The 128325-nt window shown below is 42.9% G+C and overlaps 2 protein-coding genes across 2 annotated transcripts; both read left to right on the top strand.

The window, feature by feature from the left end:
- Positions 1 to 7055: 7055 nt before the first annotated feature.
- FGL1 (fibrinogen like 1) lies at positions 7056 to 78838 on the top strand. The gene is made up of 8 exons (XM_075610089.1): positions 7056 to 7181; positions 15554 to 15629; positions 59110 to 59290; positions 69304 to 69463; positions 71100 to 71197; positions 73199 to 73287; positions 75448 to 75635; positions 78479 to 78838. The coding sequence occupies exons 2-8, from the start codon at positions 15564 to 15566 to the stop codon at positions 78636 to 78638; spliced, it is 942 nt and encodes a 313-aa protein (XP_075466204.1). The 5' UTR covers positions 7056 to 7181; positions 15554 to 15563; the 3' UTR covers positions 78639 to 78838.
- LOC142471077 (uncharacterized) lies at positions 17791 to 21113 on the top strand. Its single transcript, XM_075577877.1, has 3 exons — positions 17791 to 18221; positions 19613 to 19690; positions 20054 to 21113. The coding sequence occupies exons 1-3, from the start codon at positions 17945 to 17947 to the stop codon at positions 21103 to 21105; spliced, it is 1407 nt and encodes a 468-aa protein (XP_075433992.1). The 5' UTR covers positions 17791 to 17944; the 3' UTR covers positions 21106 to 21113.
- Positions 78839 to 128325: the final 49487 nt, after the last annotated feature.

Genomic DNA, 128325 nt, shown 5'->3' with positions numbered 1-128325 from the left:
GAAAACTTCCTTGGCGACGACACCCCACAGGATAGCTGGGAACGGTCCGTGCAAACACCAGTTGCTTCTGGTGATGCCAGAGGCAGGAGAGCAGACAATCGAGGGGTCTACAACCCGCCAGCTCGGGAGATCCAGTCAACCCGATCGGAAGACCCTTTCCCATCTCGGAGGGTTCCTGGTACAAACTCCCGCAGAGACACCTGTCCCGGGTCTGAGGCCATTGGATCACTCAAGGGAGGCCGCCACCCACAGTATTCCCCGAGAACCTGGACTCCTGTCACCCATCCGGTGGAGAGGATACCACCACCAACCGGAAGGGAGGATCCCATCCAACAGCGGAGAGGTCCCAACACCGAACCCCGTCGAGAGCTTCCACTGACGACCGAGTTTGCGGACTCTGGAGATGATGAGATGGACTGTTCATATGGCAGAACCACTGCCACAGCTTCTCTCCGAGGGGACCACAATCCGTGGTTAGTCCCAGCATCTCTGGAGGGGAAAATAGTAAAAGCCATGCTGGACTCGGGATCTGGAAAAACCCTGATCCTAGAGGGCCTAATTCCAAGCCACAGACTATCCTATGACTCTCCGTGGAATATCGAGTGTATCCATGGGGATACAAAGAGATACCCGACGGCGAACATTCTACTGCGTATCAAGGATCAAGAGGCTAGCCTGCTAGTGGGAGCTGCTCCCTGGCTACCTGCTCCTGTTCTACTTGGCCGAGACTGGCCCTACTTCGAAACATTGTTGGCCCCTACTCCTACGGAGCCTACTTCTCTGGTACCGGAGAAGCCCGGAGACTTGTTTCCTTTTTCCCCAGAGATTTTCCCCCATAGACACCACGTCCCGAAGACACGTAAACAGAGACGTGCGGAAAAAGAGGACTGGTTAAGAAAGGCTGGGACTCTTGGTAACATTAGTCAGCCCAGAGGACTGCAGGTCATGGCCGGAGATGACCAGGGTGGGGAACAGATAGATACGAGAATTTTGCCAGACCTGGATCTTCCTGACCCAGAAGACTCAGCTCTAGCTAGACAATATGAGAAGGTGGTACAGGTCAACAACAAGATAATGGATGAACAAGGTGTGAGTGTTTCCACGTTTTGAACTGTTGAATGACATCCTATATCGTGTGAATAAGGTTACACAAACAGGGGAGGTCATTCGACAGATGTTAGTCCCTAAAGGGTTGATTAAAACAGTGTTCACTCTAGCCCATACTCTCCCATGGGGTGGTCATTTGGGCAGAGATAAGACCACGGACCGCATCTCGTCCCGGTTTTACTGGCCAGGCATACATGGTGACATCATGAAACTATGTGAGACATGTCCTGAATGCCAGTTAACTAGCCAAAAAGGTCAGAAGCCGGCTCCCTTGGTCCCTTGCCCTTGGTAGCCGTCCCATTCGAGAGAATTGGGGTAGATCTGGTGGGACTTTTAGAACCCTCTGCGAAGGGACATAAATTTATACTCGTTGTTGTAGATTATGCCACCAGATATCCTGAGGCCTTCCCTCTGAGATCAGCCACTGCTAAACAGGTTGCTCACAGGCTGTTAGAACTGTTCTCTAGGGTAGGACTTCCCCAAGTAATGTTAACTGACCAGGGAACAAATTTCATGGCAAAGTTAATGCAGGATGTCCGGAAGTTATTGGAGGTAAAATCCGTCCGGACCTCAGTCTACCATCCTCAGACTGATGGATTGGTAGAGAGGTTTAACCGTACTTTAAAAACCATGTTTAGGAAGTTTGTGGACACTGAAAAGCGAGCTTGGGATGAACTTCTCCCTTTCCTGTTGTTCGCGGTACGAGAAGTTCCCCAATCATCCACAGGCTTCTCCCCGTTTCAGCTCCTATATGGATGCCAACCTCGGGGTATTCTTGACCTACTGAAGGAATCCTGGGAGGAGGAGCCCTCCCCCTCCAAGAATACCCTTCAGTATGTCATAGACCTTAGAAACCGCCTAGACATGATAGGTCGGTTTGCTAAGGAAAACCTCAAATCTGCTCAAGAACGTCGAGAGGCAGTACAACCAAAATGCCCACTTGAGGGTCTTCCAACCTGGTGACCAAGTGATGCTACTACTACCGACATCAGAGAGTAAACTCCTTGCGAAGTGGCAGGGTCCTTTCCAAGTTCTCCGCCGCACCGGGGAGGTGAACTATGAGATCTCTCAACCAGGGTCCAGGAAGGGTAAACAAATCTACCACGTGAACCTCCTGAAACCCTGGAAAACGATGAGATCGCTGTTCATCCACCCTCGGGAAGGAGAGATGGATTTGGGTCCGCAGCTTCCAAAGGGTAGTATGTACAATGACCATCAGGTTCCCATGGGAGGGCAGTTAACAACGGAACAAAGGTCAGACCTACTAGAATTATGTGACCAGTTCCCAGATGTTTTTTCTGAGCTGCCAGGGCAGACTGATTTAGTGTCCCATAGGATTGAGACAGAACCTGGCGTAAAAGTACGGTCCCATCCCTATAGATTGCCAGAGGGCCGAAAAGACCTGGTAGAGAGGGAGATAATAGACATGTTGGAATTGGGCGTGATCGAGGAGTCCCACAGCGAATGGTGTAGTCCTATAGTGTTGGTACCTAAACCAGATGGGAAGGTGAGGTTTTGCGTGGATCTGCGAAAGGTAAATGCTGTATCCAGATTTGATGCAGACCCAATGCCTAGGGTGGATGAAATGCTTGACTCTCTTGGTAAAGCAGAGTATATCTCCACCCTAGATCTCACGAAAGGATATTGGCAGATACCTCTAGTGGAAGAATCCAAATGCAAAACTGCCTTCGCCACCCCTCTTGGTTTATACCAATTCGTTACTATGCCATTTGGGTTACATGGGGCTCCAGCCACGTTCCAAAGGTTAATGGACAAGGTACTACGACCCCATAGGAAATATGCCGCGGCCTACTTGGATGAAATTGTCATCTATAGCAGACACTGGCAGTCTCATATAAAAAGGTTAAGGGCAGTCCTAACGTCCTTAGGAGAAGCAGGGCTCACTGCAAATCCGAAAAAATGTGCCCTGGGTAAATCCACTACAAAATACTTGGGCTATGCCGTTGAGGGGAGGGATAGTAAGGCCACTAGCTAGCAAGGTGGCCGCCATAAAGGAAGTCCCCACCCCACAGACAAAGACACAGGTCCACTCCCTTTTGGGGTTAGCAGGGTATTACAGGCGGTTTATCCCCAATTTTTCAGAAATATCTGCACCCCTAACAGATCTGACAAAAAAGAGTGCCCCGACCCAAGTTAAATGGTCTTGGGAGTGCCAAGACGCCTTTGACATGCTAAAAAAGTGCCTGTCAGAGGGCCCCGCTCTTCGGAGCCCTGATTTTAAAGAGCCCTTCATCATCCAGACGGATGCCTCAGAGGTAGGACTGGGAGCAGTGCTGTCCCAGCAATTTGATGGTGTTCAACACCCCATACTGTTCATCAGCCAGAAGCTGTTCCCAAGGGAAGTGAGGTATTCCATCATTGAGAAGGAGTGCCTCGCTGTAAAATGGGCAATTGCGGCCATGAGACATTATGTCGCCGGTGTATACTTCACCCTGGTCACTGACCATGCGCCCTTGAAATGGTTAAACACCATGAAGGACACAAACTCAAGGTTGACCAAGTGGTATATGGCCCTCCAACCCTTCTCTTTTGATATACAGCATAGACCTGGAAAGGACCATGGAAATGCTGATTTTTTGTCAAGAGAAGGAGTGGAGGGTCGGGCTTCAGCCGTGTGGGACCCTCGCCACACACAAACAGGGGAGGTATGTGACAGGGTGAAGTCAACCCCTATCAGTTATGCCTGGGAAACATATGTCTGAGTGCTGCATCCAGCACTCAGAAGGTTAACTCAGGAGGAAGCTAGGTAATCAGGAGGTAAGCTGACACCTGAGAGCCAGCAAGGTAGAAAAGGATCTTGTTACTGGCAGTAGCTGCCTGCCTTGGACCAGAGCACACTGCTATGTGAGCTGTTAGCCAGAGGGATTCACCAAAGTCACTACTTCAACCAAAGTAAGGATTGTTCATTTGTTTTCCTGACTGCTTAAAGTACACTTATGGTTTGGTTATGGTCTAGCCAGCCAGCCTGCTAGATAGGCCTGGTGTGTTAGTCAGATCTCCCAATGTGGAGCAGGTTTTGTTTTGGTTTGAAGGGACAGTATACCCACATGTTATGTTATGTTGTGGAGAAATAAAGCCACTGAACGTTTTCATTATCCTGCAACTACACGTGTGGACTGTTCCCTGACCTCGGCTACAGGCCGTCCTGCCACAGGGCTACTACAATTTTGCGAGTTTGAGAAACTGGCGATAAGTGGCTTATCAAAAAAACCCGCAGTTTTTTGCTCATATTGCCGGCTTCTCAGGGTTTACTGAATCGCTCTAGGCTTTTTTGTCGATAAGCATAGAATGAGAATTAAAGAATGAGAAAAAGCGTCACCTATATACATTATATCCAACCATGTCCATTCCCCAAATCTGCAGTTGACATAATATGTGTAGCCAGGTCTCCCCAGCGCTACCGCACCCCCCTCACCTGACTGCCGATCGCGGGGGCCGCCGCGTCCAATGGCGGCTCCGTTCGGCAGTGGCAGGGGAGAGGGCGGTCAGGTCCTGGCTCGGGGGTTGCCGGGGACGCGTGCGGCCGGTTGCCAAGGCCGCACGCGCATCTCAGGGCCCCCGGCGCTCCCGGAGCTGGGCGGATAGGGCGCCGCCATTGCGCTTCAACTCGCGCATGCGCAGTGAGTCCCCGGCGGCCCAGTTAGCTCGCGCATGCGCAGGGAGGCTGCGAGAGACAGGGCAGAGTCGCGCATGCGCAGGGAGAACCCTAGAGCCAGGGAACAGTTGCGTGAGGGCAGGGAAGGCGCAGGAGAGTCGCGCGAGAGTAGGGGAAGTTAGTGAGAGGTTGCGGCGGCCATTACAGGTTTGTGTAGGCAGAGGGAAGGCACGCACGCGGCCTCAATGTTATTGTAGGGGCCTCGGGACTACAATTCCCATGAGGCATAGCGAGGCAGGCACCAGGTGCTTGATAGGAGCCAATAGGGCTGCAGGACTGCCCTGGAGGAAAGAGATACATTTTCCCGGGCTTTGCATGAGTCACGTCAGTTGGAGCAGCGGAGCTGAAGGGGAAGGAAGGATGCAGGGAGTGAGTGCAGCTCCTGCATCCTGATAGGTACCCTCACCCTCCAGGTAGGCCCCAACTCCCCACCAGGTTAGTGGGTAACTGATAAGGGACGGCCCTAGATAGGGAGGTCGCCCTTAGTGTGTGTAAGGTGCAGGTTTGGCAGTGCCACAGCGGAGAGGGCTGTGGGCACTGGCAAATAGGCACAGTGTGTGCAGTGTGTTTGCTGCGGGTTCCAGGTTGCTGTGTTGAGTGTTGTATGTGACGCTGCGTGTACTGAGTGCAGTGTGTGTGCAGCGTGCGTTACTGTCTGCAGGCTGACTGTGAGAACTGTGTCGGCTGCAGGCGGGTTAGTGTTAGGATTAGTGAGTTAGGAGCTAGTGTTAGGGAGGATTAGGGACTTGGGTAGATAAGGGAGTGGGGCAGGTTATTAACCCCGCAGGCCCTAGAAGTTTCCCCAAGTCACCTCAGGTTGCGGTACATCAGGGACAGGCCCTAGGTTAGGGACTCTGTCATGTAGTGCCAAGGTTAGATAGGGATCAGCGGATGCTGCAGTTCCCATAAGGCGACGTGGGCTCAAGTCGGTGTTCAAAGATAAAGACTATCTCCTGGGTGGGATCACCCCTGGCGGACCCCAAGCAAAGATTCACAGCACCGGATCAGACGGGATCCAGGTCGACAGATCCTTTGAGAAGTAGTTGCAGGCCCGAGTGCAGGAGCACTCGGCAGGTACTCTACAAGTGCACCAACAGATCATAACATTCTATTAACACATAGTGGCAGCGCTGACCACGGGACAAGGGTTGGGCTGTGGGCACCGTGTGGGGATGTTATACTGTTGTGATGGTACTAGAGATGATGTAATAGTTGTCCTTATTCGTGTTTGTTCATTCAGTAAACCTGTTATCCCTAATACTGGTGTATCTGGTTTCTGAGTGGGTTCCTATGTTAGGGTCATTCTACATTTCCCTAGAATCCTACATAGGTGGAGGCGCTGAAAGAAGATTCGTTCCAGAGGATTCACCCCAGGCTCTCATTAGCGGAGGCTCAGACCTCCTGTGAGCCTGACAGGTATATGCACCACACCGGTAACAACATATGTTCTACTCACCCACACTACATATGAGATTGGGTGGGGTGGAATACCCGTTACATATGGATTGTACTATGTTTCAGACACTAGGAGAGGTTTAAGGAACAACTGTAAAACATGGCTTGACCATTATGTGACTTTATGGTTTGGGAAGAATAATGTGTGTTTTGGACCATACTCCCTAAGAATTGTTGCATCTTTTGCACTCATAAAACGTACATGGTTTGGCTCATCAAAGCATGATAACAAAATGTTTTTACTTGCCAAATATATTTGTTTTTGATCAACTCTTAAAAAGTAGCCAGGTCTGTATATATCCATACTGACCAAATCTCCCTATGTATGAGACTCACTCCTACTTCACAAAAAAAGATGTAATTTTTTCTTTCTGAAAAAAATTCTCTCAACATATCAAAAGAGCTAGAGATCTCCCACACCTCACTAAAAAGATTATTGATGTTTTTGGCCAGCATATACATAACTAGCAGCACCACCAACATTTATTATATGTTTTTTTTTAGTTATTTAAAAAAATCTTTTAATTAGTTTTTGAATAATATGAAACAATATAAATACAATCATTAAACATACATAGTAGAATGATGTATATGTATATATATTATTTAAAACACTGCTATCAAATCATCCATATAATATAAAACTATCATTAAAAAAAACTAAAGTTATTATATTTGTAAAAGGTATTTTTTATTTCATTTATTTTTGTTGTTTTGTCCAATTGTACCCACTTTTCAAATGATTTCACATCTTTCCTACTCATGTTACCATTTAGCTGTGTTCCCTGTAAATTAAAATCATCCAAACATTCTTGACCCCTGACTCATAACAGATCTAAGTTTCAATGCTGCACAAGAAAACAGCACAGACAACATCGCTCGGGGAAAGGCAGTACAATACAACGCAAAAAAGTTATAAACAACAGTGAATTCTGTCCAAAGGGTAAGGCAATTACTGTTTTGTTTTTTACTTATTCAATTACTGAACTACTTCTAAAGCAGATGGTAAAGAAAGACTGCTAGTGAGATATACTTTTGAAATGATATACCAATACAATTAATACACATAGACAAAGAAAAGATTACATGTTAAGACCTGCTTTACTGTTAATGTTGCTTTGTGGTTTGTGTACCTTTCATAGATCAAATATCACATTGTAAAGGTATTTCTTTAAGCCTACACTTGCATATAAATTTGAATAACTATGGGGAACACAGCTAAGATTGCAATGTTCAGACATGATGATAAATTAAAGAGAATATATGGGGGTCATTTAACACATTTTTCCCAGTGCACAAAACCAGGGCAATAATGGTGCAAAAACACTGCAGCAGATTTTGCAAACAGGAAAATCCCACTGGTTTCAATTGGAATGTTCTTCTGTGATAATAACTTTGCAGCTAGAGACTTTGATAGAGAAACACCTAAATGTCTGACTGTAACAGTGTATTACTGTACTTTGCATTAATGCATGCTGCTCTAAGAATGATTCATGGCTAAATGGTTGTTAGTTGTACATGCACAAGATTGTGGTTTCAATGCTTGCCTGGGTATACTGGAAGACAAGATAGGTGTGTGTATGTCACCAAAATATGACATGTGTTTATATTGTAAGATACACTGCAGTCACTTATGTGTAGCACCTTTTACCCCACCCTAAGTGAGATCATGTAGCTACTGGTGTATTCTGGTGCGGGTGCATACCTGTTAGGTAGAACAGAAGGCCTGAGATCTCTGCGGTGGTATAGGAAGACATCAGGACAGGCTATCGGGGATGGTTCGTCGGTCAGCGCAGCGCCTCCAGCCCAGGAGGATCCTGGTGCAGCCAGGATGAACCTCAGGGGCAACTCTTCTTGGTTATTCACACTCAAAACATCACACCAGAGAGGGTATAACTGGAGTTTATTAGGTTCAGCACATCAGTACAGGTTCCATTCCCTGAAGGCAGAACCATGGGTTTGAGGCCCTGAGCACCCCTCCTCCGCATACCTTACCCCCTAACAGGGCAAGGCCTCAGTAGTAGCACAGAACTAACTCTCAGAACCCTTACTCTAACCTCTAGAGCAGCGGTTCGCAAACTGGGGGGGCGCAGCATTTACAGAGGCCCCCGCACGCTTCCCGAAGGCACTTAAATTAAGTGCCGGGAAAGCGGTGAAGGCCACTGTAAACCTTCCTTACCGTGGCCTCCTATCAGTCATAGGCCCCCCTTGTAATGCCAGGCTACTCCTGAACTTTATTAGGTAACATACGTATAAAAATACAACCAGGCCCTGCAGGATTTGTTCCCAACACTGCCCACTCGTTACTGGGACTTACAGTGCTAGAGGGGCCAGAGAATTAGTAGCCCAAGGGGACTTGGCTACATATGTATCGAGTCATACATATCTTGCTCTCATTTGGTCACCTTCATGGTGACTCATGCTTCATGCTCACCTTCATGCTTCTTATTTGGTCTCATTCATGTCATTTAAACTGCCAAACATGACCTGCCCATAGCTTTTGTCCTTAAGGTGAGTTCCCCATACTCCAGAATTTTTTTTAATTACATGAATAGGAAGCAGGTGTCCCAGGAGCAGTAATGCGCTTGCAATTAGTTTTCAACTCGGGGGACTGCTAGGTCCTAAGATACTTATTGTTGAAGGTAGTGCTGTTACTTACCCTCCAGGGGAAAGAAAATGGAGGTCTAAATCTCCCGTGCCACACGGGCCAATAGGAAGCTACAAAGTATCTTATTAACCCATGTGACTCATAGGATTTACATACGAGGAAGTACCAGTAGCCCCTTTACTGGTATGTATCTCAGTAACCCAGGGGTTCCCATGGCTAAGATTAATGGGGTTCAGCTACGTTGACCCCCTGCTTCACATCTATTTAACAAAAGAAAAACGGGGGGGGGGGGGGGGCACAGAGGGAACTTTTACTTTAAGTTAAGTGTATAAAAAACATGACTACATATGATGACTACATCATACATTAAAATGTATGATAATCAGATTGCTGCACTGAAAGCAAAGTGCATGATACATACCCCTAATATTTTAGTATACATTTTTTTTTAATCTTTTTATTAATTTCTGAACAACATGAAACAATATAAATACAATAATTAAACATATAAAGCAGAATGAATACATATAAAATATTTAAAACACTGAATAACATACTGTCAAATCAGCTACAGTATATAATATGAATCTAGTGTAGCCCCCTTTCCCTCGTGTCTAGGGTTACTACATGTGATGTGTTACCTGATAGGCTTACAGGAGGCCTGATCCTCCGCTGCAGGGAGCCTGGGGTGTACCTGATTCATTCTGGTGACAGTGCCTCCACCTGTGAGGGATCCTAGTAGCGCTGGATAACCCCTTCACAGGACCCAATACAATGAATACACACACAGGTATATAATAACAGGTTTACTGAACATAGATATGCCAATAACACACTAACACATATCATACAGGCCTCGCACGGCCTTACCCCCACACAATGCCCCACTCTCCAACCACTTTGTTCACACCCTGGTGAGGTTCCCCCAAAGTACTGAGGTGCCCTGGGCATCTAACCACCCAGTGTCCACAAGAGCCACAACCCACCCCAAAGTGTGCGGTAGCCCTACCCACAGAATGTGTGTGAATCATTGGTGCACTTGTTGAGCATGATACCTGCCGGGTGCTCCAGCACCCGGTACAGCCAACTGTTGATAGGTTCTGTCTGGTCCCACGTAGTCATCGTCTGCGACGGCGTCCGCCTCTGCGTGGGGTGGACTCCCACTGGAGTGTCCCATCGTGAAGAGAGTCTATGTCTTGTGCTGGTGGTCTGGTCCCAGACCCACAGGCCGCAAGTACTGCGCGGCGTCTTGGCTGTGTCCCTGACACTCCAAAATAAAAGGGCAATATCCATACACTGGCGACACAGTTTATTACACTGCGGCCAGATCCGCAAGCCGGGAGATTTCCCGGCTTGCTAGTGGCCGCCCCTCGGCGTGCCGCGCGTCATAGACGCGCGGTCACGCGTCTTCGGGAGCGTGCGCCCCCTGCACGCGCGTCCAGGGGCTCCCCGAGGGAGCCCTGGTGTCCCGCGATCGCGGGACAGCGGCAGGGGGTTCCGGGGGACCCGGCGGACCCGGCAGCGGTAGGGAGAGCGCCCCGATCGGAGGGCGCTCTTCCGCTGCTTCGGCGCGCGCCCGTCACTCTCGGGCGCGCGCCAGGCTACTGCTGCGGCACAGAACGGGCAAATGCTCGAATAAACTGTGCCGCAGCAGTATCTAAGGGCTTGTCCCTGAACCACCCACAAGCTGATTGTCCCAAAGTACATTGGCTGCTAGTCACCAATACCCTGATGTCCCTTTCCCAATGTACAGCCCACCCAAAAGTGTAGGGAGTAGCGCAATCTCGTGAACTGTTGGTGCACTTTGTTGAAGTACCTGCCAAGTACTCTAGTACTCGGTGCGGCCGACTTAGCAACGAGGATCCGTGTGATCCAGCGATGTGGGCCTCCGCGATGGCGTCCGCCTCTACATTGGGTGGACTCCGGTAGGGGGGTCTCACCTTTAAGAGTCTTTGCTAACACTGCGGTGGTCTGGTCCCAGACCACAGGCCGCTATCACCGCGCGGTGTCTTCACTGTGTCCCTGACACTACAGTAAAATGGGGAAGTGTCCATATCCAAGGGCCTTCCCTGAAACAGCCACAAGCTACACGTGATTGGGGCCTATCTGGGACCTAAGGGGATTCTCTGGCCTAGTCACTCTACCATCCCCCATGTTTGTCCTGGCTCCAACGGACTAGGGCCTTGACATGGTACAAAATACAGCGCTGAGCAGCGCTAACGCTCATGCTCTCCTGCTCAAGCAGGAGCTTTTTTGTGTCCTGGCATGAGCGTCAGCGAGCGCGCTGTGAGGCTGGTGGGAGGCGTGTGGGAGGTTGGGCGGGAGGCTGGGCTAGCGTGCTACGTCATGGAGTGCCATTGGCTTTTGACGGTCACGTGACCGGCCCTCAGCTTCTCTCAGCGCGAAAAATTAAATAAACTGTTGGCTGCAATTCCACATGCCTCCACCCACCTGCAGAAGCGTGCGGAAGCGTCATCTAAAGCCGCCCTCAGTAGGGATGATAGGGGTAAGTGTTCCACCTCAGTGCGGCTCAACGCTGTCTTTTTGACCATGGACCCGGCCTTACATGGCTCCAAGTGCGTGAAAATGTATCTAACAGCCCATTGGCTGAGCTGCGCCCTTTACCCTATGCCCCAAAGCACTATGGGTCTTGTATTTCCCATGCGAAGTTGTTTTTAATGGCCGCCGCAACTGTGTAGCCTCTGCGCATGCGCGAGCTCCTGATCGCCGCCGGGTCCCTTCTGCGCATACGTGCCCTATCTGTCATGGCGGCCCTCGCTAGCCGGGTGCGCCGCAGAGCCTCCGGAGCGATGGAGCTTCCTCTCCTTGCACACGCCGCCCTGCAGTGCCCCTGACAGCCATCCCAGCCTCCCCCTTCCCCGCATCGGATGTAAGGGGGGCAAGGGGGACATGGCTACATCAGCATGAAAAAAAAAAACTTATTAACAACTACTAAACTTCTACCCTCCCACAACCCCCACCCCCACCCCATAGCCCACACACCATCCAAGAATTCCACAAGAACACCAGACACTGCCACAAAACTAAAAAATATTTTTTACAATTTTAGGCATGTCCATGTAGTGTGGACATCATATAAGCAAACACAAAGAAGTCTTTCATCTTCATTCAGCATCAACATTCCTACTGTTGCCTGGATATAACATTTGTTATTTTTTTTTATAACCGGGTGGCTGCTGTTACGACTTTGGCATCTTTACCTTGGTTGATTTTTGGCATTCCAGTGAAAACTGGTAATTTGAAAACAGTTGTTTTTAATATCTCCCAATTCCTGATTAATATATTACATTGGTTAGTAAATGCTTTCCATATGTGCATATTCAGAATGCTTCAGCTCACAATCTTCAGGAGCCTGTAACAAAAGTACAACTGAATGAAAGCAAACTTGAGTTCCTTCTTTGGCTCTTGTACAGTCCTATGCATTGTTATGATCCAGATGCAGTGACAATCCTGTACAGCAGCCAGAATATTCAGAGCTATGTATTCTATCCTTATTCCTCAGCCCCAACTTAGGCAAATATAAAGTACTGTATATTAGATCGCTAGAATTAAATAAAAGATAAATAAACTATAGTGTGGTATGAAGTTAAGGTCTGGAAAATCCAAATCCAAAAATTCCAACATGAAATCAAATGAGAAACATATGTGCTTTGAGAGAATTTCCACTCCCGTGATTAGTTCCAGGTGACATTAACATGAAGTCTTGCCTTTTCCTTTTCAGAGATGCCAGCATGGCACTGCAAATTACCAGAGCGGTAAAACGCAAAACTTAAGTGCGACTTTACAAACGTACTTCCTTATGTCAAAAAGAAACTCTGCATTTATGTTCTCACCACATATTTAGTTTATCAATGGATATATTTAGCATTTTACATTGCTATTCTAATGTAAGTAAGTTGTAGATGTTAATAGACGAGAGCCAAGAGAATTCCATTGTTTCTTGGAAGGGAAGCAGGATTTTTACAACGTTAGTAACTTCACTGCTGAGGCCAGCAATACAATGCTCTGCAATGCTATAGTCAATGCAAGTCAATAGCAGGTAACAGAGATTGAGTTCCAATATCCATTATCTGAGTGTTGTGAATCCTTCCCCCAAAATATCTACTGGCTAGTGGAGTTATTCCAGGTTGCAAGGTTGGAATGCATAGACTATACTGAAAACAAAATGGAACAAAGAGCTTCATACACTGACGCATAGAGGCGCAGGACAAGAAGGACTTATTCGCGTCAATATTGGTCTCTAATTAACTTTATACATAGTTCACTTTGTGTTATAGCTGTAACGGTTTTACGGGCCCCCACCCAATCTCACATTGGCCCCTGTGGTCTACTGTCTGTATGTCGTGTGGTGCACCTGCTGGCTTACAGGACTCCTGAGTCTCCCTCTTGGTTGGTATGGGGATATCAGTATGACAGGCATCTGAGGTAGTGTGTTCTGAGTCTTACTCACATACGATGCAGCGCCTCCACCCCATCAGGATCTCTGCGGCTGCAGGGAGAATTGTCTGATGGGGACCTCCTTCTGGGTGCCTCCTTCTGTGTAATAACTTCACTCTCACACAGCAAGGATCTTGTGAAACTGGGCATCTTTATTGCACATTTAGGCAGACTGCCCCTTGTAGCGGTCAGTCTAGCCGCTCATTTTGGTGAAATGCATCCCTCTCAGAAGTTCCTTCTTTTCATAATGGAGTTGGATCACCTCTCCCCTAAGGGAGATCACCACCTGTGTCAGATCCCTGAACCCAGTGTAGGCCAACTATTAATTGTTTCGGACAGCCTTAACTGCTGCAGACCTCCAGAACGTAATCATAACTGAACCCCTGATTAACACACTAACTTTAGGCAGTGCTGTGTCTTATATAGACTCAGAAAACAGCCACACCTCTGATGTCACTAACAGTGGACACAGAGCATGTTACCACTCCCCTTGTGTACATATGACACCTCACCAGGTTGTGAGGGCAAACCTCCATGATTGTTGCTGGCAATCCTGCATACTTAGCACTCTTTATTGCCAGCATGAGAAAGAGCTGTATACCATTTTTATACATGGCTACATAGCTCTTCATATAATAACGTCTATTTCAAAAGCGCTCAAGATAAAGTGGTTGCTATAGGAATAAAATTGTACATACATTTCTAAAAAAAAATCTTATTCAATTATTTAAGCAGGCTTGGGGATTTACACAGAAACTAGTGACAATTTTTCATCACAATAAACAGCGTTATTAGTATCTATGCTGTCTAGAAGTTCTTAGGATAAGATGGGCTACCAGTATTGCACACACAATTACTCAGATATCCCCAGTGTGTACTTTTTAAATATGGCATCTTGGGCAGTGCCATTCAAGTCCGCCCAGACCAGGGTCCAATGCTGTAAAAGTGTATATAATTTGATGCATACCCTTTAAGGGAGTTATATTGAAGCAACTAAACTTTGTATACATTCTAAGAACGCCAGCAAACACCACCATAGAGTTAAGGGATATTACTATGCCAAGTGTCTATATATATCTACAAAGTACACACTAGGGATATATTTTGCTACAAGATACACACTGATAAGTATATATTTATATCTGAGTAATTGTGTATGCAATACTGGTAGCCCATCCAATCCTAAGTACTTTATTTCTAGACAGCATAGATACTAATAGCGCTGTTTATTGTGATGAACAACACTATACTATAAAAAGTATATGACATATATGAGAACTAGGCTACATATAGAGCCACTGAACATATATATTCCATATAGAAGGATTTATTCCTCGGTTCTTGATATTTCAAAGTAGACATAGTTGCATTATACCGGAAGACACACATAATAATGTGATAACAAGTCTCTAAATAACATACGGTAAATTAAGTCTACTAAACTCCAATAGGGATTTTAAAAATACACATTGTAAATAATAGCACAGAGTCACAAATGAATTGATGTAATAAAGTTTTATTGTTTTTATTTTTAATCTGGGTAGCTGATTCAGAATCAATAGATAGCCATTTGTAGAGCAAGAGATTCTGCTGGGACAAACTGTCCAAATAAATACGATATATGGAAACATAGAGTGCAATTTAGTGGAGGATTCTTTGTTGGATCTTCTTCGATCATACCCTGTATTGTAAATGTATGCAGCAATATGCATGCTCTAAAATATAATAGAGATTACGACTTTGTTGTATGGAACAATACACACATATGAACAAATGAACAGATTTGTTTACATTGAACTTGGGCCATTCTTGTACGCTTTAGTTCACGGTCACTGGCCCGCCCTTATTCTGTAATGTGATAGAACATGGAAAGCTCCACTTAAATCATTGAGGCTTTCCCTGTGATAGCGTCAGATTGGCTTTATATCACACTTTATAGAATAATGTCCTGATGTGATTTGCGCACCTGTTTCTCCTTCGTTTGCTGTTTGAATTTGGTTTGAATTCTATGTCAGGAGCTGCACTCATTAAGGATAGTATATCATCTGTGTTACCTTTGATTTGTTGTGATATTATTTGCGCTTGGTTTTTTCTTTTCACATTTATAGAATAAGGGCCTGAGACTGAAATAAGTTTTTCTGTGACGGTTAAATTAAAACTGCACATAAGGGAACCAGGGATTATGCTGTATTTCTATTCTACACTAGTATGTGTCAGCAATAATAATTTATCATATTTTCTTCCTTTAGATCACTCAAAATGAAGAATCCATATTTGCCTCTGTACCTTTCTATTGTCATTACTGTTTTTGGCCCATCTATTTCAGTAAGTTATTTATACAATTATATATACTTTTTTTGTAATCCACCAGCGTGACGTTATATATTTGTGGATACTTCAAAAGTGAAAGCTATGGTTAAGCAAGCTTTGGGGGTGTAGAAGTGTATGGATATATTAATACTCATTATACAATGTAACAGCTATTCAGCATGTTCTGTGAATTAAGGCATTTTTTTGTGATTTGTGATTTTCTCGGGGGTGGGGATGATGACTTTATTTATGTCTCAGAATGAAACACCATTTAAATGTACCACCCTTATCCTGGAAGATTTTGGGGCCTATGTACTAAGATTTTATTTGAATCATTTTTGTATGTCAACATGTCAGTGCTACAAAGTAATACAAACCTTAAAAAAATGTGTGTTGTGTGTATGAAGACTACATTCATACCCTGTATGATGCATCATTTATTGTTTGAAATAATTTTTTATGCATCCCTCATGTTGAATACCTGATTGATGCAATTTAAATTAAAATAGATGTAACCCTGCCAAACCCACCCCCCCACCCCCGCCCAATCTCACATAGGGTCTATCTAGGGGAAACTTGCTCTGGTTACTTCTCTGGGTGTGTTGCAAACCTGCTGGTAACAGGGGGCCCTGAGTCTCCCGCATGGTGTTATAGGGGTATGACAGGACAGGCTTCTGGGGTCTTGACTGAATCGTACTCACAGGTGCAGCGCCTCCATCTCTTGCAGCCCCCAGATGTATGGGGAGAAGTTTCTGAAGGAGAATCTCTCTCCCTTCTTCCCAATAGACTTCACTCTCAGGACAGAAGTATGGTAAAACACAGTGGGCCTCATGCAGTAAGCGACGATTATGTGAAATCGGCAAGCTTATCGATTAGTCATGTTATTGGCGTTTTTCCCTCTCCGTATGCAGTAAGTGCCGAATACATTCAAAATCAACCAGAAAACAAATCCGCCCACTCTCACGATGATGAGCCGATCACACACAGGTGTATCGGCGTGCGTGGCGGGGTGCTGTTAGGTTGCACAATCACAAATCTTGCTGAATCAGGCGAAACAAGCATGTTTTTGATTGCGCGCCATATTTAAAGGCAACGTGTACTGCTAATCATTCTCTGTGTTGTTGGGAGTGAGAGAGAGAGAGAGACGCACAGAGCTGGACGATTGAAGATTTGCATATTGACTGAGAGACTTGTTGTGTATTGGGTGAGCTTTGTCCTTTGTTGTTTTGTTTACATCTTTGTCTTGTTTTATATGTGGAAGTGGGTCGTGTGATTGCCTGTACATTTCTTGTCTGTTTTTTGTGAGTGCTGGAAGTATGCCCGCAAAGCGTGGGAAGAGTGATGCTGGTGGGAGTGGGAGTGCTACTCGTGGGAGTACGCGTCGGAGTGAACGTTCTGTTCAGGGGAGTGATGTTGCTGGTGCACCGAGTGGTGTTGCTGGGAGTGGGAGTGCTGTTGTTGGGAGTGGGAGTGCTGGTGCTGCGAGTGGTGTTGCTGGGAGTGGGAGTGCTGTTGTTGGGAGTGGGAGTGCTGTTGTTGGGAGTGGCAGTGCTGTTGCTGTGAGTGGGAGTGCTGGTGCTGGGAGTGGGAGTGCTGTTGCTGTGAGTGGGAGTGCTGGTGCTGGGAGTGCTGGTGCTAGGAGTGTGAGTGCTGGTGCTAGGAGTGTGAGTGCTGGTGCTAGGAGTGGGAGTGCTGGTGCTGGGAGTGCTGCTGGTGGCGCAGTTGCTGATGGGGTGTCTGGTGGTGGCGTGCTTGCTGGTGGCCAGCTTTTGGAGGCTCTTCCATTGGAAGAAGGAGAGTCCAGTCAGCACCAGCCAAGCTCTGACCCTAAACCTGCTCGGAAAAAACGTGTGGAGAAGCCACGTAATCCTCGCTTCAATGACCAGGAAAATAGGGCTCTTGTCACTGGCATTCTGGAGCACTATGACAGTCTCTATGGACATTTAGTAGGTAAGTGTAACTTTACATTTATTATTCAAATACATGTGATCCTAGGTCATCTGAGTTTTGTTCATATGCAAATATGGGTACACAATATCTTTCTATGTTCATTAGTGTGGAAACACAGCTTTTTATCATGCCTTACAAGGACAAATAAACACAGGCGGTCAATTTGCCAGAACTGCATACAATATGAATGCAACCTTGCTTACATGTATAGGTTTAGTAGTGAATGCTCATGTGCTGCACATATTACACATAAAACAGCATGTTTGCTATCTCTTGGAACAGCTAGCAGTGTAGGAAACTGGTGCTTATATTATTATTAATTTACCTCATATCTTTTATATGTTTTTCAAGGGCGGACAAGTGCAGCAAGCAAAAAAGAAATGTGGGACACAATAGTCATTGGTGTCAATGCCTGTGGGAATAGTGTCAGGGACAAGTATCATTGTCGGAAAAGATTTGATGATATTAGGTCCAAATTGAAAAAGAAAATACAAGACCAACGCGTGCATGCTACTGGCACTGGAGGTGGGCCCACACCACAACGTCTCATATTGACTCCATTGGAGGAGCTGCTTCGGCCAAAATTACTTACCGTCGTCGTGGAAGGCTTGGCTGGTGACCGTGACATTGGAATTTATCCGTCACAATTTCCAGCAGGTGATAAATATTACTGTACTAGGCGTGTCGTTGCTTACAGTTATTTTGCATATTTACACTGCTTTTTATACTGTCTTCACAATATAAGCATACCTGCATCTATATATGTATATGTCTGATTCTGTATATATATATCTCAAAATAGACATATATGTAGTAGTCCTACTAAAAGCAGTAACTAATATAGCACGTGCCATTGCGTGCTCATTTACATGTGAATTCCCAAAATGCATAGCTGCAGTGGAAGCAATTGATGGTGGGCGAAGATGGGGAACAACAGGGTAGTACACATGTGTAACACATGTTCATGAGAAATTATTAGTAGCTACAGGTACAGAACAGAAATATGTATCATATTATTGTGTATTTTATTGATTTTACTCCGACAAACATGACATTACTGCCTATTTTAAGCATGCATCAAAGAAATTGCATGTAACGGCCTACAAACATCACTGGCACTAACACATCTATAGTTGCTTATGAAAAGGTCCATTTTTGCTTTATGTCATATACAGACAGCATAATGAGGCACACGTATCATATGTTATGTCATTGTTTTCATAACTTAAACACTGCAGATGACTACTTAGCTCATCTACCATTGTGTTAAAGCAGCTGCAATTAATATCTCATCACAGCATACACTTCAACAGAGGGGGTGGGGTTCAGCACACACACTAATTACAGCCTCATTTCACGGTCAACTTAGTTCACACCATTTGCACCTGTTTCAAGTCATTGAAAGGTGTGGCTGATTAGGCTTTTTGGGGAAGGGAATACCTTTCTTACAACCTGAATAGCACAACTGAAGTTAATCACACTCATTTGAAAGCTTAACTCTAGCTACTAAATGCCCCAACAACTCATTACTTATCAAAGCGTACGTCACACATTAGTTCACTCATATCTATAGTTGAACTACTATGAAAGACACATTATCACACACTGCATGTGTTGTCTTGTTGAGTCACAGCCACATTCAGGTGTGCCACATCTTCGATTAATGTACCACACATATCCTCTACCAAAAACAACACTTTTTGCAATATGACCACCTTCATGATAACCATTGTGAATGGTCATCTCATGATAGTTATGTACATTATGATACTGATATCACTACACAACATATGATTTTTATGTACTCATTTAATCTATTTATCCTCACGCATTACTGCAGAAACATAGTATGTTGTATGTTAGGGAACTCAAAAATTCTAAGTACACAGGCATGTACAGTGTTATTACAACTATTTATGTTCACTTTCACACACATTTTCGGTTAAGGAACTGATGTTGTTAGTTAATCATAAATACAGAACATACAATAAGTGTTTGTTCAATATTTACACATGTAAATGTAAAACTTATGTTATTGTTATATATAGTTGCCCCTGGAGGACATGTGTCACCTGAGATGGAACAAGTGTCTTCACCTGGGTCAGCCAGCTCAACACTACTAGAAGGTGAGTGTATCATTTGCTGGCCATATAATATGTGCTCTTCTATATGTTATGTTGTCATGTGCATTATTTGTTTTGCACATCTTCTTTAAATAGGATTACTTAGTGTCAGTGAAAATTAAGTGTAAGGCAACATGTATTGTGATAGTGATGTTAATTATCATGTAGGACTTCTGAGTTTAGAGCAACTTTTCATTCATTCATATTTCATACTGAGTCCAAACATTATTCGTAAGTCAAGGTAGTTTTTAATGAGGTTATAAAACGTATGCTAACATGTTAGGTGTTACTTAGGACACAGTACAATTACATAGTAACACAGCATACATTAACATGCCATTTAATAATGTGTACATTTCTTTTTAGAACATCATGGTGATGAGGATGATGAGTATGATGAGGATGACGCCACAGAAGAGACTGAAATACAATCATGTGACCATGAAGAGGTGCCAATAGAAACTGTTGTACCGCCAAATCGTCCATCAACTTCCACATACGATGCAATTGTAGCTTCAGAGGGAAAAATAGTGGACGCAGAAAATCGTCGCCATTCAGACATGATGACAGTGCTGGAAAGGATGATTGGACTGCAGGAAGAAACAGTATCACAATTGGCACATCTCCACAGAGTCTTCATTGAAGTGCCTAAACAGTTGCAAAAAATCAACACCTCATTCGAAGCATTAGTTGTTCAGCAAACACAAGCTAATTACTGGAGAATGACTAATGTACCACAATTCAACACCTCCCAGCCAGGATCTGTTCATGCAGGTCAGTTTTCACCACATTCATCTGATATTCATTCACCAGGCCCAAATGTTACCGGTCAAGTAGCAGACATTGCTGTGCAGGTTCCTGATGACATCCTACCGCTGCCATCTGTACAAATTCAGCAGCAGACACCTACAAAGGAGGCGACAAAAACAAAACAAGACACACATGAAACAGACCAACCATCACTTGTGCAGTGTCTACCAACTTGCTCACATGTGTCACTGGGCACAAGCCCTGTCCGTGAACAGTCACTACCCAAAAGCCCTGTAGGTGAGTCGCTGCCCAAAAGCCCTGTAGGTGAATCGCTGCCCAAAAGCCCTGTAGGTGAGTCGCTGCCCAAAAGCCCTGTAGGTGAATCGCTGCCCAAAAGCCCTGTAGGTGAATCGCTGCCCAAAAGCCCTGTAGGTGAATCACTGCCCAAAAGCCCTGTAGGTGAGTCACTGGCCACAAGCCCTGTAGGTGAGTCACTGGCCACAAGCCCCGTAGGTGAACAGTCACTGGCCACAAGCCCTGCCCGTGAAGTGCCAGAGGCCACTCAAAGTGGCTCTGTTGTGCCTAAAGTTGGTGGCAAAAGAAAAAGGAAAATTCAAGAGACAACAAGCAGGCCTGTTACTCGCTCGCAAAAGGAACAAAAAAAATAAATGTTATAATTCAGAAAATATGTCTTTGGCCTTGTTTTGTTGACTTCAGATTATCTAATTACTATTGTATGTATGCTGAAGACTGTGTTGTTTCCTAACTTTCAACTATGTTCTTGTACACGTGAAGTTTTGGAAATGTTAACACTCATAATTAATTGTGTTATAAATATTTATGTTGTAATCGTCTGTTCAGTAATGGTCCACCAGGAGCCAGTTGCTAAGTTTAGAGAAGCTGCCATTGACTTTGCAGCAAAACATTGCATTTGGGTGTGTTAATTGATGTAAGAATTGCATATGCATATTAGTCACATGCAATTATTAAAACACCTAAGTAAGTGCAAACATCTTTCTTGTACGTGTACAGCAGGATTATGTGTAAATTATTACTTACCTTTGCCTTGCTTGGCCATTGTAATTTTGTCCTTTAATCAGTTGTGTGTTCGTTTCTATAACATCTCAGAATGTATAATAATATATATACACACACACACACACACACTGAGTGAGTGTGAGTGTGAGTGTGTGTGTGAGTATATATATATGTATATGTGTATGTATATATGTATATATGTATATATATATATATATATATATATATATATATATATATATATATATATAGTACTATATAAACTGGTATACACAAACTAATACACTTCATGCTTCCTTGTGAAAACACTATTTTAATAATACAGGCCTAATGTTTGAGAAATATCCTAAGTATGAGACTCTAACAGTATTGTGCTTAAACAAATGTTTATTACTTAATTCAATCATGTTTCTCACCATTTAAATAGGTTTCATACAAGGTATACTTAATGCCATCAATGTTGTGTGTACTCCTGCAATATAAAAAAAAATAAAATATAATATATAAATATATATATATTTTTATAAGAGATATATTTATATATATATATATATATATATACACACGTATTTAAACTCATGCAGACAGGGAGTTAACCAGACTTTCACATACACACAGAAATGTAAGCGGGGAAAAAACATTTCTTTTTGCAGGTGTGTTTTTACTGATATGCCTGGCTAAGAAATATTTTCACACACTGGTCTTTGTTAGTTTTCAAAAAAACACTATGTGAACGCATTCAAAGTCTAGGGATGTTTTTCACAAACGAGATAAAAGAAGGAGAAATGTTTCTCCCACAGTCCCATATCACGAACCACAACTGTTAACCCAATTAGACAAACAAATCCAATTGGCGTTTGAAATAAGGAGTCAAAGTAGTTAGTTTTGTTGACCTTGACAAGGAAAAACAGGAGTTTGTTAGCCATTCAGCACATTCATTTTGATGAGCAAATAACACAGACCTGCACACAGCTTTTGTGCTACTCAGACATGGCTGATGAATTTGTTAACAATATTAATCCCCTTTTAGGGTATAAGTACATGATCTGTGAAGCCATCTTGAACAGTCGCGGACAGAAAGCAAGCACACGCCAAATCGATGATTTCATTCGAGCAAAATATCCTTATTACCAAGACCGTAAGCATGCACGGAATTTTAATTCCTCAATAAGATTCACTTTATCAAGTAATGACTTTTTTGAACGTGACCAGGATAAGCTACAACACACCTATGGTTTCTGGAAGATTGCCCCGGAAAAACAATTTCTCCTGAAAGACGGCACTTATATTGTCGTGAAAGGCATATTTATTCCTAATGGCAATAGCAATGTATCCGCTACTACTGATCCGTTTGAATCGATACGTGCTGCAATATCTGCAGCCTCCATTCCTGAAACCCACATTGTACAAGAACAAAAGTACTATGATTATGTACCAAGCCTTTCAGCTGAAAATGCATTGGAATGGGAACCCGAAGAAATGAACCTACCTCCCGACCAATTATTTGAAGAAAGCAGTGGCGATTCCTATGAGCGCATCCTGGAGGAGATATGTGCCATACTGGATTCAGCGGTTGGGTTAAGCGTGGATGAAAATGCCTTGCATTTCTGGAGCGACCAGTTGCAGCCAGGCGAAGAGTTAATTCTAGAAGAATGGTAAATATAACAATCGTTATGCGTTGACTCTGCGTTTAAATTTTTTTTTTTTTTGTAACCACCATTTTCACTTTCAATGCGTGGATACAGCGTAACATTGCAGACTGCATAACATGTAGCGATCACAAACAAATTGTTTCCTAATACAATATAGTAGGACCTGAAAGAGTAGTACACATTGCTGACGGAATAAATATACGTACTTTCCTATCCCTTTAAACATATTAGCAACATTTTACCATTACTCTAACACATACCTGTTTTGTTATCATGCAACATCTACAACATTGAAAACCGGGTCCACCACGTATGACGTGGGACCCTTGTCATGGGCCAAGGCGTCCTTAAAAAGGATTAGTGATGTAAGTCCCGCCCCCAAGCGACGTGCGCGCCTCAAAGCCTATTGGCTGTCATGTTTTGTTATAGTAACGGTAACTGCAGTGTGTGATGCGTGCGGCTCAGTGTTTGTAGGCGTACCCTGGGCGTTAGCCGAATGTTAATTGAGTGGGAGGAGTGTTAGCGTGCGTTTCACGCTGGCTTAACATGACGTCACACGTATTGCATTTGCGCATTGTGTTATCGGCCGTGCTTTCTGTTCAAACACGTCTGTTTAAAAAGAATACAGATGTACTCGTTTAGAACGAATGTAGTTTCGTCTTCATTGTATTTGAAATAAAGATGTTATGTTTACTGGTATTTTCAACATGTATTGAACGCACAACGTACGCTTTGTTTTGCGCATGCGCTAACAGTTAGTGGAGCCAAGCGTGAAGTGCGTGCGCACACAAAGATGTGCGCGCACATCTTTCAGTATACAGGCAACGTTCACTTCTTATACATAGTTATGCCTGCTACAAATTTAAAGAAACATTACATACTGATGAACAGTTTTACTTCTAACATATAAGTGACTGACGTGTGTATCTACACAATCATATAGAGCTGCGTAACGCGTTGTCACGGATGCAAATCTAGTAAGGTGCCATCTTTGACCATCATGTGTTTGCTGTATTTCAGAGATGTCGGGGAAGATACAATCGGATCAATGTATGATTTCAGAAGAGTCTACCTTTATATGAGATGATTGTGAGGAGGAGCCACCGACTATTATACTACATATGGAACTAATTTTATATTGCTTGCAGCGCTTATTAACAAACAATTAAAAATGTGATACCCTTATGCCTATATTGCATAAGCACTTAATTAACATAATGATGTTGCAAAAGAGTGCCTCATGAATTTTTATTGAGTGTTCTTTAATGACTACTAACATTTTATGACATGGTGTGTTTTATATATAACAACCATTCCCACTCTGCTAACACATTTGTGTATTCTAATATGTAATGGAACGTATGACTGTCGAAACTATGTAACAATAATAATAATAATATGAGCATGTTCATGTATAGGGCTGCTAGTTGTACGCAGCGATTTACAGACACATGTTTCAGCCTGAGGTCCCTGGCCCGTGGAACGTACAAATGTTTTTTTGCCGCATGAGGCACAGGGAGATAAAGTGACTTGGCCAAGGTCACAAGGAGCCCACACCGGGAATTGAACCAGACTCCCCTGCTTCAAACTATCAGTGCCAGTGTGTGTCTTTACTCAGTGAGCCACTCCTTCTCCCAATGTAAAGGACACTTACAACCAAGTAGCCATTTATTTTTAAAATCTCTTGTTACATGGGTATGTAGATAAAATGGTTTGGGACTGTAGCAAATAATGTTACTGGCCAGATGTTATGGTCCCCTCCAATGCATGATGTTCTGAATATGACATCACCATCATGTTATGAAGTACGTTTCTGTGTATATTTCATTAACCTAACTAACTATAGTTTACTGTGTTTATTAATCGTTTAGAAATACATAGTATAGTCAATATGATGATATAAGCTACCATAATAAAGCTGGTGTTATCATTTGTCGGTGTTATACATGGATCCTACACCAATTGATAGAGACACAAACAGTTGTCTTAAAAAGTGTGTCTATGCTAGTGATGAATGTGCTCCCGTAAGTAAACAAATAAGTACAGTTATCCCCTTTTCTCCAACCACCTCTATATTACATTAATGGAAATTATAAGGAAACATACATAAAATGTGATGAAATGTGAGTAATCATTTTGTAATACAATGCACATGAAAGCTCAAGAGTAGCTAAATGCATATACATGATACAGAAAGTACATATATGTAACATTTGTGTTTAAACCAATATGTTGGGTTTTTAGTTCCAATAATTATAGGAAGATTGAGGTAGCCACATCTTATGAGAGATGTCAGCAAATATACATACCATGATCAGTCATACTGGAGATATACCTATAATGCAAAGGAACAATATATAAATTGCAAACATTGACATGCCATCTTCAGTACCGTAAACAACACAGCAAAGTGTGTATTTGGTGTTAAATGTACAACACCATGTATATTTCATGACATTCAAAATGTAAATCAGCCTGGTGTACACATCATATGGATGTACATGTTACACTGCACCAATAACATTGTATGTAAGCATACTAGAAGCATGAATGATTATGGGCATAATATGTGTTTTGTCTTAGCATAAGGAATAACACAATGCTAAAATATTATTGCTTTGTTACCCAAGTTGTATTCACATACACACAACTAAAGTACAATTGAAGAGGGATTATATAACCTGTGCAACAATAACATACCGGTGCCACATCCCTTTGTGCACACAGCAGAGAAAAGAAAGGTGTGCAACCCATATTCATCTGTGTCCTAACAGAAGGTTATATAAAGAAACATTATTGTTAATATAACATAATTAAACTATAAAAGTAGTACTAGGAACATATGAGTTTGTACTTACAAGAAAAAAATGAATTGATGAGATTCTGTCGTGTCTGGCCACCACTGGCTGTTTGTTCATTTTCAGCAGCTACATGGGTGGGATGCTCGTCTACCAAAGCCTCAGCTAGGTCTGACTGTACATTGTGCCTGAGTGCAACATTGTGCAAAATGCAACAGGCAAGGATAATATCAGACACTTTTTGAGGCTTGTATAGAAGAGCCCCACCAGTTCTGTCCAGACACCTAAACCTGGTCTTGAGTAGGCCAAATGTCCTCTCTATAACAGATCTTGTAGATATATGGGCTGCATTGTACCTGTCCTCTGCTTCAGTTTGAGGGTTTAGCACCGGAGTCAAGAGCCACGGCCTAATTCCGTATCCTGAGTCACCTATAATGAATGGAGCACACATAAGCTGACATTAGTGATCAAATTGTACAATGCCAACATTCCTAAATCAACATGTGTTTTGTGTTAGAACATGTAAATATGTACTCACCCAGCAGCCAACCAGGTTCAAAATGTCCCTCTTCGAACGCATGGAAGACTGAAGAGTTCCTCAGGATAGAGGAATCGTGACTGGAACCAGGGAACTTGGGTACCACATGCATTATCCTCATCGTGGCATCACATACCACCTGTACATTGAGTGAATGGTAGTGCTTCCGATTGCGGTACACATGCTCACTCTGACTAGGTGCAATCAAAGCAACATGTGTGCAATCGATTGCACCCAGCACAGATGGTATCCCTGCTATATTATAAAAGCCAGTCCTGACTTCCAGCCACTCTGTTGCCTCTGTAGGAAAATGAATATAATTCCTAGCGCGTCTATTGAGTGCATAGAGAAACTGGGTCAAGGCCCGCGAGAATGTAGATTGCGAGACCCCGCCCACTATGCCCACAGTTGTCTGGTATGACGCGGAAGCAAGATAATGTAATGAGCACAGCATTTTAACAAGCCCAGGGACTGCACGACCTCTGGCTGTGAAAAAATCTAAATCCCCCCTTATCTCCTCATAAAGAGCTAAGATTGCTGCTGAACTCAAACGATAGCGACTTACAATCTCCTCCTCACTCATCCCATCTAACAGGGTTCTCTCCCTGTACAGACGCGGACGAGGCACAAGTTGTCTCCTCTGTCTTCTCCTCTGATCTCCTGTCCCTCTACCTGTCCCTCGGCCTGTCCCTCTCCCTGTCCCTGTCGTATCCGCGTCACTGTCACTGTCCCTCGGTGTGTCCCTACCTTGCCCTATATCATTCTCTTGATCAGCAAGCATGTCATAGAAAAGAATGTTCCTGCGTCTCCTAAACATTCGCAACATTTTGAAATGAGTAGCTGTGAATGAGCAGGTAATGTGCGTCCTTTAAATAGGTATGTGATGATGTCAGGTGACATAGTAAAATGCAAGGTGTTACATTAACATAATAAAGTACTTCTGTGGCAAGCTGTGTGCACTTGTTGTTCTAAGTATTTGTTGTGTGTATTCTGCAGGGAATGATGATATTTGGCAATGATGTGACGTGAAGCTTTGTACAAAGATTGCTTGCAAATAAATAGTTGCATGTGCAATGCATGTAACACTTGTGAACGCAAGAGTCAGTCATGTAATGAGACAAAAAGGCTGAGATTGACGTGGGAAAAGTTTTGTGTAACATGTGTAATTATCCATGTTATTGTGACATGTTGGCAACAATGAATAGTCGTGTGCATATGCATGCATTTGTGTAAGGAGGATAGTTGGTATAGAATGAGTTTACAAGGTGTCCCAATGATGAATTACTGTACATGTGTGTATAAGTTAGGTTGAAGTGCTTGTAATGCAACGGTTACAATGTAAACATGCAATGTGATTGAGCGTCCAATAAGTGACGTCATGAAAATAGGGAGGACCCAAAAGTATATGTAAACATGAGAAGACAGATGTACATGAACGTTTAAAGATGCGTGTCACATTACAAGCATTGTGTAATGTAAAGGAAGATGAATATACTGTGTATGTGTGACATGTGTGACATGTGTAACATCATGTAAATAATTGTCGCTGAGTTGAGTAAAATGTGTGATATGATGTGAGGTTCTCCTTTAAGAGTGTAGTATAGTATTTTCCCTTGCCACATCATCACATGATGAGTAATGTGACCCGCAAATGCTGAAAACATGTAAAAGTCGAATGTTATGCAAATAAGACACATCAGCTGTGACACAATGCAGGGAATGCCCCCACACTGTAATGCAAATCCCCCTTGTATTGTGAGCAATGAAACGTAAACAGTACTATACTGTTATACGTCCCCGCTCCATTGACTTCCATTGATGTACAGAAGATTTTTTTTTTCTAAGTGCCGTTCCGGCAGCCTTAGCGATCGTTCTCCCGTCCAAAATGCCAACTTTAGTTGGCGGGAGAAATCGGCCATAACATCTCAATTTCGTAGTGCCGATCAGCCCCGATAAGCTGTTTTTTTTTGTTGAATCCAGCCGATTTAAAAAAGTGGCGATCAGTGTCGAAAACAGGCTTATCGGCAGGCGACTGGCCATAACCAAATTATCGGCTCCGAAACCTGGCGATATGAAGCACTTATCGGCGCTTACTGAATCTCAAACCCAATTTTGGCTATAACATGGCCATATTTCCCTTATCAACGCTTACTGCATGAGGCCCAGTGTTCTTTATTTGGTCTCTCTGTATTCAGCAGCAAGGTATCGGCTTGTAGGGTGTCCACCCTCAGGATGTCCCTGGACTTCACTCCCAGCCAAAGGGCACCAGGAGCAGTCCCAGCTCTTCCCTTACTCCCTAAGAGAGTAAGAGGAACAGTCTCCCACCGCTCCCCTAGGGGAGGGCACACAGTGTACAGAGCCCTGCACACTGTACTCGTGTAGACCAGCCTCTATCACTATAAAGGTACACAGTGTACATACAGGAAGTGCAGTGCCTTCAATACAGATCAAGTAGTCACCACCCCTGTGCCTCTAATTGGACACAAAGTCTAAGGACACTACCTTCTCTGACTCAAAGAAACTGCAATGAGTGGGGAAAACCCATAATTACTCCTGGCAACCTACCATTACTAGGCATTACTGCCAGGAGGAGAGCAGACCTATAGCCCAAAACCAATCAGGGCTACATAGAATTCTGTGTATTTTGTATTTATAACAAGTATTATATATCAATTATTAGTCTAATATTATTTACAATACGCATACTCGGAAAAGTATTACATTTTGTTAACCTATATAATGAAACATCCCTGCTGTCTCAAATACATTTTTGGGTTGATACATTGCAACTGCTGTCTGCACTAACACTATTAAAAGTATTTTGGGGGTTTACGTACAAAGGCCCCTATATCTTTTATTTGTGTAAGGAATCGGGGACCACATCCCTTGCGGCGTGACCCCTCCTTACCCACTACCAGTACTGCAGCGGCTGCTGCCCCTGCCCCCGTCGCTACCCATGCTGCCGCCCAGTGCATACCTTGAACCCTGCCGTCGCCATCTTGGATTCTGGCACTGGTGTTACAGACTCTCAGCTGTGCTCCACTACTTCCTGGTCTCTCAGCCACTCACGAGCAGCTCCTCGATACGCCTCCGCCATGCCCCTCGTCCGGATTGGTCACTGTCGCTTTAAATATCCTGCTTTGCCTTCACTTCCTTGCCGAGCATAGATCCTTATGGGATGTTACCTGCGTTTCTGCCATGAGCCCTGGCTTGTTCTCTCTGTTTTTGCTCCAGTTCGTTGTACTCATCCAGTTTCCTCCAGGCCTGCTGCTGCTACGCTGAGTTCCTGAGTTCCTGGTTCTTAGAGACCTGCTTACCTTTGCGCTGTACACAGGGTTACTAGTGCTGCCTGGCGGTGTGCCCATTGCGGTCAATCTTCCCTCTCCTAGACCGGCGCCATGGGTCGTGGATGCCACTCGCACAAACCTCGTTCCCGACCTGCAGCGATTGCGCTGAAGCAAAATGACCAGCTTGATTTCCTGTTGCCGACTCCCTGCTTGGACTACGACTACCCGGATATCTCCTACCCCGCCTTTGGCTCGTCCAACGACTATGCTGTTATCTTCAGTCCTGAACCCGGCCTGTTTGACTATGAACTGCGCACTCCGGACCAGTCTGTGCGGTCTAAGGTTTGTGATTTCATAACCCAGCCTCAGCCCCGCGGTCCGGTCCCGGTTTGTGGTGAGCACTATCGTGACAATTTTTATTCTATATGTAGCCAGGTCCCCTCTGGCTCCCCGGTCCTCCTGCGTCACCCCCTTACCTAAGTTGCTGTGGGGGATGTTGCGGGTGGCGGTGGACTCGCCGGCGGCACCCTCTGCAGGGCACTGCCATGTCGGTTGTGCGCACGCACGTGCAGTAAGTGTCAGGAGTTGTGGCGGCCATGGCAGAGCTCGCGCATGCGCAGGACAGTCAGGCGCGCAAGGTAGAGGTAGAGCTTCTGGCTCTGTAAAAGGTCCTTATTTCTCTTTCTTTGATTTACCCAGCACCACAGTACTCAGTATTCTGGTCTCATCACATAAAAAGAAACGTTTATTTTGAAGAGGAATTCTCACATACAAAAACAGTACAAAATGGTGGTGACGTTCCAAATAAGTCATAATATAATATAAATATGGTTGCAAAGTTTTTTGTTTTTGAGTGGGATCCTCGTATTTGACCTTAGTATCATGATTCTAAGCTTCTCTCCTTCATCTCGATGTTAACCCTCTCACATCTTTCTAGTGTAATTCCTCTGTCCTCCTCCTGATGTAATCCTTTTGTTCTCTCTCTGTTCTCCCTCTGTTAGATATTTATCCATATAATATCCCTTAGTCAGCTCTTGCTATCTAATGCTATTACCATATAAGGTCCTTCAACTTCAAACTGATGTCGTATGTTAAGGAACTGCCCACACCTCCATACAGAGATTAACCCAATATGGAATGTCTTCTGGAAAGATCCAACCTAATGCCATAGCCTCTTCCGGTTGCGTGATCTCTAACCACAGTTGTCTATAGTCACTCAAATGTCAATCACAGGGGCTACTCTACAGAGAACTCAGCAGAGCTGCACTCCCAGTATAACTAAATATATAATCCCAATGTAACTGAATCTATCAGAAAATACCAATTTCAATATTAGATTATCAGATGCAATATAATATTTATGTAAATAAATATTTTGTAATATGAACCGTGCTAAACTAGACTAGTCGTTGGAATAATGTGTGTTTATATACCAGCGTGCTCGGTCTGTATTAACTAGGGTATCGTAGTCCAATATCCAGTAACCCCCAGCCAGGGGGAACCTTATAAAAATGAAAATAAAAAGAACAGACAAGCGCAGCCTGTATAAATAAGTGTATTGAACACCAAAATAAAACAATCACTGCTGACTTACATTTGAGTAAAACTCAACGAGGTGCAGTGGAGCACAGGCACAGGAACCTCTGCGGTAAGCTGTTTCTCCGTGGTGTTAAATGACCTTGCTTCTCTGTCTCTTCATGGCTGGCATCCTGCACTGGATTCCGGAAGTCCAGACTTCTCTTGAAACTTCCCCTCCGTCACTTCCGTGTGTTGCATGTGGGGTGTTTCACCGCTGTCCTTGTCTCCTCTTCTCCTTCACATCCGGTGTCTGCCATTGGACTGGGTGGCCAGGTTTCCTCCAAATGTTTAGCTTTGTGCTCCGGGCTCTGCTAGCAACCATTAACCCTACACGTTTTGCTCTTTAGGGGCTTCGAAGCCCACTTCAGCACACAGCAGAAAGGGAGAGGAGGAGCTCCATGAGACATGAAGCGCCACCTAATGGCCAGAGGAGACTTTAAGCTGCAACTGTTCTTCCCTCTGCTCAAAACTGGGACATTACACAAATTGTCGGGACACCAAGACAGTAACTAAAAACCAGGACTGTCTGGGCTAAATTGGGATGTCTGGTCACCCTATGTAATTGGGAGTCCCATGACTATGAAGAAACGGACTGTGTATTTCTTTGTTCATTTCTATATGCCGTTTCAAGACAACGAAAGGCTCCTCTTTGTGTTACATAGTTACATAGTAGATGAGGTTGAAAAAAGACATACGTCCATGAAGTTCAACCTATGCTAAATTTAGACAACAGATACTTTATCCTATATCTATACTTACTTATTGATTCAGAGGAAGGCAAACAAAAAACCCCAGACTTATATCATCCAATGATATCTCATAAGGGGAAAAATAAATTAGTTCCTGACTCCAAGAATTGGCAATCGAATTAATCCCTGGATCAACATCCTTCCCATGTATACTTATTTGGTATATCCTTGTATACCTTTCCTTTATAAAAAGATATACAACCTTTTTTTGAAAAAATCTATTGTATCTGCCATCACAGTCTCCATGGGCAATGAATTACACATTTTAACTGCCATTACTGTAAAGAACCCTTTCCTTTGTTGCTGGAGAAATCTCCTTTCCTCCAAACTTAAGGGATGGCCCCGAGTCCTTTGTACTGCCCGTGGGATGAATAGTTCTTTTGAAAGCTCCTTGTATTGTCCCTGAATATATTTGTATATAGTTATCATATCCTCTCTTAGACGCCTCTTTTCTAATGTAAATAAGTCTAATTTAGCTAGCCTCTCCTCATAAGTTAGATTGTCCATTCCCTTTATTAATTTGGTGGCTCTTCTCTGCACTCTCTCTAGTTCCATAATGTCTTTTCTTAGGATTGGTGCCCAAAATGGTACTCCATATTCAAGGCGTGGTCTCACTAATGCCTTGTAAAGGGGCATAATTATGTTTACTTCCCTTCCATCCATTGCCCGTTTGATGCAAGATAAGATCTTGTTTGCCTTTGCAGCTACTGCATGACTTTGGGCACTATTGCTAAGCCTGCTGTCTACAAGCACTCATAAATCCTTCTCCATCAAGGATTCCCCCAATTTAATTTGTAATTCGCATTTTTATTCTTGCATCCCAAATGCATAACCTTACATTTATCTGTATTAAACCTTATCTGCCATTTAACTGCCCATGTTCCAGTCCCTCCAAGTCCTTCTGAAGAGAAATTACATCCTGCTCTGATTCTGTTACCTTACACAATTTAGTATCATCAGCAAAGATGGAGACTTTGCACTCGATGCCAACCTCAAGGTCATTAATAAATAAGTTAAAAAGCAGGGATCCCAGTACCGATACCTGAGGTACTCCACTTACGACTTTAGCCCAACCTGAAAAAGTTCCATTTATGACAACCCTCTGTTGTCTGTTCTTTAACCAGTTTTCAATCCAGGTGCATACATTATTACTGAGTCCAATTTGCTTTATTTTGTACACCAACCTCTTGTGTGAAACCGTATCAAAAGCCTTTGCAAAATCTAAGTAGACCACATCAACTGCATTACCCTGGTCTAAATTCCTACTTACATCCTGAAAGAAACAAATTAGGTTAGTTTGGCATGATCTATGCTTCATAAATCCATGCTGACTATTACTAATAATTTTGTTTTCCATTAGGTATTCCTGAATATTATACCGTATTAAACCTTCAAGTAGTTTCCCTACTATTGAAGTCAGGCTTACAGGTCTGTAATTCCCCTATTGTGACCTTGCTCCCTTTTTAAATATAGGCACCACAGCTGCTTTACGCCAATCTTGTGGTACCGAGCCTGTGGAATGTAGTCCTTGAATATTAAATATAATGGTTTGGCTATTACTGAGCTTAACTCCTTGAGAACTCTTGGATGTATGCCATCGGGGCCAGTTGCCTTATTTACTTAATTTTTTTCAAGTCGCTTATAAACTTCTTCCTCAGTTAACCAATTGATCATTAATATGGAGGTTGTGGCTTCCTCCTGCAGCCCTACTATTTAAATTGATTTTTCCCTGGTAAACACAGAGGCAAAGAATTTGTTTAATACCTCAGCTTTTTCCTTATCTCCAATAATCTGCCTACCCATCTCACACTGAAAGGGTCCTATATTTTCTTTTCTAATTTTTTTGTTATTAAGGTACTTAAAGAACTTTTTAGGGTTAACCTTACTTTCTATTGCAATCCTTTTTTCATTATCCATTTTTGCTAATTTGATTGCCCTTTTGCAATTTTTGTTACATGCCTTGTAATTCTGATACGATGTCTCCGTCCATTCTGACTTAAAGAATCTAAACGCCTTCCTCTTCTTGTCCATTTCCTCCCCTACCTGTTTAATTAGCCACATTGGTTTTGACTTATTTCATTTATACTTATTATAGTAGTATGGGGAAAGGGAGGAGGATGGGGAAGTGGACTCTCGCTACAGCTTGATTAACGATACAAATGTATAGTGGCAGAGGTGCATAGGGGGAATAAAGGGACAATGGATAATGAGGGAAAGGAAAACCCCTTTAACTTGCACTCAGTGTCTCACTTGATATGATTATTAGCGTTAATACTTAATATTTTATTATGTAAATTAAAAAAGGGAGGGATATCATGAACAACTAGTCTTGATCATGTACATACATTGGAGCAACAAACACAAACATATATACAAACATAAACTGGAAGGGGACCTAATGGGCAGCCTACAGGTAGGTATTCAATCGATGTAATCAAGGCTCACATAGGTATAATACATGGAACCCCCATTCCAGCACTAATTAAAAATCCTGTAATCAATCAGACAGGTATCCAAGGCTGACAGTCTTAGTATCATAGCGCTACGTGAAACATGCAAGTGTTATCAATTGGGAAATACACCTGCTTCTCACCACAGAAAAGTAGACTTGTTTGAATATATAACAGGCCTAATAGTAATACATTTTAACCACAATGCTTAATAGCTTAAATCTAATCTACAGTGCAGCAGTTGAGAACGGCCCACAAAATGTGATTCAGTTGGCCCTGAGGCACGGGTCAGAGCTCGTATCAATTTATAGCCTCTTACACTAAACTAAATGAACTGCACAAAGTGAGCAATGATAGTATAGTACACGAGCACAGAATAATAATAATAAAGCACGGGGTGGGATGAGAGTCACTGGGAGTATGAACGCTGCAGTCAGCTACTCATATTACTTACAGCTGAGAGACCATAATTTGTTAAAGCAATCTTGTTGGTTAACTTAATAGCAAGTCATGAAGTAGTAGCACAATCCCAATTGCTACAAATGTTGTGCCATCGTCATGGCTCAAGTATACCTCAATAGTGTCAAAAGTCAAGCAGCATATTGGGTTTAACTACAGACTAGCAGATAATGTGATTCAAATGATCACACTGTGTAGCATGTTGCTACCTTGTCTGCTTAGCCCAGCGTTCAGAGACGCTCACCACTCACCACCCGGTCGGAGCTGCGTCGTGACGTCATGACGTTTAGCCTCGTTAGTCCCGCTTCCCACCTGACGCACGTTTCGCGGAGGCTTTTTCAAAGGTGACTCTCATCCCACCCCGTGCTTTATTATTATTATTATTATTCTGTGCTCGTGTACTATACTATCATTGCTCACTTTGTGCAGTTCATTTAGTTTAGTGTAAGAGGCTATAAATTGATACGAGCTCTGACTGAATCACATTTTGTGGGCTGTTCTCAACTGCTGCACTGTAGATTAGATTTAAGCTATTAAGCATTGTGGTTAAAATGTATTACTATTAGGCCTGTTATATATTCAAACAAGTCTACTTTTCTGTGGTGAGAAGCAGGTGTATTTCCCAATTGATAACACTTGCATGTTACACGTAGCGCTATGATACTATGACTGTCAGCCTTGGATACCTGACTGATTGATTACAGGATTTTTAATTAGTGCTGGAATGGGGGTTCCATGTATTATACCTATGTGAGCCTTGATTACATCGATTGAATACCTACCTGTAGGCTGCCCATTAGGTCCCCTTCCAGTTTATGTTTGTATATATGTTTGTGTTTGTTGCTCCAATGTATGTACATGATCAAGACTAGTTGTTCATGATATCCCTCCCTTTTTTAATTTACATAATAAAATATTAAGTATTAACGCTAATAATCATATCAAGTGAGACACTGAGTGCAAGTTAAAGGGTGTTTCCTTTCCCTCATTATCTTTTATACTTATTACCCAAGGGTAATAAGTGTGCTTTTCTAACAATGTTTTAAAGACTGCCCATTTATCTTCTACATTTGTCCCTGCAAAAGCATCATCCCAGTGTATTACTTGTAGATTAGACCTCAGTTTATTAAAAACTGCCTTTCTAAAGTTTAAGGTCTTTGTTGAACCCAAATAATCTGTTTTTTGATAATTTATTTCAAATGAGACCATGTTACCAAAATGTTCTAGGACTTGAATATTTGTTATGAAATCTACATTGTTTGATATGACCAAATCCAGTACCAAATCCAGTACTGCCCCTCTCCTGGTTGGTTCCTCAATAATTTGGGTCATATAATTGTCTTTAAGCACTCCCAAAAACCTGTTTCCTTTTGTTGTAATGCTAATCTCATTGCCCCAATCTATGTCTGGATAATTAAAATCCCCCATTATGCAAACATGACCCAGTTTTGATGCCTTCTCCATTTGCAAAAGTATTTTGGCTTCCTCAATCTCACAGATATTTGATGGTTTATAGCATATTCCCACAAACATTTTCTTTATACTTTTACCTCCACTGCTAATTTCTATCCACAAAGTCTCTACCTTTTCATCATTGCCTTCATAAACATCTTCCCCTATAATAGGTTTTAGATCCGGTTTAACATATAAACAAACTCCACCTCCCCTTCTATTTGTTCGATCCTTCAGAAAAAGGGACTAACCCTCTAAATTAACTGTCAAGTCATGAGTCTCATCCCACCATGTTTCAGTAATGCCTATGATATCATACTGCTCCCTTGCAGCTATTAATTCAAGCTCCCCCATTTTATCTGCCAGGCTTCTTGTATTAGCATGCAGTCATTTAAGTTTTTTCAGCCTGTACTATTATCTTATCTGCTCATTTCTTTCTGCGCCCACTTAGTTTAGTCTTTAGAAGTTTCCTAGTATTATCTGTATTTACTATGGGTGTCTCACTGCTTGTCAAACTCGCACTTGCCCCCATTCTACCTCCATACCACCTTGTATCCTCTTTTATTCCATTTAGTTCATTATCTGTTTCATTCCCCTCCCCCCTCCATCCTAGTTTAAACTCTCCTCCAACCTTTTTAGCATTCTCCCCCCTAGCACAGAAGATCCTTCTTCATTGAGGTGCAATCCATCCCTAGAATATAGATGGCACCTCTCAGAAAAGGAGTCCCAGTGCTCTAAAAACCCAAACCCCACCTTCCTGCCCCACTTTCTTAGCCATGCATTAACCTCCCTTATCTCTGACTGTCTCTCTGCGGTAAAAATAAATGAACACACTCCCCAAAAACAGCCACCCCTGCTAGTATACACAGCACTTCCCTTTTCTTCTGTTTCTAACTGCACACGCTTTAAACAACCAGCAGTTCAAATCAACCACACAGATCAGTCAGTATACGCAAGCTTAGGATTCGTTAGAAGCCTCTGTTTAAATAGGGACACCCACCAGGTGTGTTAGTTATCAATTAACTAACCACACCCACTGCAGGTGTGTTAGGCCAGCCAATTAACTAACCACACCCATTCTGCCTCAGGCAGGAGAAAGGGGGGGGGGGAGGGAAAGCTACAGGCTTCAATTACAACAAACTTTAAAAATAAATTAACCCACTGCACACTCCCCCAAAACAGCCACCCCTGCTAGTATACACAGCACTTCCCTTTCATTCTGTTTCTAACTGCACACACTTTAAACAACCAGCACTTCAAATCAACCACACAGATCAGTCGGGTGTCCATTCTCTCACTAGCTCACTACAAGTACTCTAATTGAGATGACGTGCAGTGCTGTGTGTTCTATGTAAACAAATAATGGATACGGAGTCGAAGGATTTCACAAACAAGTTAATGGCAATTGCTCAAACCTGAACTACAGTATGCCAAGTCTCCAAACTCTAAACACAGCTGTTATGCATTTATCTTCAAGTTCTTGGTATTATATAGCTTATTTAAAAAATGTAAGCACTCCTTGTCCAAGCTGTTTTCAATCAGAACCAGCACACAACAAAAAAGAGACTTAGCTATAAAACATTTTGTTTCTGGAACCATACAAAATGTATTGTTTGTATTAGAGTAGACCCTCTGCAATCTGAAGTATCAAAACATAAGCAATTTTGGCATATCTATCTTTAATTAAATCTCAGTCACCTGACTGTTAGAGTTTAGAAGAGTTTTCCGTGAGATTGTAAGAGTTTTCTCTGACTGAAGATCTTATGCTCTCATTTCTGGAGAGTGGGGAATTGCCGGTTAAAGTAAATTACTTTAAGCCATATACTACTTGGGCAGGTTTCCTATTTGAAAGGCAACCTCAGAAGTAAAAGATTAGGGAAATCATGATTTTTAACAGTAAAAAAACATTTTTTTTAAGTGCGACATGCTTGGGAATACGATACTAACTAACATTATATGAGTTAAAGTCATATAGGGCCTCATGCAGTAAGCGACGATTATGTGAAATCGGCAAGCTTACCGATTAGTCATGTTCTTGGCGATTTTTCCTCTCCGTATGCAGTAAGTGCCGAATACATTCAAAATCAAGCCGAAAACAAATCCGCCCACTCTCACGATGATTAGCCGATCACACACAGGTGTATCGGCGTGCGTGGCGGGGTGCTGTTAGGTTGCCCAATCACAAATCTTGCTGAATCAGGCGAAACAAGCATGTATTGGATAGCGCGCCATATTTAAAGGCAACGTGTACTGCTAATCATTCTCTGTGTTGTTGGGAGTGAGAGAGAGAGAGACGCTCAGAGCTTGGTGATTGAAGATTTGCATATTGACTGAGAGACTTGTTGTGTATTGGGAAAGCTTTGTCCTTTGTTGTTTTGTTTACATCTTTGTCTTGTTTTATATGTGGAAGTGTTTCGTGTGATTGCCTGTACATTTGTTGTCTGTTTTTTGTGAGTGCTGTAAGTATGCCAGCAAAGCGTGAGAAGAGTGATGCTGGTGGGAGTGCTACTCGTGCGAGTACGCGTCGGAGTGAACGTACTGTTCAGGGGAGTGATGTTGCTGGTGCTGCGAGTGGTGTTGCTGGGAGTGGGAGTGCTGGTGCTGGGAGTGGGAATGCTGGTGCTGGGAGTGGGAGTGCTGTTGCTGGGAGTGGGAGTGCTGTTGCTGGGAGTGGGAGTGCTGTTGCTGGGAGTGCTGGTGCTGGGAGTGGGAGTGCTGGTGCTAGGAGTGTGAGTGCTGGTGCTAGGAGTGGGAGTGCTGGTGCTAGGAGTGGGAGTGCTGGTGCTGTGAGTGCTGCTGGTGGCACAGTTGCTGATGGGGTGTCTGGTGGTGGCGTGCTTGCTGCTGGGCAGCTTCTGGAGGCTCTTCCATTGGAAGAAGGAGAGTCCAGTCAGCACCAGCCAAGCTCTGACCCTAAACCTGCTCGGAAGAAACGTGTGGAGAAGCCACGTAATCCTCGCTTCAATGACCAGGAAAATAGAGCTCTTGTCACTGGGATTCTGGAGCACTATGACAGTATATATGGACATTTACTAGGTAAGTGTACCTTTACATTTATTATTCAAATACATGTGATCCTAGGTCATCTGAGTTTTGTTCATATGCAAATATGGGTTCACAATATCTTTCTATGTTAATTAGTGTGGAAACACAGCTTTTTATCATGCGTTACAAGGACAACTAAACACAGGCGGTCAATTTGCCATAACTGCATACAATATGAATGCAAGCTTGCTTACATGTATAGGTTTAGTAGTGAATGCTCATGTGCTTCACATATTACACCTAAAACAGCATGTTTGCTATCTCTTGGAACAGCTAGCAGTGTAGGATCTGGTGCTTGTATTATGATTAATTAACCTCATATATTTGATATGTTTTTCAAGGGCGGACAAGGTCATCAAGCAGAAAAGAAATGTGGGACACAATAGTCATTGGTGTCAATGCGTGTGGGAATACTGTCAGGGACAAGTATCATTGTCGGAAAAGATTTGATGATATTAGGTCAAACTTGAAAAAGAAAATACAAGACCAACGCGTGCATGCTACTGGCACTGGAGGTGGGCCCACACCACAACGTCTGATATTAACTCCATTGGAGGAGCTGCTTCGGGCAAAATTACTTCCCGTCGTCGTGGAGGGATTGCCTGGTGACCGTGATATTGGAATTTATCCCTCACAATTTCCACCAGGTGAGAAATATTACTGTACTAGGTGTGTCGTTGTTTACAGTTATTTTGCATATTTACGCAGCTTTTTATAGTGTCTTCCCAATATAAACATACCTACATCTATATATGTATATGTCTGTTTCTCTCTGTCTCTCATATATATATATATATATATATATATATATATATATATATATATATATATATATATATATATATGTGTGTGTGTGTGTGTGTCTAATTAGACATATCTGTTGTAGTCCTACTAAAAGCAGTAACTAATATACCACGTTGCATTGCGTGCTCATTTGCATGTGAATTCCCACAATGCTTTGCTGCATTGGAAGCAATTTATGGTGGGCGAAGATGGGGAACAACAGGGTAGCACACATGTGTAACACATGATAATGAGAAATTATTACTACCTACACTGGCGACACACTTTATTCGAGCTCGGCTAGTCCCACGAATTCGGGTATACCCGGGTGTATTGAGGTTTGTGACTGTTTTCTGCCCGAGTGCATTGAGTTATTTTCCAGGCAGGGATTGAAGCATTTTATTCCCGCTGGCTGCAATACTGCACAGTACAAATATATATACTGCATTACAATTCATGAATTTATGCCATCTGGTAGACACACGAAGCATTGCAGCCTATTAAATCCTAATCATTATCATTTAACAGATCAGCCGCCCATCAGCCAGGCATGAACCCAGGCTGGGAAGGCAAACGCAACGGGGCTTGTCAGAGGTGAGGATCGGCGCATTCCAGGTATCTGCCAGGTACATACTGGGTATTTGCTCGAATAAAGTGTGTCGGTGCAGTACAGGTACAGAACATAAATATGTATAATATTATTGTGTATTTTATTTATTTTACTCCTACAAACACGACATTACTGCCTATTTTAAACATGCATCAAATATATTGCATGCAACGGCCTACAAAAATCACTTGCACTAACACATCTATAGTTGTTTATGAAAAGGTCCATTTTTGCTTTATGTCATATACAGACAGCATAATGAGGCACACGTAGAATATGGTATGTCATTCTGTTCATAACTTAAACACTGCAGACGACTATTTAGCTCCTCTACCATTGTGTTAAAGCAGCTGCAATTAATATCTCATCACAGCATACACTTCAACAGAGGGGGTGGGGTTCAGCACACACACAAATTACAGGCTCATTTGAGGGTCAACTTAGTTCACACCATTTTCACCTGTTTGAAGTAATTGAAAGGTGTGGCTCATTAGTCTTTTTGGGGAAGGGAATACCGTTCTTACAACCTGACTAGCACAACTGAAGTTAATCACACTCATTTGAAAGCTTAACTCTAGCTACTAAATGCCCCAACAACTCATTAGTTATCAAACCGTACGTCACACATTAGTTCACTCATATCTATAGTTGAACTACTATCAACATTATTACACACTGCATGTGTTGTCTTGTTGAGTGACAGCCACATTCAGGTGTGCCACATATTCTATTAATGTACCACACATATCCTGTACCAAAAACAACACTTTTTGCAATATGACCACCTTCATGATAACCATTGTGAATGGTCATCTCATGATAGTTATGTACATTATGATACTGATATCACTACACAACATATGATTTTTATGTACAAATTTAATCTATTTATCCTCACGCATTAGTGCAGCAACATAGTATGTTGTATGTTAGGGAACTCAAAAGTTCTAAGTACACAGGCATGTACAGTGTTATTACAACTATTTATGTTCACTTTCACACACACATTTTCGGTTAAGGAACTGATGTTGTTAGGTAATCATAAATACAGAACATACAATAAGTGTTTGTTCAATATTTACACATGTAAATGTAAAACTAATGTTATTGTTATATATAGTTGCCCCTGGAGGACATGTGTCACCTGAGATGGAGCAAGTGTCTTCACCTGTGTCATGCAGCTCAACACACGTAGAAGGTGAGTGTATCAGTTGGTGGCCATATAATATGTGCACTTCTATATGTTATTTTGTCATGTTCATTATTTGTTTTGCACATCTTCTTTAAATAGGATTACTTAGTGTCAGTGAAAATGAAGTGTAAGGCAACATGTATTGTGTTAGTGATGTGAACTATCATGTAGGAGTTCTGAGTTTAGAGCAAGTTTTCATTCATTCATATTTCATACTGAGTCCAAACATTATTCGTAAGTCAAGGTAGTTTTTAATGCGAGGTTATAAAACTTATGGAAACATGTTAGGTGTTACTTATGACACAGTACAATTACATAGTAACACAGCAGACATTAACATGCCATTTAATAATGTGTACATTTATTTGTAGAACATGATGATGAGGATTATGATGATGATGATGCCGCCATAGACACACAAATACAAGCAAGTGACCATGAAGAGGTTCCAATTGAAACTGTTTTACCGCCAAATCGTCCAGCAACTACCACATACGATGCAATTGTAGCTTCTGAGGGAAAAATTGTGGAAGCAGAAAATCGTCGCCATTCTGACCTGATGACAGTGCTGGAAAGGATGATTGCACTGCAGGAAGAAACAGTATCACAATTGGCACATCTCCACAGAGTCTTCATTGAAGTGCCTAAATAGTTGCAAAAAATCAACACCTCATTCGAAGCATTAGTTGTTCAGCAAACCCAAGCAAATTACTTGAGAATGACTAATGTACCACAATTCAACTTGAACACCTCACAGGCAAGATCTGTACATGCTGCTCAGTTTTCACCACATGCATCTGATCTTCATTCACCAGGTCCAAATGTTACCGGTCAAGTAGCAGACATTGCTGTGCAGGTTCCTGACGACATCCTACCGCTGCCATCTGTACAAAATCAGCAGATGACACCTACAAAGGAGGCGACAAAAAAAATACAGCACAAGCAGTTACTATTGACCAGTTTTTGGTCAAAAACAAAAAAAGACACACATGAAACAGAACAACCATCACTTGTGCAGTGTCTAGCAACTTGCTCACATGTGTCAGTGGGCACAAGCCCTGTCCGTGAACAGTCACTGCCCAAAAGCCCTGTAGGTGAGTCACTGCCCAAAAGTCCTGTAGGTGAGCAGTCACTGCCCAAAAGCCCTGTAGGTGAGTCACTGCCCAAAAGCCCTGTAGATGAGTCACTGCCCAAAAGCCCTGTAGGTGAGTCACTGGCCACAAGCCCTGTAGGTGAGTCACTGGCCACAAGCCCTGTAGGTGAGTCACTGGCCACAAGCCCTGCCCGTGAAGTGCCAGAGGCCACTCAAAGTGGCTCTGTTGTGGCTAAAGTTGTTGCAAAAAGAAAAAGGAAAATCCAAGAGACAACAAGCAGGCCTGTTACTCGCTCTCAAAAGGAACAAAAAAAATAAATGTTATAATTCACTAAATATGTCTTTGGCCTTGTTTTGTTGACTTCAGATTATCTAATTAATATTGTATGTATGCTGAAGACTGTGTTGTTTCCAAACATTCAAGTATGTTCTTGTACACGTGAAGTTTTGGAAATGTTACCAGTCAAAATTAATGATTAGTGTTATTAATATTGATGTATGAATCGTGTTTTCAGTAATGGTCCACCAGGAGCCAGTTGCTAAGTTTAGAGAAGCTGGCATTGACTTTGCAGCAAAACATTGCATTTGGGTGTGTTACTTGATGTAATCATTGCATGTGCATATTATTCACATGCAATTAAAAATACACCTATTTAACTGCAAACATCTTTCTTGTACGTGTACAGCAGGATTATGTGTTAAATATTACTTACCTTTTCCTTGCTTGGGCATTGTAATGTTGTCCTTTAATCATTTATGTGTTCTTGTTTCAAGAACATCTCTGAATGTATACTAATATATATATGTAGTATGTATGGATATATGCACACACACACACACACACACACACACACACTGTGTGTGTGTGTGTGTGTGTGTGTGTGTGTGTGTGTGTGTGTGTGTGTGTATGTATATATAGTACTATCTCAACTGGTATAGATGTATTTACAAAAAACATACACTTCATGCTTCCTTGTGAAAACACAGTATTTTAATAATACAGGCCTAATGTTTGAGAACTATACTAAGTGTGAGCCTCTAACAGTATTGGGTGCAAACAAATGTTTATTACTTAATTCACTCATGTTTATCACCATTTAAATAGGTTTCATACATGGCCTACTTACTGCCAACAATATGTTGTGTGTACTCCTGCAATATAAAAAAAACAATTTTTTTTTTATTATATATATATATATATATATATATATATATATATATATATATACACACACACACACACACACTATATATATATATATATATATATATATATATATATATATATATATATATATATATATACACACAATATATATATTTATATATATATACACACAATATACATATAGTACAATATACACTTTATATATATATATTTATGAGAGAGATATATTTATATATATATATATATAGATACACACGTATTTAAACTCATGCAGACAGGGAGTTAACCAGACTTTCAAATACACACAGAAATGTCTGCGGGAAAGAAACATTTCATTTTGCAGGTGTGTGTATTTCCTGATATGGCTGTCTAAGCACTATTTTCACACAGTGCTCTTTGTTATTTTTCAAGAAAACTCAATGTTACTTAATTAAAAGTGTAGGAATGTTTTCAGAAACGAGATAAAAAAAAGGATACATGTTTGTCCCACAAGCGGCTATCAGAAACCACAAATGTTCAACCAATTAAAACTACAGATCCAATTGGCGTTTGAAATGAGGAGTAAAAGTTTATACTTTTGGTGACCTTGAAAAGGAAACACAGCAATTTGTTAGCCATTGAGCAGTTTCATTTTTATGAGCAAAGGACAGATACCTGCACACATCTTTTGTGCTAATCGAAAAATGGCTGATGAATTCGTTAAAAATCTGAATCCGCAGTTAGGGTATAAATACATGGTATCAGAAGCAATTTTATCAAGTTGCGGACACAAAGCGAGCACACGCCAAATCTATGATTTGATTCGAGCAAAATATCCTTATTACCAAGACCGTGGGCATGCGCGCAATTTTAATTCCTCAGTAAGATTCACTTTATCAACTAATGACTGTTTTGAACGTGTGCAGGATAAGCTAGAAGACAAGTATGGTTTCTGGAAGATTGCGAAGGAAAAACATTTCAGCGTCAAAGAGGGCACACATATTGTGCTTAAAGGCATATTTATTCCTAATGCCAATAGCAATGGATCCTCTACTACTGTTCCGTGTGAATCGATACCTGCTGCAATATCTGCACCCTCCATTCCTGAAACCCACTTTGTACAAGAACAAAACTACTATGATTATGTAGCAAGCCTTTCAGCTGAAAATGCATTGGAATGGGTACCCGAAGAAATGAACCTACCTCCGGACCAATTGTTTGAAGAAAGCAGTGGCGATTCCTATGAGCGCTTCATGGAGGAGATGTGTGTCATACTGGATTCAGCGTTTGGGTCAAGCGTGGATGAAAATCCCTTGCATTTCTGGAGCGACCAGTTGCAGGCAGACGAAGAGTTAATTCTAGAAGAATGGTAAATATAACAATCGTTATGCGTTGACTCTGCGTTTACATTTTTTTTTTTTTGTAACCACCATTTTCACTTTCAATGCGTGGATACAGCATAACATTGCAGGCTGCATAACATGTAGCGATCACAAAGAAATTGTTTCCTAATACAATATAGTAGAACCTGAAAGAGTAGTACACATTGCTGACGGAATAAATATACGTACTTTCCTATCCCTTTAAACATATTAGCAACATTTTACCATAACTCTAACACATACCTGTTTGGTTATCATGCAACATCTACAACATTTAAAACCGGGTCCACCACGTATGACGTGGGACCCTTGTCATGGGCCAAGGCGTCCTTAAAAAGGATTACGGATGTAAGTCCCGCCCCCAAGCGACGTGCGCGCCTCAAAGCCTATTGGCTGTCATGTTTTGTTATAGTAACGGTAACTGCAGTGTGTCATGCGTGCGGATCACTGTTTGTAGGCGTCAACTGGGCGTTAGCCGAATGTTAATTGAGTGGGAGGAGTGTTAGCGTGCGTTTCACGCTGGCTTAACATGACGTCACACGTATTGCATTTGCGCATTTTGTTATCGGCCGTGCTTTCTGTGGAAACACGTCTGTTTAAAAATAATACAGATGTACTCGTTCATAACGAATGTAGTTTCGTCTTCATTGTAGTTGAAATAAAGATAGTATGTTTACTGGTATTTTCAACATGTATTGAACGCACAACGTACGCATTGTTTTGTGCAGGCGCTAACATTTAGTCGACCCAAGTGTGAAGTGCGTGCGCACACTAAGATGTGCGCGCACATTTTAGTATTCAGCCTACGTTCACTTCATATACATAGTTATGCCTGCTACAAATTTAAAGAAACATTACATACTGATGTACACTTGTACTTCTAACATATAAGTGAGTGACGTGTGTATGTACACAATCATATAGAGCTGTGTAACGCGTTGTCACGGATACATATATAGTAAGGTGCCATCTTTGACCATCATGTGTTTGCTGTATTTCAGAGATGTCGGGGAAGATACAATCGGATCAATGTATGATTTCAGAAGAGTCTACCTTTATATGAGATGATTGTGATGAGGAGCCACCGACTACTATACTACATATGGAACTAATTTTATATTGCTTGCAGCGCTTATTAACAAACAATTAAAATGTGATACCCTTATGCCTATATTGCATAAGCACTTAATTATCATAATGATGTTGCAAAAGACTGCCTCATGCATTTTTATTGAGTGTTCTTTAATTACTACTAGCATTTTATGGCATGGTGTGTTTTATATATAACAACCATTCCCACTCTGCTAACACATTTGTGTATTCTATTGTGAAAAAAGTTTGCGCCCCCCTGGTGTAATGGAACGTATGACTGTCGAAACTATGTAACAATAATAATAATTATAATATGAGCATGTTCATGTATAGCGCTGCTAGTTGTACGCAGCGCTTTACAGACACATTTTTCAGGCTGAGGTCCCTGGCCCGTGGAACTTACAATTTTTTTTGGCCGCCTGAGGCACAGGGAGATAAAGTGACTTGGCCAAGATCACAAGGAGCCGACACCGGGAATTGAACCAGACTCCCCTGCTTCAAACTCTCAGTGCCAGTGTGTGTCTTTACTCACTGAGCCACTCCTTCTCCCAATGTAAAGGACACTTACAACCAACTACCCATTTCTTGTTAAAAATCTCTTGTTACATGGGTATGTTGATAAAATGGTTTGGGACTGTAGCAAATAATGTTATTGGCCAGATGTTGTGGTCCCCTACAATGCATGATGTTCTGAATATGACATCAACATCATGTAATGAATTACGTTTCTGTGTATATTTCATTAACCTAACTAACTATAGTTTACTGTGTTTATTAAACGTTCTAAAAATAAATAGTATAGTCAATATGATGATATAAGCTACCATAATAAAGCTGCTGTTATCATTTGTCGGTGTTATACATGGATCCTACACAAATTGATACAGACACAAACAGTTGTCTTAAAAAGTGTGTCTATGCTAATGTGCACGTGATTGACGTTACAATTGTGAGAATACTTGATAATTATCATCATGATAATGATGAAGTGACGTGATTGACATTCCAAAAATATTACCAACATTGTCATATTGGGAAATTAGAAATGCTAAATGACAGTAACATTTGCGACAAAATTGTGGTTTCTGTTAACAGTTTTACACTTGGTACATGTAGGACACATCCACACACGTGTGACTTATACATACACATGTCACAAATTTAAATTAATGTTGACTATTAATTCCTAGCATTAATAAACACCTACATTGCTAAATATAAGATGTAGTACGCATTGTTGTGATTACAGGCATTCATGCATGGAGTGTTATGATCAGTCAATTTCATCCGTGATGAATGAGCTCCCGTAAGTAAACAAATAAGTACAGTTATCCCCTTTTCTCCAAACACCTCTATATTACATTAATGGAATTTATAAGGAAACATACATAAAATGTGATGAAATGTGAGTAATCATTTTCTAATACAATGCACATGAAACCTCAAGAGTAGCTAAATGCATATACATGATACAGAAAGTACATGTATATTACATTTGTCTTTAAACCAATATGTTGGGTTTTTACTTCAAATAATTATAGGAAGATTGAGGTAGGCACATCTTATGAGAGATGTCAGCAAATATACATACCATGATCAGTCATACTGGAGATATACCTATAATGCAAAGGAACAATATATAAATTGCAAACATTGACATGCCATCTTCAGTACCGTAAACAACACAGCAAAGTGTGTATTTGGTGTTAAATGTGCAACACCATGTATATTTAATGACATTCAAAATGTAAATCAGCCTGGTGTACACATCATATGGATGTACATGTTACACTGCACCAATAACATTGTATGTAAGCATACTAGAAGCATGAATGAGTATGGGCATAATATGTGTATTGTCTTAGCATAAGGAACAACACAATGCTAAAATATTAGTGCTTTGTTACCCCAGTTGTATTCACATACACACAACTAAAGTACAATTGAAGAGGGATTATATAACCTGTGCAACAATAACATACCGGTGCAACATCCCTTTATGCACACTGCAGAGAAAAGAAAGGTGTGCAACCCATATTCATCTGTGTCCTAACAGAAGGTTATATAAAAAAACATTATTGTTAAGATAACATAATTTAACTATAAAAGTAGAACTTGGAACATATGTGTTTTTACTTACAAGAAAAAAATGAATTGATGAGATTCTGGCGTGTCTGGCCACCACTGGCTGTTTGTTCATTTTCAGCAGCTACATGGGTGGGATGCTCGTCTACCAAAGGCTCAGCTAGGTCTGATTGTACATTGTGCCTGAGTGCAACATTGTGCAAAATGCAACAGGCAAGGATAATATCAGACACTTTTTGAGGCTTGTATAGAAGAGCCCCACCAGTTCTGTCCAGACACCTTGAGTAGGCCAAATGTCCTCTTGTTACGCCGATGCTCGCCACAAACCGGGACCGGACCGCGGGGCTGAGGTGGGGTTATATAATCACCGACCTGAGTCCACGCAGACTGATCCGGAGTGCGCAGTTCGTAGTCGTACATCGCAGGGTCAGGATTGGAGAAGGCAGCATCGTCGTTATGGAAGCAGGAGTTCGGCAACAGGTAGTCAGGATTTCCCCGCTTCAGCTTAGGAGCGTGAGCGCGGGGGTGGCTTCTGCGCGAGGAGCGGCCTCGGCCCATGACGCCGATCTCAGCAGGAGGAGACAGCAGGCTGGCCGAAGTTCACCGCAGGGCAGCGTCGGGTAGAACCAACGCTTCAGCGCAGAAGTCCAAGGCAGGTCACTGCAAGAGGATCGCAGCAAGCCGCAGGAAAGGAAGGGTAGCCACTGCTAGGAGAGAATGCAGCAGGTACCGGTGCTGGCAACACGCTTCAGCACAGACGTCCCGGGTAGGCCACTGCAGGAGAATAGCAGCAGGCCAGTGCTGGCATCAACGCTTCAGCACAGACGTCCAGGGCAGGCCACTGCAAGGAGATAGCAGCAGGCCGCAGGAAAGGAAGGGTAGCCACTGCTAGGAGGGAATGCAGCAGTACCAGTGCTGGCATCAACGCTTCAGCACAGACGTCCAGGATAGGCCACTACAGGAGAATAGCGGCAGGCCACAGGACAGGAAGGGTAGCTACTGCTAGGAGGGAATGCAGCAGTACCAGTGCTGGCATCAACGCTTCAGCACAGACGTCCAGGGTAGGCCACTGCAAGGAGATAGCAGCAGGCCAGTGCTGGCAACAACGCTTCAGCACAGACGTCCAGGACCAGGCCTCTGGATACTCAGGAACTTGGAAGGTAAGAACGCTAGGAGAGAGGCCTGGGGTGGTTTGTGGCAGAGACAGTAACATAGAGGTAGGAATAGCTATGCTCGGCGCTGGTTCAGAGCCAACGCCTAGAATATAAAGGGCGGAGATCCAATCACAGGAGGAGGGTGTGTGAGAATTCCTCCAATGAAGTAGCACAGGGCAGAAGCTGCAATGAGAGGCAGCACCTGTGCCATAGATTGCCAGAGGAAGCCTGCAACTGCACAAGTCTGCAAGGCAATAGTCAAAGCCAGTAGTGGATTCCTTACACCTCTCTATAACAGATCTTGTAGAGATATGGGCTGCATTGTACCTCTCCTCTGCTTCAGTTTGAGGGTTTAGCACCGGAGTCAAGAGCCACGGCCTAATTCCGTATCCCGAGTCACCTATAATGTATGGAGCACACATAAGCTTACATTAGTGATAAGATTCTACAATGCCAACATTCCTAAATAAAAATGTGTTTTGTGTTATAACATGTAAATCTGTACTCACCCAGCAGCCAACCATGTTCAAAATGTCCCTCTTCGAACGCATGGAAGACTGAAGAGTTCCTCAGGATAGAGGAATCGTGACTGGAACCAGGGAATTTGGGTACCACAAGCATTATCCTCATCGTGGCATCACATACCACCTGTACATTGAGTGAATGGTAGTGCTTACGATTGCGGTACACATGCTCACTCTGACTAGGTGCAATCAAAGCAACATGTGTGCAATCGATTGCACCCAGCACACATGGTATCCCTGCTATATTATAAAAGCCAGTCCTGACTTCCAGCCACTCTGTTGCCTCTGTAGGAAAATGAATATAATTCCTAGCGCGTCTATTGAGTGCATAGAGAAACTGGGTAAAGGCCCGCGAGAATGTAGATTGCGAGACCCCGCCCACTATGCCCACAGTTGTCTGGTATGACGCGGAAGCAAGATAATGTAATGAGCACAGCATTTTAACAAGCCCAGGGACTGCACGACCTCTGGCTGTGAAAAAATCTAAATCTCCCCTTATCTCCTCATAAAGAGATAAGATTGCTGCTGAACTCAAACGATAGCGACTTACAATCTCCTCCTCACTCATCCCATCTAACAGGGTTCTCTCCCTGTACAGACGCGGACGAGGCACAACTTGTCTCCTCTGTCTTCTCCTCTGATCTCCTGTCCCTCTACCTGTCCCTCGGCCTGTCCCTCTCCCTGTCCCTGTAGTATCCGCGTGACTGTCCCTGTCACTGTCCCTCGGTGTGTCCCTCCCTTGCCCTATATCATTATCTTGATCATCAAGCATGTCATAGAAAAGAATGTTCCTCCGTCTCCTAAACAATCGCAACATTTTGAAATGAGTAGCTGTGAATGAGCAGGTAATGGGCGTCCTTTAAATAGGTATGTGATGATGTCAGGTGACATAGTAAAATGCAAGGTGTTACATGAACATAATAAAGTACTTGTGTGGCAAGCTGTGTGCAGTTGTTGTTATAAGTATTTGTTGTGTGTATTCTGCAGGGAATGATGATATTTGCCAATGATGTGACGTGAAGCTTTGTACAAAGATTGCTTGCAAATAAATAGTGTAATGTGCAATGCATGTAACACTTGTGAACGCAACAGTCAGTCATGTAATTAGACAAAAAGGCTGAGATTGACGTGGGAAAAGTTTTGTGTAACATGTGTAATTAGCCATGTTATTGTCACATGTTGCCAACAATGAATAGTCGTGTGCATATGCATGCATTTCTGTAATGAGGATAGTTGCTATAGAATGAGTTTACAAGGTGTCCCAATGATGAATTACTGTACATGTGTGTATAAGTTAGGTTGAAGTGCTTGTAATGCTACGGTTACAATATAAACAGGCAATGTGATTGAGCGTCCAATAAATGACGTCATGAAAATAGGGAGTACCCAAAACTAGATGTAAACATGAGAAGACAGATGTACATGAACGTTTAAAGATGCATGACACATTACAAGCATTGTGTAATGTAAAGGAACATGAATATACGGTGTATGTGTGACATGTGTGACATGTGTAACATCATGTAAATAATTGTCGGTCAGTTCAGTAAAATGTGTGATATGATGTGAGGTTCTCCTTTAAGAGTTGAGTATAGTATTTTCCCTTGCCACACCATCACATGATGAGTAATGTGACCCGCAAATGCTGAAAACATGTAAAAGTAGAATGTTATGCAAATAATACACGTCAGCTGTGACACAATGCAGGGAATGCCCCCCACACTGTAATGCAAATGACGTTTGTATTGTGAGCAATGAAACGTAAACAGTACTATACTGTTATACGTCCCCGCTCCATTGACTCCATTGATGTACAGAAGATTTTTTTTTTCTAAGTGCCGTTCCTGCAGCCTTAGCGATCGTTCTCCCGTCCAAACTGCCAACTTTGGTTGGCGGGAGAAATTGGCCATAACATCTCAATTTCGTAGTGCCGATCAGCCCCGATAAGCTGATTTTTTTTATTGAATCCAGCCGATTTAAAAAAGTGGCGATCAGTGGCGAAAACAGGCTTATCGGCAGCCGACTGGCCATAACAAAATTATCGGCGCCGAAACCTGCCGAAATCAAGCACTTATCGACGCTTACTGAATCTCAAACCCAATTTTGGCTATAAAATGCCGAAAAATACCTTATCAACGCTTACTGCATGAGGCCCATAGTCTCTAGAGGGGATCACTGCTTTAATTGCCACACCATCTTCTTTCTTCATGTATTCATTGGTAAAATACTTCTCACTTTATCACTTCTGCTGTAAATATCTGTATAGTATGACAACGTACAATTTTAGGTCTTTCATGCATCAACAACTTTAATACACCTTTGTTTATACTGTACATATAATGCTATATATACTGGTACTAAGCAGAGGTGTGTAAAACTTTTGGAAAGTTTGTACAAGTCTTAGCACAGGCAAAAAAATGTCAAACCAGCAAAAAAATTTAAATGTATCTAGCCATGTCCCCTCTTACCACTGGGTTGCGGTAGGGGGACAGCTATCGGGACATGTCCATTGTAGACTCCGGTGTGTCGGGAAATGCGGCGGTCGGCGGGAGACCAGAAGGGGGAGCTCCGTTACTCCAGAGCTCCGCGACGGATGCCCAGGCAGGGCGCCGCCATTGTAGATGTGCCGCGCATGCGCATTGGAGGATCGCACACGCGCAGGAGAGTTACGACTCCCGGCAACCATTATCAATTGTTTGTGCATGCGCAGAGGCTTTGGTAGAGCGGTGGCATGTTAGGAAGGGTCCGCAGGGGAACTACATATCCTAGGATCCCCTGGGGCGCCTCGATCCCGTGGACCAGGTTAGCCAATAGGGCTGCAGCAAGTTCCTTAGGAGAGTTGTTACATTTGGCGCTAGGAGCGCGAGGAGTTCTGTTGGAGCCAGGACAGAGAAAGGGAAGGTGGGGTCTGGGTGTCAGTGGCACCCAGACTAGGCCAGGCTATCCCGTAGGTCCCAGATGGGCCCCACTCAAGGGAGTTTGTGGTTGCTTCAGGGAAGGCCCCTAAATAGGGATGCTTCCCCATTTTACTGTCTAGTGTTAGGGACACTGTGCAGATGCCATGTGGTGATTCGCGGCCTGTGGTCTGGGACCAGAGCACCCTCAGCAAAAGAGACTCTGTATGGTGATACCATCCGACGGGAATTCACCCCACGTTGAGGCGGATCACCAAGCGGACAATGACTTCGCTGGATCAGAGGTTCCTCAGCATTAAGTCGGCTGCACGAGTACTGGAGAACTCGGCAGTTACCTCAACAAAGTGAACCAACAGCTCATGGGGTAGCTCTACTCCCAACTCCTTGGGATGGCCCGGTGTGACGATCGGGGGTTAATCAGGCCAATAATCAAAGGCAGTATGCCCGGCTGATTAACCCTAAATCATGTTGGGATAGAAGGGGTTAATTCTATGTACACCACAAATGTCATATTTTCCCTTACAACACCGTTTTATCCCTGTTTTGCAGTGATTAACTCCAATTCGTGTTGGGACAGAAGGGGTTAATTCCAGGTACACCACAAATGTCATATTGTCCCTTCACTATCTTTATTGTCCCCATTTTGCAGCGCAGTCCATAGCTGCAGTAATAGCAATGTATACAAATTGGGCCAATTGTATTTCAGATACAAGGAGCAATATTGTTTGGTGTCCCCCACACATACAGAAAGTATATATATAGATAAACTGTATTTTAGTTATGTTTTAAAAGGTACCGACAGGAAGTTTTTCCTGTGCCCAGCAATGAATGTATTAACATGCATATATAAAAATATAAGAAAAAAAAGCGCCAAATCCTAGTGCATTACTGTGCAAAAATCGATATATTTAATTCCCAAAAATCTCAATAAAAATGAACTCACAAACATAAAACAATTAAAAGCATTGTATGAGTAATACTCATGCTCCTAGGACCAGGAAACGCTGCTTTGCTGTTGAAGTCACTCCGTGGCTCCACTGGAACAGATTGCTGCCTCCGTTGTTCACTGCCTGCAGGAACTGACGAATCAGGCACTCCACGATGGTCTCTCCCCCGGTGCACACCAACCAGTTGCTTTTTAGTTCCCACCGGGGACGGTTGAAGTCGCGGACCAGCGGATGACGTCACGGGAACAAGTGTTGGGAGTAAGCTGAACCATGCAATCTTGCTGGGCTGACGATTCAAGTGACCTAGGATACATGCCCGGTCTAAACTTCCCAACATACTTTCTAACTCCATATTATATTTTCTATGGAGTTAAATACTGCTCTTTTCCACGCTGGTTCTATTTCATAGTCCAAATTGGTTGCATACACATAAACTTAAAGATACCTTAACCTCTATCTTATGGGACACTGACTAATACTCATATTCATAAATTAATTAAATGATTCTACAATATCAAGAGTAGAACCATCCATAAGGGATTATGGTTTCAACCTCTAATCTTTATCCATGATAACACTAAGAAAAATATAATGTACTAAGATAAAAGTCAATTAATATCTAATAGAGTATTGTGCTCTTTCTTGTTCATTAATTGATCCACCCTCCGTAAGCCACATTTATATTGTATTAACTAAATATCTAACTCTTCTGTTTACTAATAGATATATTGGGGTATTTAGGATGTCTTGAGATATACCCTTATAGTATGTTTAATCAAAACAAATAAGGACATTGATTACAAAATAACTTTTATTGTATAAGAATAATAATTTTTCGTTTAACATATGAAATGCCCAACTGTTGCTAAAAATCATTTATATTGAGGTGGTGGCAACTATAGTATACTCTCTCGATATCCTAAGGTATACCCTTGTAGTCCGTATAAATACTAAAAATATAGACAAGGACATCAACTACATGTTTGTTTTAATTATTTTTATTTATTTATTTTTCAGTATAACTGGTATTCATCAGTATTTTATATACATTTCCATGTGCTGGCAAGTATTCAGTGATGTGGATGCAAAATTAGGTGTTCACATGTGTACTTAATCTGTTCCACCTAAAATTTAGATTGCCAACACAGTGTTTTTTGCCTTTCAACTAATTAAGCTAATTGGACTTGGGGGGTATATAATATGAGACACCACACACCCAGAGTCCATCCCCTGAAGAAGTCTGTTAATCAGATGAAACGCGTAGGGAAGGTGTGCAGTGGACTTTTCAACGCTTGCAATTGAACTGCTGAGTATCTTTACCGATCCGGTATTAAGAACGGTTCCCGTGACGTCATCCGCTGGTCCGCGACTTCAACCGTCCCCGGTGGGAACTAAAAAGCAACTGGTTGGTGTGCACCGGGGGAGAGACCATCGTGGAGTGCCTGATTCGTCAGTTCCTGCAGGCAGTGAACAACGGAGGCAGCAATCTGTTCCAGTGGAGCCACGGAGTGACTTCAACAGCAAAGCAGCGTTTCCTGGTCCTAGGAGCATGAGTATTACTCATACAATGCTTTTAATTGTTTTATGTTTGTGAGTTCATTTTTATTGAGATTTTTGGGAATTAAATATATCGATTTTTGCACAGTAATGCACTAGGATTTGGCGCTTTTTTTTCTTATATTTTTCTATGCAGGTGGAGAGGGAGGTCGTTGTGCCCTTTTAAGAAGCTGCCGGTTGATCCTAATAGTGCTTCTGTCACTCCCCAATTATTGGATCTATTTGTTGGACTCTAGAGGACTATCTGCAATTAGCAGATTAAGGCAAAGTTCACAGCACCACACATATTTTTTTGTATAATTGTATGTTTTAGCTTTTTTTATATCAGACATTCACAGTGCACTTTTGGTATATGAATTGAATTCACTATTCAGGATTTATTATAGTAGTATTCATTATATTGATTTATTAATAATTTGTTTATATATTTATGATTTTTAATCAGTTAATTCAATTTTATATATCCTATATTTCTGGTTTTCCACACACAAGCGCAGACCCTCATTGTATATATTGTTAACATGCATATATGTTAAGAGTAAGGAAATTAGCATTATAGCCAGGAGATGACACTTGGGGGTGTGTAATCCTGGGCTTTGAAATGCGTAGCAGAAAACCTCTGAGCTTCAAAGAAATAGAAGTGTTAAACTTTTGTTCACAGGCAGGAGTGAGGTAGACTGCGTGGCATTCATTAAGGAAGCATGGTGACATATGCTAAGTAGTATCCCAGTAAGTGATTATTAAGTGTATTCTGAGGTTGTCGTGTGTTTGTCTATTAAGGAAATAAATGACAATTTATTTTGCCCGCCTTGTGTTCAATCGAGAATCCCAAAAATATAAAAGTGTTAATAAGTACTAGTCCACCGTGACACCCGGACATTGGGAAAAGGACACCAGGGTATTGGTGCCGAGCACCTAATGTGCTTTGGGGACACTCATTGATGGTACAAGGTTGGGGCTTGGTATACTATGTGTTACAGGGTACTGTTTATGGTGTGTATAGTAAAGGTTGTTATTATATACAGGCGTTTGTGTATTACTATTGGTTCCTTGAGGGGCTCCTCCTGCTACGCTGGGATCCCTCGCAGGTGGAGACGCTGCACTGAGACAATCAATATACCACCCTAGGCTCCCAGTGGTGGAGGCTTAGGCCTTCTGTGAGCAAACAGGTAACGGCAGTACCGGTAATCTCTTTAGTCAGGGGGAAAAGGGCTATATGTGAAACTATTTATACACTAGAAATTCTGGGGAGAAAAGTATCCTTCATCTAACTTTCTTAAGACCATAAATAGAACACCCTGAGGCAGAAGAACACTATTTGCCTATTACAGATGGTAGAGATACTGGTGGTGTCTGAAGATGGGAATTGGGAGTTTATTGACCTAAGGTAAACTGTTTGCAGACAGCTAGTGCGTTTAACCCTTTCAGTGCCGGATGACCTGCGACATCAGAGTGTCATGGCCCTACCGGCATTCGTTATCACATGACTGCTCCATCACTGGTGAAGGAAGGAGAGGAGTCCTCCCACTTGCATTGGAGCACAGGATGTGATCTCCCCTAACAAAACAAGCATTATGTTTTTGATATAGCTACAATGTCATTGCGCCCGACCCCTTGACGTGGTAGCTTTGTCTTGGCACCCAATGGGTTAACTGGTAGGCGTCAATAATCCCAAATGGAGGAGGAGAAGGAGGAGAATTTTGTACCATAGGCCTCAAACCATCTGAATGTGCAAGGATCATCCCACCATGACCTGTTAGAGTGCTTGTGAGAGAACCATCATATTTCTCCACAGCATTGAACACAGAAATTGATATTGAACTTCCTCTAGCTCTTATATATGCTCAGAGTTGTATACGTTTGGTATAAGTTACCAACTTTTGTGACAAGCATGTTATATTTATGGCTGCAAAAGCAACTTTCTTTAAAAAATGTGACAGTTTGTGATGTGCACCACAGACATTCGCACACCCGCAAAGCCATAAAGCAGATTATGGTCTATTCACATGAAATAATGATAAGATACCTTATTTATTTATAAAAGGTTTTACCAGGAAGTAATAGATTGAGTTCCTCTCGTTTTCATGTATGTCCTGGGCACAGAGTTATGATAACAATACATGGTTACATTAAATGAACAGAGGTTATACATTCAATTCACAGACATTTCGTGGACAGTTGGAGATAGGATTATGGGCATATGTAACATTTACAGACAATTCTGTTAGAAGAGGTAGGATAGGCCTTGCCTCAGGGAGCTTACAATCTATAAGGCTCGGTATGTTGAAACATTGTGTACAGGGGATAAAAGGGCCGGTGAGTTTCAGATTGAAATAGAGCAACTTTAACATTACCAAACGGCAGCAAATTTCTCACACCCTTTGGCTGCCCTTCGGCTGCACCAAAGACTCTCTGCCTTTGGGACAATGCAGATGTAAACTGAACGGGTTCAGATTGAATGCAGCTGTGATTTCAGTCCTTTGTCCTCCTGGGTCATTAACATTCCAGTGGGCAGCGTTGACGAAACACATAGTACTAAGCAAACTCAGACGTTAACGCTTAGCACGCTGATTCTGTCCAGAGGGCAGCAGCTCTTGGGGAACCCTTACAGGTACCCGTTTTTGGGGCAAAACTGATGTAGACTGAAGGGGATCAGATTGAATGCATTTTTGTTTTAGCAACACTTAGCAAATATAACCCATAATCTTCCAAGGAAATCCATATTACATAATGCTGTAGGACTATATCCCAATATTGTTACACAGAAAATTATTTGAAAAGTTAATAGTGTGTGTTCCTGGAGACAACTATTTAAGAGAATACATTTTTTCAAAAATGCCTTTATGTTATGCATGAAAGACTTTTAGTAGCTGTGGAAATTATCATTATATGTATTATAATACTAGCACTAATAGACACTAGGAGGAAGTGTATATGATGCATGTGATTGAGATTCCTTATTTTAACTTGTTAATGTGATATTAGTTGTAGATTCTGGCCTTGCTTTTTGTTAAATACAAATGAACAGATTGGTTTCATATGTTTGTCAAAACAAGTTTTGAGAATTGACATTTTTACTACCTATATTTCCTCAAAAAAGAGTTTTCCAATGCTTTGTTTGCTATAAATATGTTTTATAACCTAGGCCCTGGAGAGCTGTCTCCAAGAGCAGTTGCGGCTTAAGGCCCAGGTTAGACTCCTTGAGCACCGAGTGAAACTACAGCAAATAAAAATTCAGCATTTGTTGCAAGAAAAGGAGATTCAATTACTGGACAGAGGTGATGAGAACATTGTCATCGACCTGGGAGAAAACATAAACTATGCAGGTCAGAATTTCCGTTTTCTTTCATCTTGTTTAATGACCCCTGCTGACTGGAGCAGAGGAAAATAAAGATTGTGCAAGCATTATTCAGTACAGTTGTTTGGTTTTCAGAAACCCTTCCTGACTCGGATTGTAATACGGAACATGACAACAAAAGCCTTAAACACAATTTAAGTACCAAGCTGTCTCACCCATAATTTGATCATTTAAGCACACCTACAATTTCATGTGTACATACAGTAAGTGTGAATAGACCTTTACTTTCATATTGAATCTGGGTTTACAAAAGGGCTTAGACCATTTTAAAGCTGAAATGATGCGTGATGACCCTATCCCCACCCAAATTAGATTGTCTCTAAATATAGAACCAGTTATTTGATCATAAACTAGGAGTCACCTTGTTAGAAGGCAACTTTTTAAAGATGGGACCTGTCCCAAATCTATCTGATTAATAATTGCAATGTCACTGTTACTTTTACTCATTGATTCACCAGAAGCTTTTCATTAGCAGCCATTTTTGTTTACTACAGTTACACCCAGAGTGGGAAAAAGTTTCTTAGCTTTCCAACTGTTAGATGTCATAATGCAAAACTTAAAATAAAAAACATGAGAACTCTCGTTTTTCTGTTGTGTTAAACCTTGCTTTTTATGCGTTACTGCAAAAACACACCCATAAATGGAACAACAGTGGTTTAGATCATGTAAAAAGTTTGATAGTGTTCAAAAGCTAATCTATAGTAATTTAGCACTTGTACAATTTTGTGCACAATCATAAATAATATAACCAAAACCTATTCTTGCAACTAGAATTGTTTATTTTTATTGTACATATAGTAAGTTCTCTGAATTGGGAACAAATTCTGTCAAAATAGTGCAAGGAAAGGTTTAGCTGTTGCATCATTTACACCAAATTAACGTTTACCAAGTATATCCCGTAAAATCTAACCTATCTCACAAACAAAAGTTTTGATATATTTGTAGCCTCTGCTACAAATATATGTATTCTGTGTACAATAGAGAATTAATCTGCTCCACCTATCACATGGGGCGATAAGGAATAGGACACTGTCCCTGATCTGCCTGGCAACACATGATAGGAGAGGTACAGTATGGGATTGGATTAGAAGAAACCGGACAGAACATTGAAACAAACTGTCTCAAGTTTGAGAGGCACAGAATGAGTCCAACTGCCAGTCTGGGACCAGACACATAGATAGGGAGTGACAGTTGGAGAGGCACACAGAGAGACAGCCCACGTTACAGTAAGAGGCGCTTAAGGGACAGGACAATTAGGCAAAAATCACTATTAAATTCATTATTCAATGAATTCTTCCAATTATTTAATACTGGTGAGCGGTGTGATATATTGTGTATATTTTAGCTCAAGAGACAGCCTGACATTCACAGATGGTGAAAGAGGAGGCTTATAGGATACTGCTATCCAAGGAGAGAGCAAGTGAGAGACAGCAGCAGAAACACATTTTCTTCACACAAAGAGAAGTGTGTTATAAGTAGAAGAGTCATCAGTAAGCGAGATCCAGACACTTTCTGGGATGTTAAAGAGCGACCGGATAACACACAGCTGGGAGACCTTTTTCCTGCTACTTCAGAATATCCTTTACAAATTACACATGCACCTCACAAATGTTCAACCCTAAACAGGTCTGCCAGGCTACTACAGTATACACCAATAAGTGAGATAAGAGCCCCCACGCAGTGCTGGCAATAATATTGGCTTAAGTGGGTTCCACATCCGACACTGGGACTAATAAAATGGAGAATTACCCAGTTCCTGGTTTATTGTGAGGTGTAAACACACAAATAATCAGCAAGGATTATATAAAGCCCCCTATAATTGCACTCTTGGTAGGTGACACTGTAGGAAAATGTCATCACATAGGAGGCCACTGAATAGCCTATTCCCTAGATAGGGTAAACCGCAAAAGGTCACACTCAAATAAAAAAAAAATATATTTTAATAAACAATATAAAAACTGACGAGACACCGTAAAAATGCATAAGAATGCATGGACTAAAATCCCCAAATGTGTGAAGGCACAAGAACGGGCTGAAAACGGACAATGTCCAAAGCCACAATAATATACCGACAACAGCTGCGTGATCACACATAAAATATGTGTGATTATATGCCAAGTAAGTACATACTGTATGGCGCAGAGCAAACAGGATGGTAAATGCTGAGAATAAACCCAGTATGGTTTGTATACTTAGTAGCCTCCTTGAGGTGATATACGACCTGATATTGGGTATCCTGTGTCTAACGTGCCGACATCTGAAGCCCTGAAAAGTATCCGGAGCTGTTTGTGCCTCCTACCACAAGCCGCGTATATCCCTTATCTCTCTAATGTGCATCATGCGTATTATTGCTTACTGTATTTTTCTGCCCCGTTTTCATGTTTTACTTATGCTGATGCATATTTATGCAGTCATATCTGCTCCAGATCATGGATGTTATATATCTGCTATATTGCAAACTGCTTTACTGTCCTTGCCGGTATCGTGTTTACCTCGCGTTGTTCCGGCGCGACCGTGATGACGTCACCATCTCCGTTTCTGACTGGTAGTCAGATGAGTGTCCAGGGCAGCATCTCCTTAGGTTCCTCCCTACGCGTTTCGTGACGGGGAACTGACGAAGTGACGTTCCCCATCACAAAACGCGTAGGGAGGAGCCTAAGGAGATTCTGCCCTGGACACTCATCTGACTACCAGTCAGAAACGGAGACGGTGACGTCATCACGGTCGCGCCGGAACAACGCGAGGTACACGCGATACCGGCAAGGACTAACAGTGACAGAACACTGCTGATGGGTGTGCCGGGTCGGGCACTTCTAATTTGATTTTAAACTCACGTTCTTTTGTGAGTATCATTCTGTTTTAGTTCTGGAGGCGTCATTAAATTTTTTATATATTGCGCAATCCTCTGTCTCTCTTTATCCCTTGTTGGAGATTAAGATACAGGAGTCCTGGGACAGGTTCAGGAGACATCTTTTCCTGAGAAGGAGGTTCTTTTTATATCCATCGGATTTGGGGATACCACGTGGGGTTCGTGTTACACCTGAAGTTCTCTGGACTTAGAAGACTCCATATACAGTTTCCCTCCACTGCATGCTGCCTACCTACTTCTAGACAACATTTTGCTGTGAAGAGGAACTCTTTCTCTGTGTGCTTTGAGATTTGAGCCCATCTACCATCTGTTAACCACTCAAGTTTGGAAGAAAAGGACTTTACTCGCATCAATCACTTATATCATTTTATGGACTATATATATTCATATTGGTTATTCACATAATATATGTACACACGCGCCGAGTTATATTTCTATATTTGTATTTTTATATTGTTTTTTGGGTATTTTTGAGAAAATTTCCTAGTAGATCACCAGGCAGCTTATTTTGTGCACTGCACTGTTTAATTTTATGGTCTAGCACTTGTTTTAGTATTTTTGTATTGCTATGGCTACACTGGTTGTTTTACCTTCCCTGCCTTCTCCCTACATCGTTCCCTTTCCAACACTACCCCTCCCCCTTGATTCTTTATTTGTTACTTTAGGGCTTATGTGTTTCCCTACGATGCCTCTCTATATATGTTTAGGCATCCGCTATCCGCCCCTCCCCTCCGGGGAGCGTATATAAGGTCTGACCATATTATGCTGTTCACTCCTGTTCATTCCTCCCCCTTTGAGCACAGCCAGGGTTAAGATGCATAGCCAGTAAACCCACCCACAGACAGTCGATTCGATCTTCATGGGTCTCATCAGTGTGGGGTTGGTTATACCGGCTGGGTGGGTTTTCTGGCTATGCATCTTAACCCTGGCTGTGCTCAAAGCTGTGACCATGCAGCAAGCTTAAGCCTATAGGGAACCATGTTAAAAATGGTTTTGAAGCAAAAGGTGGCACTGTGTGCTCATTTGCATGTCATTTCCCAGAATCCCTTGCTGCAGTGGAAGGGCTGTGTGCTGGGTGATAATGGTGAAAGGCGGGGTTGCAGACCTGTCTAAGACATGCAAATGAGCATACAGTAATATTTCCATTTGATTATATATATATATATATATATATATATATATATATACATATATTGTGAATTATGGGATATTGTTTTCATTAAGAGTGAGGGCCATCAGGTTAAGGTTGCCCGGGGGGCATAAAGCACCAGTAAATATATACACAAGTCTCGTCTGTTTTTATTTAAGGGGTCCAATTATGGTGTACAAAGGGAGGAAGGACTCAGGCCTCACCACAGCACATATAGACTGGGGAAATAGAGGGGTTACATCTATAACAACGCAAAGAAGTATGAAGAGATGTATGCTAGGTATTAATCGAAGAAATAGGACAAAAATGGATGGATTTGAAATCAAACAAAAGTTTGTGACACATTACAAGGGTGAATAAATTTAAATGTCAGTGTGCCATATTACAAGAAGAAATGATCATCATTTGGCAAAGATGATACTCTGCTAGATCCCAAGAGAGATTAAAAGATCAAAACGACAACCAAAAGATGGGAGGATGAGATCAGAAAATTTGTTGGAGCAACGTTGAGATGAAAGGCTAGCAACTGCAGTACTTCGAATATCATTGGGGTGGCCTTCATCCAACAGTGAATCGACAAGGGCTGCTGCTGATTATATATGTATATATATATATATATATATATATATATATATATATATATATATGTATATATATATGTATATATATGTGTATATGTGTGTATATATATGTATATATGTGTATATATATGTGTATATATATATATATATATATATATATATATTTATAAATAAATAAATGTAAATACAACTGTATGCTCATCTGCATGTCTTAGGCAGGTCTGCAACCCTGCCTTTCCCCATTATCACCCAGCACACAGCTATATATATATATAGCTGTGTGCTGGGTGATAATGGGGAAAGGCAGGGTTGCAGACCTGCCTAAGACATGCAGATGAGCATACAGTTGTATTTACATTTATTTATTTATATATATTTATATATATACATATATATATATATATATATATATATATATATATATATATATATATATACACATATATACACACATATACACATATATATATATACATATATATATATATATATATATATATATATATATACATATATAATCAGCAGCAGCCCTTGTCGATTCACTGTTGGATGAAGGCCACCCCAATGATATTCGAAGTACTGCAGTTGCTAGCCTTTCATCTCAACGTTGCTCCAACAAATTTTCTGATCTCATCCTCCCATCTTTTGGTTGTCGTTTTGATCTTTTAATCTCTCTTGGGATCTAGCAGAGTATCATCTTTGCCAAATGATGATCATTTATTCTTGTAATATGGCACACTGACATTTAAATTTATTCACCCTTGTAATATATATATATATATATATATATATCCAAAAAAGGTCACTGGCACTCCTAGGAATATAGGTACAGTATAAGAGCGGTGCTTGGCCCATAAAGATGAATAATGCATGTAATCACCAGCAAGGTGATAAAAAAAGACAGCACTCACCAGGTAAAGTCCAAATAAACTGTATCCAGAGTGTTCACACAAATTCCAACGTTTAGATCCTCTTCAAGGAATCTTTCTCAAGGGGGTGTTTAAGATGATCGAAACGTTGGAATTTGTGTGAACACTCTGGATACAGTTTATTTGGACTTTACCTGGTGAGTGCTGTCTTTTTTATCACCTTGCTGGTGATTACATGCAGTGTGTGTGTGTGTGTGTGTGTGTGTGTGTGTGTGTGTGTGTGTGTGTGTGTGTGTGTGTGTGTGTGTGTGTGTGTGTGTGTGTGTGTGTGTGTGTGTGTGTGTGTGTGTGTGTGTGTGTATATACCACAATTATTAAGGTTATGGCGGGTAAAAAAAGTGACAAAAACCCTCCACAGTAAAGCATAAAGCAACTGTAAATATTACTGTATGTTCATTTGCATGTCTTAGACAGGTCTGCAACCCTGTCTTTCCCCATTATCACCCAGCATACAGTGCTTCCACTGCAGCAAGGGATTCTGGGAAATGACATGCAAATGAGCACTCAGTGCCACCTTTTGTCTCAAGCTCGCATTACACAAGCAAATCCTCAAGCCAATGCATGCTGTTTTAAACACAGCTTTTAGGCAGAGGCTGGGATGAGATGCAAAGCCATTAAACCCACTCACAGACATGTTTCAACCTTGATGGGTATCATCAGTGTGAGGTTGGTTGTAATGGCTAAGCTGGTTTGAGTTATTTCGGCCAACCTACCTACTGCAGGAAGTGCTACCAGTACTGACATACTAAAGAACATTGTGAAAAAAACGGGGTTGGTTTGCAGGAACTGTGGGAAAGAGGAACATTTTGCTGCGGATTGTGACATTCCAAAAAAGTGCGACCTGTGTGGTGAGTTTGGACACTTTGCACGGCAATGCTCGAAAAAAAGTTATGCTCAGGTTGCTAAAATTGGGACTGAAATGGAGTGTACACAAGAGTCAGCTAATGTAGAGGGATTTCAGGAGATTACTGTAGTTGAGGAAACTTCAGGAGAAGAAATTGAAGAGACTTTGGCGGGTTCTACAAGCAATATCTTGGAGAAAAGAGGAAGATCTCTTCCTGGACTCCTTGGCCCAGAAACCGGAGGTGGGGGGAGGGGAGGAGACGGGAGCAGTCCATCAGAAAGATGCGGGGGAGGGGGAAATACGGTCATTGGGTGTGGTGGAACCTAGCTGGGTGGAAAGTATGGAGGTTCAAGATGCACAGAGGGTGAGGGAAGGTCCCCAAGATGTTTTGGAGGAGGAAATGGATATAGGAGGAAAAAAAGCTCAAAAGCGTAAAAATCTGCAAGGGATAGAAACAAAGGAAGATAAGGATAGCCAGAGTAAAGTGGAGCCTAGAGAGGAAGGCGTAGAGGGTAAAGTTGGGAAAGTATCAGGGAAAGTAACCCTAAAAGAGAAAATGGAACATTTTGAGGACACAGTGGGAGATGTTCTATTTTGGGTGGGTATTTTTCGGAAGCAGCATGGGGGGAGTAGTGAGGAACAGATAATAGAAAGATTAGAAAAAATGATGTACCAAAGAAAACAGCTGACAAAAGAGCAATATGAAGAACTAAAAAAGGAGCATGTGCAGTGGGTTAAAATAAAAGAGGCTAGGGGAGAGGTGAGGGAGAAGGAGAGTAGCGAGAGCAATAGCTCGTCCTCACAAAAAAAATAGATAAGCGTGGAGGGAACTAAAATACAGAGAAGTGTAAGCGGAGTAAGTGGGAGCGAAAGTGAAGAAAAGGCAGGCCAGAAAGGGATTGCACAGGCAAAAGAGGCAAATTCAGCGGGAGATAGAAAAGGAAGGAGCACCCAGGGAAAAGATGAAGTAGGGCTCACAAAGGAAGAGGTTTTGCACAAACGACTAGGATGGAAATTTGGGCGAAAATATTGGGACGTGAAAGCTGTAAGGGACGCGTGTGAAACTGATGTGAGGAATGGATTCCAGTTAGAGAAAAGTAAGAAAGGTTTGGAACGTATGAAGGAAGAATGAAAAAAGATGATCACAGTACTAGAGAGCGGAGAAAGGCGTTGAGTTTTAAGGTTTGGGTTGTAAGAATGAGATGAAAGAATCTTGAAGTAATGTTTTTTTCTTTTGTATTGGTTTTTTTTCTCTCTCAGCAATATAAGAAATGTATTGTGATGTGTTCTGTTTATTACTTTCTGTAAAGTGATGCTTACTGATTGTTAATAATGTGAGCGTTAATAAAAATGTAAAAAAAAAAAGGTTGAAACATGTCTGTGAGTGGGTTTAATGGCTTTACATCTCATCCCAGCCTCTGTCTAAAAGCTGTGTTTAAAACAGCATGCATTGGCTTGAGGATTTGCTTGTGTAATGCAAGCTTGAGACAAAAGGCGGCACTGAGTGCTCATTTGCATGTCATTTCCCAGAATCCCTTGCTGCAGTGGAAGCGCTGTATGCTGGGCGATAATGGGGAAAGACAGGGTTGCAGACCTGTCTAAGACATGCAAATGAGCCCCCTCTCAAGGCATCCTCATTGAGGATGAAGGGGCCCAGTGCGGAGCGTCCGCATGGCTCAGCGCTGCTTGTCCTTCTATGGACGCAGCCTAAGGATGAGAGCTGGAGCGCAATTCCCAGGAACTAAATAGGGGATAGATACACAAAAAAACCCACAAATAATGCAACATGTACACATCTTGTAAATGCTCGTAGAAAGTGGGTAGTCTCGTTCTGCACGTTTTAACACCCTCAGAACTGGACTTTTTAAAAAGCTGCAGTTTAGACAGCCGATCCATCTTCTCCTTCATCCCTTTCCCTGAAAGCTCACTGGAGGTGACGCCGCGAGAAGGAACGCACACGGCGAATGGAGAGGAGAGTCAGACATCTGTTTATCCAGCCTGGAAACTCACATGCCTTTTTAATTCTGATATTTGTGAGTGTATCCGCTCTATTTTTACTACATAAAATCTCTTATATGTGTAGCAGAGTCCCCCTTGCCTGCCCACAGGAGGGGGAGCTACCTCTGCATCACCCTTGCATTGTTCCGTTGAATTGGGAGAAGTTGTGACGGCCATCTTGGAATGGCTCTACATGTAAGGAGCGGAACTACAACTCCCAGAAGCCTCGGGGTTGGGCACATGGGCCGTCCCAGCCAATTGGGAGTAAGTGGCCATTTTGGAGATCCAGATCGCCTCTGCGGGACTGCAGACAGCATGGGCAGTCCTGACGGAGGCAGCAAGAAGGAAGGAAGTGTCCAGGGAGCAGTCAGCTTCCTGGACTAGGCCAGACCTTGTCCCTTAGGCCCCAGACAGACCCTGCAACATGAGCGGAGTATTGTAGGGAAGGCCCCTGATAGGGACTCTCCCATTAGAGCTGCAGCAGTACCACTGCGAAGGTGGACGGACGTCCACGCTGCGGACTATGGCGTGGGACCAGAGCTGCACGTTGCAGCAGATAAGAGGAATCCTCCGGCTGGAGACTTCACCGCGGACTGAACCCTGGATAAGGTGTGAGGGGAGTTGTGTTGGAGGCCCCGCTGCGTGGGACCTGATCATCCTCCTCTCATTATTCCCTGGTCGGGCCTGTGACCAGGAAGGTACCAACGTGCACCTAAACATCACAGGGGGGTAGCCCTGTCTCACACTTGGGTGGGATTGCTTGTGCAGACAAAATAAATAATAGAAACATTGTATCACTGCCAATCAATTCAGTCTCTTAAACCTATTGCCAGTAGTTGATGTAACAGCAAAAAGTATTAATGGATTTAAAAGAAGATTTTAAATCTTCATGGAGGGAAAGTCCTTCTGTATATGATATTTAGCAAGTTTGACAAAATATCTTTGAGCTTATGTTCATCTGGAAGCAGGAAATAGATGACAGAGGATAACTTGCTTGTTGTGTACTTTTTCCCCAAACTGCCACTGCCTAGAAAGTGAGTACTTTACTTATTGGCAATTTGGTGTGGCGTGATGTTAGAAATGTATTATGTTTTTACATTCAATTTATTGTTAACGTAATGCTATCTCAACCATTTGTGAGAAGTGTGTACATAAAAATTCAGATTACTTTGAAAAAGCCAAAGTTAAAAAAGGTTAGAGGAAAAGGCAAGTATTTGATCGTTTGTTTTAAATAATTTGTGGTTTTTTAGGGTTTAGAATTTTAAAACCAGAGACAGAACATAAAACACAGACAAAGCTCAGTTTTTAGCACATCCAGTGAGACTCATACACGGTACAGTGCCTAAATATATATGTATAAATATCTAAAAAGTAAAATGGTCTTTTAGTTTGACATTTTTGGCCAAAATTGTTGTAAGCCCCTGAGCCAACGCCAAGGCAGACCACATATCAGGGGTCCCTAACGCTAATATAAACTCTTAATAACCTGTGTAATAACAGGAAGAATGATTTATAGTAAATCTGTCAATATTAGTTTTTAGGGTTTAGCAAACAACTGAACTAGCAAATAATTCACCAATCTTGATCACTTCTTGATTTTCTGAGGGCAGATTGTGCTGAGATCTACAACGATGGACATAAATTGACTGGATTCTACAAAATAAAACCTCTCCAGAGTACCCGCCTATTCTATGTTTATTGTGACATGTCTGAAGGAGGAGGCTGGACTGTTTTTCAGAGGCGCTCTGATGGAAGTCAAGACTTTAACAGGTAAGTAACTTTGTGAGATTTGGAATCTAATCTACTGTCAATTCTGTCCCTGTTTCAAATTTATTGAAGGATGGTGCTGTCAATGATTGTTACGTTTACTTCTTCTTCAGGATTGAAGTGATTACTAACCCAGGGCTATTTTGTGAAACACATATCCCGGTATATTTATATATTAAACACATCATCCATTTGCAAATGGATAGAAAATACTTTAGCATGTTGCTTCAGACAAGAAGATACCCGCTCTACCAATGATGACCAGAGTTCATTCAACAAGGAGGTGCACTAGGGAAGCTGAATTGGACACAAAAAACAGAAACATCCGGACGGAGCACAGACACTCCGAGCGGACAAGGTCCCTAAAGCATGCACTCAGTGCTTGTGAGGGGACAACAATTACTCTATATATAACTGTCACATATGAGAAAATATGGTGATATGAACGGCGGTCCAGATAGTAGCGTGGATATGATCATATTAAAATCAGATTTAATGGATATGCATTAAAAAATGAGGACCAAACAATGAGGACAAAGAGAATATCTAAAAAGGTATTAAACTAATTGTAACAGGAACGTATCCCTGTTTAAATAAAGCATCATCAGAGCTGAGAATCCAGCAGAGATAGTTAAATGCAACCACTCAATTAACTAGTCTCCACCTGGACTAATGAGAGCTCTGTAAAAAGCCTCTATATAATAATAATATATATATTTGTTTGGGGTGGTAATCAGCCTAACTTCCTACCCAGTTAGATAGGGCTGGAGTAAAGGTTTAGTTATTTCTCCAAAGTGGAGTAGTTCTTAATTTTGTATATTTTGCCTTGTTAAAGGAACAGGCTCAATAAAGCCAGGATTTAATTTCCCCCTAATCAGTCTCCATAAAATGTACCTCTGCACTCATCTCTTAAACTAATAAAGCACTGTAATGCTGTTAATAAAGCACTGTAATGCATTAATACAGCATTACAGTGCTTTATTAACAGCATTACAGTGCTTTATTAGTTTAATACTTGTTTTAGATACTCTTTGTCCTCATCTTTTTAATGCATATCTATTAAATCTGATTTTAATATTATCATATCCACTCTACTATCTGACCTCCGTTCATATCACCATATTTTCTCATATGTGACAGTTATACATAGAGTAATTGCTTTCCCCTCACAAGGACCGAGTGCTTGCTATAGGGACCTTGTCCGCTCGGAATGTTTGTGCTCCCTCCGAATGTTTCTGTTTTTGTGTCCAATGTTGCTGCAGTATTCACATCAGTCAGTAGCAATGGCGATTCAGTGCTGGCAGAAAAGCAGAGGTGATTCCCACATCACTAAATAAACTATTCAATGATATGGGGAACCACAATTCTAATTGTGGATCCACCACACTGAATTCAAACATCAACAAAAAAAAGGTTCCTTGGAACATTTCCTCAACATATATTAGAGATTTTGGTGTATAATTATATGTATATTTGTTCACTATAATACATACTGAGACCTCTAATACTTTTTGACAAAATATTTTAAGGAATCTTTTTCTTGTGTTCGAGTGCGGTGGAAAATAAATCTTTTAAGATTGAATTACATGTACAAGTTTAAATAACTGTGCACATATATTTTTCTTTTTTTTCCATGAAGAAACTGGGATGACTATAAACAAGGATTTGGTGATTATTCCTCTGCAAAAGGGGAATACTGGCTTGGGAATGACAATCTACACTATCTGACACGGCAAGGTACACATGCATGAAAAAAAAAAGTTGTGCACTCTTTGTACATCTCACTTCCTTCATGTACTCTCTAATTTCTCTCGATAGCCTATAATACTTTCTATAATGTTAGTGTAGCATATGTACCCGTACCCTCTAGGAGTTACTGCTTCAGCTATAAGTGATAGTGGTGCACATACCTGTGAGGGTCCAGGAGAGCTGAGCTGTCTCCGTTGTAGTGGCGACCAGGACAGGCTTTTGATGAACACTGAGATTCTTTCAGGGTGCTTAGCGCCTCCAGTTGTGATGGGCTCCAGGGTACCAGAGATCAGTCACCACCAAACATACTTCAACCTTCTGCCCAGAGACTGACACTCAGAAAGAAGTATACGGAAACCAGGGCTTTATTTGCAGTCAGTGTATATGATGGTCATACAGTGGTGCAGGGTCTCATAGGATTCCAGGTCTATGTATGGTGCTGGACCCCTGATGGTATAGGGTCCTCTATAGAATTCAGATGTTCACTCAGAGTCACTCAGAGAGTAGCATGAGGGGGGTCAACTGCCCCATGGATTACCTGTCACAGCCTGTAGCTATCAGGAACTTACATAGACAGGAGGCAGGGAGGCAACTGGGACCAGCCCTGTTACATTAGGTATGTATATAACTTTCTATAAGGACAGCTAAAGGGTAAGAGAGCAGTGTACATGCTCCTACTGTTGCTTCAGCTAGTTATAAGTTAGCTAAGGGCTGTTATATACTGCATGCTCCATGCAGCCGCGCGTACACGTGCCGCATGCTTTTCGTAAGTATACTGTGTTGAGTAAGTATACAGTGTTGAGTATGTTTGTGTGTTTGTGTGTGTTAATGTGTGTATGTATGTGTGTGTGTGTGTGTGTGTGTGTGTGTGTGTGTGTGTGTGTGTGTGTGTGTGTGTGTGTGTGTGTGTGTTTATGTGTAATTTATTATTTATTAAAAAAAAACATTGGTAAAAATAAAAAATGTATTAGATTTGTGCAGACACACAAATACACACACATTCACACACACACACATTCACACACACACACACACACACACACACACACACACACACACACACACACACACTCAGCGCCGGTAGCGGCGCGAAAAGATGATTTTCCTCATCTTCGCTGCTGTCTGTCGGCTCCCCGCTCCCTGCCGTGCGCACGCGGCCCTTGTATCGAAACTAAAATTCCGCGCACGGCATAGCACGCGCCCTGCACTACAGAACGTGCCTAAGACTTACAAGAAATATTAGCAATCAACTGGGCCTATATTTACTAGTAAAAATAGTTTTGAAGTAAAAGGTGGCACTGTGTGCTCATTTGCATGCCATTTCCCAGAATCCCTTGCTGCAGTGGAAGCACTGTATGGTGTATGGTGAAAAGCAGGGATGCAGACCTGTCTAAGACATGTGAATGTGCTCACAAGTAATATTTGTATATGATATATATATCTATAAAAATGAAAACATTGTTTGTTTGCAGAGCAATCTGATTGGTCTGTCGGTCTGTCACTCAGCCTCTGGCCAATCTGATTGGTCCGTGGCCCAGCCCCACCCCCGCATGCCTCTCATTAGCCTGCTTGGTTCTATGACCTCACATACCCAACTGCCACACTCAGAAAAGTTTAGGGAACTACACTTTTATACACTTGGAAATAACACAGGAATATTATTGGGTTATCTGGCCAGGAAATTTATGAAGTCCAGCCACATTCTAAGAATTAGGAAAAACTTGGGAGAAATTACGACAGATCTTACATTTGTTGTTTCAAGACTTTTACCAAAAACTATGTAGTAAAAGCAATAGAGATGACATGTCTCAAGATAACTTTCTGGGAAAAATTGAAGCTACCAATATTAACTAGATTTGAATAGCAGATGCTAAATGAACCAATCAATGCTGAGGAAAAAGAATACTATTAAAAATATCAAAACCAGGAAGGCACCAATAGTTAAACATACAGTAGAATGATATTTTCTTTTCTCTTGCATGCTTACAGGTGATTATACCTTAAGAATTGATCTTGTGGATTTCGAAGGACAGAGGCGTTTTGCACAATACAAAAGTTTTCAAGTTGGAGGTGAAGAGGTAATAAAACATGGCAAGGTGTAAGATTAAACTTACTTTGGATAAATAATATACTGTACTGGTAAACGTTCTGAAGAGAGTTCTTATGGAAAAACTAAACTTACATTTTTAGTGATAATTATAAACAGGTCCCTGTAAGAGATTTGACATGATTAAACCGAAATCACATGCATGTTATTTGTACTGTTCTAAGTAGAAATGCGGGAGGTCAGGGGTTTAAATACAATTATACTGTGGCACAGCTCTCCCTGCCCAGGCCAAAGGTGAAAACAGGAACAATTATTATTTAATTAAGTGGGCAGAAAATATAGCAGCATCTGCCTTGTCTCACTACTGGTTCAGTGTATCTATACTACTATACCCATTCATTTCCAGTTCCATTTACACGGACCATTTTCCTTAGGGAATAAATCTGCAACACGCCATTTAAATCAAACTTGCTTTATTTTCTTCCTGAAACTTTACTTATTTTCCTTCTTATTGGCTTATTCAATAAGCCTAAGACATACGATTTTCCCTAATAGGAGTTTTTAGCCAATCACAATGCAATTGGCCATTTTGGTTCGTATTATATAAGCCCCTTAGTCTTCATAATTACATTGAATAGTTGGCAAAATGAGTAATGAATCTACAGCCTGTGGTATCAATATATGCTTGCAAATTATATTCAGGTTTCGCCGACCAATAACTCTCAGCCACCACTACATTTCCTTATGTCTTTTTTGTCTCCTCTTCTTTCCCACTGCGAGTTACGACCCTATTCTGTTAGGATTGGTGCTTTCGCACAGAAAACCTTCATTGTCAACAATGGGGCCGTAGTCAATGGGACTTTCTGTGCGCACCTTACAGAAAAAGGCCTATCTTAATTTTATATATATATATATATATATATATATATATATATATATATATATATATATATATATTAATTTATATATACATGTACAATAATGTCAAAACATCTTCCTCAAACTCTACTAATTGGTTATTATCATTATTTTTGCTAAATAGATGATTGTCAAGTGCATAAATACTTAAATATGAATCTAAAAACAGCCCCAGGTAACATGATTTTAAAAATAAGATTCATATATTCCCCATAATCCAAAACACACACACTTTTTAGGGGCACATCTAAAACCAGAACTCCAGGGCCAGTGAGCATCTGTAAGGCTGCGTCCATACAGGGGCAGACCACGCGGACGCGTCAGCTCGCTGCGTGATCAGACTGCCTAAAGGCAGTGCAGAAGCCGGGAGGGGCGCGCGATGCACGTGAAATTAGTCAAAACTGATTTCTCGCGCGATTGGGCGGTTACGTGAACGGTTCGCCCAATGAGGGCGAACCAGCTCAGTGACGTCACTGGCCCGCCGATAGACACGCTCCCAGACGGTGCGTACTAAGGCTAGAGAAAGCACACGCTTTACCTCAGCCTCCGCGCGCCTCCGCACGGCTGCAGTGTCTATGGACGCAGCCTAAGTGTAAAATCTCCCTCCAACCTTTTGGCTGTTTTTGTATTTCTGATTTCCTTTCCTTTTTTTTTTCCACTGGTTTTCTGCTTATTATTTCTTCCTTAGTTGCTGCTGTCACCTTTGTAATTCTGGATTCTTCTCTTGATCCCTACAAAGGTCTGCAGTGCATATTATACTGTAGTATTTAAAGAGATTTGTCGATCGTACACTCTGTGGCATGTTTTGTACTTTCTCACTGGGATGCACTCACCTTAGTTACTGTATGGGTTATCACACCTGGCAATCCCACATTAATAGTCATTGATTTGAATGGCAGTTAATGCAGTATCATGGTGCATCAGTCCGTATTGGATGATAGTGAATTTCTGCTTTTATCTTTTTCTCTTTCTTCTCCCCCTTACAGTTTTCAGCTATGCTCCCTCATGTTTTGTAGTTGGAAGTATGATACGTTTATACCTAACGGTCCCATTATTTGTAGTTGGAAGTACTGTATGATACTTTTATACCTAACGGCCCCATCATACATACAATCTTTAAGCTGTGACACTGTCCTCAACTTCCATGGAGAAAGTTCAATAGGGTGAACACAGTGCAACAAAACGGTCATTGGTGTACTCATATTTGAGATAAATCGTGTATTTTATTGTTCAGTGTGTCATTATGACTTATGTTTGTTTTCAATCATACCAGAGCTCATATCAGATGAATTGTGGAGAATACACAGGTACAGCTGGAGATTCCCTTGCTGGTGGTTTCAACCCTGAAGTTAAATGGTGGGCAAACCAAAATGGCATGAAATTCAGTACTCGAGACAAAGACAATGACAACTATGAAGGAAATTGTGCCGAAGAAGACAAAGCAGGATGGTGGTTTAACAGGTACAATGGTTAATAATAATTATTTGTAGTTACTGTATGTCAACCAAAAACTACTGTATACATAGGTGTAGTCATATGTATCTGTATGTATATACATATGTATGTATTTACGTGTATATACACAGTGGCGTATAGTGTGTATATACAGTGGCGACAGACTTGGGTCTACAATGGCAAAATTTGGGGTCGGCATACATCGGAACTTGCCGCCCCCTCGTGCGCATGTGCAATTGGCACTTGCCAGCCGTGCATGCGCGATCGGCGCTTGCTGGCCACGAATGCGCAATCGGTGCTTGCCACCCCCTTGTGCGCATGTGTAATCGGGGCTTGCCGGCCGCGCATGCGCAGCTGACAAGCAACGATCGCGCGTGCACGGCATTGCGTTGCCGTGGAAAGTGACGGCGCGGCGTCAAATGATGCTGAAGGAAGAGGGCGGCAACATGTAAGTGCCTAAGGGCAGCGTATGTGTAAATCCGCCACTGTGTGTGTGTGTGTGTGTGTGTGTGTGTGTGTGTGTGTGTGTGTGTGTGTGTGTGTTTATATGCTGGGTATTACCCAAAGAGACAGGAAAAATAATTAATGGGTTCCCATAGAATACATTATTCAAATGCTTATTTATATTTTATATCATGTGAGTGCGATACTTAACTTGTGATGAGTTTAATGACAAATCTATGAACAATATCACACTATTTGTTCTTTCTTGTGCTTGACTCCTGTTGCTAATACATTTCTAGAAATTGCGAGGAGAGAAATCTCACAATGACGAGCTGTAGCTGAGAGAGACCCTGACACCAACTATTCAACAATTTCTACATTTAAGTGTATAAGAGACAAGTGCAGAGGTATAATCAAAGAGATGCATTTAAGGGAAAAGAAACATTGACCTTTATTTCGCCTGTGTCTTTAAACAGTACAAAAACAAAAACAGGCCTATCTTTCTGTAAGGGCTGACTCACACTTACCAGTCCCTATCTGCAGGGCTGGGAGTCTAGGCCTCTTGCCAACCTCCGACCCCAAAGTCCAAAGTGCTTTGAGCACCCCATGATAGGCACTCCAGGAGTCCCATGACGTTGTCGCTACTCCTGCCCTTTGAGTGCTCGTTTTCTAGGACAAGTCGCTTCCTGCACTCCGAGGAGATCTGAACTGCAGGGATATAGAAGAGGAGGATTCCTCCTCTTCTTTTTCCGGGTTAATAGACGCCGCAGTCACGTGAGCACGCTTTGCCAAAGAGTCCATGGCATGGAAGCTCTTCCTGCTCGAGAAAAAGCATATGAGGTCATTTAATTACAACATTCAGTAAAAACCAAACAACCCAAGACACATTTTTTTTTAAATAACTGCGACTGAAGATTTTGCTGTTTACAAAAAATGTATATGCTGAACAGAATTCTTTAGTCTATACACAATAATTTTACTAATCAAATAGTGCAATTATGGCAGGACATGGTTTTAGAGAAACTGATTGTGAATGATAGAGTATGCTCTTATATAGCGTCCTTTGTTAAAAGCACATTTCTGTTGTGTACAGTTTTTGAGAAAATGATAATACATTACAAGTGCAAAGAACTTGGAACTGCACAATACAAGCAAGATGCTTCTACCAGGACAAAAGTAAATTTCTAAAGTCAAAGACTAAATTCTGTGCAATATATAGTAGCATTGTGAAAGATACACAATGTATCACACAGGTTCCCCAAGCATGTTCCAGTCTATTTAACATGCAGCAAATGCTGCAATGTAGTATTTAACTGCAGATATCAAGATCACAGTGAGATAAGGTTATTTTGTCAAAGATCACACTGAGTAGATTCATATATGTATCAATTAACATAAATACATTTCTTGACATAAATTCAACACGTTCAAATGCATTTGGATTTTCTATTTATTAGTGGCAATGCTGTGCATCAATGCACACTTGATACATTGGAGGTTATTCATTAAACTGCTATAATAAGGATCGGGCCCCATAGCACAGAAACTCCCATTGACTTCAATGACATCAATGTAGGTTTCTGTGTTATAATGCTCCGGTCAGCACTCTCCCAGTTTAATATATAACCCCCATAAATATACATATTAAACCAACTGTCTTTAATATCCAGATTCAGCTGTACACAGTCGGTGTTTTCAGCTCTCTCCTCGTTCAGGGACCCCTGCCAGACCATATTTTGGAAATTACCAAATGATCCTAAGCACACATCTATCATTGAGTTTATTATTAGCCATTCCAAAAGCCTGGTCTGGTCCCCTGAGGAGAGAGCTGAAAAACACTACCTTACAGTAACTGGTATCCTAGGAATTGACATTTGACAATTTAAGACCCAAAAGGTCGAAACAGCTGTCTGTAAGTAGGTTTACTAGCTACGTGCTTTTTAACCCAGGCTGTCCTGAAAAGCTGTGTAATACAGCATGTGTAAGCTTATATGGTTCCATGTTAAAATGAATAAGAAGTAAAGGGTGATACACTGTGAGTGCTCAGTTGCATGTCATTACCCAGAATCCCTTGCTGCAGTGGAAGCATTGTCTGCTAAGCAATAATGGGGGAAAACAGGGTTGCAGACCGGTCTGATACATGCAAATGCACCCCCAAGTGATATTTTTATTTACTGTACACTGTACATTAGAGGGATTTTGTCATTTTTTTTTACCCACCCTAACTTTTTTAATGTCTGATTATAATCATTTGAGAATGAAAGACAATTGCAGATCATTTGTTTTTAGTTTACTTCTAGTCTCTTCGGACCCATATCGTATGATCAGAGTTGATCACTGCTGTGTCACCTCTTATGAGATTTATTTCACTCTAGTTAACATTTTTTATTCCATCTTTCCACCAGGTGTCACACTGCCAACCTAAATGGTTTGTACTACAAAGGACCATACACCGCTAAAACAGACGATGGGATTGTCTGGTACACATGGCACGGATGGTGGTATTCTCTGAAATCTGTTGCCATGAAGGTTAGACCTGCAGACTTTGAGCCAAATGTTATTTAGATCATTATGTTTACATCCACTGTCCAAGAGATCTACAACACACAAGCATAATGCGTGTGTGGATCAAGTCAGTCGTTTTTCAGGAAAATCATGGGGCACATTCATTAAACTGCATTTAGTAAGAAAATTGTCATTTTATTCCTAAAAGGATTGTGCCATGTTTAATAAACACTTATGACAAGGACATATGGTATGATAAACCAATTTTGTCGTTTTCTTTATTTGCTCCGCTTTCTTTAGTGTAATATGTAAATGCTATACCATGAATTTAAGAATGAACATGCCATTAAATAAGCTGTGATTGCATGTGATATCAGATCACACTTTGCTAGCGGCGTAGCCAGCATAGGGCCCACTGTAAAATCTCAAATACCCTATCTAGTCCCTCCCCCCATGCTACTGCCACACTTTGAGCTGCCATTACCGCCCAGCACCACTCAAATGCATCTGCATGGGAATGACAGCGCCATGTGAGAGAGCAGCCAGGGGGAGGAGAACAAAAGCGATGCGGGCAGGGGATCCCACACTCCTGAGAGGAAATGCATTCTGGTGGACAAGGAGGTCACTCCACCCCCCATGAAAAAAAAAAACGTGCTGTGGGCAAAGGACTCCTCCCCCCTGAGAAGGACATGATGTGGGTGGAGGGCTCCCCTGGCACTGCAACCTGAATGTGAAGGACAGCATTGGAATAAATGCAATTCCCCACCTGCCCCATGCGTCACCCCTGCTCCTCCCATGTGCCACCCCTGCCCCACAACCTTATACATGTCACCCTCTTCTTCCCACCTTCCCTCCTTATTTGGGGTTAGTCCCTCAGTGCACTGGGGTGGAGGCATACTAAATGAATTCTTTGTATGACCCAAAGGCATACAAGGAGCTGAACATAGGAACAAGTTTAGCAAAATACAGTGATGTGGTTTAATAGGTTAACACTTGTTTTATTTTATAATCTGAATGAGTGTGGAAAGGGGCAACTGTTAGTGTTGTTGCATAGTGGTTGTCTATAAGTTTGTATATTTGTTGCATAATTGTTTAATAAACTTGTTTTTTTAATATATTGATGTAGGCATATGGGGGCAACCCCAGGTATTGAATCTTTCCTAGCATAACATCTGTCAATAGAGAGTGCAAAATAGGATTCTTTTAGGCCGCATCTGTGACCTTTCCCCGTACTCCAGTATACTCCATTCCCGTATGCACCCTATTTTTACATACATACGGTTATACACCTGTACATTTGGAGAGCGGCAGCTATCTCCTTTGTTTTCTACAATGGAATACATAGGGTACGTACAGTATATATTCATGCTAGTGAAACTGGGGCAAGAACTTTGCACTGTACCTTGGCACAATGCCATTAAATGGTGTAGAAAAGGAATGCTTGTACGGTTACTAAAAAAAACCTCAAACCACTCATTTTTGTGACTGGATACAAACACTCCTCATGTTTTTCATACTTTGATTTTATTATTATTATTAATAATAATAATAATAAAAATAATAATAATAATAATAATATCATTAATAAAAATAAGTATGCTCTTTATTGCCTCTTTTCCCCCCAGTTTGACTAAAGTCAGAAAGGAATGTATTGAATGATTGTGCTTGTTTAAACTCGTCTGGAGTATTCAAAAATCTAAATTCCATCTAAAAATACAGTCGCAAGATTTAACGTAGCTTTCCTCAATGTATTTCCCATTGACCTTACACTAGCCTTGCACTTGCTTTTTCAACCTAAGGCAATGGTATATTTACATTGATACATCTGACAGTGCTTTTATACCTGTGCAAAACTACTAGCACAGGGTGGGCAACTCCGGTCCTCAAGGGCCACCAACAGGTCAGGTTTTCAGGATATCCCTGCTGCAGCACAGGTACAGTAGCTCAATCAGTGGCTCAGTCATTCTGCATGACTAAGTCACTGATTGAGCCACCTGTGCTGAAGCAGGGATATCCTGAAAAACTGACCTGTTGGTGGCCCTTGAGGACCGGAATTGGCTAAAATCTCCTAACTGCAAAACTGGGGCAGAGCTGTGCAAAAGAAGGGCATCACATTTATCACAGGAAAAACGCCCATTAATTTCAATGGAATTCCTTCTCTTTGATGAATATGGCTTTGTTTCTAGCATTGGTTTCCCTACTTTTGCATCAAGGAGACTTTACTTTATAGACCCAAAGTATCAGATGTGTTATGAAAAAGACTCAATTATTTCACATTTCATTTTGTAACTATTATAATAGTATCAGAAAATGCCTTTTATTACACAATGGCTACAATGTAATCAAACATGCTGATCTTTTACAAGCAATTCTGCGCAGCATACAAATATGCATACAGTGTGTTTTGCATGTAACAAAGCAACATTTCAAAACACACGTATGTTTCCACATTATCGGTTACTGGGATTCGGGAGAGTGGTGCAAATATAGAGGAACTGTGCATTCTCTGAACATGATTATTGTTTATTGTTTATTGTAATTGTTTATTACCCGTTTCCTTACCAAAGGGGACACACACAATATTGCAATGTGGAATCTTTTTTCAATAAAGTGTTTTAACTAGCGACTGTCTCTCAATAAACTAACTGTTGGCTGTACAGTTATTTAAAGTTTCAGCCCCTCTGGTTTATATAGAGAAAACTAAAGCATTAAAAAAAAAAAAAAACACTTTTTTTAAAATTTTTATTTTTAAAAACACAATAGTAAGGCTTAATTCACGGGTTGCAAAAAATCATTGTGGGCCGTATTTATGTAGTAGTACTACATTAAGTAGTACTCTGCAATAAGTTAACTTCCAGTGCTGGGCCAATATATTTTGAAAAGAAACAGAAATGCTTATAAAACCTTATATATGGAAAATATGAATAATTGCAAAGAGCATCAGATCATTTGTTAAAAGGTTGCATCCGCCAAATGATTGCGTTTAAATGCACTGTACTGAAGTTTTAGTTGCAAAATAGGGTGAAATGTTCTCTGATTTTAAGTGTTTTTATTGCCCAAGGGATCATGCACAGCATAACAATTATTTTGCAGGTTCATCAAGTAGATAAGGTGTTATATAACCAAGCCATAGCTGGAGAGAGAACACTTTCAATTTGTAATCATGTCAATGCTTTTCGCTGTGCATGTGCCTGACATTTAAGGGCTGACTTAATTGTGTCTTGACAGGTAAAAACATGCATAGAAATCAAGTGTTCTGAGAAGATTGAGAGCAAACAGTGGCGGTGGTGAGGGATCAGTAACTACTTTAAAACCTGTATAAACAACAAGTCTGAACCTGCTCACACACAAAAAAAACAAGTAATAGTTACTGTTTATTCACTGCAATTATAATAATTAATAAGTACTAAAATCATTAGGGTTTTAATTTTGGTGTGTGTGTGAGAAAAAGCAGCACAAACCTTCATGAAATGTTCTTGGTAGTTCTTGTTTGAAATTAATTTTGATGTATTGCATCATGCTAAATGTCTAATTATTATAATTGTAAATCTAAATTATTGGGGTAATGTTATTTATAATAGCCATTCTGTTAACCTTTATAATGAAACGTCTGTGCTTTTTGGTTGATACATAACAACCTAATTATGCGCCAACACCATTAACTGACTTTTAGGGTTTCAATTTTGACGCACTTTCCACATTTTGTTTGACGAGCGGTAACATTGTTTTTTTAGTACATAATATTTACCTCTGTACACCTAGCGGTGCGCATTTCTGCGTGCCATCAAAATGACAAAAAAGATGACAAAGATGGACAAGTGTCAGGTTAGTACCTAGGCGGACACAAGCACAATTTAAAATAAGATTTTCATGCACCACTTTTGTGCCTAAAAAATGGTGTTTGTGCCCAGCACGCGCATTTTAAGTGAAACCTCTTTGTCTTTTGTCACTGTTTTGTCACTGAACTTGTATTTGTGGTGGTGATGTTTTTAATTAAAAATCAAAACACAATTTCAGTGCCAAAACGCAAAGAAGTTTGACTTAGAATGCGTGTTTTAGCTATTTGCACGTCTATATTTATAATAACTGTGAAATCCTTGTGTGTGTGTGTGTGTGTGTGTGTGTCAATCAGTGTGTGTGTGTGTGTGTGTGTGTGTGTCAGTCAGTCAGAATATCCACAGCAGTAGTGGAGGTAGAAGGAGTGGTCAGTGGTTGCTCACACCTGCTGGCAGGGCCGCCGACAGAGGGGGGAAAGAAGGGACAAGTGTCCCGAACCGGTGACTGCGAGGGGCCCGGCATCTGGCGCTGCAAATTGGCCCCGACCTCTGGCCAGGCCCGGCTGCCGGTAATGGCCGGGTCCGGCTCTCCATCAGATGCAGGCCTCTTCCTCACTGTGTCCCACGCCGAGCTTCCAGCCTCTGGTGGCGCGCGACGGGCCCCTCTGACATCAGCTTGTCGGAAGTAAGCTGGGCCTCAGCTTCTGGTGCGTGCTGACTTTGGAAGCTCGGCGTGGGACACAGAGTGAGGAGGCCTGCAGCTGATGGAGAGCTGGGGCCTGGCCGCAACCAGCAGCCGGGCCTGGCCAGACCAGAGGTCGGCCCCAACTTGCAGTGCCCCGGCCTGACAATCCCCCAAGGTAAGTCTACTTTTGTTTATATGTATTTGGGGTGTGGGTCTTTTTATATGTATTGGGGGTTGGGGTCTTTTCATATGTATTGGGGGGAGTGGGTCTTTTTATATGTATTGGGGTAGTTGTAGTCTTTTTCTTCAACAAAAGTTTTTATTAAGCATTTGATACATGCATACAACAATCTTTCAACCCATTGTCTGGGAAATCAGTATCCACAGCACTTGATTTAGGTAACATCAATAATAACTGTACAAACTGGGGAGACGAACAGACATACCGACTTACAACAAGAGAGGGGGGGGGAGAGGGGGGTTGCAGTCTTGAGAATCTCTTTCAAGGAGTCTATATCGCTGGTCCTACTTATGGGGGATCTGCGCGCTTGTGTATTCGCTTCCTTAGCCCATGCTCCGGCCCGTTTGTAGTCGGCCCTACCGGTCTTGTGCTACCTATTGTCAGTTCTGGTCCATCCAAGGAGAATGCATTTCTTAGTATAATCGTGAGGTGTGAAATGGGGGGGGGGGGCTTGTAATAAAGCCAACACAGGAGGCAATGCAGCCAACTTGGGGGGGGGGGGCTGGACGCAACTCTAGTCCTGGGCCCCGGGAAATCTATCAGCGGCCCTGCCTGCTGGTATCTGAAATTGGATTGAGAGAAAAGGAGGAATGAAGATTTAAAGACCGTTCAAATGTAAAAAATTCAACTTCAATTTAAAGCAATTAAACAAAACACCAGGTACAAATGTAAGACCTTTATTCTGGGGCCTTTGTCTAAAAAAAAATCTTGTGAAGTATATGATTTACTTTTCCCCATCCCCATATCTTCTGTTACTGACACACAAATAGTTTGACAATCCAAAATCACTTGTTGCACCCTTTCAGAATTAAGACACGTTACAATCAGTTGTGGACATTTTCATTAGTATCAGTGCCACAGATCATTGATATTGTAGGCTCCTCTAGAAGAAAAAAAAGATAACTGGATGTACATTATGACATAAATGTAGCCATGTACCCCATGGCCACTAATCTGCCCTGCCTAACACATAAGCCCTGGTACCAGTGCAGACAGTGTTAGGGTTAAATCCATGCTCCTGACTGCTGCAGTAAACAACCCCCTTGAGTGACAGGGGGTGGGCCTGGGTACTGCCCTATCAGGGGCTCAGACCTAGGACCCACTCCTGTGTACAAAAGGGGCTGCAGCCTAAATTTAGTTCTGTTCTGTGCAGAGTTGGAAGTGTGGAGTCAGGGCTCTGGTTCACCTTCCTTCCCCTCCCTCAGGGGAGTGGGATCAGCTACCCAACATTTTTCCAGGGAGTGTGGGAGTCAGGGATAGATCTTTGGGGCCTCAAGCCCTGGTGGTTGAGTCCAGGGACCAAAGTAAAGAGTATGCTGATAGGTATACTGTTTACTGCTGTACTTGCTGCAATAAAGAACGTTTCTGTTTTTATACTCCTGCCTGAGGCTGCAGTTTCTTCAGGGAGTGTTTTCCACAGGGGACTGCACCTATTCCTATAGGCCCTGTGGGAATGGAGGCACTGCAACACTGAGCAAGAAGTTGAAAAGATCCCTAAAAGACTGTCCCAACAACACCAGTGGATGCTCAGAGCCTCCTGTGAGCCATACAGGTAGCACCATCACCAGGTAACAGTGGTGATTCTCCCTTAGGCCTCGTCCAGCTCTTCGCTTGCGTGCTGAGGTGCACTGAGGCGCAGGGAAAGCGGGTGCTTTCCCTGGCCTTGCGGTTGCTTGCCCTGCTCGCCGTCAGGGAGCGGGCCGGGGGCGGGCCAGTGGTGTCACGGAGCTGGTTCGCCCTCATTGGGCGAACCGCTCACGTGACCGGCCTGACGCGCCGGCAAGCGGGGGAATTTTAAAATCTGCTAAGACCTACGCTTCCGCGCGCTTGCGGAAGCGTAGGCGAGCCCCTACTAAAGCCGCTCTAATACAGGCTGTAGGGGCTCAGTGCTGAGCGGCAGCGCGCGTCAGCACGCTTCAGCAAGCAAGCAGATAACATGGCCGAGGCCTTAGGGTGGGGGAACAAGCGATACATAAAAAAAATTCTTGTTGCCTTAACCTTACCTTTTAAACCTGACCTCTATGCTATCATAACATTTACATCTACTCCTTGTTTTCAACCAATAATCTTTGTGCATTCTAATTCTGTACTATAGCCCAACATTTTTATTAAGTGGAGTCCTGGATCAGCATGACTGAACTGCACTTTCATGTCTGGACTGTCGGCCTCCGCAGACATGTTAGTTTCAGTTTCTGTCCAAGATCGTATGTTATTGATCTTTACGTTTCTGTGCTTTGTATGCTGAATAAAAACTAGCTCAGTCTGAACAATCTTCATTATATTCTATCCATGCCTGCCAACCACAAAGGGTCCAAAAAAATTCCCATTATGTTAAATTTCCCTAAAGCAGGGGTGCGCAAACTTTACCCCATGTGCACCCCTGCCTGCTCTCCTCTGCCGCTCACACCCCTCCCACCTGCTTGGCCCCAGCGTCAAATGAGGTGCAGGGTCATGTGACATTGCGTTGCCATGGTAACGTGACATTACATGATCCCACAGCGTAATTTGACACTGTGTTACCATGACGATGCGTTGCTGGAAGGTAAGTGTGTTATTGAGGCCTTGAGCGGTCCCCCGGCATTTATAGAGGGACCTCTATAACTGCCGCACCCCCCCCCCCCCCCCGAAAATCTAGCGCCCCCCAGTTTGAGCACCTCTGCCCTAAAGGATAGTATTGGAAAAGTGAGTAGGGAGCTCATACAGTATCTTAGATAGGAACAATGTACTGGGCTATCAAGTGATGCACTAGGTGGTGCTCTGCTCATGTGTCATCATTTATTTTCATAGGCACCAATAAGTCTACAAAGAATTGCGTTCCTAATGAAAGAAATAAGATCTGTGTATTCACATGTTTTTGTTTAAAAGACTATAAAAGAGACTGTGCTGTACAGTTAATACATTAAAAATTAAAATTACATAGTAGAACATAGAATATTACATAAAGATAACATTACAATAAAATCAATCAAGCTGTTACATAATTAAATGCATCAGCATTAAAACAGTTGGATGAGTACGTTTCCAGCAGTACTGTATATTCTATCAGGGGTGACTGGTTTTGGCTATGGTATTGGAAAAATGATGAGCAGGGAGATGAGTCCTATTGTATTAACGGAAGCATCAGAGTTTAGAAAGATGAAGGGGAATATTGCAATGAGCCACGAGGTAATGACTACTAGTAGGCGGAAATTGGAACCATAAGTGAAGGTCAGATATCCAGATGGACCAAGAGGAAAAGATAGGCAACAGTCATGGGCAAATTGAGATCAGGACCAGCAATCAGATGGCACGGAGTGCAAAATACCGCTCAGAAATCAGGTTGCAAGAACAAAACATAAGTGAGTCAATGCCCTCCTGCTCCTGTGTATTGAATTTTCTTTAGGGCAAAGAATCATTTGAGTGTAATACTCCTAGTGAATCTATTATGGTCCACAAAGCGATCAAATGAATTTAATCTCGAAGTAGGAGACAATCCCAAACTCTTACTTAAAAAATTATTGAATCTGTCAAACTAGTCAGTTTGATACAAGAAGTTAACTCTTAGTACGAATGCATCGTTTGGCCCCCAAAAATATATAACCAAATATAAGTGTAGCCCCCTTCTAAAACCAGGCCCGTTTTAGCATGCAGGCTAGGGCAGCACTCTGGCAGTGTAGGGGTTAAACACATTACACGTGGTCTTGCATGTGAGCTGGCTCAGAGATAGGATACAATGTTGCAGATCCTAGGCACATGAGGTATGACTCAGAGCTGGGAAAGTTCTAGTAGGCCATGTGACCGGTGGTGGGACAGATTGCTACAGCATGTTTTGCCCAGAGACAGAGAAGAGGAAAGGTTGACACCCCTTGGGTATATGGTGAGGACCCACCTGCAAGGATCGGCGTTAGGCCCTGCCCCACGACAGGCCCCGTGACAACTGGGGTGACGCGCCACAGACCTGGAAAACTACCCGCAGGCCCCGCGTCATCAGACAGAGGGATACCTCCAGCCTCAGGCTTAGGCCCCGTCCTTGCCTCACATCCCGTGACGAAATGCGTGACGCATCACGCCGCAGGAAAACTCGCACCGGCGCCGCACAACGTGGGCACATGAGGGGTTAATCCCTAACTCCACTCTGCCCTAGAATAATCTGCGGCTCACTCCGCCACTGCTCTGCCATTGGGCGGCTGTTACCGAGTGGGCGGTTCACCTTAATATCTGGCAGCTACTTGCGAGCTGTCTATTGGTCACCAGCCCTTTATATGCTCAGCCAGCCCTCTGGCAAATTGGCTGAGCATAATCTTTCATCCTGAACGTAGTGCTTACCTCAATACCTTCGTTGCATTGTCCTGTTGCCTTGCGCATTCTGTTCTTGTTTGTTCCTCAGTGTTTTGACCTCGGCATGTACCTGATCCCCCGACTTCTCTCTACCTCAACCTCGGCTTGCATCTGGACCTCTACCATCTCCGCTCCTCGACCCCGGCTATCCTCTATGACCATCCGACCTCTCCAACCCCTGACCACGGTGAGTATTACGACTACTCTCACTTCTCCAACCCTGACCCAGCTACACGACTATCACTCTGCACTCCGGACGGGCTCACGTGGCAGGTGGTCGGTTTATACTAACATCCCCACCTCAGCCTCGCGTCCCGTCCTGTTTATGGTGAGCACCTGTTACACCACCCTAGAGAAAAAGAGAGTGTGCTGGGACAGACTGTGCTAGGTGCCCGGAGCAGACAGCGGTTCCCATGCTGCAGGGAGCAGGGCTTTAGTCCATATTTATGTAGGGATCTGGGGCTGAGCCTGCTTCATCCTTAGCTAGGGTCAGGGTGGGTCCTGGGAGGAACTGCAGGCAGAGAGGGAACTTCTGCAAGAGCGATATGCTGAAAACCTGTCCTGTCTATGCTGTGTGATATGCTGATCCTGCTGACAAAATCAAGTGTAGCGCTCTTTCCCCCACCCTCTGGGAAATGGTCTTGCTACGGGTGTATTCTGTGGCAGGTGGTGCATACCTGTAGGTAAACAGAAGGCCGGAGATCTCCGCGGTGGTGTGGGGAGTATCAGGACAGGTTTGCAGTGATTTCCTCAGTGGTCAGCGCCTCCAGTCCAAGAGGATCCTGATAGTGCAGGATACACCTCATGGACACTTCTTCTTTATTCACTAGTCATGTTTCAAGGACTACACCAGTTGTTGATATGACTGAGGTTTACTGGCAGTAGTATTTGTAGTACATTCACTGGATCATTATCACTGTACCCTATCCCTTCTTGGACTAGGCCTCAGTCGTTTCTCTATCTGAAGACTTATCTTCATATCTGCATTCCATGATGTATAACCCAGAAATGCTTTAGTGGCTGCACACTCTGACATCCATTTCAGAAGAAAAAACCTCACTCACACTCACTGCTCTACATTATATAGAAGAGCAGCCCCCTCCTTCCTTAGGGAGTGGCTAGTAAACCAGCTTATATCTGTCATAGGCCCCCCTTACTTCAGTGAGAGGACACTATAACTTTATTGTTCATACCTGCTGAACAATGTAACATTTCACACACTGAACATTATAACGGATCCCCTCAGGAATCATGCCCACACTGCCCACCTTTATAGGGACTTACAGTGAGGTCAGGGCCGGGAAAATGTTAGTCCAAGGAGACTTGGCTACACAAGCATCCTTTTTTTAAAGTTTCTGGCGCCCTTTTCTACTTATTTTACTCCTCACTACAGCCTTGGCCTGGATCCACTGGAGAAGCCTTGAGACAAAGGTAAAACTGGCTGAGCTACACAACGCTGAAGCAGGTAGAAATCCTGTTTGCAGTGTAAGAGAGAGACTGATGCGTGTACACCCTATCTTCTGCAGCCGGGTGGGAGTAGAGGTGTTACATAACCAATTAGCGGATAGGATTACAAAAATCCTAATAAATATTGGAGTATACTCCTTTGTGAGCCACATCTTGTTTGTGAGCTGCCCACTGGAGCTCCAATGGTTTTTAGGAAAGCAACCGACATAAAGAATATGTTAGCACCTAACAAATTAAACCTGTTGAAGGATCCCATTTTACAATCAGCTTCTCTATAACCTGGTAATTTCAGGTGTACAGAAATTGTTGCATTATGGGTAAACATCTTAATATGGAAAACACATTCACGTCATTTTCAAACGGGGTTGTCTTCAGGTTAAAGGGCATATTGATTGCCTAACCACTTATGTGGTTCGTCCTCTCAATGTGAGATTTTTAGAGCATAGAAAGAATGTCATGAAGGACCTCCACACATATAGTGTATCCAAACACTTCCATCTGTGTCACAATAAGGATCCAATCCATCTCAGGAATATGGGATTTGGGGAAATCCCCTCTTCCAAATTCGTATGTATGTAGCCAACCCTCTGTTACCTCCGGTGCAAGGGGGGGAGCTGCCGGACTACCGGGTTACCCACCAGTACTCCACGCCGTGCTGGGAATGTGGGGGTGGCCATTTTGGTTGTCACGCTTGCGCAGAATGGCAGGCGCGCATGCACAGTGGGTACCAAGTGCGGAGGCCCTCTTAGGTGGCTCTGCATGATGCCACGGGGGACTACAAGCACTAGGATCCTCCAGTAGGGAAAGATCACGTGGGGCCAATAGGGCTTGCATAGAGAGGGGAAGCCGGATTTCCACCAAGGCGGGGGACACACGTGCTAGTCAAAAGAAGGAAGGCAACAGAGAAGATAATTTCCAGGGAGCAGTGCTTCCCTGGACAAGGCCTAGACTTGCCCCTTAGGCCCCAGGTAGGCCCTGAGCCACTTGAGTGAAGTGTTGTAGGGAAGGCCCCAGATAGTGACGCTTCCCCATTAGTGCACAGCAGTACTATTGCATCAGTCATGTGGTCTGGGACAGGCCAAAGACATACATAGACATTCCAGTGGGACACTCAGCTGGAGCTCGCCCAACTAGAAGGATCAGGACTCTTTAGGAGTGAGGGGACTGTTTTTGGAGGCCACACGTCGTGGGACCTGACAGATCCTTTGATCCGACGGCGACACCTGGATACAGGAGTGCCCTGGCAGGTATCCTAAGTGCATCAACGGCTCATAACACTTTTGGGTAGCGCTACCTCACACTTTGGGTGGGATTGTTCTGTGGACACCGGGAGTTTAGGGGCCCAGGGCACCCTCAGTACTTTGGGGAATCACCAAATGTTGGGACATTGGGTATGCACCGTGGGTACCAGGGGTACTGTTATTGTGTGTGTACAGTAAAGATCCGTTATGTACATTGTGTGTGTATTATTACTAAGTAGTTATTGAGTGCTATGTAGGACCATCCGCTCTGCTGGGATCCCTCATATGTGGAGGCGCTGCACCGAGCTCACCTCCAGGCTCCCAGTGGTGGAGGCTTAGGCCTCCTGGGAGCAACAGGTACAGCAGCACTCGTAGTCACCCACGTAGTTCCCACAGGCATAAGGAAAGGGGGCTACATGTATAAGAGAATTATACTGGATTTACTCTTTGGGCACTCTTGTTCCTGCTGGATTTAATGAGTGTATTGCTACCAGCACTCTAGTTTAACCAAGTCATATCGTTATGGCTATTGGTACCTGTATTAAAGTATTGTTCTCTGTTTTGATGTTCATCCTAAATTTTAGGCCCCCTCTTCAATTATTGTTCTTATTCCCTATTGGATGAAATCCTGCTGTGGTTCTGCTATCTTCATTCAGGCTCTGTCCATCTTTGTTACTAATTACTTTATTATCCTTTAAAGCAGCAGTCAAAGCTCTGTATTTTTTTTTCTTCAATTTTTATTTTTTTCCCTTTAATATGTGCATCAATACAATCCACACAATAATAAGTAATTAGCTAAGTTGCCGATTGATCCGTTCTCCTGTAATCGATAGGCGAAGATTCGGCTCAGGGGTTCACTAAATGGCTGTCAGTACAGCAGAAGAGGACCAAAGATGCAAAATTCTATGGGGAATATCATGTGACCAGGTAGTCACTAGATACAATTGGTGAACTGCTAGAGAGGGCAGGGCTCAAAAATGGGTGTGCCAGGGTGTTTCAGAAGAGGAAGGGGATGTGACTTTGTAAATGGTTCCTATAGAAACAAAAAATACTTGTTACATTATAATACATTCAAAATGTAATTCAGTGTTGTTTAAAAAAAATGCTACAAGTATTTTCTCATAGTACAGAACTGATTTATTAAAAAAAACTCTAGCCATGTCTGGTTTTGGCTACTAATCTGCCCTGCCTAACATGTAAGTCCTGGTATCAGTGGGGGCAGTGGCCAATCTGGGTTTTCCCCACAGTAAATAGCTCCCTTGAATGACACAGGGGCGGGACAAGGCCTGTGTTCTGCCAAATCCTGTGTAGTATCTGGGGACTCCTGTCTACCATAGCAGGGGACCAACTTCCCCGCCAGGGAGCTGCAGCATTCTCTGCTCTAATGAGGTAACCTGTGCTGAAACAACATGCTATTGTTCTGGTTCTTTGTCGCCCTTAAACTGATATGAAGGACGCCTGGAGGGGGTGTTTTGGTTGTCTGAGGCCCAGAAACCTTTGGAAAGGAACTGCAATATCACGGTCAAACGGGGTGGCATTAAGGTGTTGATGGATAGTGTCCAAGGGAAGGGGATCTTGAAAGTCAGGGTTGCCAGAACCTCCTTTTGAGGAACTATCACAATGCTATTAGCAGCTTGAGGCACAGGGAGCCACAGTGCACTCAGATTTAACTGTCAACTTGTGCAGCGTACTGGAGGGGGGTTTTGCCAAGCCTAGCCAGGGCTATCTTTCCTGCCTCAGAACATGTGCAGCGTGTGAGGAACGGTTTCACGCAAAAATCGGGAGGACTGCATGGAGAAGTTGCAAAAGTTGCAAGCTTTTCTTTTGCAAAATTGTGCAGGGCTTGGCGCGAAGCTAAGCCACGCCCTGCGAAGTAAGGCTCACAGGGGAAGAAGTACAGGGACTCCGATTACTGATGGCATCACTTGCCAATGAATGTGGAAGGAAGAGTGAATGATAAGCACCGCCCCACTACTCGAATGGATGAAGGAAAGAATCACATCATCAGAATGGCAAAACGGAGAGCAGAGAAGGCAGGACAACGTGAGGACAGGAACCTACTGAGGACGTCATAACATCGCGGGATTTGGAGAAGGAGATTTTGGAGCAAATGAGAATGGAGATCAGCCCTGTGCATCATCTGAAAGTAACGGATTGAGACTTAAGGAAGATAATTACATCAATCAGGGACAATTACGGACACTTGTGGTGGGATCTATATATGGAACTTTTCACAAGTTATTTATTCATTATGTCATTTGCTTTTGAGAAAGGCCCTTGAGGCCGAAACATGAACTATTGGCTAATAAATTCTGTATGCAGAAATCCGCAGTGCCCAGGATTTTTCCTTTCTTCCCAATATAGACTACCAGAAGTTAATGGGGAGATCTACTTAAAGTGCCCCTGCCCCTGTTGCGACTTCCCCGGCAGAGACGCCAGCTTGACCGCCAAGTGCCGCGGTGTGAGGCCTTGTAAATATATATTTATATATAGGTATTTATATATGCCAACAATGTGACTCCAAGGTAATATTAAGAAGGCACAAATGACAGACTTAAAGTGCCTCTGCCCCTGTTGCGACTTCCCCGGCAGAGACGCCAGCTTGACCGCCAAGTGCCGCGGTGTGAGGCCTTGTAGCTAAAGCCTGCGGTGGCGCTGCCGGCTCCACCCAACAGATGAAAGCATGCAGCCTTCCTGCAGAGAAGTGTGGCCTGGACTAAGGCCTCGGGAGCGGATGCTCCAGGGGGCCCGTATGTGCCTGTCCCAGAACCGGAACGAACTACAGACTTACAGGGTAAGGTGACCGCCCGGGAGGAGACTGGGGTGCTTCCGCTGTTGGTGCAGGAGCGGGACCGCTGCCTGTCAATCACCGCCGGCGACCGCAAGGTGTCCTGGTGCCCTTCCCCTGGGGGCGTGTCCCGACCCTCTTCATCTGACGATGACAGCAGCGGATAGCGATCCGTGGTGATGCTCCGGCATCACGCCAGCAAGGCTGCGGAGGAACCACCCACTTTCAGAGCTCAGCGGTAGCGGAGTCCTGTCCAGATGATGTCACGGCGAGCGACAGTGCACCCCAAGCAGCAGAAGAGTGCCATGCCCATGGCGGCTCCCAGCGAGACTGCAGCGGACGTACCTGCTCCCGACAGAGAGAGGACCATGCGACTACCAGGAGCCTGCAGAGTGGTGAGGATCTTCATGCTTCTTCATTCCAGGCTTCCACGAAGGCACCCAGTGAGTAGGTACCGGCCGGTACTTCTTCCCACGTGAAGGATGACATCTACACCAGTCTGATGCAAACAGATGCTGACGTCATCATCGACCACCGGAGCGGAGGAGGACGTTGCTGTGCCCGCTACAGTGAGTACCGCCCCATTAGACTCATTGTTACAGCGGCACCAGGCACAAGCTAAGGGCCGGGGGAGCAAGGCCTCTAGGGACCCTGACACACACATCGTGCAGGCTGAGACAGGCCGGAGTAGGCCTTTTAACCATGACTTTCCCACATCTGTTGCCGAGCCTAAGACTGTTATTTCCCGGCCTGGGGCAACAAGAAGGTCCCTAAGCCTTCCCAGGACTGGATGGACTGGTTGGAGTTCGATGACTACTCCGACGGAGAAGTGCAGGCTGAGAGCATGATTTCCTTTGGTGGGAAATCAGACAAATCCAGCAAATCTGAGACATTGAGGGTATCCTCAAGGGGGGTTTCTGGGTCTCATTTGTCAGTATGTTATGCACCTAAAGAGAAGATACTACAGTGGTGTTCCAGGGCTATATCCCCTATATGGATTGGACCAGTTCCTGCTAATTAGTGGGGACATAGTTGACCACTGTTGGGAGGAAGGGGAGTTCAAGCTGGGGTCCGCAGAGGAGGCTGCTGAAACTATTAGGAGAAGAGAAAGGGAGATCAAGCTGGGGGCCATACAACCCACAGGCTTAGTTGTACATTTTTATACACAACCCACACAGGAGCCCTTATTCTGTGTGCTGCCGGGTCAGGCCTGCGGCCATAAAATGACCAAGCTCAGCTGGGCTGACCAGTAGGACTCGGGGACATACAGTAGAAAAAAACGAATGGCGCACAGCCAGGGAGCCAGGTGTGGAGTAAAAAAACTTTTCTTTATTACAGCATGGTGAGAGACAAATTCACCCCCTTGGGGGACACAGATAGGGTCCTCCTACGCGTTTCAGACCAACAGGTCCTTTATCAAGGAGTATGGGATATGTTCAGGATGGGCACCTTATATATCTGATGTTTAATTGTTAAATTACAAAAATCTGTGGATAGTTGCGTCGCGGACCCACCGCGCATGCGCGTGACGTCACACGGAGCGTCACTCCAACAACCCATAGGATTGTGGGTAAATACCGCCCCCAAATGACGCCCGCGCATGCTCCTGGTGCTCCGTGAAGTCAAAAAGATGTTCCCTTACTCTCAGCCACCTCTCCCTCCCCGAGTGACGTCACGAAGTGATCCGATTGGATGAAGCTCACCGCTGTGCCACCAATGACTGTGTGGGGCAGACGGAGCAACTCCAATCACACGGAGCCCCGCACGACCACACTGTAGCTGGAAGGGACAGGCAGAGAGGACAAATTTGTGTTAACTGAAGTCACAATAGGAGCAGACTAAAAAATGAAATAAACAAAATCCTTTTAAGCTCCTATTGGAAATGGTGCCCATTCTAAAATCAGATCCCACTTGAACAAAGACATACAAGTGAATACATATCAAGGATCTAAGATCCTTATCAGCACAAATGCTGGCAAAATTAACATACAAATATAAAATTGATTAAAAACAAAATGAATCAGATCAGCAAGACTTGAATATAGTGTCTTGTTTTTCTGAGTCTTCCAAAGGGGAAGAGGAATCAGTTATGCTATTCCTGTGATTACTCAATTATCTACTACAAATCATGACCTTAGATTATTCAATGGCCTTACTCAATTATCACAAATACCACTGTTGGGAGGAAGGGGAGTTCAAGCTGGGGTCCGCAGAGGAGGCTGCTGAAACTATTAGGAGAAGAGAAAGGGAGATCAAGCTGGGGGCCATACAACCCACAGGCTTAGTTGTACATTTTTATACACAACCCACACAGGAGCCCTTATTCTGTGTGCTGCCGGGTCAGGCCTGCGGCCATAAAATGACCAAGCTCAGCTGGGCTGACCAGTAGGACTCGGGGACATAGGGGTAGTCGAACCCATGGACTGTCTAAATCTCTGAACTATTAGTTCAGAGATTTAGACAGTCCATGGGTTCGACTACCCCTATGTCCCCGAGCCCATCATGCGGGAGATAGAGGCTAAAAGGGAGGAATAACTGAGGGATGCCATAAGAGCCTATTTGACCTTTAAGTGTAGCTATTCCATTTTCCACACTGAAGAAGGGTCAGCTATCTAATGGCTGTATGGAGGATAGGAGGTAATAGGGGGTATGGAGCATCTACATGGACAGGGTAGAGTACCTGTCTGAGTGAGCTCCCAAGAAGGTGTAATCGGAATTTCTAGATTTTCTAGGGGGGGGCGCAGCGGTTACAGAGGCCCTGCGCTCTTCCCCAATACATTTAAATCAAATGCCAAATGAGGCATGAGGCCTCTGTAACTCCCTTACCTGCTCTTCAGCGATGCGTCACCATGGCTTCAAATGATGCCGCGGGGTCATCTGATGTGACACGTCGCCATGGCAACGCTCAGCAAATGACGCAGCAGGGTCACATGACACCGCATGACCCGCGGCATCATTTGATGCTGGATTGGAGAGGGGGGACGCGAACGCTGCGGCTGCCAGACAGGGGGCGCAGCTCAGGAAGTTTGCACACCCCTGCATATATGTTAAGACAATCTCAGCCAATAGGAATGAGTTCACTGTCCCAAGGAGTTTACAATCTAGAACACAGTATAAGACAGTATAAGAAATGTATAAGGGGACAGTATAAGAAATGTATAAAGTCATGTTTAGAAGGTTACAATTCAGAAGTTCTCCAAAGTAGAAGACTACTGGAAAGAGGCAACTTAAAGGTTGCTCCCACTGTTCTCCTCTCAGAAGTCAGCCTCAAGGCTACTTTACTTTTGCATCACCTTCCTTCCAACACTGTAGCACTGCTATTATTATCTCCTAAAAGATTTCAAACTTTAGGGACCATGCACCTCAATATAGTCATTAGTCCATTACAAGAATAAAGTAGTAGCCGCATTAACCCAATCAAATATATATAAACAAATGTTTTCACACATGTTTTCAATGATATTACTATGCCTTGAGGGCCGGCACAACAGAGGCCTTATGACATAGTAGTTGCAGTTTCCTCCACCCTGATTGGCTGCTCCTGCGTAATGAAGCCAGTCAAGAGGAGGCGTCAGGAGCACATGCCTGGGGAGTGGGGCCAAACCGAGTAGGCAGCACGGACAGGAGAGGGGTGTGAGTAGAGGGAGATAACGGTTGGTGTGGGTGTCCTATGTGTATCTGTTGTGTTGTGTATGTTTCTGTTTGTTCACTTTTATTTTTCTGAGTCTGTCCACTTACATTTTTCTGTGACCAGCAGTTATTTCATATACAGTATATGTAGCCATATAGCTCCTGGCTACTAAATTATCTGCCCTAGTATTGTGAGTCCTGGTAGGAGCAGGCAGAGGTAGGTTAAACCCCTCACATGGCCTAACATGTGAGCCTCGTCCTGCAAGTAATACTTTGTTGCAGTTTCCAGGCAGGTGCCTGAAAACCTTTGGAGTCATGTGCCATGGGGGGGGGGGGGGGTGAGGGGCAGTGGGGCTTACTCTGGTGGTCCTGCCCAGTTGCTGGGGCTTAGGAGTGGGGTACACCCTGGTATAAATGATGGCTCCCATGCAAATGTGTTATGTTCTGGTTCTGAGTCTGTCAGTTGTTCAGCAAGTGTTCTGTTCTACCTGTGTGTAGTTCTGTGTTCCTGCATGGCATAGGAGGAATGCCTAGACTAGCCAAGGGGCCTCAAGGCCCTGGGTTGGAATATCTGAAGATATGGAACTGCTAGTATGCTGTTATGTTTAGCAATAAACCTGTTGCATTAATACTGGTACTCCAGACTTTTCTGCTACTATGGAAGTTCCTGTGGGGATAAACCCCTGTCTATGTCAGGAGTCCTGCAGGATGGAGGCGCTGCACCATCACAAGAGAGATGCTATTCCCCAACCTCCCTACAACATCGCGGAGACCCAGCCTTCTGTGAGCCTACAGGTGAGCACCACAACACGGTAATATCCCTAGTACCAGCAAATCTCCCTTGGGGTTTTTTGAGATAGAGGGGTGTTTTAAGATAGGGGTGTTTTATATATATGTAGCCCTGTTTCCTTCTGAATACAGTATACCACCAATGCTGTCTAACCTGTTGGCTCGCAGGGCCTAAGCCTCTGCCACGGAGAGCCTGGGGCAAAGTATATGTAGAGATAATCTCTTACCAGGTGCAGCGCCTCCACCTGCGATGGCTCCCAGCAGAGCGGGAGTTGTTCCTCACAGGAAAATAATACAGTACTACTCACACAGCATGTAAAAGAAACAGTAGCTTTACTAGCGGTAACCATAACTATGCATATATGATTCCAATCAATGTTACTCTTCAATGAGACACAATAACTAACGCGTCTCACAGGACGCGACCCTTAACCGTGTTCCCACAACGTGTCCAACACCCCACACCATAAACTCCCAAGGTGAATGTATGTGTGTGACTGCGCAGCCACTAATATGGAGAATGTTATAGTTGGTGCACTTTATTGGATGTTACCTGCCGAGCGCTCCTGTGCTCGGGCCCGCAAACGGTCTTCACAAAGGATTCGACGACGTGGGGGCTGTCTGTGATGTCCTTCGGGCCGATCCCACCCGGCAATTGATGGTACTCCTGGAATGGTCTGGTCCCAAACCTCTGGGATGCAGCTGTGACTGTCTCTGTGTCCCTAGCTCCACACACTAATGTGACAGGTTCCTATTCAAGGGCCTGTCCCTATATTAACTAGACTTGACTGGGACTCAGGGCCTATATGGGCCTGGGGGTATGCAGGCCTAGTGTAGAGACTTGCCTCTCTACACACTGAGCTCCTACCTCTTCCCTTCCCGGTCTTCTCTGCCCAACGTGCTCCCCTGCGCAACCTCCTAACCTCTCCCTGCTCAGTCTCTTCGCCCTATTGGCTCCCGGCCGTCACCTGGTCCTGCTGAGGCTCCTGGGACTTGTAGTCCCCTGCTCTAAACCTCCTCTGGTTGGTCAGTGCTTCGCTCGCTCGCGCAACCACTCGCTGTGCATGCGTGACCTCTCTGGTGTCGCCGTCGCCTACGGAACTACTGCGCATGCGCAAATACAGAAATGGCGGCGCCCTGGACGCTCGGGTTGCCGCGGAACCTCCGGTGCACCGGAGCGCTCCCTGCAACCTTCCCTAACTCTCTCACCAGTCTGGGGGACCTGGCTACATATATATGAAATTTACAGGATGTGAAAGCATCACAAGTAATACTCACTAGATGAGATATACAGTAGTAGTCATATTGAACAGTATGTGAAAATAAATTGCAATGTTCATCCATATATTAGGTACAGACAAAGACACATTCATTAAGCATTAGCGAGTGCTAACACAGAGATATAGAGTAGGCATTATATTTCTAAAGTAACATAAGGAAACCTGGTATCTAATGTTTTATGAATTACATGTGTTTAATATTTAATGGTAGGCAGAACAGTCTTCAGTATGTGACTTCTCGAGGAGATAATGAAGAAAGAGAAAGGATTTTGTTACATTAATGGATCAATCCAATCTAATCAGCAAAACAGCAAATGCACAATCTTTCAATGCTTTATAGAACAATGTGTATGCTACTGTATATAATTGTAAATATTCCTCACTTTGTTATTTATTTTTGTTATTAAGAAATTTAAGGAAATAATAAAATATCCTAATATGTTTAAACCTAAAAGAACTGTGGAATGATATTTAGAAAATCATTCATGAAGACAAAATAAATGGGTGTGTGTGGCGAGCACGCGCATTGTAAGTGAAACTTCTTTGTGTTTTGTCACTGAAATTGTAATTATACTCTCAAAAGTATTTCATTCAATCAAAAACATCAAAATCAAAATAAAATTTCAGTGAAAAAACACAAATAAGTTTCAATTAGAACGTGCATGCTCGGCAATGGGGTGAAGGTGTGTGTCACTGAGGTGTGTGTGTGGGGAAGGTGTGTCCCACTGAGGTGTGTGTGGGGAAGGTGTGTGTCACTGAGGTGTGTGTGTGTGTGTTTTTGGGATGGTGTGTGTCACTGAGGTGTGTGTGGTGCAGGTGTTTGTCACTGAGGTGTGTGTCCCTGAGGTGTGTGGTGAAGGTGTGTGTCCCTGAGGTGTGTGTGTGTCCCTCAGGTGTGTGTGTGTGGTGAAGGTATATGTCACTGAGGTCACAGTGTGTGTCACTGAGGTGTGTGGTGAAGGAGTGTGTCACTGAGGTGTATGTGTTCCTGAGGTGTGTGTGTGGTAAAGTTATATGTCACTGAGGTGTGTGTATGTGTGGTGGAAGTATATGTCACTGAGGTGTGTGTGGTGAAGGTATATGTCACTGAGGTCCCTGTATATAATGCAGTGAACTCTCCGTAACAGGCCATTAGGGTTATTGCAACCTCTCCCGATTCTGGAGCGCCCATGGACGCATTTTCCATGGATTTCATAGTAGAATTACCCATATCCAAAGGCAGGAATACCATTCTGGTGGTGGTTGACCGGTTTTCCAAGCAGGCCCATTTCATTCCCCTCAAGGGTCTACCCATCGCCCTCAAATTATCAGAAATTTTCATCAAGGAGGTCTTCCATCTTCATGGGGTTCCCCAAGTTATTGTGTCAGATCGAGGTTCTCAATTTATATCTAAATTTTGGCAGGCCTTCTGCAAAAAGCTAGGGATTTCTCTTCATTTCTCTTTCGACTGTCATCCTCAGACTAATGGTCAGAAGGAGCGGACCAACCAATCACTTGAACAGTTCACCCGCTGCTTCATTTCGGATACCCAGGACAACTTGATTGATCTCTTGCCTTGGACCAAATTCTCCCACAACAATCTCCGTAATGAGTCGACCCAAGATTCACCGTTCTTTACCAAACTTCGGCTTCCATCCCTCGCCTATCCCTACTGAAGGACCTAGATCCGGGGTACCAGCAGCGGACAATAAGATTCTGCATCTGCAAGCCTCAAAATCTCAAAAAGTCTTGTGGCAGAAGAAACAGGCTGACCGACACCATTGTGAGACACCAACCTACATTCCTGGGCAAAAGGTATGGCTGTCCACGAAAAATATTCGGCTGAAGGTTTCTTCTGCAAAATTGGCACCCACATTTATTGGCCCATTTCTCGTTATCAAGGTCAATCCGGTGGACTACTGGCTGCGGTTGCCAGCATCGATGAGGATTCCTTTGGTCTTCCATACCTCCCTACCGCCCTACTCAAGCCCTTCATCCAGGATACCCAGTTCCGTTTCAACGTCTTCTCCCGAGGCTCTCCTTGTTGAAGGCCAACAGGAATTTGAGGTCCAGACCATCCTGGACTCCAGGTTAACCCGAGGAAAACTCCAATACCTGGTCCATTTGAGGGGCTTCGGTCCTAAATACTCCGACTTAGCTTGGTCTCAGGCCGGGCCCCGGGGGTAGCTGGTGGGCCGGCGGCTGCACAAAGCCAGTTGACCTGCTGCAGGTTTCTCTCCCTCACACTCTGTCCTACGCTGGTGCGCCGGAACACGCTGACGTCGGAAGCTCCGTGTGGGACAGAGTGTGAGGGAGAGATGCCTGAAGCAGGGGAGGGCTGGGCCCGGCGGCAACTGCATTGTGTGGGCTGCCGGCCCACCTGCCACCACCGGGGCCCGGCCTGAGACCAAGCTAAGTCGGGGTATTTATTATGTATTGGGGAAGGGGTGGGGTGTATTTATTATGTCTTGGGGAGGGGGGTGTATTTATTATGTATTGGGGAGGGGGTGTATTTATTGTGTATTGGGCAGGGGAGTGTATTTTTATTATGTATTGGGGAGGGGGTGTATTTATTGTGTATTGGGCAGGGGAGTGTATTTTTATTATGTATTGGGGAGGGTGTGTGTTTTTATTATGTATTGGGGAGGGGGGATTTATTATGTATTGGGAAGGGGGTATTATGTATTGGGGAGGGTGTATTTATTGTGTATTGGGGAACGGGTGCATTTTTATTATGTATTGGAAAGGGGGTATTTATTATGTATTGGGGAGGTGGTATTTATTATGTATTGGGGAGGGGGGCATATTTTTATTGTGTATTGGGGGGGGCGTATTTTTATTGTGTATTGGGGAGGGGGGTATTTTTATGTATTGGGGAGTGGGGTATTTATTATGTATTGGGGAGGGGGTATTTATTATGTATTGGGGAGGGGGTATTTATTATGTATGGGGTGGGGTGGTGTATTTATTATGTATTGGGGAGGGGGGGTAGATTTTTATTTTGTATTGAGGAGGGAGTGTGTGTTTTTATTATGTATTGGGGACGGGTGTATTTTTTATTTTGTATTGGGGAGGGGGGTGTATTTTTTATTATGTATTGGTAGGAGGGGGAGAGATGATGAGAAGGGGGAGAGATGATGAGGGATGATGATGATGATGATGATGATGAGGAGGAGGAAGGATGGGGTGAGGTGAGAGAAAGAGGATCAGGGAGAGGATGGGGGAGGGAGAAAAAAATTGCAGTCAATATTAATATTAATGGGGCCCTGAAATCTTTTTTTGCCCGGGGGCCCCGCGCATTTCTTGCTACGCCACTGGCACCTAGTGAAGTTATTTTAATTTGTTTTCTTAAAGGTGAGAGTGTGCAGCCCAAGCGTTGTGACTTTTTTTGTGTAAGAAAAAAGAACATTCCTTCACTGCTTTCAATATGAGTTCTACTGCAATGCTGCTGCCTTGTGAAAAGAAAATCTAAAGAAATCACTCTTAGTGAAAACTAAAGCCGTGATTATAGTGCATGCTCGCGATCGCGTGACGTCACGCGCGCGCACGCGAAACATGCACTGCAGGCAGGAGGCATCTGGAGGTCATAGGGAGGCATGGCGGAGGCGTGGCTGTGACGTCACGTGAGCGATTCACCCTCATTGCTTGAACCGCTCACGTGACGCGGCCGTCGCGCTCTAAAAACAAATTGATTTGTCTCCTCACCAGTCTGTCGCTCCGTAGCTTGCGGTCGCACGTGAGGTCGCGAGCACTTGAGAAACAAGTATTTGTTCTGGCGGCGCACACGCGCCATCGCCTGCACTATAATCGCGGCCAAAGGAGGTAAGTCCTGCAGAGGAATTTAAGTCAACAGGTGTTGGCTGATAACTGTGTGAGTGGCTATTTCGGGGCACATTGAAACCTGAATATAATAGTGTATACTTGGATTGTGCACTGTTAGCAGAAAGTCTCAGTTTGATGACTCACTGCTTGCTAGACTGCCCTCACAGAACGTGTTTAATATTTAATGTATCCTTTGTCGTGTACTTTTCTCCAGATCAATGAAGCGATGCTCCTTCAGGCTGGGCGCTTGTGAGTGATTATCCGTTTTAACCTTTGTTTTTGACCTGATGTGAAGACAGGAGAAATTACTGAAGTACAATTGTCAGCTGCAAATAATAGAAGGTACATTTCAAAAGATGAACCATCAGGTTGAAGCAGTAGTCCAAGCTTATCACATTTTTTGGCATTTTATTTTTTTTGCCCTTTACAACACTATTTTTTTTTGTTCAGGTGATATGTGTTTTAAATATTAAAGAGGCATTCCTGGTGCCACTTTTTTGTGTATCGGTGTTTCCCCCACCCTCTGGGAGATCACGCTATCACTAGCTTTGTTGTGTATATTACTTGCTGGTTCACAGGATCCTGAGCTGTCCGTCGTTGTCAATGGGTAAGTCAGGAAAGGCTTCTGGGGTAGATTACTGATCTTTATCTCACATGGTACAGCTCTTCCATCTGCTGCAGGCTCCAGGGATGTGGAGACAATCCCTGCAGGAGAACTTACTTCCACTCCCCCCAGATAGATTGCACACCAGGCAGGAGTATAGTTAACTGGAACACTTTATTGTTTCTCTGCATACACAGCAACACAACTTGTATCTGCTTCAGCACAGTCAAAAAGGTCTCCAAACTCAGGATGGACATCCACCTCTGGTCAAGGGCACCAAGGACAGTCCTTACTCTTCCCTGTCTCCCTAATAGAGCCAGGGGAAAGGTATCACTTCTCACTCCCCCAATGCTCTGTACACCCCTGTATGGTACCGGTCTTTCTCAAGGGGGTAGAGACACTAACTAAATTTATATGTGCAGCCCCTTAAGTACAGAGGGGGAAGGTCCAAGGTTTGAGTCCAGGATTGGGCAGAACACAGTCTGTAGCCCGCCTCCTCCCTGCTTACTGTGGGGAAAATCCCTGGATTGGTCCTGACAATGTCTGCCCCGTTACCAGGGCTTCCATGTCAGGGAGAGCAGACTGGTTGCCAAAACCAGACATGGCTACACTCTCCCTCTGGTGGAAAATCCAATGTCCTCACTTGGAGCCAAATTTGGAGTACCGTCCTTTAGCTGTTAACCTGGAACAATACACAACATTATTACCAACAACATTTGGTATTCAGTTGATATTGCAACTAGACATATGTAATCACATACATTTTGCTGTTCAATAGCCATGACACCGGTCACTCCCAACATGGAGAACCTTGCTACCGCCTAGCTGTAATGGTACGGGTAAGGCTTTTTAACAAGTGTACCCGTTATATCAGGTACTGTCACTGACAACACTCTCTTAGGGTGCCGTTTGAACAGGTACTCTACCCTGTCCTTGTATATAGAGCACCCCACTTTCCATACCCCCATAAGGTATATAATTATATCTTCCATGTGGTAAACTGCATTCCTACACTTGGTTGTTAGATAATCTCTGATAACATCCTCCAGCCACTGCTCCCTGTTCTCCTCTATCTCCTTCATGATAGGTTAAGGGACGTAAGGGTATTCAAACCCATGAGATATTCTGAATCTTTGGACTATTAGACGCTCAGCCCAACAGATTTTAGTGAGCTTAAGGCCCTCAGCTTGTCCTGGTAATACCCAGAACAGGGGTTCTCTAGTATGCTGCTTGTAGAAATTGAGCACTAGCCCCTTGGGCTGTACTATACCCAATCTGATCTCCGGTTCCCTCCTCCTAATGTTGCCATGGCAACGCAACGTCACATGACGTTATGACGTCAAATGATGCTGCCGATGCTGGAAAAAAGGTATAGGGGGGGGGGGCACAAGCAGGGGGGAGAGCAGGCAGAGGAGCACAAATAAAAATGTTTGCACACCCCTGAATTAGAGGACAGCCACCTAACATTCTGCAAGCTCCTGCATTAATTAAGTAATAATCCCAGAAGAACAGGGCATTACTGGCCAATAATGCCCTGGCTTGAAGAGATGAAGGCCCGAGGCGAAGCTGAGGGCCTTTAAACCAGCCAGGGCATTATTGGCCAGTAATGCTCTGTTCTGAGGGGATTATTACTATTATAGGCTAAATGTAGGCTTTTTTCATAAATAATAGACACTTTTGTATAGTTATATAGATTTTTTATTAAAATTAAATGGAAAATACATGAAACCACCTCTATAAACACGTACACTGCAGCTATCTATATTCACACACTGCCGCCCCCTCTGTGTACACACGCACACACACACAAACAAACACAGCACATCTACACACACACACAGCAGCTCAACACACAACACAGAAGCTCTACACACACACACACACACACACACACACTGCTGCTACACACAAACTCTGCTGATGCCACACACACACACACACACACACACACACACACACACACACACACACACACACCAGCACAGCACACCACACACACAATGGAGCTCTATACACACACACACACACACACACACACAGCACACCACACACACAATGGAGCTCTATACACACACACACACACACACACACACACCTACCTCTACACACACAACAGCTCACAGAACACAGCACCTCTACACACACACACAGCAGCTCTACACACAGCACATCAGCTCTACACACACAAACTGCTGCTACACACTAACTCTGCTGCTGCTACACACACGCTACACCCTTAAAAACTGCAGCTGACACTGACACACACACACTGGAGCTCTATACACACACACACACACACACAACAGCTCTACACCAACACAAACTGCTGCTACTCCCATAAACACTGTTGCTGACACACACACACACACACACACACACACACACACACACACACACACACACACACACACACACACACACACACACACACACACACACACACACAGACACACACAACACCTCTACACACACACTGCTGCTGCTGCTGCTGCTACACCCATAAACACTGCTGGTGACACACACACACACACAAACAAACTTCAGACAGCCAATTTCTTCTTTGCAGACTCTTTCTCCAACCCCTCCAATTAAACTGAATCTGCTCAGTCAATCTCAGAAAGCTCGGAAGGGGGAGGAGTCAACCCGTGACTGATACTTCCTGACCAATCCCCTGCCCTGTCTCAGAGCTGTTCTGAAAGCTGATTGGCTGGAAATAAACACATTGAAAATTAACACTTTGCAAGCAGCAAAAATTCCGGGCCATTACTGATTGGTTAAAATTCCAGGCATTATCCAATCAGAGAGCAAGGATTTCAATAATGCCCGGAATTTACCAGCTTTAGTCTATAATTAAGTAATAATCCCCGAAGAACAGGGCATTTCTGGACAATAATGCCATGTTCTAAGGGGATTATTACTATTATAGGCTAAATGTAGACTTTCTTCATAAATAGACACTTTTGTATAGTTATAGATTTTTTTATTAAAATAAAATGGTAAATACATGAATCCACCTCTATATACGCTTACACTGCAGATATCTATATTCACACACTGCCGCCCCCTGTGTACACACACACAACAGCACACCACACACAACACAGCACCTCTACACACACAGCAGCTCTACACACAAAAGCATACCACACACACCCTGGAGCCCTAGACACACAACACAGCACCTCCTCTACCCTCACAACACAGCACCTCTACACACACAACACAGCACAGCAGCTCTACGCACACACACACACACACACACACACACACACACACACACACACACAACACAGCAGCTCTACACACACAAACTCTGCTGCTACACACACATGCAACACCCATAAACACTGCTGCTGACACTGACACATACACACACTGGAACTCTATACAAACACACACAGGTCTACACACACAACACAGCCACACACACTGGAGCTCTATACACACACACACACACACACACATATATCAGCTCTACACACACAACACATCAGCTCTACACACACAACACAGCCGCTCTACACACACAACACAGCCGCTCTACACACACACACAAACTGCTGCTACACATACACAACAGCACAACACAACACACACACTGCAACCACAATAAAACATGCAGCCACTTACTAAACTTTGCACTCTTCCCCCCCACCTCTACACACAACACAGCACCTCTACACACACACCCCACACACACAACACTGCACCTCTATACACAACACAGCACCTCTACACACACACACACACAAACTGCTGCTACACACACGCTACACCCATAAACACTGCTGCTGACACTGACACACATACACACACGAGCTCTATTATACGCACGCAGACAGCACCTCTACACAGATATACAACACAACAGCACAGCACACACACACTGCTACACCCATAAACACTGCTACTGACACACTCACACACAAACTGCAGCCACAAACAAACTGCAGACAGCCACTTACTTATTTGCAGATTCCTCCCCCCCCCCTTCAAATCAACTGAATCTGCTCAGAAAATCTCAGTCAGCTCGGGAGGGGGAGGTGTCAACCCGTGGCTGATACTTCCTGACCAATTCCCTGCCCTGTCTCAGAGCTGTTACTTCATTCTGACCAATCCCCTGCCCTGTCTCAGCTGTTCTGAAAGCTGATTGGCTGGAAATAAACACATTGAAAACTACACTTTGCAAGCTGCTAAAATTCCGGGCATTACTGATTGGATAATGCCCAGAATTTTAACCAATCAGAGAGGGTTTTCAATAATCCCTGAATTTTTTACTGCTTTAGCCTATAATACAGTTTATTCTACTAAAAACCCGTGTGTGCAAATTCTAAGGAGCTTATTCTACATCAGCCAAAGTAGGAAATATCGCCCAAAAAACAGCCTGATTGGCTGCTTCAGCTAATATAAAACAAATCCCCTAAGGCTTTGTGACCAGGTAAATGAACAGGGGTCATAGTGCTACATAAGTGACTTATCACTCTACTTCTCTGAGAATGTTTATGGAAACACATCAGGCTTCTCATTAGGTCATCCACATGACTGCTAATCATAAGGCAAAGAGCAGGTTTTCCATAAACTCAAATGCTATTGAAGCAGAACTCCAGGTGGCAGAAAGTGTTGGGAATTAAAAGTGTAATTGTACAGCAGCTTAAAGCCCTTTTCACACTTAAGAACATATATTAGACTTGCAAAAATGTGAACGCACCCTGTCCATTAATCTGGTAATCGTTTCCTCATCATTTAAACAGCAATCCTGCCTGCTCATTTTTGTTTCATTTCATGTAATCAAAGTATTCGAACCAGGGAGTTCTCCAGAGCAGAATGATGTGATTCCCCCCCACCCCCATTCTTGTGATACGTACAGTTTTAGGTGACAGTACACTTACAGGTTATTTAAACATGACGTCCACTGTTCAAATACTGTAAATATTATATATATATACATATTTTTTAATTTTTTATACATATTGTGACATAGTCCCAGGTTAGAAGGCAGCTCTCTGTCGGAATTATAACAGAAAGTGCAGATATACAGTAGTGTGGATGTGATACGCCCCACAGATTCACAGTCCCTAAGGCTGGTAGATATGAAGTTTTCTGTTGACTAAATATTTTCCTAACGAACTTAAAGACAATGATAATGGCACAAAACTGTGGAACAACACGTTGCAAACTCTGCAAACATATATGCCAAGATCCCACAGCCAGTCAAAACCATGGAACACTCAATTTAAAAGGATCATACGCTGCACATCCAGGATTGTGATTTATATGATTCAGTGCAACAAATGTGACCAAGGATGCTACATTGGGGAAACAGCCAAAAACTTCAAGGCAGCATGAATATGCACAGACACTCTCTACTCCACCGTGAAGAAGGAAGATTCTGCTCACCAGTGGGACATAATTTCATATAACCAGATCATTCCATAAATGATTTAAAAATCTAAATCCTCAATGGAATGTTTAAACACACCAAAGAACGGAAAACATTTGAACGCAGAATGATAAGACTATTTGACACCAAAACAAGAGGACTTAATGCGGATATGGGGTTTCTCACACACTATAACAATTGTTTATAATTATCCTGCCTGCCTCTCTGCCAATGTTCTTATCCACACCTCCCCCCACAAACCTCCCCACCACAGCATCCCCCTGCCCTCCATGCTGTTACTTGTCACTGTTTTATTACCATACAAATGTCTGCAGACATCCCTTTCCCACCCACCCTTATCTAAATCCGTTTTTTTCCTGCCTTCTAAACCTTTGTTTTAGCATTGACTCCTTTGTACACCAGAATTGCTGACCTGAAGAAGAGAATAGAACTCTCGAAAGCTTTTCCTATGACATAAATTGTTAGTTTAAATAAAAAAGGTATAACCTAATAAGGAAGAACTAATTCATTTATTTATATTCATTCTCTCTCTCTCTCTCTTTCGTTGCGTTAGTGCAGAATAAATCTCATACTTGACCATTTAGAAATACTAGATTAAAAGAGCCAAGCACATGGCAAAAATTAGAATCACACGTTCTCGCGAGACTTTTCCTTCTACACCCTATATAAAGCGGCCATTTTCTTCAGCGTGTGTTGGTGCTGTTGGGAGTGAGGGAGAGATAGACTGGACTTGGTGGTAGGAGGAGAGATTGTGCGATTTGTGAGTGACTTGTTGGTAATTAGCGAGTGAGTTGTCTTTTGTTATTCTATTTCTTTTCATATTTTCTTGTCTTGTTAGTGTGAAAGTACATTGTTAGTGTGTGTAATTTTTTTATATTTGTTTTTTGCAAGTGACTGAGTCAGTGTGTGAAATGGAGAGAAGTGGACGTGGGAGTGGTGGCGGAGTGTGTCTCGTGCTGCCACCGCAGGTACGTCTCGTGCTGCCACCGCAGGTACGGCTCGTGCTGCCACCGCATGTACGTCTCGTGCTGCCACCGCAGGTACGGCCCGTGCTGCCACCGCAGGTACGTCCAGTGCTGCCACCGCAGGTACGTCCCGTGCTGCCACCGCAGGTACGTCCCGTGCTGCCACCGCAGGTACGTCCCGTGCTGCCACCGCAGGTACATCCTGTGCTGCCACCGCAGGTACGTCCCGTGCTGCCACCGCATGTACGTCCCGTGCTGCCACCGCAGGTACGTCCCGTGCTGCCACCGCATGTACGTCTCGTGCTGCCACCGCATGTACGTCCCGTGCTGCCACCGCATGTACGTCCCGTGCTGCCACCGCATGTACGTCCCGTGCTGCCACCGCATGTACGTCCCGTGCTGCCACCGCAGGTACGTCCTGTGCTGCCACCGCATGTACGTCTCGTGCTGCCACCGCATGTACGTCCCGTGCTGCCACCGCAGGTACGTCCCGTGCTGCCACCGCAGGTACGTCCCGTGCTGCCACCGCATGTACGTCATGTGCTGCCACCGCAGGTACGTCCCGTGCTGCCACCGCAGGTACGTCCCGTGCTGCCACCGCAGGTACATCCCGTGCTGCCACCGCAGGTACGTCCCGTGCTATGAAAAAGGAATGGCCCCAAGGCACTCCCAAAAATAATCCTTGACTCCTCTGAGTTGAAAGAAAAACGGGGGTCCCAAAGTGAAGATAATAATCAATAATTTATTGCAGCATACAAAAAAGGTGAACAGAAGATTCCTCCACACACACATTTTCACACAAAGCACCTTCCTTCTTCTGCCTTTGAGCGCACGGCAGCACTTTCTCTAGTTACGTCCCATGCTACTAGTGCAGGTGGGGGAGGGTAGCGGGAGTAGTGGACAGGGAGAGAGGGACAGTTTCAAGCAAACGACCACTGAGGCAGAGCAGGTGCTGTGATGAGCAGCCTCCAGCAGGCAAGCAGCGCGTGGAAGGGATAAGAAATGCCCGTTTTTCTCATAGAGAAAATTATATCCTTGTGGAAGGTGTCATGGCTTCGTTTAATCAACTCTATGGGTCATTGGCATGTAAGAACATCACTTATATGATTTTACTGTATGAAGTAATATTTAAATGTATCTAAACAGTACATTTTAGTAGTTTTTAAACACAGTTATGAATGTACCATTGAGATTTTAAACATATATGCTATAACTGAATTGTGCTGCTGATGTATGGACACCTTTTCTTAGTCACGAATACGCACATTACATACACTAATGTGTGTCTGTAACTACATGTACATTTTGGTGGTGACACAAATACTCCTACTATCTGTTACAACATCCCTTTCCTATAGTCATGTATTAATACATTTTTACTTGTATATACAGCAAAAACTAAAAGCAGTCAAAAAAAACATTTGTGGTCCCAGATCTGCACATCTGTCAGTGCATCTGGCCAACAAAGACGAACGCGCGAAATGTGCAAAAAACGTTTTGGCGTGTGACAGGTTGAAATCCGCTACTAATAGTTATGCCTGGGAAACATACGTCTAAGTCCGTCATCCAGCACTCAGAGGGTTAACCCAGGAGGAATGGTTGGGTAATCAGGAGGTAAGCAGACACACCTGACAACCAGCATGTTATATAAGGAAGCCAATGCTTGTAGCAGGGGCTGCCTCGTACTAGAGCTATCCTAGACACGCTGTTATGCAGATGGATAACCAAACCTTTTTCTAAAGGACAGTAAGTCTTTAATATTGTTTCCTGACTGTTGTAATAAAATGTTAAAAGGTTTGGAACTGGAGATAGCCAGCCAGCCTGATAGATAGGGCTTGGATTGTGAGTAAGTTCTCCCAATGTGGAGTAGATGTTATTTTGCTGCTATATTTTGTGTTGCCTTAAAGGGACAGTGTGCCCAAATGTTTAGTTCTACTGTGGAGAAAGAAAACCACTTAACAATTGCTTCAACCTGAAACTACACGTGTGGACTATTGACTGACCTCGCCTACAGGCCGTCCTGCCACAGGGAGACATACAACTATGCCTTTAAAAGAAAGATGTCAAAGGCTGGTCGTCATGCATGTGGTACAGGAGGCGGTCCTCCTGCATCTCTACATTTGTACCCTTATGAAGAGGAGATGTACCCCATCATGGATCAGCAAGTCATTTTGGGGATTGGAGGGGAAAGGTACATTGGCCCGACTCTTTCACAGTCGGCAAAAGGCGAGTATTATGATATTAAATCAATGTCTAATTAATGCTGAAATACAATGCTTAAAAGGCAATCATTTATACAAATAGAAAAACTTCACTGTAGTTTCTATGATGTTATGAAATATTCTCTAAATTACACAGGTCATTAGAGGTAGAAAAAACAGGATATTCAGCGCTCGTGCTGTGTGATGGTGTGGATGATCCCTTTGCAGCATGTACATAAAGCGTCTCCCCAGAAACTCTCAAATCTAGGTGAACCCCCCTTAGAAAGGGTGGAAGGAAGGCACCCTGAAATACAAGATAATAAAAAATGCACAAATGCGCACCAGGGATTAGTGGAAGGTGATTTATTAAAAATACACAAAAACTGAGGGGATCCAACCCCACCTCAGAACAGCTGTGCAGCTGGACGGCTAAGTACTACCAAGGAGAACACCTAATGGAGACTAAACCCTAAGCTGCACAGTATACAAATACAGTAACATTTATATAAAAAACATGAAAGAAAAGAACAAACATGAAAACAACCTATCAACAGATTTGTATAGAAACCGCCATAGGGTTGGGCACTGGCAAGGGGAAACGGACACTCACACTGAGACAGTCAGCAGACTCGCGGTGTCTGCACAGGATCCGGATCTCGGCACCGCGGAGATGGATAAAACCGCTGCTGTCTCCTGCAGGCTCCGTCTCAGCTTACCAGCATACACGCGCAGGATGACCTGTCGTGACCTCTACGCGTTTCGTACCAAGTACTTCGTCAGGAGGTCACGTACAGCGTCATCCGCGCGTATATATAGGCGGCAACTGATTGAAGAAACCAGCCCCCTCAGAAAAACACCCTTACTTTGCCTAATTGCTACGCTGATTGAAACACCTTGAAATAAGGTTACTAGGCAACAGGGTGTATGGCAACTCATGTGGGGGATGTGTGCAAGTATAAATTAATCATTGCAATCACCCCTATGTACAGGAATAAGACCTCTAACAACATAAATGATATACTATGTAAACAAATCATGCTGAAACCTGTATATGAATAAAAGAAAAAAGAACAAATGATTAAATAAAAACAAATAAATATAAAAACATACATAAATGTTAATGCAAATAAATGTTAATAAATTCATTTTATTAAAAACGGAATACCTTATCTTAAAAAAGGAGTCAATTCAATTAGGTCATTAGGTTCACTTTTTATAACCGGCTTGTTATGTAACTCAGGGGTGAGAAAACTTTTTATGCCGAGCCCCCCTTTTAATCCATGAAATTTCCCGGGCCCCCCCTGCCTGATGTAATCAAAATCACATGGGAAAAAAAAAAAACTTTATTAAACGGTACAATGTAAATACAAATATGTCTAAATACTTACATATTTCAACAGCTCGCACTTGTGAAATTAGGCTGCGTCCACGCTGCTGCTGAGAGAGGTGACATAAACAACTCTCCAAACATGAGCACAGGGTGTCCTGCATAATTTTGCAAGCACGAGCGGGGGGGGCATGGATCGGGGCCATTTTGGTGTGTTTGTGTGTGTGTGGCTGTAGGTGTGTGCATTGACTGCAGCCGAGCGCGCTTCAAAGTCAATTTTGTTTGTCTCCCCAAGCGCCAAGCTCGGGAGAGCGTACGTACACAAAGGCAATCCGTTTGTTGGTGGGGCATTCATCCAGCTCTTTGCTACCTCCCTTCCCTCTCTCCCTCCCCCTTTTTTTTCCTCCCCCTCATTTTTTCCTTCTCCCATTTGCCTTTTTATTCTCCCTGCTCTTTGGCTTGCTGTCACCAGTGTCATCCACACTCCTACCTACAGGATTATGTATTATTTTATTTATTTATTCCATTTTCAATGTTGTGTTCACTTTTTTTTAATTATTTCTGTACATTCATAGTATGATTGATATAGTGGCAGCCTACCCTTTCACTTGCAGAGGATCGCAGCGAAGCAGGTTGCCAGCGGAGGCGAGCAGGAACACAGCGCTATTGCAGGGCAGACACCGGAAGGAGGGGCGTTTGACATCACAGTGCTGGGGCGTGCTCATCCCCGTACCACCGAAGCCCCCGTGCAAACACACTCACCATCACCACCTGCACTATCCTGTTCAGCCGCCCGTGCACATCTCCTTCGGCTGCCCGCCCGCGCAGAGCTTCTTCGGCTGCCCGCGCACAGCTTTTTGCCCTCCCGCGCACAGCGTCTGCCGGCCCGCGCACACCAGGTTTCACCTGCGCCCCCCGTTTGCGCACCGCTGCATTCAATCACAACACCCACACAATCACAACACAGACACAGCACACACACACAACATACACTCATATCACAACACACACAATCAGACACAACACACACACACACACACAACACACTCAATCACAACCAACTGTCCTTTGCGACGTGTTCCCTCCTTACCTGCTGCTGCCGCTGCGGCCACTGTTCCTGCCCATGCGGGCACTCCCGCTCTCATTACAGAGCGTGCGCACCCGCAGCTCTTCTAGCTGCAGAACGGAACCTGGCTCCGCCTCCTGCACGGCGCGCACACGCGATGACGTGCAACGATCCCCAGCTGCATGGCAAGTACTCTCATGCCTGCCTTGTCTTCTGCAGCCTATCCCAGCTTCTGCTGGGGCCGCGCCTACACTCCACCCCCGGTCCCTTTAAGTACTTCCTTGTTTCTCTCATGCTTTGCTCAGCATAATCCTATGTAGCCTCGTGACGCTCACTTCAGTTGTGCTTTGCTCTAAGTTTTGTCTTGCAGTTAACCTCTTGTGTACCGACATTTTTGCAGTGATAGCATGTGTAGCACAAGAAATGTCTGTAGTACAGTCGATTTGTGCATTTTCACTCGTTGCCAATTCATATATAGTTGTTAGATAACGTATTCATGCATAATAAAAAATCAGTTGGAAAACAAATATTTGTAAGATGTCACAAAATATTTAAATACACAAACGTTTACGTACACTAGCCAACAGTTACAATACAAAAACGCTATGTCTGTTTAGATGCAGCTGAAATGTAGTAGGAAACGTGTACATTTATACAGTAAGTAACATTACATATCTACTTCTTTCACAGATGTTGACATCTCCATTCAACAGACAGAAGATCGTGTGAATGGAAGTATCCAAACACACAACAAGATTCACCTTTTACATACTGTACACATGCTGTCAACATGATTTTGACACTTTGCTACAGAACGTTGTCACTCGTGCTATGACACACAGTATACTGTACATGATATAACATACATTTATGTAAAAGCAATTCTTATATTCACAATGTTCAACATTTTAGATAGATTAAATGTATTAACGTCATTTAAAAAACTTCTACAAGAAAAAAATAAACGGTTGGGAACATGACAATAAAATTTGGCACTATGTACATTGTATCGGTGTGCCATTTTTAAGATAGATCATGTTCATGACCCTTTACATGAGTCATATAAATCCTACGACTAAGGTTTTACTACGTTGTGTGAAGAAACAGTAAAATTGTGTTCTCGTAGAAATAGTATGTATTCATCAAACTTCAACATGAGTAATTGTATGAAGCATTGACATGAAATATGACTATTGCTGTGTTGCCATACAACTAATGTAACTGTTGTTAGGGACAAATACCAGGCTACTGATACAAGATATCCCCTTGTCAGCAGCTCATACTCCTGCAGGCATAGTAAAATAATGTATATTGTAATTGTTAATTAAGTGTCAATTATACAATAAAGTAATGAATGTGAACAATCACATTTGTTGAAATATTTGCTATCACAACTCCTCAAATAATTGTATTGAAGTATATAATTGTTATAATGAAGTGTAAATGCAAAAAAACATTACATTGTTTTTATGTACAGTAGTTGCTGTAACGAGTGCTCACCATGGACGGGACTGCGAGGCTGAGGTGGGGATATTGGTATACACCGACCTACAATAGCGTAATGCGTCTGGAGTGGTCTAGGATTGGAGAAGTCGGATGGTCGTTGTGCGTAGCTGGGGTCCAGGGGTAGAGAGGTCAGAATGGTCATTGTGCGTAGCCGGGGTCCAGGGGTCAGAGAAGTCAGAGGTCCGGGTACAAGCTGAGGTCAAAAGGTACAAGAGAGCAAGACAGAATGCCCAGTGCAACAGCAGGGAAGCAGGATGCTTGAGGCAAGCACTACATACATAAACAATGTTTATGCTCAGCCAGTTTGCATCAGGGCTGGCTGAGCATAAACGGAGCAGGTAGCCAATGGGAGATTCCCTCCAGGCTGTGAGCAATGAATACTTAGAGGTAGGCTGTGTACTGATAGGCAGGGGCAGAGTGTATCGCAGGTGTGGGGTAGTTGATGTTATTAACCCCTCGCGTGTCCCTGGTAATGCGGTGCCGGCGTGTAGTGTGCACAAGCACGCCCTCCGTTGTGTCACGGGAGGCAGCGCGGGGCCTAGGTCCGGCAATGGTAGGTGTAATGCGGCACTTGCGCAGCGCACACGTGAGGAACGTCACCTGAGATTTCACGGGACGGGGCCTAAGCCCGATCCGTCAGTTGTCCCCCAGGCTGAAAGCACGACTCCCGTGCACATCCTCAGAGTGAGGTGCGTCACCCAACACGTCAAGTGACACGTCACAGGGGCAGGGCCGAGGTCCAATCCTCACAGTTGCTAAGTATAAATGTTACGCATTCTATTAATATTCATCACTACACCAATATCTGTTAGCTTAATGCGTAACATTCAGCATTGTATGATGCACACATTGTAGAGTGGGGGGGGGGACATGCTTTAGAGAAGGACAAATGTGTTAATAACTCACACACCATTGTCAGATGAACTTTTGCTAATTCAGTACAAAATCTGCACTTGAATTTCGAGAGAGCAAGATCCTATGATTAGATACACACGATCAAATGTGACACATCATGCAATGAGCCTAGATTATTTTATATGTGAATGAAAATCTTACATGTGAAATTATTTTCAATTAAAGTCCGGCGGGTCTCTACTCCACTGGCTGTATGCTTCCTTACCGCTGCAGGACGCACAGGAGGACCCTCCTCTGTATCCTCCCATATGTTGCCTTGAAGATTGTGATGTAGTGCAATGTTGTGCAGAATGCAACAAGAAATCACTATGTCGGCAACCTTCTGTTGCGAATACTGTAGGGCCCCCCAGATTTATCCATACATCTGAAGCGACTTTTCAACAGTCCAAATGTTCTCTCAATCACCGAACGGGTGGATACGTGGGTTGCATTATATCCTTCCTCTGCAGGGGTTTGAGTATTACCTAGTGGGGTCAGAAACCATGGCCAGCTTCCATAACCTGAGTCGCCTATAAGAGAGTTAAAACACATGAATGTGAAGCTAATATGTAACATATATTCCAAATATTGCCACTTGCCATGTCCTCGTAAATGAAACAGTGAAGAATATACCACACATGCCATTACAATACAATATTCTTGAATAATTAGCTTAGATATACTGTAATCACGACATCCGTTGAACATTAAATACATAAAATGACACCTATGATGGCTATAGTATTAATCCTGCAATGTGGAAGCAATGACTGTGTGTATTGGCCACTGATTCCCTGTTGTTGTGTGATTAATAATTGAAGACTATTTAAAGCTACATAACATGGATTATATATTTTAAATGTAACATAACAAATTGCAAATGTAACAAATAATTTCTGGTTAAATTATATATTAGCAAAACATAATGAAACATTAACATCGACATAAAATTTAGATATAAGTGCAGTTTGTATAACATTGACTGACCCAATAGCCAACCGTCCTCAAATTCCCCCGCTCAATATATATATATTTTTTTTAATTTTGGCTGAAAAAATGCCTTTTACGACCAATAAAGCAGAGTTATCACTGCTTAGTAAAATCGCGCAGCAGGCAGTATCGGTCTTAAACGCCATTTATCGTACTTATAAGCAATTATCACTGCTTAGTGAATTGGCCCGTGTGTATCTGAATATAGCAATAACATGTTTTGCTTATCTGTTACGCCAGGGTTTAGAGCAGATGTCCCGCTTCAGTGCGGCCTCACGTCCTTCCTTGGGGAGGTTAGCCTCACAAAAGCTCAGAGAATCTCTCCTCTGTAAGTCCAACATTAAGGACAGGACATCCCTGCTTCAGCCAAGTCTCTCGTCCTTCCGTCTTCTTCCTGAGATAAAGAACCCAGGCAGTCCCAGCAGGCTCTGCGACCACCGTCCAGCGGGCATAGGGAGCAGTGCTCAGGGTTGCCACCTTCAACTGATGGGCAACCCGGAGAAAATATTTTTTTGACACTTACGTCTACGTATGCGTCTTCTAGCATCCTCTGGCAACTTCCTGGCATCCTCTGGCAACTTCCTGGCATCCTCTGGAGACCTCCCGGCATTCTCTGGAGACCTCCCGGCATCAAATGTTGTTTATTGCTTACAAAGGGATAACAAATCAGATCTTAATATAACAAAAACAAACAAAAATAAAAAGAATCACAAACTTTTGTACGCACCAATATTTTATAGCAATAAAATATAAACACAAATCAGATACGACGATCATATACTTTTATCAGTATAGTTAACAAAAATTAAGAACACAACTTCAGACAAAACTGACATTTGGTTGAGCAAGGTTGCTTACCCCCATCCTGTGTACTTTTAAATATTGCCTTTAAATTTGAAACAATATTTTGAATTCCCCGTCACACTTTCAGTAAATCAGTTTGTTCTGGATCACCTACATATGTAAGAAACTATTGACAGGTCATGTTATAAATAACTTTTGTAAAAATCTCCGCATTCACAAAATTTACTGACATTCTATTCCTTTCATCTGTCCAAATGTTGCCCATTTGGGAAAATATGCTTTCCACGAAAGCATAGCTTACCGGCATAGCTAATATTGTAGCAACAACTTTGGGTAATTCTGTAAAATTTTCTGCACTATTTAAAATTTGTACCCATTTTTTATCTACAGGAAAAGTAGATGCACTGGTTTTTATTTTGGGTAATAGATTTTTTAATGTGTGCACCTCATCAAATAATAGGTCTTCATTTAATGTAATTTTAGCACGATGTACTATTTTAAGAACATCATCAAAAGATACATTTTCTTCCTTTAAATTTAAAAGTGTAAACACCTGAAATTGACTATTTTCGAAATCGTACCATTTAGTCAAAGTCAATTGCTTTATTATAAACTTGCAATGCCTCTTTCACAAACATTTGTGCATCTCTTTCTGATGTTTAAGGGACTGATTAACTTTACTGCCGAAATATTTGTAGTTGGTTCTGGTTTGCAATTTGTTTCTTAAGGATAGCATTATTTTGTGTACTACATGTTATCGTGCTGTATTCAAGTAATAACAGCGTTTGGGGCATTAAATGCGTAAAATGGTGTACGAAATATATGTAAAGTTCTGGGATTGATAAAGGTGTACGTACAGTATATCATTCTGAAGTTCATCCTGTTGGTCTTTAATAAAAACCCAAACTAATTTATTACAGTTATCTTCACCTTGCTGAATGAAGTAGGCTTTTATTGCTGGCCAAAACACAACAATAAACTTTAAATAATGAAAGCCATCGTGTTGGAGCATGCCTCAAAACTTTTTCATATTCCATATTAAGAAAATCAAAGCATTGCTTTAATTCATCTGTTCTTTTCGCACTGTTGGAAAATTCAGCGAAAACTTTAGTCACTACATTTTCAATGTCATATGACAAACATTTACATGCATTTCTTGAAGCATTGTGTATTATATGGCAATGGCAATTAGTTTTAAACATATTTCCATTCAATAATAAAAGTTACTGGAAAACATAGTTATTTTTGCCATAATTGACAGATGCATTGTCAGCTGTGTAAGAAACCATATTTTCAATTTTAAGATTACATTTTGAGAGACAATTTTGTATTTTATCGGCAATAGCCGGCAGATGTCTTTTGGGAGTCTTCATAGAAGTCAATAACTTTGTTTTGAATTCCCTTTTTGATATGAAAATATCTTACAGCAATTGGGAAAAACGTCCTATTGCCTTTATTTGAGGCATCAGTTGCAATGGAAAATGGAAGTTGCAAATTACTACCACCGGTCATTACCTGCAATATAATTCCGATAGATTTAGGATATAATACATTTTCTACAAACATCTCTGAGTTCGTTCTTCCGCAATGAATTTTTTTGGCCAAACTTGAATCATGGAAAATCTTTGCGTTTATTTTAATACCACAGTCTATACTCAGGTAGCAATGGTGATGGCTTACCCCATGGTATACTTGGGTAATATCCGTTATACTGTAGCAACTTTCAAGTCTTCTGCAGTATTCTTCTTTGAAAGAAAATTTGTCAACACTTGGTTTGTTAAGACCAGTCCCTTGTGTTTCTTGCTATTGAGATGTGTCTTTATTGCTTTCTCGCCGTCATGCCTTACTGTAAACGTTACACTGCAAATTTTACATTTTGCTGTGATTTTGTCCAGTTTCGTTAACCAGAACCTGTATTCTGCCCTTTCCAACCATTCGTCCAGGAAGTGTGCATCATAATCAATTTTCCTTTTTTTTGTTCCCGATGGTCCTGCCTCAGCCTTATCCATATTGAAGATCAGCCTGTATTAAAAATATTACAAATATTTAAACCAGTTAAGGGTAAAAATTGAAATAAAAATAGCACCATTTAAAAAATTATTTATTCACAGCGTCTGCCCCTATGAATTGTAATAGGATCACCCTCTTACACACAAGACTACCCCCATAGACCTCAATGGATTCACCCTCTTAAAAAACAAACAACCAAAAAAAAAAAAGTGCTTGATGACTGGGACTGGGCAATGGGCATGCAAGGATGCCCCCCACCGCCCCCTCCCCCACCCCCTCCAAGAATTTGAGGCCAAGGTGAGTCAAGCAGTTAATATGTTCATTACTTAAGTCTGAATTAATATATCTCATTAGCCATTGTTAACGTCAATGCACCACAGTTGGTTAATAATCTTTAACATTGCATTGCCAATTTCAGAGCTTAGAAAATAGAGTCCAGCAGTATGTAAAAATATGCTACAAGTGTGAAGCTCAATTCCGACCTCATCTCATAAATAGTTACCCTGCTAGAAGTTAAGCAGCACCCAAGTGTCTTCAGACTTCCTGGACAAATGTGGTTGTCACAAGAGACTTTCCCCCCAAAATGAGAAACAACAAGGCAGCTATCACTCAGACCGAGACACACATACAGTAGAGGCAACGTTTATTCTAACATTTGCTGTAAACTAGCCGGGTTACATTCTGGGTATGTGCTGGGTATGTGCTGGGTATGTTCTGGGCTAGTTTGAGGCACGTTTAAGGTATTTCTGCATTGACTAACGACCCATAGGATTAACACAGCAGGGATCCCTGGCACTCCAATTCAGTTTGAATGGGACGGCCAGGGACCACCCGCTGTTAATCTGATAGGCCATTAATCAATGCAGAAATGCTGGGGCTAGTTTAAGGAAAGTTTAAGGCATGTATTCAGAATGTACCTGGGTCTTTTGGGGAATTGCCACTGGTTTTTGTTAGAATAATCGCTGCCTCTACTGTAAATGCACAAATACAAATCAGTGCACTGTTACAGTTTCCAATACATACCTGGCAGTGAACTTGAAGCAGGGCAACAGGCAAGTGAAGCAGCAGGAGGAGAACAGCCAGAGAGGAGCGAAGACTCTGAGGAGGGTGGCGCCCCAATGGAGGACAGATAGATGAGTGACCTGTAGCTGGCTGCAGTGCAGACAAAGGAAGTCAAGAAAGACTTGACTTCCGGGTTGGGGGTACTTGGAGTGCTCGCGCTCGGGCACGCTCCACCACAGCCATCCAATCCTCTGCCATCCAGCCCCTGCTTCATTTACGTGTGCGCGCCACTGCCGCCCAGCCCACCTGCCCAGAGATTTGAGGCACCAACCCGTAGCCCAGAGATGGGTATGCCAAATATGAAGTCACCGGGTCAAAACCAGAGAGGTGGCTTTGGCAGCTTCCATAGCTGGGGAGAACTCTTCTCTGTCCCCTTCTCTGGGACAGCAGTCTCTCACAGCATGGCAGCTCTGTGTCTGCCTTAAAACACTTCCTTGTTTATTCAAAACTCCATGAGCAATCAGGAGTTCAGCCTGCTCAATTAGCCAGCTGCTGCTGATGGCTTCTCTAGGAAGATTAACTCTCTGTGCGTTGGAAAGTCCAATAGCTGCCCTACTCCAGCACCTAGAGGACAGTGATGGTATCACAATACATAAAAGGGTGGGGGGAGGGGGTAACTTATACAAACATACAGTAGACAAACATAAAGTAGACAAACAGACCGAATTTCTGTTTGTTAAAAACTTACACTTACAAAACTAGCTGGGAAAAACAAATATTTTCTAGCATATGGAGCATAATGTGTAAAAGGTTGGGAACCACTGTTCCAGACTATACTCTCTTTCCACAAACCTATTTTATAAGAACTCAGATTATTCTAATAACACTTTCTTTTGGGAACAATTTCTCCATAAATTAAAAAAATATCCATTCCCTTTTATTTGAAATACACCTTGGGTAATGGTTATTCAATTTCAATATATAATTATTACCATCCATTTGCTTTTAAAATGTGTTACTGTTAATCCTTCCCACTTCTACACATAATTGTCAATGTAAGAATTCAACTTTTTCTTTACTAATTATCTGTGAGGAGTCTGGGATCGCGGCGCCCACGCCCTGGTTTCTCCTCACCTTTTTTAACCCCCGCTGCCGTGGTGCGTGCCCCTCGCTGGCGCCGCTTACCTCCTGCTGCCCTGGGGGTTCCCCGCCGTCCTCAGCGTTCTCTCGGTCCTGCGGGATCTTCCCTCTCCCATGCGGCTGCCATATGTCCCGGCCACGCGCGTGAACAGCGCACGCCGGGTGAAGATAATTTATTCACTGCTCTAGCAGTGAAACCACGCCTCCAGCAGACTAATAGGACCTCCTGCCAAAACAAGAGTCCTCACCTGCCTGCCAATCAAGTGAACCTATCCAGGATGGCGCCACGCACTCCCCAGGGTCTGCCCCTACCTCTGATTGGTCAGCCACACTTTATAATGCCTGTCCTCTCACTCACTCATTGCTCGACATAGTTTCCACTAGGATTACTACTCTGGCATTCTTTCTCTTATTCTCTCAGGTTACGACTTGGCTTGGCGGACATCTATCTCTGGCTCTCGACCCCTGCTTGGACAACGACCTTCCGGAATTCTCCAATCCCTGACCTTGGCTAAAACGGCAACGACGACGGCACTTCTTCACCGGTACCGGCAAGTATTCCTAGCTAACATCACCTGGCCTAGCAACGCCTAATTCACCACACTCCGGACACGCTCCTTTTGCTGCGGGTGCGTGCCCATATACGTTCCTCACCTCAGTAGAAGGGACGGGTCTGGCCTGCGGGCAGCACCGGCGTAAAATTATCGTTGGGAATTTAAGATTACAATGATTATTGTTTAGGAATCTAATAAAATCTATCAAACTCTTCATATTAAAATTAAATAATCTGAAAAAAAGCTTCCATTTGGCCAGGTTAGCACCAAAGGAATTATTATTCAATATGATATTTTCTTCCTAATTCCCCATAATTATTCCACAGGTTTGTAGATAAAAACATTCACCCAACAAAAATGTATTATGAATTAAAAAGAAAAATCAATTTGTTCTGTTTTCATTTTCTATACATTTCCATTGTCTATAAATTGTTGTAATAAATATAACTGGGCAATTATTTTATAGTCCGCTTATGTCATGTACAGTACTGCATGTCGAATCTATTTTAATTACCAGTTAGGGACACTGGGTTTTCTGTCTCCCAATTTTACACCTGCAAATTATTCAACTGTTTCTGCCAGAAACATCCTCCCATCATTCTCTTCTCTATTTAAATCTCTCTGCTAAAAATCTTGTGGTTTATGGTTTTAACAAAATTACATGATTATAATTGTTTATTATAATTGTATTCTATACATTATATGTTATTACATATAATGAGACTATAATTATACAATAATGATGTAATATGATAATAATTATGTAATTCACTTTATAGTGCTGGCTGTATACACAGAGACATATATAATAATTGAAAAGTACAGAGTACTTCAGCTCCAAGAGGATACAATACAATTGAGGATGAATGCACTGGATATATAATATTACTTACCTAAAGTGATCTCGATCTGCATCTCAATGATTGGATGATCACTATCTTTACCACTGGGCCACTGCTTCCAAATTAAATAGAGACTATGGATATTTAAAGAAAAGAAAGGGGTGCTGACGTAATGGTTGTCCCCAGGCTCAAGTTCACCAGAACAGGGACGGGAGACCAGCTAAAAGAGCTTTCAAGCCCTCTGCTATAACCCACTTTAGTTTGTTTACTTACGATGAGGTAAAAGAACCTCACATTTAAAAAAAATTGTAAATTGTTTTTCAAGTTTTGGGAATAAGCAACTTCAATAATGTACACTTCTTTGTTGACCACCTAATACCTGGAAGTAAAATAGCCAAAAAACTGCAAGGAACAACTAACCATTATGGGTGAGAAATCTGTTACTGCCTACACATAAAATAATGTATCTTAACTGATGGTGCTAAATACTACCTCCCAAAGTGAATGAGTTAAAAATGTATCTAAGATATCAGACAAAAATAATACTACAGGGTCAAACCATTTTGCAAGAATAGAGTCCAATAATGTCCAAACAAAAGTTCAGAAGCAAATTCCACTCAGTTGACTCCAGTTTTGGATTTCAGCTTCCAAAACAAAGTCTTTTCTTGTTTACATAGTAGTAACAAAGGAGGGAGAAGGAGTATCATACCCGATAAAGGACCCTGAGAGGTTGGAAAGCTTGTAACATATCAAATACTTGTTGGTCCAATAAAAGGTATCATACCACCTACTTCCTTCCTTTGTTACTACATGGAAGAAAGGACCAACATGGCCACCCACCTTTTTTTGCTCGTTTCAAAGAAACCTTAAAGAGAACACATCCATGGAGCGCATACCATGGTGAGGATTGTTCGTACTTTATGGGAAATAAAGAGATAACAAATCGCACCCACACTAAAGATTGAAAGGTTCATGAACAACTGAGCTTATCTCCAATCTCCCTTGTGGGTAGACTTCCTCTTCCCTAACGAGTATACCAACATCCTCCCGTCTGATCATCCACATGTCTTTCTATCCGGGTGTCTAAAATCACCCGTTTTTAGACGTGATGACATCAAGCAGCAACGAGGTAACCACCAGCCAATCCCAACACTTTTCGCAGATACTTAACCACTGAAGAGAATTATGAGTTATGCACTTCCTTTTGGAAGTAAAATGTCTAATCTCTCACCTTAACATGCAGAACAAAACAGATACAGCCCATGTATTATCTTACAATTTTAACAAGACTTAATTATAGACCTGCCCAGTATTTTTGCTTTACATCTAGACTAAAAGCCCTACATTACTTACAAAACAGTGGCTATCTCCACTAAACATCATGAATGTAGCAGGTAGCCAAGTATAAAATATCCATTCACTTGATCTTTAGAGGACACTTTTTCTTTGATGAAAAAACCCAGCATAAATGCAGAAAACAAGACAATATATGTTCAGTATTCTGTTTTGTTTCCATATAAAATGGAGTAGGGTGAATTGGTTTATTAAACCATTCTTTGCAGTGCTAACTACTGCAGGTGTAATGACACTTAGCAACACATACTAGAGTTACAAGACCGACATAGGCCTAACTCATACCCTGCGTAAAAACAAAACCTAATTTAACGTTACTAGCGCTCCACCTAAAAAAAACATTTGTGCAGTGAAAATACCTAATGTACTCAAAGATTAACTCTAAATAGTGTTTTAAGTGTGTGCTTCCTTCTAACACAGCATCAGATGCAAATCACCCAAATCAAGGAACTACAATTAACCTCAAAAAGGATGGGCAGCCTAACGGACAAGTATACAAGTCTTTCTGGGACTTGTTACAATAGATACAAAACAAACTAACCAAGTCCCTGGCGCAATAATGAAAGGATCGATTCCTTTCATTATTGTGCTAGGGACTTGGTTAATTTGTTTTGATTTCTAATGCATACCCTCCCTGAACAAACCAAACTATAATAAAAAATTAATAACATGACACAAATGCCATAAAGTGGTAAAAAAGGCCACAGTGATTTATTAATAACTAATTTTACAAACTTTAAGTTAGGAAACCGCCACAGACCTTGCCAGCCCAACCCAAACCAATAACCGATATTTAAAATAATCGTAAAAAATCCTTCAACGTTAGAGTAAAAATCAGACACCGTCTCTCAACCAAAAGTGTCCATGGACAATTCCTCACCCAAAAACGCTTCTGTAAGGAGCCAAGCCCATTAATGCCAAATAACCATTAATCCTGCCAAGGTCTACAATGCCCCTGATAAGCCTATCTGATAACCTTAAAATTGGTCTCGGCAGCCTACTATTAACTAAAGTCCTCTCTAAATCATCTTGTGAACCAAAATGACAAATATCAAGGTCCACATCCGATAGATCAATTACATCCTCTCTATAAAGACCTTTTCCACCACCCTCTAAATCAGGGGTGGGGAACCTTTTTTCTGCCAAGGGCCATTTGGATATTTATAACATCATTCGAGGGCCATACAAACTTATCAACTTAAAAATTAGCCTGCTATATTTGATCAAACATTTAATTAACTCACCCCTAATGTGATGGCTGGAAATGCTTCTCTTTGGGTGACTGACTGACTGACACTTGGGTGGTGGGTGACTATGACTGACTGTGGGTTGGTGTCTGTATACACACAAACACATACACACACAGTCGAGGAGAAATGTGCAGGGGGGGGGGGGAATCAGACTCTCAGACCCAATCTCTCAGACTCTCAGACCCACTCTCTCAGACTCTCAGACCCACTCTCTCACTCTCAGACTCACTCTCTCACTCTCAGACTCACTCTCTCAGACTCTCAGACTCACTCTCTCAGACTCTCAGATTCACTCTCTCAGACTCACTCTCTCAGACTCTCAGACTCACTCTCTCAGACTCACTCTCTCAGACTCTCAGACTCACTCTCTCAGACTCTCAGACCCACTCTCTTAGACCCACTCTCTCAGACCCACTCTCTCAGACTCTCCCTGACCCACACTCTCAGACTCTCCCTGACCCACACTCTCCCTGACCCACACTCTCCCTGACCCACACTCTCCCTGACCCACACTCTCCCTGACCCACACTCTCCCTGACCCACACTCAAGCAAAATCCTACTGAAGGCTCCAAAGACAAGTGTTAAACTTGAGTGGCACTCAGTTGAAGTGAGTGACACTTGACAGGACCGCAGACACGGTAGTCAAGTTCAATGCACTGAGTGAGTGCGACTTAGTCTTCCTGAAGTAAAAAATTGCAAATTGAATACAAATACTCCAAATACTACCTGCACCGAAATCCATCACCAATGATGCTAAACAAGAATGACAATCAGCTGCAAGAAGAAACAACTTGAGATGCACGTGGGACGGTCTGACAGCTTAGATCACACTCAGTCATTTTATGGGGCACAGATCGTGGTGTCTGCAAAAGTTAATCATACAACATGTATTGAAGTCAAGGAGACCAATGATGCTGGGATTAGGTGTGACTCAGTGACTGAGTGACAGGCCTGGTGGTGTCCCAGGGCCCTCCTGCCCTCCCCGTTAGGGCCCTGCGTGGCTCCCTCTCCATTGCAGAGCAGGTGCCATCCTTCGCAGCTGCTGCACAGTGTGGGGAGGAGGAGAGTCGGTAGTGAGGTGTCTCTCCCTCCGCAGACTCGCTCTTCCATCCCCCAAGCCAGTGATTCCCAACCTTTTTTGTTTGGAGGAACCCTTTAAGTATTTTGTAACATTTCGGGGAACCCCTATCTGGATGACATGTTTGACAGGGGTAAATCACAAAATGGACGTGTAAAGCAGTGGGGGTAATAAATAATCATTAACTCATACTTTTGAATAAACAATGTGTATATATTTTGTAATGATTTTGGTTTAAACATCACCCCCCCCCCGCATCTCACATCATCCCCCACTGATCAATCGATCTCTCTCCCCCTCTCTCCTCTCCCCCCTTCTCTCTCCTCTACGTTTCTCCCTCCTCTCCCTCCTTCTGTCTCCTCTCCTTCTGTCTCTCCTCTTCCTTTCTACCTCTCTCCTACTCTCCTCTCCCCCGCCTTCTTTCTCCCTCTCTCTCTCTCTACCTCTCCTTCTCTCCTCTCCTGTCCCTTCTCTGTCCTCTCCTCTCCCTCAGTCTGTCTCCTCTCCTTCTCTCTCCTCTTCCTCTCTCTCTCTCCTCTCCCTCATTCTCTCTCCACATCTCTCTCCTCTCCCCCCCCTCTCCTCTCTCCCCCTCCCTCCCCTCATCTCCTCTCCCCTCTTCCTTTTTCCCTCTACCTCTCCTCTACCTCGCTCTCATTCTCTCTCTCTCTCTCTCTCTCTCCCTCCTCTACCTCATTCATTCTCTCTCTTCTCTCTCTCTCCTCTCCCTCATTCTCTCTCTCT

This window comes from Ascaphus truei, chromosome 1 (genome assembly GCF_040206685.1).
Source record: "Ascaphus truei isolate aAscTru1 chromosome 1, aAscTru1.hap1, whole genome shotgun sequence".
In the NCBI taxonomy this organism is placed as follows: domain Eukaryota; kingdom Metazoa; phylum Chordata; class Amphibia; order Anura; family Ascaphidae; genus Ascaphus; species Ascaphus truei.
Note: the sequence above shows the minus strand (reverse complement) of the source record. Positions and strands in the feature narration are given on the sequence as shown.

Excerpts from the sequence above, each read along its gene's own strand:
- LOC142471077 (XM_075577877.1), top strand. The coding sequence starts at position 17,945 with ATGTGGGACACAATAGTCATTGGTGTCAATGCCTGTGGGAATAGTGTC. Across the intron at positions 18,222-19,612 it reads TCCGTCACAATTTCCAGCAG|TTGCCCCTGGAGGACATGTG; the intron begins GTGATAAATATT and ends TGTTATATATAG. Across the intron at positions 19,691-20,053 it reads CAGCTCAACACTACTAGAAG|AACATCATGGTGATGAGGAT; the intron begins GTGAGTGTATCA and ends ATTTCTTTTTAG.
- FGL1 (XM_075610089.1), top strand. The coding sequence starts at position 15,564 with ATGAAGAATCCATATTTGCCTCTGTACCTTTCTATTGTCATTACTGTT. Across the intron at positions 71,198-73,198 it reads ACACTATCTGACACGGCAAG|GTGATTATACCTTAAGAATT; the intron begins GTACACATGCAT and ends GCATGCTTACAG. Across the intron at positions 73,288-75,447 it reads TTCAAGTTGGAGGTGAAGAG|AGCTCATATCAGATGAATTG; the intron begins GTAATAAAACAT and ends CAATCATACCAG.